Genomic DNA, 144,179 nt, shown 5'->3' with positions numbered 1-144,179 from the left:
TTGGAGATGGAGCCTGTGGGAGGTGATTAGGTCATGAGGGTGGAGCCCTTGTGATGGGATCAGTGCCCTTAAAAGAAGAGACATAAGAGGCTGAAATGGTGGCTTGCTCCTGTATTCTCCTGTAATCCCAGCACTTTGAGAGGCCAAGGTGAGAGGATTGCTTGAGCCCAGGAGTTTCAGAACAGCCTGGGCAATGTAGTGGTACCTCATCTCTACAGAAAAAAAAAAAAAAGAAAATAGCCAGGTATGGTGCCACGTGCCTGTGGTCTCAGTTCCTCGGGAAATTGAGCCCGAGAAGTTGAGGCTGCAGGGAGCCATGATCTCACCATTGCACTCCAGCCTGGGTGACAGAGTGAGACCCTGTCTCAAAAACAAAAAACAAAAAACAAAATTTAGATGTTATACTCACATCCAGAATATAAAAACAAAAGAAAAAACCAAACAAACAAATAATAATAATAATAATAATAAAGAAGAGGCTGGGCGCAGTGGCTCATGCCTGTAATCCCAGCACTTTGGGAGGCCTAGGCAGGTGGATCACCTGAGGTCGGGAGTTCAAGACCAGCCTGGCCAACATGATAACCTTGTCTCTACTAAAAATACAAAAAATTAGCTGGGCATGATGGCGGCCACCGGTAATCCCAGCTACTCAGGAGGCTGAGGCAGGAGAATCGTTTGAACCCAGGAGGCAGAGGTTGCAGTGAGCTGAGATCTCATCATTGCACTCCAGCCTGGGCAACAAGAGCAAAACTCTGTCTCAGGTTAAAAAAAAAAAAAAAAAGACACAAAAGAGCTTGCTTGTCTTTCTCTGCTCTCCACTGTGTAAGGACACAGCAAGAGGACAGCCATCTGCAGATCAGGAAGCAAGCCCTCACCAGATACTGGACCTGCCACAACCTTCGTCTTTGGCTTCTCCGCCTCCAGACCTATGAGAATTAAATGTTGTTTAAGCCATCCAGCCTGTGGTATTTTTGTTATAGCATCCTGAACTAAGATAGCTAGCTTGAGTTGGTTCTTGCTAATTTTATTTTATTTATTTATTTTTTAAGACTGAGTCTCGCTCTGTCACCCAGGTTGGAGTGCAGGGGTGTGATCTCGGCTCACTGCAACCTCTGCCTCCTGGGTTCAAGTGATTCTCCTGCTTCAGCCTCCTGAGCAGCTGGGACTAAAGGCGCCCACCACCGCTCTTAGCTAATGCTTGTATTTTTAGTAGAGATGGGGTTTCACCATGTTGGCCAGGCTGGTCTCGAACTCCTGACCTCAAGTGATCCACATGCCTTGGTCTCTCAAAGTGCTGGGATTATAGGCGTGTGCCACCACACCTTGCCTGCTCTTGCTATTTTTAGGCACAAGGTCCTAAGAAAATATGTCAATAATTGTGCTATGAGAATTAAATTGAATATTTTAACAGGGTAAACTATATACTGTTTAAAAAGGACCCTCTTTAGAAATACATAAAATACTGCAACGGGGATGCAACCATCAAAATCCACAATGTGGGAAACTCTGTAGGACAAATTCTCCAGTTTTTAAAAAAAATTAATTTCATGAAGAAATAAGGAGGGGAAGAGGGAACCTATAGATTAAAAGAGATTTAATGGTATTAAATAAATAAGTAAATAAAATAGAGTAGCTATATCAACCAATTGTAATGATTTTTTAAAAATTAAAAATGTTTATGAGTCAATTCAGGAAATTTGAATATTGACTGGATATTTGATGGTTAACATCAAATATCAATAATTGTTCATTTAAGAAGTATATTATAACGATATTATGGTTATGTTTTTAAAAAGATAATTATCTTTCTATTTTATTTTATTTTATTTTTTGAGACGGAGTCTCGCTGTGTTGCCCAGGCTGGAGTGCAGTGGCACAATCTCAGCTCACTGCAAGCTCCTCCTCCTGGGTTCACGCCATTCTGCTGCCTCAGCCTCCTGAGTAGCTGGGATACAGATGCCCGCCACCACGCCCGGCTAATTTTTTGTATTTTTAGTAGAGACGGGGTTTCACCGTGTTAGCCAGGATGGTCTCAATCTCCTGACCTCGTGTTCCGCCCGCCTCCGCCTCCCAAAGTGCTGGGATCACAGGCGTGAGCCACTGCGCCCGGCCTATCTTCCTATTTTAAAACAATTTTTCAGGCTGGGCGCGGTGGCTCATGCCTGTCATCCCAGCACTTTGGGAAGCCAAGACGGGAGGATCACCTGAGGCCAGGAGTTTGAGACCAGCCTGGCCAACATAGTGAAACCCCATCTCTACTAAAAATAGAAAAATTAGCCAGGCATGGTGGTGCATGCCTGTAATCCCAGCTATTCGGGAGGCTGAGGCAGGAGAATCATGGCAACCTGGGAGGCAGAGTTTGCAGTGATCCAAAATCATGCCATTGCACTCCAGTCTGGGTGACAGAGTGAGACTCCGTCTCAAAAAAAAAAAAAAAAATTCAGACAGTCTCACTCTGTTGCCCAGGCTGGAGTGCAGTGGGGTGATCATGGCTCACTGTAGCCTCAAACTCCTGGGCTCAAGTGATCCTCCCACCTCAGCCTCCTGAGTAGCTGGGACCACAGGTGCATGCCACTATGCCTGGCTAATTTTTAAATTATTTGTAGAGATGGGGTCCCCCTATGTTGCCCAGGCTGGCCTTGAACTCCTGGGCTCAAGCAATTCTCTCCTGCCTTGGCTTCCTGAAGTGCTGAGATTATAGGTGTGAGCCTCTGCGCCTGGTCAGAATTATCTTTTTGAAACATTTCAGATGAAATGATGTGGGGCCTGTGATACACTTCAAAGGAACTGGGGTTGGGTAGTGGGTGGGAGTATAGATGAAGGAAGAATGGCCATGAATTAATAATTGCTGAATCGGGATGACAAGTAAGTACATAGAAATTCATTATACTATTCCCTCTGCTTTTGTACATGTTTAAAATTTTCCATAATAAGTTTTTCTTTCAAAGTTCTTCTTTATAATTATTGACTTGGAGATCTAAAAAAATTAGTGAGAAAAGAAAATTGCAAAAACCACTTATGTAAAGATTATACTAATTGCTGTCATGGTCTAGTAGTGGAGAACGTCAAGTAAATATGCAATTAAAATACAATGTAATTAACTGCTATAATAGAAGTACCACAGGGTAGAATGTGTGTAGGTGAGGGTCACTCAACCCAGCCTGGAATATCAGAGAAGGAGAAGGCTTTGGAGGACGGCATGCTGCCCAGGTTGAAATAAAATACAGTCTGTTTGGCTTCCACAGTGACCGAGACCCAAGTGTACCTCCACCTACTACCAGCCTCTGTTTTAATCATTCTCTTTATGTCCTCTGAGATGCCTGTCCATTGAAAAACACAGTCTCTTAGTCTGTACCCTCTGCATCTCCCTGCCTCGAGACTTGCCTCTCTCTAGAGATACTACCTTTCTGGTGGCCCTCCCAGAGGCTGTCCATGCTCCCATACCTGACTCTTTGTGGCTGTGGGCAGGCAGGAGATTGGCTTTGTCCCACCAGATACCATCTGTCTCCTGCCTCCTCAGCAACCAGCTTCTCTTTCTCCTCTTATGTCCTCAGCCCCTTCACTACATTGGTTCTTTATTGCTCAACCGTGTTCAAGTTTCCTGCATCCTAAAAACAGGAACCCTGACTCTCCAGGGGCCACTTCTTTCCTTTAGTAACCACATCTCTCTCTCTTTACAGCCAATCTTCTTCAAAGAAGATAACTTACATGAAATGCACAAAGAAGTAAGCTCATTTCTATTCCTTCTTGAGTCAATGTTGGTAGTTTCAGTGTTTCTAGGAATCTGTCCATTTCATCTAAGTATTCTGTTATGCATATATGCCACATCTTCTTTATCCAATCATCCATTGATGGATGCTTGGGTTGATTCCATACCTTTGCTATTGTGAATCCTGCTGAGCTTGCAAATTAAATATATATATATAATTATTATATATATATATTATTGGATTCTCTCTTGTTCCCAAACTTATTTGGAGAGTCACTGTCACGTACTGATGGTCAATATGCATCAAATAAGGCTGCTATTATTGACACTGCCTCTTGTCATGAAAAGCACTCCTGAGACAAGAGAGGTTTCAGGGCTATGAGCCACCTGGTCATAACAGAGCAGCACCTGCCAATTTGATCCTGTTGTAGGCACCAGGTTCGTGGGCAGGAAGTCATCATGGAAGTACATAGTGCACTTTTTGTTATACTTGGCAGGTATTCATTGACTACAGTCTTTAGCTGTTGGCGTATTTTATCTGCCCACCAAGGGAAATTTGTAATGAATGTACCCCGACTTCCAAGTAGACCCCCTTTGCTGATACTTTTACTCTAAGATACCGAAGGGAAGAAATTGTGGACTTTTCTAGATCTTGGTCCACAGCTCCTCTCTGTAAAATTTATTGAATTTTGAAACTTTCTTCCCAATTTCCTAGAGTGGTGACACCAAAGTTCCGAGTAATTACTGAAAAAAGTTGAATTTGGATTTAAGGATTTAACTTTCTTAGTCATTCTTTAGATAAGTATCACAGAAAAATCAATAAATGAAAGCTTGACAACAACGAAATTACAGTGAGGATCCTATGCGCGGTGGTGGGAGGGTGGTGATAACCAACCATCTGGAAACAAGGAGCGAGTGCCTGTGTCCCAAGTACTGACAGGAAAGGCACAAGAACAAAACATGGTTCCTGCCTTTGGATGGCCTATGATCTGGAAATGAATGCATGTGGGCAGCAGAAGTTAGCTATCGAAGATAGCTCTCAATATACCTAGCCCCAAGTGTACACACACTTTCTCCCACTTAGTAAACCAAACAATAATCTAGGCATTGCTGTGAAGAGATTTTGAAGATGTAATTAAGATCCCAAGTCAGTGGACTTTAAGATAAAGAGATTTTATCTAGATGGGCCTGACCTCATTACATGAGCTCTTTAAATCTGTGTCTAGGTCTAGAGGTCTGAGACAGGGGAAGTCAAAAGTTGAAAATGTGAGAGGGGACCAGGTGTGGTGGCTCATGCCTATAATCCCAGCACTTTTGGAGGCCAAGTCGGGCGGATCACTTGAGGTCAGGAGTTCAAGACCGGCTTGGCCAACATGGCGAAACTCTGTCTCTACTAAAAACACAAAAATTAGCCGGGCGTGGTGGCATGCGCCTGTAATCCCAGCTACTCAGGAGGCTGAGGCAGGAGAATCACTTGAACCTGGGAGACGGAGGTTGCAGTGAGCCGAGATCATGCCACTGCACTCCAGCCTGGGTGACAGAGCGAGATTCCATTTCAAAAAAAAAGAAAGACAAAAGAAAATGTGACAGGGATTTAATGTGACGAAGACTCTTCATTGAAGATGGAGGGGCCATGTGGCCAAGAACATGGGTGGCCCCTAGGAGATGAGAGTGGCCCCTGGCTAACAGCCAGAGAGGAAAGAAGGACCTCAGTTCTTCAACCTCAAAGAACTGCATCTAGCCAACAACCCAAAAGAGCTTGGAAGAAGTTTTTCGTTTTTTGTTTTGTTTTGTTTTTGAGAGCTTCCAGCAAGAAATGTAGCTTGGCGAACATCTTGATATCAGCCAAATGGGACCATGAGCAGAGAACTCAGCCAAATCTGCCCAGACTTCTGGCCTATAGAACTGTGGGCTCCGAAATGAGTGTTGTTCTAAGCCACTAAGTTTGTGTAATTTGCTACACAATAATAGAAAACTACTACATGCATGAAAAGATAATATTACAAGAAAGCTTTCATGTCAGACATGCTACTGTATTACAAGTGGAGCTGCCTCTATCTCTAGAGCAGGTTATATGTGCAGATAGTGTGAAGAAGTATGGAGGAATTTTTTTTTTTTTTTTTTTTTAGATTGGGTGTCTATGTTATTTTGCCCAGGCTGGACTCAACTCCTGGACTCAAGTGATCCTCTTGCTTTAGCTTCTTGAGGAGCTGGGACTAGAGGCATGCACTGCCTCACCCTCTGGAGGATATTTTTGAGAGTCTGTGTTTAGTAATTAAGAGCTCAGGCTTTGAAGTCAAAATGAGCAGATTTAAACCCTGACTGCACCTCTTACAAGCTGCTTGATCATCTATAAACTACATAACATCTAGGAATATTGTGAAAGGTAAATAAAATGATGCTTACAGAAGGCTTAGGTAGTGACTGCACAATACATATAAATATATATTTTAAAAAGAAACATTTGTGGTGCAATCATGCTCACTGCAGCCTCGACCTCCTGGGCTCAAGCAATCCTCCTACCTCAGCCTCCTGAGTAGCTGGGACTACAGGTGTGTGCCACCATGCCTGGCTTTTTAATTTTTTCTTTTTTTTGTAGAGAGAATCTCATTATGTTGCCCGGGTTGGTCTCGAACTCCTGGACTCAAAGGATCCTCCCACCTCAGTCTCCGAAATTGCTGGGATTATAAGTCTGAGCTGCTACACCCAACCATTTATTAAGTGCCAAATTATTGTTGTTTGCTAGAATTTCCACCATATGGTCTTTAGAACACTCATCGTGAAAGATAGGCTGGGCGTGGTGTTTCATGCCTGTAATCTCAGCAATATGGGAGGCCGAGGTGGGAGGAATGCTTCAGCCCATGAGTTTGAGAAGAGCCTGGGCAACGTGGTGAAACCCCATCTCCACAGAAAAATTTAAAAAAATTAGTCAGGTGTGGTGGCACACACCTGTAGTCCCATCTACTCTGGAGGCTGAGGTGGGAGGATTGCTTGGGCCTGGGATTTGAGGCTGCAGTCAGTGAGCTGTAATTGTGCCATTGCACTGTAGCATGGGCAACAGAGTTAGACCCTGTCTTGAAAGAGAGAGAGAAAGAGAGGAGGAGAGAAAGAGAGAAAGAAAGAAAAAGAAAGAAAGAAAGAAGAAAGAGGAAGGAAGAGGAAGGAAGGAGGAAGGAAGGGAGAAAGAGAAAGAAAGAAAAAGAGAGACAGAAAGAAAAAGAGAGACAGGGCTGGGTGCAGTGGCTCATGCCTGTAATCCCAGCACTTTGGGAGGCCGAGGTGGGTGGATCACCTGAGGTCAGGAGTTCAAGACCAGCCTGGCCAACATGGCAAAACCCCATCTTTACTAAAAATACAAAAATTATCTGGGTTTGGTGGCACGTGCCTGTAATCCCGGCTACTCAGGAGGCTGAGGCAGAATTGCTTGAACCTGGGTGGTGGAGGTTGCAGTGAGCCGAGATTGCGCCACTTCACTCTAGCCAGGGCGACACAGTGAGACTCCATCTAAAGAAAAAAAATAAATAAAAAGACAGTAAAATAAGGATTCTGTAATGTAACTTGTTTGAGAAACATCACATACACTTCCCCTTTCAGGTTCTGTATTCACAGTGTTCCTTAATAAATTATAGGCTCTGAGATGTCCTGCAGTACAGAAACCTGTTGAACTTTGTTTAACTCAGTTATTTAACAAACTTATTTGATCGCAGAACCCTTCTGTCTGGAAACATATATTGTCATCCAAGAGAATGATTTCTGTGGCCCTTACTTTACGAAACACAGATATGGACAATTCACTCCTTCGTCCAAAAAATCCTGAGCCCCTGCTTTGCCATAAGCACTCTGCTGGGCACTGACAGCAGGAGCCAGGGTTCCTGTTTCCTCCACACTCACACATGGGCTGGGGGGCCAGGCAATGCACGGGCAGTCCTCAGACACACCGTGAAAAACTGTGATAAGCACTGTGACAGAGAAGTATGGGGACAGGAGAGAATGCCATTTGGATTGAGAGAGGGTTAGGGAAGGCCTCTTTGATGAAGTGACATTTAAGCTGAAGATAGACAGAAGCCATTCAGGTAAAGAGTGGGAGAAGTGCATTGTAGGCTGAAGGACAGTGTGTGTGGTGCTTTCCAGAGTCCAAAAATAGAGCAGATGGGTGAATATTGATAATATTTATCAATATGAGAAGATTGGTGGAAAAGCAGATTTGAAGAGAAAGATCAAGAATTCAGTTTTGGACATAATTACCTTGAGATGCCCATGAGAAATTTAAAAGATGTCAGAAGCTGGCCAGGTGCAGTGGCCCACAGCTGTAATCCCAGCACTTTGGGAGGCCGAGGTGGGCGGATTGCCTGAGGTCAGGAGTTCGAGATCAGCCTGGCCAACATGGTGAAACCCCGTCTCTGCTAAAACTACAAAAATTAGCTGGGCATGGTGGCTGGCGCCTATAATCCCAGCTACTCAGGAGGCTGAGGCAGGAGAATTGCTTGAACCTGGGAGGCAGAGGTTGAAGTGAATTGAGATTGCACCTCTGCACTCCAGCCTGGGCAACAAGAGTGAGACTCCGTCTCAAAATAAATAAATAAATAAATAAATAAATAAAGTCAGAAGGCAATTGGATTCGGGAGTTTGGAGCTCAGAAAATATTAATAGATTTAGGCTAAATAGTTAAATTTTAATTTGCTGATATTTCAATTAAGAATTACGAAAATTATAGTAACTGAAAAAAATCACTAGTGGGTATTAGGAAGTTAATCACCAAATTTTGTGCCTCTTCTAACCAGGGGAAAAATACCTGAGTGTGTCTTTTAGTCTTTTAGATGGGGGTCTCACTATGCTGCCCAGAATGGTATTGAACTCCTGGCCTCAAGCGATCCTCCCACATCAGCCTCCTGAGTCTCTCAGATTACAGGCATGAGCCATCTTGCTCAACTTAATTTAGTCTTATTTTCCTTAAAAAAGAACAAAGCATATTCTGGTGATTAATGCTCTTAAACCTCCTGGGAATCCCAGCTGGCAGCCATAATAGCTGTTCTAAAGCCAAAGAGGAAAAGTATTTGCTTAAAAGTGGAGTAATTAATGATGTGGGAAAATATTTTTCCTTCATTTGCTACTCAACATGGTAGATTTGTATGGCGAAAGGTGGAGTATTATGGTTCCATATGAATACTATGAGGGGAAAATATGTGAGTTGATATGCCCGTGTTGTATGAAAATGTTTAGATGTGTCACAGATATGCTGCAAAAATCAAGATGGCATCTTAAAACATCTAGAGAATTCTCAATATAGGCTAGGCACGGTGACTCATGCCTGTAATCCCAGCACTTATGGAGGCTGAGGCTGGAGAATCACTTGAGTCCAGGGGTTCGAGACCAGCCTAGGCAACAATGTGAGACCTCATCGCTACAAAAAATACAAAAACTTATCCAGGTGTGGTTGTGTGCACCTGTGGTCCCAGCTACTTGAGAAGCTGAGGTGAGAGGATCATTTGAGCCTTGGAAGGTCGAGGCTGCAGTGAGCCGAGAAGTGCCACTGCACTCCAGCCTGGGTGACAGAGCGAGATCCTGACTCAAAATAAATAAATAAAAGAATAAAATAAATAACAAATAAGAAAGAAAATTTTCCATGTAAAACTCTTAGAAAATGATAACATCCATAAGACACTTTGGGCATCTAAGAATTGAGAAACTAAGGCTATTGAAAGGGGATGTGGCTGGACAAGTTTTCCTGGTAACAAAGTAATGGTGGGAATATTTTTGGTGGGGGGAAAGGACATGAGAATGTTGGAGCTAAAAGCACTGGAGATGAGATACAACTGCTTGGACCACATCGTTCGTTAAGTTACTTCATATTCGTCCTTGAGATCTGAGCTCAAATTCAAGGAAGCCTAACCCAATCGCCTGCTGCCCCCTTTTCTCCCAACAAGATCGGATGCCCATTATAGTCTCTCATGAACTCCAGTCCTTCTTTCACAGAGCATAATACCATTATAATAGACTCATTAACTGCATATAGGAGTAGGGGTTTCAGTTCACCTCAGGTGAGCAAGAAATATAACTTAATTTATATTTTAAGATCCCATTCGGCCGGGCACGGTGGCTCACACCTGTAATTCCAGCACTTTGGGAGGCTGAGGCGGATCACGAGGTCAGGAGATCGAGATCATCTTGGCTAACACGGAGAAAGCTCGTCTCTACTAAAAATACAAAAAATTAGCCAGGCGTGGTGGCGGGTACCCATAGTCCCAGCTACTCGGGAGGCTGAGGCAGGAGAATGGCGTGAACCCGGGAGGCGGAGCTTGCAGTGAGCCGAGATCGCGCCACTGCACTCCAGCCCGGGAGACAAGGCCAGACTCCGTATCAAAAAAAAAAAAAAAAAAAAAAAAAAAGATGTCATTCAACCATGGTGATAGAATCATAGTTTCAGTCAATTTGGGAGTCCTAAAGGGTTTTTTTGTTTGTTTTTTGTTTTTTTTTTTCCTGAGACAAGAGTCTCACTCTGTCGCCCAGGCTAGAGTTCAGTGACATGATCTCTGCTCACTGCAACCTCTGCCTCCCGGGTTCAAGCGATTCTCACCTCAGCCTCCCAAGTAGCGGGGATTACCGGTGCATGCCACCACAGCTGGATAACTTTTGTATTTTTAGTAGAGATGGGGTTTCACCATGTTGGCCAGGCTGGTTTTGAACTCCAGACCTCAAGGGATTTGCCCACCTCAGCCTCCCAAAGTGCTGCGATTACAGGCATGAGCCACAGCGCCCAACCCCAAAAGTTTCTATAGTTACGTAGGACTAAGCCTCTATAGTTGGAGTGAAGAGGAGAAGAGGGGAAGGTGTTGGGGGTGCCCGCCTTATCTTCAGTGTTACCTGTTTATAAAGCTGTCTGTTAAGATAATCTAAAGTCCTATATGGTTCTACCTAAGTACCTAGGCTATTGGACGCCATGGCCAGAGAGACCCTTGGAAAAGGCTTTTTGCTGCTAACACCTCCTCTAAGCAGTGAACACGGCCTCACTATTTTTTTTTTTTTGGAGACAGGCTCTCGCTCTGTGGCATAGGCTGGAGTGCAGTGGCGTGATGTTGGCTCACTGTGACCTCTACCTCCCAGGTTCCAGCGATCCTCCCATCTCAGTCTACCTAGTAGCCAGGACCACAAGCGTATGCCACCATGCCTAGCTAATTTTTTGTATTTTTTGTAGAGACAGGGTTTCGCCATGTTGCCCAAGCTTTTTTTTTGGTAAGACATGAGAGTCTTGCTATGTGGCCCAGGCTGGTCGCAAACTCCTGGGATCAAGTGATCTTCCTGCCTTGGGCTCCCAAATTGCTGTGATTACAGGTGTGAGCCAGTGTGTCTGGCCAGCCTCACTATTTAAATGGGGAGAACACAGAGAGAGGAAGGAAATAGCTAGAGAGAAAAAACAATGGTTAATATTTTAAAAATAGTAGGTCAAATATATATTTACTCTGTCTGGGAATGTGCAGTTAAAGTTATGTGAGAAGAATAATTTGCCAGTGTTTACTGGCTTTATAAGTCTAGTGTGGAAACTTAAACCTCTTTTAAAAAAATTTAAAATACCTCTTTTTCTTTTGAGACAAGGTCTCACTGTTTCCCAGGCTGGAGTGCAGTGACACAATCATGGCTCACTCAACTTCTCTGGGCTCAGGCTCCCACCTCAGCCTCCCAAGCAGCTAATGTTTTTCCCGTATTTTTTGAGAGCTTGAATGGAGGTTCTGGTAGGGGAGTGCAGCTACTCGTATACCCTTGACCGAAGACCAGTCCTCCTCTGTTGGGGTTGGTCGTCCCCTTTGACTGAGCGCACAGCTTCCGGAGGGACGCACATGGAGCCGTGAGGGAGGAAGGGGACACCTTCCTAGCCAGCCAGATTAGCCAAATCAACCCTGGTGATCAGTGGGGTGACAGATATTGCAGCCAGATTGCCCTTACATTCTTTTTTTTGTATTTTTTGTAGAGACTGGGCCAGCTAATTTTTTTTTTTTTTTGGTATTTTTTGTAGAGATGGGGTCTCCATATGTTGCCCCGCTGGTCTCAAACTCCTGCACTCAAGCGATCCGCCCACCTCAGCCTCTCAAAGTGCTGGGATTACAGGAGTGATCCACCGTGCCTGGTCAAAAATAGCTTTAAAATATTATCCAAAAAGTGGAGGCGACCCAATTGTCCATTAACAGTTGAATGGATAAATAAAATACAGTGTATGCCTACAATGGGATTTTATTCAGCCTTCTAGAGGAAAGCTATTGTGACACACAGTACAACATGAATAAACTTTGAGGACATTATGCTAAGTGACATAGCACAAAAAGACAAATACTGTGACTTCACTTGTATGCGGTACCTAGAGTGGTCAGTTTCACAGGGATAGGAAAGACTGGTGCTGACTAGCAGGTGGAGGGAGAGGGCGGTCAGTTATCGTTTAATGGGTACAGAGTTTCAGTTTTGCTAGATGAAAAGAGCTCTGTGGGTGGATGGTGGTGATGGTTGTACAACAATGTGAATGTGCTTAATACCCCTGAACTGTACATCTACAAATGATTAAGATGGTACAGTCTATGTGTATTTTACCCCAACTAAAATAATATTATCCAAAAACATGCATAACTTGTTGTTCACTATTTTTTCCTTCTACTAGGCATTCTGTGAGAATGGGATCTTGTCCGTCTTATTCCCTGGTATGTGCCCCACATCTAGTACAGTGCCTAGCACATAACAATAGCTGTATAGATATTTGCCAAATGAATAAATCGTCCTAGGAGTGGGATTTGGGGGCAGAGGATGCTCCAGAAAAGCAATATCTCATATAATTAATTACCTAGGAAACTTTGGCAGGGGACTGCATAATTTGCTACTGATAATATTCAGTTACCATAGCGTTTGAGAATTTGTGAATGTATCTTTTGATTAACTACGAAAGAGAGGAAAAATAGGTATCATATTACAAACCTGTAGTTACATTGTTGATTACTTGGTCTCAGGCAGAAGAGGGCTTCTTTCTTTAAGCCTTTTAAAACAATGGGGATTTCTTTATTATATAATATTTATTGCATTTTTATATAGTAGCACAAATGTTTTACATTTTAGCCTGTAAGATTGACCTAAAATAAAACATTTCAGCCTTTTAATTTAATTATAGAAAATAGAAGCAAGAAAGGATGTAGCAGGGAAGAGGGGAAAATGAAGAATTGTAGGAAGCTAGGGAGAAAAAAAGGATAATGTGAAGGAATCAAGCCATTGCAATTGAAGACAATGTTGATTAAAATTAAACATGGCTTTTGACCCAGCAAGCTCATGCCTGGGAATCTATTCCACAGAGATGAAACCACTAGTTCACGTGGATGCTATTGCAGCATTATTTGTTGTGACAAAAAGCACAAAACAAAGCCCATGGCTGAATAATTTATGGCATATCAATATAATGAATTATTAATCAGCATCAGCCATTAAAAATAATGAAATAAATCTAAACCAATGGATTTAAATAGATGTTCATGAGATATAGTTGAATGAGAAAAGGAAGATGCAGAAAAGTGTATATAATATGTTCTCACTTTTTTTTTTTTTAATGGAGTCTCACTCTGATGCCCAGGATGGAGTGCAGTGGCACAAATTTTGCTCACTGCAACCTCCGCCTTCTGGGTTCATGCAATTCTCCTGCCTCAGCCTCCCAAGTAGCTGGGATTACAGGCATGCACCACCACACTGGCTAATTTTTTGTACTTTTAGTAGAGACAGGGTTTCACCATGTCGGCCAGGCTGGTCTTGAACTCCTAACCTCAAGTGATTCACCCACCTGGACCTTCCAAAGTGCTGGGATTACAGGTGTGAGCCACCATACCCAGCCACGTTCTCACTTTTATGAAGAAGAAAATGTCCAAACTCCCAATTTCTACACAAGATTTTGTAAGCATGGAGAAAAATACAGGAGTGTGCATACTTGGTTGGTGATCTGGCTTGTTGTGTGTGTTAGTGGAGCAATGGCTGCGGCTGGAGGGGAGAAAGGAGAAGAAGAGAAGGGGGAAATCAAGCAGAAAAAAAAAAAAAGAGGAAGCATTGCGCCCAAATAGCCAATGATGTGCATCTATGTAAAATTATATGTGGCTGGGCGCGGTGGCTCACGCCTGTAATCCCAGCACTTTGGGAGGCCGAAGCAGGTGGATCACTTAAGGTCAGGAGTTTGATACCAGCCTGGCCAACATGGCAAAACCGCATCTCCACTAAAAATACAAAAATTAGCTGGGCATGGTGGTGCATGCCTGTAGTCCCAGCTACTTGGGAGGCTGAGGCAGGAGAATTGCTTGAACCCGGGAGGTGGAGGTTGCAGTGAGCCGGGTCGTGCCACTGCACTCCAGCCTGGGTGACAGAGTGAAATTCCATCTCAAAAACAAAACAAAACAAAACAAAAAACAAATAAAATTATATGTGAAACAGAAAAAAAAATAAGTTATGCAGAAAAGGCTAACTACTTGCTTCCTGATATCAGGAGGCTTCTCTTTAGCTTTGGTTTCACCAAACTTATAGCAGTGGGGTGGAACAGCCTTGAGTGATGCTGGCCTCCAAGAAAGATCAGGACTCTCCATCATGGTCAGCTTTCCTTTCTCCTGAGTGTGATGGGGCAGGGGTGAGGGCACGCTGGGAACCAAGTTACTTATTAATAATAATAGAAACAAAGGTGGTCCTGAGGACCTTATCAGAGACTCTCAGGGGTTTAAAAACATAGATGGAAATTAAGTGAGAAGGAAAAAGTATGGCAAACATACAACGTGGCTGGGTACAGTGGCTCACACCTGTAATCCCAGCACTTTGGAAGGTCGAGGTGGGTGAATCACTTGAGGTTAGGAGTTCAAGACCAGCCTGGCCGACATGGTGAAACCCTGTCTCTACTAAAAGTACAAAAAATTAGCCAGGTGTGGTGGTGCATGCCTGTAATCCCAGCTACTTGGGAGGCTGAGGCAGGAGAATTGCATGAATTGGAGGGCACCATATTCACTCTGGGATCTAGTACAGATCCAGGAAGTGAGCCCCACGTTCATCAAAGTGGTCTGCTATATGATCTATGAAATGTAAGATGTATGGTAACATGTATAATAGAGAAGAGGCCCATGGTGTGGAAAACATCATGTGGTGGTCATTCAGAGCTTGAATTCTGAGATTAAGTGGCTCTGGGTTCCAATCTGCATTTGCTAGATACAGGCTACTTTCATGAGACTCAGCACGGTGGCTTAAACAGGAAAGTTATGGCCAGGCATGGTGCCTCACACCTGTAATCCCAGCATTTTGGGATGCTGAGGCAGGTGGATCACTTGAGGCCAGGAGTTTGAGAGCAGCCTGGCCAACATGGCAAAACCCTATCTCTACTAAAAATACAAAACTTAGGCTGGGTGTGGTGGCTCACGCCTGTAATCCCAGCATTTTGGGAGGCTGAGGTGGGTGGATTGCCTGAGGTCAGGAGTTCGAGACCTGCCTGGCCAACATGGTAAAAACCCATCTCTACTAAAAATATGAAAAATTAGCCTGTGTGGTGGCAGGCACCTGTAATCCCAGCTACTCGGGAGGCTGAGGCAGGAGAATCACTTGTACCCAGGAGATGGAGGTTGCAGTGAGCTGAGATCGCGTCACTGCACTCCAGCCTGGGCGATGAGAAACTCCGTTTCAAAAAGCAAAACAAAAAACAAAACTTAGTCTGGCATGGTGGCATGCGCCTGTAATCACAGCTACTTGGGAGGCTGAGGCAGGAGAATCGCTTGAACCTGGGAGGCAGAGGTTGCAGTGAGCCGAGATCACACCACTGCACTCTAGCCTGGGCGACAGAGACTCCGTCTCCAAACAACAATAACAACCACCACCACCACCAAACCAGGAAAGTCGTGCAGTTCTCAGGTTCACAATCCAGACAGTGAGTGGAGCTAGTCTGGTGGATTGATGGCGATGGACACCCAGGCTCCCTTTGTCCCTCTGCTCTCCTGTCCCTTATCAGTTCACCATTACATTTGCCTTCAGGCTGTTGAAGGGAGAAACAGAAAAGAGGAGGCTCCCCTCCTTTCCTTCTAAGTGCTACACTCAGAAGTTGAATGCATGTCATTGGCCAGATTCCAGTCACGAGGCCACACCTAGCTGCAAGGAAGGCTGGGAGATGGGGTTTCGGACAAGCAGCCACCCAGCCAAAACATCCATGACTGAGTAAGACAGGAGTTGGCCTTAATTCCCAAATCACACAACAATAGCCTTATAAGCCTAAGAAGGAGTGGCAGCATGAACTCTGAAAGCATGTAACAGGGAGCCCTGATCCAGCCACAGGGCTTGGGGTGAGGAGGTTTAGGGAACTGACTTTTTCCAGAGGAAATGATTTTGAGCGGAGATCTGACAGGTCACTGGATGAAGCAAAGAAGAGGGTTCCAGAAGGAGGAACACTGCACAAAGGCCCCAAAATGGGAAGGACAAGGCATGTTTGAGGAATTGAAAAAAGGCTTAATTTAAGGAGAAGCATAGATGGGGTTTCTTCCCAAGGAATGGAGCCTGGCTAGCGAAAGATATTCCAGCATGAGCACCAGCTCTCACAGATACCATTTGTTTTCTGTGGCTTGGAAACATCCCACGGTGGTTTGTCTGGCAGCCCAGAGAGAGCTGACATTGGTTTGAGAAGGTCTAATTATTCCTCGTCTAAGACTTGGGTAAATGAGTAAAGTCTTTGTGTGGGTTGCTTTAGAAGAATTTGGCAAAGTTGTGTGCCTCGTTTGTGTTATTTATAATTTTAAGAAAGCTTAGGAAACAGTTTTAGCATCTTGTCTATAATATATTGAAATGCAGTGGCTTTGAAAATCATTTGCCTTTTTGAATTAAAGGAACAGATCGGCAATTGAGTAATGGATCCACCCTGGGATGTGGGAGGTGAGAGCAAAAGTAGTTGTTGACTCATCTCCATGTATGTGTGGTAACACATGAAAATCAGTTTCATTGCTTTATAGCTTCACCACCTATTAAAGCCCTGTAAAGTGTGAGTCACAGGAAACTTGAGGTACTGGAATTTGAGAGAGCCCAGTATAAAAATTCATGAAATCTTTCTGCACCACTTACTCTACTTTTAGTTATTGCAACTGGGTAATCGTTTTTTAAAATTTTAATGTGCTTCTCCTTCACTTTCCCAAGGACACAACCTGTACTTTAGCTGGCTCCAGGCATCTGTCTGATTGGAGAACATGCACATCTGTTATGGGAGGAAAGCCGAGAGAAAGACTGGGTAATTTCGAATTTTTGGCACTCAAAACCAGGATCAGGCAGCTGGCTTTCATCTTGAAGGTGGATTTTGCACTTCAGCATCTTTATCACACCCAGAAACCGGAGCCTGGCTCAGTTTAGGAAAAGGCAGTGCAGCATAGAGAAGATACTCCTAAGGCGAGCTGCCAGAGAAGATGCAGAATGCCCAGTGAATTTTAGGTAAACAATGAATAATTTGTTAGAATAAATATGTTCCAAATATTGCATGGAACATAATTACACTAAAAAATTTGCTGTTTATTTAAATATAACTGGGCATCTCGTATTTTTTTTTTTTTTTTGATAGGGAGTCTCACTCTGTTGCCCAGGCTAGAGTGCAGTGGCGCGATCTCAGCTCACTGCAGCTTCCATCTCCTGGGTTCAAGCAATTCTCGTGCCTTAGCCTCCCAAGTAGCTGGGACCACAGGTGTGTGCCACCATGCCTGGCTAATTTTTTGTGTTTTTAGTAGAGATGGGGTTTCATCACATTGGCCAGGTTGGTCTCGAACTCCTGAGCTCAAGCAACCTGCCTGCCTTGGCCTCCCGAAGTGCTGGGATTACAGACGTGAGCCACTGTGCCCGACCTGTATTTTTATTTGTAAACCTGGCATTCCCACCCCTTAAGGCTAGGACAGCTAGATAAGTACCACTCTATCTATAGTGGGAAAATAAACCAGGAGGGAAGAGTAGAGTGTGCTAGTCACACTGACAGGCCAACCTTGAAAGCCCCTTTCTCTATTTGAGCAGAACCCATTCCCACTAGAGAATCAGAAAGTACCAGATCTTGCTTTTCCAGCTCCTTGAGCACAACTGAAGGCACATGCCAGTCAGGGACATCTTCCCTAACCCTGATTGATGAGAAATCAGGGGTTTGGAAGAAGCAGGTGCGGTACAGAGCAGATGATGGCAGTGACCGTAGCCGCATTATTGATCCCGTGTTGTCAGTGGTGGAACTTGTGGGGTCCAGCACAGAAGTGTTTCTAAGGCTTTCTTGTGGGCAATTGTTCCTGGCTGCAGAGCCTCAGTGCCTGGCTCTGGGCCTCTCAGGTTCCTGCAAGCCATCCAATATCCTTCTGATAAATTCCTTTGCTCCTTAAGTCCAGCAGCGTCGGTTCTGTTCCTTGCACCTAAAAACTGAGTGATAAATGAAATAAAAGCCTTTTGAGGTGTGAGGAACTGTGGAGAGTACAAGAGGAGTGAGATGGGAAAACAGAGTGGGCAGAAACGTGCCTGGAGAGCAGGTAGTATACAGTAAAACAGGGGAGGATGGGGCCTTCTTACAGGATGCCCCTGTACCATTCTGCACTCACAGAGCCACTTGGGGAGGTTGCAGCCAGTTTTGATTCATAAGGACCAGTTTCCATGCTGATTGTATGGTGCTTGTACTTTACTGGCTTTTAAGTATTTCGAATGACTCCCGGGTGCACCCATTTCATCTTGGACAGTCTCTGAGAGTTAGTTGTTTAAAGCCTCCCTTGATGCCAGTATGTTACAGATAAAATCTAGAGTTTAGCTGAGGAGATTGACATGGTGGAGGAGAAGTAGTTCCACAGCAAAGAACTGTGCAGTGAACAGCACTCAAGCCAGGGTTGAATGGGAAACACAGACAGACTTCACTGTGTTAGGGGACCCAGTAAGTGTTCATAGTCCAGGCAGCACCCCTGGGCCAGGTCAAGCTAAGTTAGACTAGGATAGCCATGGAATTTCAGCCTCAAATGCCAGCCCTGCCAGGAGCACTCTGGAGGAAAGAGATGCTGCCTATGTTCTTGAAGTCCCCAACTCTTTTTGGCCATCATGAGGTTATAAAAACCATAATCTTCCATGCTCCCTTAGGGAGAGAAGCAGAGGGCAAGGTGGGCATAAGACATACACATGGACATAGGTGACCTACATGGATGGCCAAATTATTGTATTAAATATTTAGTCACTTCTGTGGCCCATGCCTGTAATCTCAATACTTTGGGAGGGTGAAGTGGGAGGATCTCTTGAGGCCAGGAGTTCAAGACCAGCCTACGTCACATAATGAGACCTCTGTCTCTACAAAATTTTAAAGCTAATTAGCTGGGTGTGGTGGCACAAGCCTGTGGTCCAGCTGTTTGGGAGGCTGAGGTGGGAGGATTGATTAAGCCCAGGAGTTTGAGGCTGCAGTGAGCTATGATCAAAACACTGCACTCCATCCTAGGTGACAGAGCAAGACCCTGTCTCAAAAAAAAAAAAAAAAGAAAAAAGAAAAAAATAGTTTACTTTCTGCACACCTGAATAATGACACGTATTAACCTTGGTGACCCTGCTTTCTCCACTTCTGAACCCACATCTTGTGCCCCAGCCATCATTCTCCAGACCCTGCACATGTTGCCTGTGGGGCTCATGAAGCCGATGTTCTCATGTGGAGTTCGGGATAGTGGCTCAGCTGCTGCTGCTTGTGACCTGGGAAAATCAATGGTTTCCAAGGTGCCTCAGCGTTGGAGCCTATGTCCTCCTTTTCATTCTGTTCCCTCGCTGTGGAACTCTCTCTTCTACACTTGAAAAAACCCATTAGCCCCTCAAGAGCCAGACCAAATGTCATGACTGAGAAATTTCTTAAGACCTGCCTTACCTTTCTAGACAGAATTAATTGCAGCCCTCTTTCCCTGCCCTTTGCGTTTGAAGGCTGTGTGGCTGTCTGCCTTGCTGGGCCAGGAGCATATAGAGACAGAGACCACATGGTTTTCATTGTTCCACCCAGCTTCCGACATTGACCCAGCAAAGAGCTGGGCCCTGACAAATGTCAGCTGAGCTAATTGAATGAGTATCCTCCTTTGTCTTCTCCTATTTACCTACCCAGTCTCATATTGAAATGGCCTTTAATTGTATTTGCCTTTGATCTAAATACTGGTAAGTGTTCATTCCTATCCATTTATTACAGCATTTAGTGCAATAGCTTGTGCGTCATAAGTGTGCACATGGTGGTTGATTTAATTGGATGTCTTGGTTTAATGCCTCCATTCACAGGATGTGACTTTGAAGAGACCTTAGAAATCATCTAGTACTAGCCAGGCACGGTGGCTCACGCCTGTAATCCCAGCACTTTGGGAGGCCGAGGTGGGTGGATCACCTGAGGTCAGGAGTTCGAGACCAGCCTGGCCACCATGTGAAACCCCATCTCTCCTAAAAATACAAAAATTACCTGGGTGTGGCAGCGTGCACCTGTAATCCCAGCTACTCGGGAGGCTGAGGCAGGAGAACTGCTTGAATCCGGCAGGTGGAGGTTGCAGTGAGCCGAGATCACGCCACTGCATTCCAGCCTGGGCAATAGAGTGAGACTCTGTCTCAAAAAAAAAAAAAAAAGAAGTCATCTAGTGTAACCGCTCACCTGGTCTGTGCATTGATGAGGTCTGTATACCAATGAGTGTACGTCACACACATGAGGATACTATCTCTACTAACTTGGTCTAGGTTACGACATGGTCAGGTCTCTGTTCAGTTACAGAGGCATTTGGTGTGTGCTTTCTGATGTTGATGGTGGTGACGATGATGGAAAGTGTTAGCTGCCAAGGCAGTTTCTCTGCTGTCTCCTTGATAACAATATTAATATCTAATGTTTAGTAAATGTCTACTGTTGTCGAGAAATTTTGTGGGGCACTGATGGGACAAAAAATACAAGGACAACAAATAAGTAGTACTTGTCCTTGAAGAACTAGTAAGTCTAAGAAGGAAAATAGATGAGTCCAACGATTATAATGCAAGCAGAGAATTGTTGGATGAGAGTATGTAAAAGGCACAAGGAAAGCCAGGCCTGTGAGGGAAGGGCGGTGGCAAAGAGGAAGTAGAGAATACGGGGGAGGAGTCTGCCGGATGAACACCCTAGGGAAATGTTCCAGAAAGAAGGAATGGATGTGCCAAGTAGGGAGGTGTGAGAGACATGATTGGGGCCATTCCATCTGGCCCAGTACTGTAGCCACGGTGCTAGAAAGGCAGGGGTTAGGGAGGTGGCCAGACAACTGGTGAGGCTGGAGAGAGAGATGGGAGTCAGGTCATATGCAAAGGAATTGGTTTCATTATGTTGGCATTAGGGATCTTTTGGTTTTGTGGAATGGAGTGATATGCATATTAGAAAGATCTCACTGGTATCCTTACGGTTGAGGCTTAAGGAGAAGGGAGACTGGTGAGGTGATTTTAATATTTTAGGAGAGAAAGGATGACTAAGGCAGTAGTGGAGGGGTCAGGACAAGGAACAGAAAGCTATATATGAGGGGTCATGGAGATGCCTGTCAGAGGGATGAAGGACTGGAGAATGACTTCAGATATTGTGACTTGGGCTTCTGGGTGGATGCAGTGTTGAGTTGAGGATGGGGAGTCCACAGATCACGCAGCTGAGATAGTCAATTGCCATTTTTATCCATTGATGTGAATTCAGAATGGAGGCTTAGTTGAAGATACAGACATGATACTGACAGTGCCCAGAGAGAGGAAGAGCAGGTTAAGGGTCCAGAAGCATACCCCAAAGTAAGGAATAGGCCATGAGGGAGGAGCCAGTAAAGGAGACAGAGAAGGAAAATCCAGAGTGGAAGCACAGAAGAAGGTCAGGCCAAGGGAGGCGAAGGTTTTAAAGGGGAGAAAGTGATCAACAGAGTTAAATGCTGCAGAGAGAAGTGGGACTGAGGCTTTTAAAAAGCCATTTATCAGGAACCCAGGAGGCGGAGCTTGCAGTGAGCTGAGATCGCGCCACTGCACTCCAGTCTGGGTAACAGAGCGAGACTCCATCTCAAAAAAAAAAATAAATAAATAAATAATAAAAATAAATAAATACAAAGCCATTTATTTTAGCAACCTTGGGGGCCACCGGGAGAGCAACTGCAGTAAAGTGAGGAAACCAGACCTCAGAGGGTGCAGCACCCATGGGAGATGAAGGGGTGGAGACAAGCATAGACAACTCGAGCCAGGAACTTGACTGTGGAGAGGAGAGAGGATAACAAGCAGAGAGACTCAAGTGGTGTTGAAAATAGTAAGGTAGGGGCTGGGCGCGGTGGCTCACGCCTGTAATCCCAGCACTTTGGGAGGCCGAGGTGGGCAGATCACTTGAGGTCAGGTGTTCGAGACCAGCCTGCGCCGCATGGTGAAACCCTGTCTCTACTAAAAATACAAAAATTAGCCAGTCATGGCGGCGGGTGCCTGTAATCCTAGCTACTTGGGGGAGGCTGAGGCATGAGAATCGCTTGAACTTGGGAAGCAGAAGTTGCAGTGAGCTGCACTCCAGCCTGAGCGACAGAGTGAGATTCTGTCTCAAAATAAATAAGTTAATAAATAAATAAATAAAATAAAATAAAATAAAAAAGTAAGGTAGGACATTTTAGCCAAGTTCAAGAATGGGGAAAAAATATATAAGGCAGGATGGGCTTGCACCTGCTGACATACTGAGAGGAAGATGCCAAGTGAGAGGAAGGATTGGGGATCAGAAACAAAGGGGTAACTGAGGGAGCAAGGAACTTGAAATTGGGGTGGGAGGATTAGAGGAAGGCTGGTTTTTTCTTCTGAAACATGGATAGGGGTTGATGAAGATGCGGGTTAGTGCAGGCAGATGTTGGCGTTGAACAGGAGACATCTGAGGGAGTTCATTCATATCCATTGGACTCTATTCACAGTGAACATTATCACTGGAGAAAGCCTGACTATTGAACAGTGGCTGAAAGGGCAGACTTTGCAGGCACTACTAGGGTTCAAATGCTTTTCTGCCATTCTGTAGCTTATGACCTTGGGAAATTTCCCTAACACCTTGTGCCTCAGTTTTCTCATCCGCATAATGGAGATGACAATAATCCTCAATGGATTGTGGTAAGAATTAAATGAGTTAAAATATGTGAAGTGCTTAGAACAGTGTCTGGTATATAATAAGCCTCATATAACAACTGCGGTTGTCATCATTGTCTCCATCATTTTCTGCTGAGACAGATGGTTGTTTGTTTGTTTGTTGTTGTTTTGAGATAGGATCTCACTCTGTCACCCAGGCTGGAGGGCAGAGGTGCAGTCTTCGCTCACTGCAACCTCCACCTCCCAGGCTCAAGTGCTCCTCCCACGTCAGCCTCCTGAGTAGCTGGGATTACAGGCACACTCAGCTAATTTTGAAATTTGTTTTGTAGAGATGGGTTCTCACTAGGTCTCACCCAGGCCGTCCTCAAATTCCTAGGCTTAAGTGATCCTCCCACCTTGGCCCCCCAAAGTGCTGGGATTACACACGTGAGCCACCATGCTCGGCTGGTTTTGAATGCATTGTTGGAAGTTGTAAACATTTAGACCACCTGTTGAGTAAAATAGGAGAAAGGGCTAAGAACATGAAAGACTGCTGAGTGATATCGGGAAGTAAAGATAAAACCAGAAGATAAAACTTGGTAGCAGTTTAAAGTTTCACAGTTGAGTGAAGTTGTCACTGAATAACCTAAAGAGATTGGTTTTATTTCCCCTTTATAGATGAGGAAACTTGAGGCTTAGGAAGGTTTAATAGCTTGTCTAGGGTGACACATGGGTAAGTGGCAGGCACAGGTGATTTGACACTGCACTCTACCTTTTCACCACACTGGTGTTCAAAACACACAACAAAGCAGCTCCCCTGACAAACTGTCATCAAGGCCTTTGAACCTGTGGTTGCCGGAGGAGTGATGGGGTTGTAATGCACACAGGGAAAGAAGAAAAGAAATGGGACGGAGAGAATGGTCTGACTTTGTGAAGGACTTCTATGACATTGGAATAATGAACATTTCCTTCAAAATGAAAGAAGTCTAGTTCTCATCTCACTTACTGAAAGCACAAACCCAAATTCTGACAGATTCTGGTAAAGAAGCCTCTTAATAAATGGACCCTTTTATTCAGGATTTTCCTGGGCATTAAAGCTGCTAGGACAGACAATGTATATGAACTGGGATATATACAGATAATGTATATATCTGTATATACACCATATTATATAATGTATACAATGGGATCCAGTAGTGCCCAGCACACCAAGGTGATTACAAGGCAATTAGCGTGTGTCTGCTGAATGAATGACTGATTAAGTCATGACTCTGGAGGTGTGGTAAGAGGGTTGGGGAGAAAGATGTGGAGGATCCTTCAGAAATTAGTCTAACATAGGAAGTCCTACGAAAAGGCCTTCCCTCGAACATTTTAAAGCATTGGCAGTACCCAGAAATTACTTAAATGTCTGTAAAACACTCACCTAAACAATTGACATCGCTTGACCACATTAACTAGGGCTAACAGTCCTTCTAATTGCCACATCCCCACCAGCTTCTAGATGGTAATGGCCCAGCTGGTTTCAATGGGTCTCCATGGTTACACTCATGCTCTGGTTTCCATGGTTACATTTCCAGGTCTCTCATAGGAGTTAGATATATATTTGAAATTTAAAAGGATTTTTTTTCTTTCTTGTCAGCCTACACAGAAATCTAGGGTTCAGAGGTCCAGGATGAAAGTTTCAGTGACCTCTTGGGAGGTTACCAAGGAGGAAATGGTAATATTTGTGACAGCTGTGATCTATCATGGAGTAAGGAAGAGAGCACTCAATTGGGAAATACTGTGGAGCTAGAATGATAACCCAATATTTTATGAGCCTTAGTGTCTTGCTTAATTAGAGGAGGCGGAAAAACTGGACTGAGAAAAGAATACCCTATTGTTTGGATACATGGCTCCCAGCGCTAGGAGTAGGATGTTGTCCAGAGATGGGGGTGGGGGGCTTTCTATTGAAGTCCCTTTAAAATGATCATTTCTTTACCATAACAGTGTTGTGGCCTCCCTGCACTCATTCCTCCCTCAATCCTCATTCAAATCATCTTTCTTGGCTTACTCGGCTTAAAGCAGGCATCTGCTACAAGGTACCAGCTGGGGCAAGACTTAGTTGGCTCCGGCTTTTCTCGGCGGAGGGAGACAGGTGGAACTCTAGTGCCTCCTTGTGGAATCTCTAACATTTCCAGGTCTACCTCACCTAGAAAAGAACTCAAGTTTGTACTGTTAGGATTTAAGAAGACTTTCTCCATTTCTTTTAATGTATCCATCCCTCCCTCCCTCCTACAAAGTTCACTGAGTATCTATTATATTTCAGCTAGGCCCTAGAAATAATACTAATACAAAAGATAGGATATTGCCTTCACGCAGTTCATAATCCGTTGCAAAACAAGTAAACAGCGCATAACAGTCCCAAGAGCTAATGGAAGAATGACAGTGGGGTGACCTACTGGCTGGGAAAGCTGTGTAAGCTATCGATCTAGGCGCCTTTTTTTTTTTTTTTTTTTTTTGAGAGGGAGTCTCGCTCTGTCGCCCAGGCGGGAGTGCAGTCGCGCGATCTCGGTTCACTGCAAGCTCCGCCTCCCGGGTTCACGCCATTCTCCTGCCTCAGCCTTCCTAATAGCTGGGACTACAGGCGCGCGCCCGCCACCACGCCTGGCTATTTTTTTGTATTTTTAGTAGAGTCGGGATTTCACCGTGTTAGCCAGGATGGTCTCGATCTCCTAACCTCGTGATCTGCCCGCCTCGGCCTCCCAAAGTGCTAGGATTACAGGCATGAGCCACCGCGCCCGGCGCTAGAGAACATTTTTGAGCTGGGTCTTCAAGGATTCTGTCCCTCAAGGTTGAAAGATGAAATAATGCAATGTTTTATCAGTAGGGGGACTTTGTCATCAAAATAAACCAGAGAATAACATGTAGTAATTCCTGTCTTCATTTAGGTTCATATGCTTGCTACCTTCCAAACAGCTCTTCAGGCAGAAGCAGGTACACAGACAGTGCTGGCGGAAAAACCTGAGAAGCAGCTATCAGTATTAGACCACATACGAAAGCCTCTTCGGGACATTTGCAAGCATCCAGAGCAGAGATGGTAGGCACCTCCTTGCAGGAACAGGCTCTTCACTGGGCAGGGGGAGGGAGGGAAGGGGTGTGAGGAGGGTGGCAGAAATGAATGACTTTAAGTAGGTGAGTAATGTCATCAAATTTGAATTTTACAGATTTGTTTCTATGGCATTACGTTCTTAACCAAGTTCCAGAATGACTCTCCGGCCCTGGATTGGGCGACTTCGTTGTCTGTGCTTCTGATTCATAGAAAGAGGGAATATTAGGGGAAGAGGTTGGAATATGACAGCTATACTTACTGGTTTCTTGTGCCTTCTCCCAGAGATATTCTTTGCTTCTATAGGCAGATTTTGATTTAAAGCAAATATTGAATTATCCTTTGGTCCTGCTGTGTGTGTTTGAAGTGCTCACGGATCATCCAAGTGGAGAGAGCACCGAGTAGGCCCTCCTTACTTTTTTTTTTGGTAACACATGATTCTACACTTCAGTATTCTTATTATATCTTGGAGATGGATATATAGAACTGACTCATTCTTTTAAATAGCAGTGTAGAATAGAGGTAGAATGGAGGTAACAATGTATTTAACCAGGCCTCTTTTAATGGGCTTTAAAAGGCCACACCACCGGGTGTGGTGGCTCACGCCTGTAATCCTAGCACTTTGGGAGGCCAAGATGGGCAGATCACGAGGTCAGGAGTTCAAGACCAGCCTGGCCAATGTGGTAAAACCCCGTCTCTACTAAAAATACAAAAATTAGCTGGGCGCAGTGGTGCGTGCCTGTAGTCCCAGCTACTCAGGCGGCTGAGACAGGAGAATTGCTTGAACCTGGGAGGCAGAGGTTGTGGTAAGCCCAGATCGCGCCACTGTAGGGAGACAGAGCGAGACTCCATCTAAAAAAGAAAAAAAAACAAAAAAGCCACACTAATTTATATTTGACCGTCAATGCATGAGAGAGCCAATTTCCCACCACCTGCTTTTGTGAATCATGTTCAGATTCTTTGCCCATTTATCTATTAGCTTGCTGGTTCTTTTTTATTTTCTTATTTTTATCAGCTGTTTAAATGCTAAGAACTTAGGCTTTTGTCTGTGATGTGAGTTGCAAATATTCTTGTCTTTTGATTATGCTTTCTATGCAGATTTTTTCTTTAATATATACCAATTTATCAATGTTTTATTTTTAAATTTATTTTTATTTTTATTTTTTGAGACGGAGTTTTGCTCTTGTTGCCCAGGCTGGAATGCAATAGTGTGATCTTGGCTCACTGCAACCTCTGCCTCCTGGGTTCAAGCGATTCTCCTGCCTCAGCCTCCTGAGTAGCTGGGATTACAGGCATGCGCCACCATGCCCTGCTAATTTTGTATTTTTAGTAAAGACGGGGTTTCTCCATGTTGGTCAGGCTGGTCTCGAACTCCTGACCTCAGGTTATCCACCTACCTGGGTTTCCCAAAGTGCTGGGATTACAGGCACGAGCCACCCTGCCTCGCGAGCCACCCTGCCTGGCCTATCAATGTTTTATTTTAGGGCTTCTGGATGTTATGTTATTCTTAGAAAGTTCTTGCCAATTTCAACATTACCGAAAAGACTTTTATTTTGTATCATATATATATGATACAGTTGCAGTGGCTCCGCCTGTAAACCCAGCAGTTTGGGAGGCCAATGCAGGTGGATCACTTGAGGTCAGGAGTTCGAGACCAGCCTGGGCAACATGGTGAAACTCTGTCTCTACTAAAAATACAAACATTAGCCAGGTGTGGTGGCGTGCACCTGTAATTCCAACTACTGGGGAGGCGGAAGCAGGAGAATTGCTTAAACCTGGGAGGCGGAGGTTGCAGTGAGTTGATGTGGTGCCACTGCACTCCAGCCTGGGAAACAGAGCGAGACTCTGCCCTACGGGAAAGAAAGGTTTAATCTATCTGGAGTTTATTTTGATTTACAGAGATCTAATGTATTTTTTCCCCCACATGTCTACCCAGTAGTCTCAACACCATTTATTGAGTAATCTATTTTTTTCCCACTGATTTGAAATGCTATCTTTATATATATGTCTGTTTCAGAATTTTCTATGGCAGATGAGTTTTTTGTTTGTTTGTTTGTTTGTTTTTGGGTGGAGTTTCGCTCTTTTTGCCCACACTAGAGTGCAATGGCGTGATCTTGGCTCACTGCAACCTCCACCTCCTGGATTCAAGTGATTCTCGTGCCTCAGCCTCCTGAATAGCTGCGATACAGGCGCCCACTACCACGCCTGGCTAATTTTGTATTTTTAGTAGAGATGGTGTTTCACCATGTTGGTCAGGCTGGTGTTGAACTCCTGACCTTAGGTGATCCGCTCGCCTCTGCCTCCCAAAGTACCGGGATTACAGGCATGAGCCACTGTGCCTGGCCAGCAGATGAGCTTTAAGTCCATCTAACCTTGTCTTTGAAGGAAGGTTCATTGTTCCTCTTGTTTTGTTTTTGAATGTGGGAAAGCCTTGAGCATGTTTGTATGTGGAGGGAGAAGAGCAAGTGGTCAGGGAGAGGTGCAGAGGAGACCCAGATGGGACCGTGAAGGGAAGATGGGTTATGACAATTAGTGACAGATCCAAAGAGCTGACAGCTGTGCCTACCTCAGCAAGGGAGGAGGTAGGAGCTCTGCATTTTTCCAGGAGTTTTTGGTATAATGTGAGGTAGCATCCCTTCCAGCTCACAAAGCCCTCTCTCCCAGTTTGTCAGTCCCCTCCTGGGCTGTCTTCTTCACTACCTGCTCTGGAATTTGTGTTAATCACTTCAGTGTTCCTAATGGGCATTCTACTCTCTTAAGTTCCCAGCCTGGATCAATGCTGCAATTCACCTTGGCACAGTTGTGCTGACAGACATGTCACACTACGGTTTCTAACCCAGGCCAGGAACTTTAGCTCTGTCGTCTGCTTGTCTTTGTTTTGGTCCCTCTCACTTGGGCTGCAGTGTTTATTCCAAATCTTTAAGCACCCCGTGTCCCCCCAATTCCTGTCAGCAAATGACCTGTCTTACCTGGGTAGAATGCAGGCTCTCCGCCTGATGTCTGTGGTTGGGATTCAGCAGGTTGAGAAACTGAAATTATATGTTAAAATTTGGGTAATGTTCTTTTTTTTTGAGACAGGATCTTGCTCTGTTGTCCAGGCTGGAGTGCGGTAGCGTGATCTTGGCTCACTGCAGCCTCTGCTTCTGGGTCTCAAGTGATCCTTTCACCTCAGCTTCCCAAGTACCTGGGACCACAGGCATGCGCCACCACCCTCAGGTAGTTTTATTTTATTTTATTTTTTTGTACAGATGAGGTCTCACTATATTGCCCAGGCTGGTCTCGAACTCCCAGGCTCAAGTGATCCTCCTGTCTTGGCCTCCCAAAGTGCTGGGATTATAGACGTGAGCCATGGCTCCCGGCCTAATGTGCCTTTTTGAGAGAAAAACATTGGTAGTTTTCATCAGATTGTCAACATCCTGAAAGGTTAAAAACCTCTACTCCAACAAATTGAATATGCCAGGTCTGATCTCCCTTAACTTTCTGGCCCTCTACCTCCAAGCTTATCACTGCCCATAACCATCTTTATCTGCTCTTCTCTGGGTTTGGAGGAGGTTGGGCCCCTCTCCCTGTTTATTCTGGGCCAACCCACTATACATCATCCTGTAACTCTAGCCTTCCCGTTGGATCTGTTTTCTCTCTTAGTTACTCCAGCTCTCCCCTTCCATTGCTTCTTCTTTTCAAACTGGCTTCTCTCACTCCTGAATGTACACATAACAACAGCAGCAACAACACCCACAGGCCACTTTGTATTCCTCTCTCGTTCTGTCTGTTTTCAGCTCATCTCTAGCCATTCCTAGTGCCTCCCCTCTGTGACCTCAATCAGTGTCCTGCGCATATCTCTGTTCTCTGCTCACCACATTGCATAATTAGAGCTATTTCTGTGTCTCTGTCTCTCCCATTGGACTGTGAAGCTGAGGACCATGTCTTTTATATTTATCTCCAGACCAGTCTCACACATTGTGGAAGCTCGATAAATATTTGTAGACAAGAACTACTAATCAATTCAGTTGTTCTCTAGAACTTCTTTTCTTACCATGTTTTTTCTTGAGGTATCAAAACTAGAATAAGAAACAGGTTTTTGTTTTTGTTTTTTGAGACAGAGTCCTGTTCTGTCGCCCAGGCTGGAATGCAATGACACGATCTCAGCTCACTGCAACCTCTGCCTCCTGGGTTCAAGTGATTCTCATGCCTCAGCCTCCTAAGTAGCTGGGATTACAGGCGTGAGCCACCATGCCCAGCTAATTTTGTGTTTTAGTAGAGATGAGGGTTTCACCATGTTGGCTAGACTGGTCTCAAACTCCTGACCTCAGGCGATCCACCAGCCTTGGCCTCCCAAGGTGCTGGGATTACAGGTGTGAGCCACTGCATCCAGCCAAGAAACAGTTTTCTAGATAGATCCACCATAGGTTTGTCCAAGTGTAGCACTTTTTTTTTTCTTTTGTATTTCTTTTCTCTCTTCTATTATCCAATATTCTACTAGTTTTTTTTTTGGCTATAGCTACACCCCCCCGCTTTTTTTTGCATTATTACTGAGAACTCAAAACTCACACTCTAATAGGTATAATTTGTATTATTAAATGCCTAAATTAATGTCATTATTGCTCACACTGAAGTTCAACTGCTTACTAGGCAGTATAAACAAAGCTCATTTAGGAATATTTACCTATGTAAGAAAAAAAATACCTTCCCTTTTTTTTTGAGACAGAGTCTTGCTCTGTCACCCAGGCTGGAGTGCAGTGGCATGATCTTGGCTCACTGCAACCTCCGCCTCCTGGGTTCAAGTGATCCTCCTGCCTCATCTGCCCGAGTAGCTGGGACTACAGGGACGTGTCACCATGTTTGGCTAATTTTTGTATTTTTGGTAGAGATGGGGTTTTGCCATCTTGGCCAGGCTGGTCTTGGACTCCTGACCTCAAGTGATCCCCCTGCCTCTGTCTCCCAAAGTGCTGGGATTACAGGTGGGAGCCACCACGCCTGCCCTTCTATTCTCTTTAGAATAATACATTTACAAGTTATCTAATGGCCATGTATGGGAGGCCAGCAGGATTATAGCATCACATTTGATTGCTAATTATAAACAACCATTTATTAAATACCTACCTCTCTACAATGCTTTAAGAATTCCTTTTCGAACTACTCTATGTCAGGCTTTTAACTGATTGTAGTTTCTTTCTTCCTCTTTATGTTTTTACCTACCCAGAATACATTATCTTCTTTTGGTAACAATACCTCCAGTTTCCTTTAGGGAAACATTATGGTACACAGAGGCTAGAGAACTGCAGAACAAGCTGAGGAATCCAGTGGCCTACCAGTGCCCTCAACCAATGATAATGGTTAGTTGGGAGCAGCTAACTCTAGACCCCTTGAGCTTGAAGTGACGGCAAATCTGGTTTTGACTTTGGCTAACCTCTCTCCAAGCCTCCTGTCATTGGACATCTCATATCCAAGAGACACGATTAATTGGCAGAGTTAAGCAGTCTTCCTTGCTATTGATTGGGTTGGAGGTGGTAATCCTTCATATTTTTTTCATTTCCCTTTCTTTTTTTTTTTAGATGGAAAGGCTAAATAAATCATTTTGAATTGTACTGTGATTTATAAATTGCAGCAGAATGTGGTGAATAAACTGTGACAGCTCATTTCTCATCTACCTTGTTTGTGCTAAATGTACTTCTTGATGTCAGAGGATGTGATGGAAGCAAATCAGGAGGGAGGAGCAGGCATTTTAGAAACAACGCCATCTTACTGGGTGGCACCCACCCTGGCTGAGTCATCTCTGAAGCATATCGATGTGTGCATGTGCCCCATCCCCTCTGCACATGAAAATTCATAACCATGAGACAGGACTAGCAGATATCTAATGAAAAGGGGGTTCACAATGGCCAGATGCTAACATTGGTAAACCTGAGATGAATGGACAGGTTAGGTGGGTGAGACCCCAGTTTGGTAAACACAATGTTGGTATTCTCATTAGAAAACTCGTGGGAATCAAAGGTGAGACGGAGCCATAGCTTCAGATGTTTTTGCCTTTATAGTATGTGTAATCTGTTTCCAATGATAACATTTCCACTTTCTTTTAGGGAACTACCCTGCCAAGTTTTTGTTCTAGGTGGTTTAGATAGAGTTTAACCCACCCTTTGGCTCCATGGGTAGAGACAGGAACTAGCCTGGGCTATTGGGTGTTTTATCTCCTGTCCATGTGATTGATTTAGGGTGAACAAGTGACCAAAGATGAGCCAATCAGCATCAGTTCTTGGACTTTGGCAGGAAAGAGCAGCTTTCTTTTCACTGGTTGGTTAAACTGGCAGAACGTCACTTTAGACATGCTGCTATCAAGCTTGTCACTGTCTAGGAAGCCCACCTGAGGATGAAATCCACACAAAGGAAGGCAGGCTGAGGAAGAGAGACAGAATCCTGTGACACATTTTGGGCACCCAGATCCAGTTGTGCCTAAAGCCAGGGCTACAGTCTGGACTTTTCATTACATGAGTGAATAAATCTTTATCTTCTTTTTTCTTTTTTTTTTGCTTCCTTTTTTTCCTTTTAACTTGTTTTTGTTTTTTATTATTTTTATTTTAAAAAAATCTTTTATTTTTAATTAGTTTCTTGAGAAGGGGTCTCACTCTTGTCGCCCAGGCTGGAGTCCAGTAGCGTCAACATGGCTCACTGCAGCCTCAACTTCCCGTCTCAGTCTCCCAAGTAGCTGAGATTACAGGCTCACACCACCATGTCCAGCTAATTTTTGTTTGTTTTTGTTTTTTTTTTTTTTGAGATGGAGTCTCACTCAGTTGCCCAGGCTGGAGTGCAGTGGCGCAATCTTGGCTCACTGCAACCTCCGCCTCCCTGGTTCAAGTGATTCTCCTGCTCAGCCTCCCAAGTAGCTGGGACTACAGGCACCTGCTACCACGCCCAGCTAATTTTTTGTATTTTTAGTGGAGACAGGGTTTGACCGTGTTAGCCAGGATGGTCTCAATCTCCTGACCTCGTGATCTGCCCACCTCAGCCTACCAAAGTGTTGGGATTACAGGCGTGAGCCACCGCACCCGGTCCCTAGCCAATTTTTAAAAATTTTTTGTACAGACGTGGTCTCCTATGTTGCTAAGGCTGGTCTTGAACTTCTGGCCTCAAGCAGTCCTCCTGCCTTGGCCTCCCAAAGTGCCGGAATTACAGGTGTGAGCCACTGTGCCTGGCCACATGAGTGAATAAACTATCTTTTTTTGATTAAGCCAATTTGAGTTGAGTTGCTATCACTTACTGCCAAGAGTCCCAATACAGGAATCTTCTGAGGTTGTAAGAAATAAGTGAGCCTGTTTACCAGAGTTGTCTGAGTGCATCTAATAGCCAGGGGGCTACAATAACACCACCATCATTTATTGCTGGATTTTGTGCTAATTATTTAAATATGTCATCTCATGTAATCCTGGTAACATCTTGTGAGTTATTATTGCCCATTTAAGAGACAAATAAATTACAGCTGAAATAGGTTAAGAACCTTTCTCAGGTTTACAAAGCTAGTGTTTACATAGGAATTGACTGCAGGCTGCTGTCTCCAAAGTTTATACCATGGTTAACTGGCATGGTATAACTTCCGTATGTTAGTCAGGGCTTAGTTGCAAACAAAGTAGTATACTCTGATTAGTTTAAGCTGACCAGAAGTTATATAAGCAGGACTATATCCACCCACACTGCAATGCCCCTCTAGAGAAACCCCAGTCTCACAGCCATAGCAGTTGACACCACTGATGCTTGGGACTGGGTGCCAGACATGCCGCCTCTGCTGCTGTTGAAGATCAGTCCATGTCCACTAACATGCCCATCAGAAGACGATTCTGGGAATGCCAACTTCTTCCCTTATCTCTTGGAATACCAACTGCACGTGGGTGCATCTGATTGGCAGAGGCCAGGCCACATACTTGTGCTCTAGCAGCAAGGGAGCCTAGGAAAATTAGTTTTGCCTTCTATCTTTTGAATCAAGAGGCTCAGTGGCCACAATCTGACAACCATCCAACATCTTTGATTCTAGAAATCTTAATCTTGATTCTATTAATCTTAATGTTAGACTCTAAACTGTGGTTTGACTGCAAACATTTTAAGCTTTAAGAACCTCTAGAAATGTCATGTTCAGACCAAACCAAGTTGGATTCTCATACTTCAGGGTACACAGAATCACCTGGGCAGCTTGCCCAAAATAGACGGCCCAACCAGCTATTGGGCCCAACCCCAAACCTATAGATGGAATCAAAACTTCTGATTGGCTGGGCATGGTGGCTCACACCTGTAATTCCAGCACTTTGGGAGGCTGAGGTGGGCAGATCACTTAAGACCAGGAGTTTGAGACTAGCCTGGCAAACATGGTGAAACCCCCGTCTTTACTCACAAACAATAGCCTGGTGTGGTGGTGCATGCGTGTAGTCCCAGCTACTCAGGAGGCTGAGGCAGGAGAATCGCTTGAGCCTGGGAGGCAGAAGTTGCAGTGAGCCAAGATGTGCACCACTGCACTCCAGTCTGGGCAACAGAATGAGACTGTCTCCAAAAAAACAAAACAAAACAAAATCCTCTGGAAGGTTAGGGCATCTATGTTTGTAATAAGCTCCCAGGGGATTCTGATTCACATCAAAGTTGGAAAGACATCGATTTTGCTGACTAAATTGGTCATCATTTTTGTTCAACTATCACCTTGCATTCACCTAAGCCTAGATATTACTCAGTTCTGGTAAATACTCAATAAAGATGCAGCCCCACTGTGTGTTCACATAAGCTCACTGGAAAGACTATAAATGTGATTTTAAAAAGCTCTTTATGATTTGCTGGTAGAAAGAAATATTCTGAAACCATCTTTTCATGTCATTTTCTTAGAGGCAACACAGTATAATGGATTGATTAACATCTTACAAACTGACAGGTTAAAAGATAGTTTTAAATCTTTATTGATAAACTGTCATTTGACTGCAAGCATTTTAAACTTTAAGAATCTCTGTTTTCAAATATGACAATTTTATTAAGCAATATACAAGGCTGTTAGGGAAAAACACTAATTTAAATTCAGTTAAAATGAAGACTAAAGAATAACCACAATTTCTAGATTTATTTGCTGGTCAATATTAAGTTAATTATGTCTGTATCTGTTATAAAAATTAGCAATCTTAGGCTGATGATAAATTGCTTTTGTTAAGTGTGTAGTGTGAATTAGGTATTATAGTATTATTTATCCTTAGGTTAGCAAAATGTGTTGCTTTCAGCCATTACCTAAAAAGACAAAAATCATCATATTATATACATAAGCAACTTCATTTGTTGTTTTGTACCTAGTGATAAAAAAGGAACAAGTTTATTTTCATCTCAGAGCTCTGATTGTATGAAGATAAAACTAGGACTAAATACTTTATCATATAGCCTGTTTGGCCAACATTACCCCATCATAAAGAAAACAAATGGAAGTGCTTTAAAGAGCAGGACAGCGGTAAGTAATCAGAGATATGAAAATGAAATACTTTTCAATATTCTTGAATAGGTTCTCGAAATTTGTCTAGATCTCAAAACAATGATGCACCCTTGTAGCTTTTATTATTTGTCTTTCCTACCTAGTTCTGCAGAATTTTATTGCTTTCTTTTTTTCTCTTTTAGAGATGGGGTCTCTCTGTCTCCCTGGCTGGAGTGCAGTGGCATGTTCATAGCTCACTGCAGCCTTGAACTCTTGGGCTCAAGTGATCCTCCTGCCTTAGCTTCCGGAGTAGCTGGGACTACAGATGCATGCCATGCCACCATGCCCAGATAATTTTTAATTTTTATTTTTTTGTAGAGACAGGGTCATGCCACGTTGCCCAGGTTGGTCTTGAACTCCTGGCCCTCAAGTGATCCTCCTGTCTTGGCCTCTTGAAGTGCTGGGATTACAGATGTGAGGCATTGTGCCTGGCCTTTTGTTTCTTTTTAACATTCTTTTACCTACTGTTATCTTTTCTTTGTCAGCAAATACAGAAACTGGTATCTAAAAGTAAACTCAGTTGCTTCCGAAGTTAATACCTTAGCTGCCAAAGCACAGTTATCTAAGACCTCAAAGTAACATTAACTGGTTAATTCCCCCAAGGAAAATAGTCATAAGGTAGAGACCATCCTTTGCAGATCATCTATAGCCCACCAGTGCTCCCTTTTTGTGCTCCCTGCCTTTTCAATGTTCTGCATTCCTGAGGCATTCAGTCTTAAATGGCCCCAAGTCAGCCAGGGACAAGGAACTACAATCTGACTATTCCTCTTAGGGACTTATCTATTTTAAAAGGTGCTGAAGAGAGGGCAAAGTGCAATGAAACTGAATTATCAATGGCAGTAGAATCTTGAGCACTGTAGCAGCTGGCTGGTAGATGTTTGAAGGGTGAATGCTTTTAGGCATTCACTCAACAGAAGTGACAATCCTTTCTTCAAGAGGCAAGTATTGCTGGTGCTGGTGTTTGACAGCTATGCAAAGTAAAGTGATTATGTATTTAGGAATATATAATGGGAAAACAGAACATATAACAAAGGAGAGGGGATTGTTTATAGGAACACATGTAAGTGCGGTGGTTATTATTTTTTTAAATTTCTTTTTAGAGTCAGGGTTTCACCATATTGGCCAGGGTAGCCTCGAACTCCTGGCCTCAAGCAATCCTCCCACCTTGGCCCTCCAAAGTGCTAAGATTACAGGTGTGAGCTACCTTGTCTGCCCATAAATGCAGTGGTTCTTAAACCTGAATTTACAAAGAATGGCCTGGGATAATTGTTAAAAGTGAAGATTCTCTGATTCTAACCCCAAAGATTCCTATTCAATAGGTTTGGGCCTGGAGATCTGCATTTAAATGAACTCCTAGGTGATTCTGATAGAAATAGTTTAAGGATTACAAATTAAGAGACAGACTGATCTACTGTATTTTTCAGTCCCTAAGTAAAAACATTCTGCTATGTCCAGAATTCTAGAGACTTGACTAATAATTGTTGAATTCATCTGGTGCTATTCAGTTCTTAAAAAGAATGTAAATAACCCTCAATAATTAGGCCCAGGAGGAAACAAGTAATTTACAACAACTTCTTAAAAAAACAGCTATTCTTAAATATTTATGGTTTTGATGATAAAGTATAGGCTCAATGTTCAGATCAATGTATTAATGTTCTGATAACTAATGACAGTTATTAGTGGAGTTACATACAGGGTGTTTGCAGAGCAAGGGCCTAAGAGTGAATTCAGACACATTTGGGCAATTCTGGAAGGCCAGCAGAGTAGACCTTTGGTGTAAGAACCATCTGGCCAACTCCAATGTCATGTTTATAACTTGGTTAAGAAGTATTCTCCATTGGAGGCCGGGGGCGGTGGCTCACGCCTGTAATCCCAGCACTTTGGGAGGCCGAGGCGGATGGATCAACAGGTCAGGAGATCGAGACCATCCTGGCTAACACGGTGAAACCCCGTCTCTACTAATAATACAAAAAATTAGCCGGGCGTGGTGGTGGGCGCCTGTAGTCCCAGCTACTGGGGAGGCTGAGGCAGGAGAATGGCGTGAACCCGAGAGGCGGAGCTTGCAGTGAGCCGAGATAGCGCCACTGCACTCCAGCCTGAGAGACAGAGCCAGACTCCGTCTCAAAAAAAAAAAAAAAAAAAAAAAAAAGACCAGCCTGGCCAACATGGCGAAACCCTGTCTCTACTAAAAATACAGAAATTAGCCGGGTGTGGTGGCGGGTGCCTGTAATCCCAGCTATCAGGAGGTTGAGGCAGGAGAATCACTTGAACCTGGAAGGCGGAGGGTGCAGTGAGCCGAGATTGCGCCATTACACTCCAGTCTGGGCGACAGAGCGAGACTCTGTCTCAAAAAAATAAATAAATAAATAAAAAATAAAAAAATAAGAAATAAAAATAAAAAAGTATTCTCCATTAGGAAGCTTCCTTTCACCTCCCAGGACTGGGTTAGATGTTCCTATATAGGCTTCATAGTATCAGTAGACACTATGAAGACCCAACCCTGAACCATCATATTTCTCACAATATACCCGCCATACTGGAGCAGTTCTTCAAACACCAAAGAACTAAAGCTTCAGGGCATTTGCATATGTGATCAGTCACTTTTCACACTAGCTTTTCATTTTTTTAGGTTTCAGCTTAAATGACACATCTTCAGAGACTTCTTATCACTCTAACTAGATAGAATTCCCATCCTCAACTACTTGTTCTAGTCTTTCACTACCGTGTTTTCTTTCTAACACCTATCAACAATGTGCAATTACTTGATCTTTTTTACTCAGATCTTTTTCTGCTCTCCCACTAGAATATAAAATCCCAAATCAAGGAATCTGCTTTACTTATCTGTGAATACCCTATAAGGGACCAGCACAGAATCTTCTCCCAGGGAGGAAGACTATGCCTGCCTGGTTCACCATTGTGTTCTTAGCACCTAGCATACACTGAGGCATTTAATAAATGTTTATTGAATAAATGAACAAACATCTAAGTTCCTCCAGAAATACTTATTATAGGGAAATGATCTGAGAAAGCAAAGGCTCTCTTTTTGACCCTACATGTTCAGATTCCTATCATTCAATGCTTAGCTTTGATGTTGCAAAGCATCTCTTTTGGTCACTTTCAATTTGGGAGTTAGAGAGACCAAACCAAACCAAAGAAACTCATACTCAAACAATCCAGAAAAAACCTACCCACTGTTACAGGTCCTGTGATATGAAGAACAATGGAATCTTGGTTATAACCCAGTGTCACAGTGCTCTCAAGAACATTTCCAGTTTGTCTGTCTTGTGTTTCTAAATAAACAGATAATATCTGTATAGTTATATTAGATAATGAAAACCTGGCAAGTGAGTTGGAGTTAAAGTTGTTGTTGTTTTTTACAATAGCCTACAATGATCTGGTTGGCCGGAATAAACCTTTACAGAATATTCTCTTTACCAATACTGCCTGCTTCAGAAAAGCTAATAATGTTAAAACAAAAATAAATACTACAACTTCTCAGATATAGATAAAACTTTATTTATACATAAAAAATTACACTTTAGGAATTCTGTTCCTAAAAACATTCTCTTAGTAAAGCTCAAAATGAAAAGGTTGAAAGGGGCAGTGAACAGCTTTTTAACTGTGTACATACTGCAGTCACAAGCAATTTTTTAAGCTGCAAAAATCATCTCTTCTAAGTAGCATGAGCTTTTGAAACTGCAGACTTAAATCTCACGATGGCATCAAAAGCCAAAGCGAAATAAATCAATATTCTGAAATAGAAGACTTGGCTGTCGATGTTAATTGGGTGCTATCTCCAACCACTTTCCATCATGTTACTTCTTCCTCTTAGGTGTAACTCAACAAATAACTTTTTTCTAATAATACCTATCACTGCATGGAAAAAATGAAAAGAGAAGTGATAAGGGCCTCCTATTAGTAGTTTAATATTAACATTATCTACCCTCAATAAGAAACAAAAATGTCATAATGTTTTAGGATAAAATTACTTATACAATAACCATTGATCTATTCTAAAGCATGTAAGCCTTGGTACCATGCAAATCTCAACCTCACTTTTTTTTTTTTTTGGAGATGGAGTCTCGCTCTGTCGCCCAGGCTGGAGTGCAGTGGCGCGATCTTGGCTCACTGCAACCTCCGCCTCCCGGGTTCAAGCAATTCTTCTGCCTCAGCCTCCCGAGTAGTTGGGACTACAGGCGCACGCCACCATGCCCAGCTAATTTTTTGTATTTTAGTAGAGACAGGGTTTCACCATGTTGCCCAGGCTGGGTCTCAAACTCCTGAGCTCAGGCAATCCGCCTGCCTTGGCCTCCCAAAGTGCTAGAATTACAGGCGTGAGCCACCGCACCTGGCCAATCTCAACCTCACTTCTAAATAAATCGTTAATACAAAGAATCATTCAGGCCAGGCGCGGTGGCTCACGCCTGTAATCCCAGCACTTTGGGAGGCTGAGGTGGGCGGATCACCTGAGGTCAGGAGTTCGAGACCAGCCTGACTAACATGGTGAAACCCCGTCTCTACTAAAAATACAAAAATTAGCTGGGCACGGTGGTGGGCGCCTGTAGTCCCAGCTACTCGGGAGGCTGAGGCAGAAGAATTACTTGAACCCGGGAGGTGGAGGTTGCAGTGAGCCGAGATCACGCCACTGCACTCCAGCCTGGGCAGCAAGAGTGAGACTCCATCTCAATAACAAAAAACAAAACAAAGAATCATTCAAGGTTAAGATGATAAATTAAATGTCAAGTGGTTGCTACATCTAAACAAGATCTACATCTAAACAAGGTTGCTAGCATCTGAAAACTCTTAGATCAGGGCTTTTCTTTTTTCTTTTTTCTTTTTTTTTAGAGCAAGACTTAATTTACCATGTTGTGCCTAATACAAAAAGGATTTCATTTATCTGGTAAGGCAGTCTTACTAGGAGTGTAGCCACCATCTCTCGTCACCCCTCCTTACTTCCCCACTTGCTAAACCCAATAACCCCACCATTTACTTACCAGTAATGTGGTTACTATTTGAAGCATCTAAATCTATTGGAGATGACAATTTAGAGAGCTGGACAAAAATCATATAATTTCAAGTATAACAAACTTAAATGGCATATTCAATGGTAAGAACATTGAAAGTATCTGCTCCATTATATTAACTTAGTGTTGCTCTTTTTTTCTTCTTCATTTTTAAATTTCAAAAGAGGCCACATTCCTATGACACTTGGCCAAGAAATGTAGGAAATTAAAAAGTCCTTATTAAAATGTCTCCTGCCAGATGGAAAGGAGACTTGATTCAATTAGGCCTTTTGCATCTTTGGAAGTGGGGAGGGGATGAAATAAAGACACCTTTCCGTCCTGTGCAATAACTACTTTGTCCTTTTGTTGTCAATATTCTTGTATTGGGATTAATCTCTCTGTGGGGCAAAACAACCTCTGAAACTGGCCTTACATTTTGTTAAAATTATCCTCAGGTTGGCACAAAAGAGCATTATCTCCAAGGCCAGTAAGGTAGTAACTCCTGGAAGCAATAGGCGGAAAGCAGAGGTTTCTCTCCTTCAGGCCAAGGTCATGGTCACTCCAAAGGTGAGGGATGAAACAGTAAATATATAATACAGAAATATCCCTATTCTCTTTAAATGAGGAAAACAAAGAAAAGTAAGTATCCAAAGATAACAATTTTACTTTAAAAAAATGCAAATTTCTCAAAAAATATGTTAAGAATTTACATAAGGAAGAGGAGCTACAAAATACTTTTTCCTTTCATTGGGAAAAAATTATAACAAAATTAAATTAATGCAATGGAGACACTCTTGTACAAAATTTTGTGTTCAGAAAATACTGCTCATTAAAAATGACATTTTTAGTCAAAAGGTAGCTCTGTTCAATTTTGAGTACACAAGAAGCTTTTTCAATTTGCTTAGGAGAAAAATTCATCTATTTATTTATTTATTTATTTAGAGATGGAGTTTCGCTCTTGTTGCCCGGGCTGGAATGCAATGGTGTGATCTTGGCTCACTGCAACCTCCGCCTCCCAGGTTCAAGCAATTCTCCTGCTTCAGCCTCCTGAGTAGCTGGGATTACAGGCACCCGCCACCAGGCCCGACTAATTTTTATATTTTTAATAGAGACAGGATTTCACCATGTTGGTCAGGCTGGTCTTGAACTCCTGACCTCAGGTGATCCACCCACCTCGGCCTCCCAAAGTGCTGGGATTACAGGTGTGAGCCACTGCGCCCAGCTAATTCATCTTTTTAATAGCAATGCTCCTTTAGTTTGCTATGGTTTACACTGATGCTATGGAAAAAATATACTGTACTGCTATTATTAGAGGAAGAATAATTTGTACCATCATATAAACAGTATACTCAATTTTCATGAAGCTTACATGAACTGGGAATCAGAATATTCTTCCATTAAAAATTTGTGTCTTGGCCAGGCATGGTGGCTGATGCCTGTAATCCCAGCACTTTGGGAGGCTGAGGCAGGTAGATCACCTGAGGTCTGGAGTTCGAGACCAGCCTGGAACAATATATAGTGAAACCCCATCTCTACTAAAAAATACAAAAATTAGCTGAGCATGGTGGTGCACGCCTGTAGTCCCAGCTACTTGGGACACTGAGGCAGGAGAATCGCTTGAACCCAGGAGGCGGAGGTTGCAGTAAGCTGAGATCACGCCACTCTACTCCAGCCTGGGTGACAGAGCAAGATTCTATCTCTCAAAAAAACAAAAATAAACAACAACAAAAATTTGTGTCTCATCAAAACTAGAATACTAGTGGAACAATTGGGATTAATCTGCAAGAAAATATAACTTATAGAATTGGCATTTATTTAACAATAGTTTAATAGTTTAAATAGAATTTCTCATCTTATAAATTTATCATCTTAAGAGGCAGTGCTTAAAGCATTACAAACTTATAATACTCCCAATTAGGGGGGTTATGATTATAAATTTTCCATTTCCATTTTTGTATTCAGGGATTATTAAATTTTTTAAAAAGGCTATTCATGATTGATATGACCCCCGTAAATTAGCTAAAAAAAAGATATGACCCCATAAGTTAGCTACAAACTGTTAAGTACAGCATATAAATGGGTAAAGTTGTCCCAAAGCAAAGTTCCAGGACTCAGAAAGCTTTGGTTGAGATCAGAGATTGAGTCTTACGGATTTCACAATGCTAACAGTTAATGGCATATCTTATCCTGATTGCCTCCCCTAGAAATACTAACTATTAAAGTTGGAAAAACCAAAATAGTTTTTCCTTAGCACATGAGATAACCCAGAGATCTTTCTGACTTAAAAACAATTAAAAAATTAAATAACAAATAAAAAGCCCTGAGTGCTAAAACAAGCAAACTGATTACAAAACAGGCAAAACCCCATACCCTCTATTTTCAAGTAAATTTGTATTCACTGGCTGCAGTTTAAAAGGAAAAAACAACAAATTTCAAAGTCATGGATTTACAGGAAGGACTTGACACACTGACTCTAGGGCAGGTTAGGTATATTTCACAAGGAGGTCCAGGCTGTGGTAGAGATTTGGTGGTCAGTGCTGACCAGACCTTAGAGGGTACTTGTGAGACACCACAAAAATCAGGGGGAATGGAAGCCTCTTAAAATAATTATTTGAAGAAAAGTCCCTAATTCCCCATACTTCCACAGAAGCTAAAGGCACATAGAATATTCTGTTCTACATAAAAAACATTCGTTTTATGTTTCCACATGACCTTAAAAGGACATACAGAACAAGGTAAATTTGTATGTTTTTTAAGATTAAAGTAATCTCTAATCTTAAGCAGCCAAAAACAAAGAAATAAAGATGGACAAAGAGTATTCTTCAACTTTTCTTCATTGCACAGGGAAATCCCCCTGAGGTAAGAATAAGAAAACTCAGTAAGTTGGAAAATATTTCTAAATTTAACATATTTTCCTCAAAAATCACATTTGAATATTGATATAGGTTTAATACAATTAAAAATCATAAAGATATTAAGAAGCAACCTCAGCTTTTATGTAATTTCTTTTCTTCTCTTTTTCTTTCTTTTTTGAGACAGAGTCTCTTGATCTTGTCACCTAGGCTAGAGTGCAGTGGCACGATCTCGGCTCACTGTAACCTCCACCTCCCGGGTTCAAGCAATTCTCCTGCCTCAGACTCCCAAGTAGCTGAGATTACAGGCGCATGCCACCACACCTGGCTAATTTATATATATATATATTTTTTTAATAGAGATGGGGTTTCACCATGTTGTTCAGGCTGGTCTCGAACTCCCGACCTCAGGTGATCCACCCGCCTCACCCTCCCAAAGTGCTGGGATTACAGGTGTGAGCCACTGGCCTCTTTTTTTTTTTCTAAAGAGACGAGGTCTCACTTTGTTGCCCGGACTGGAGTGCAATGGCACAATCACAGCTCACTGCTGCCTTGAATTCCTGGGTTCAAGGGATCCTCCCACCTCAGCCTGCTGAGTAGCTGGGACTATAGGTGTGCTCCACTGCACCTGGTTAGTTTTTTGTAGATATGGGGTCTCACCATCTTAAGCAGGCTGGTCTCAAACTACTGGGCTCAAGTGATCCTCTCACATTGGCCTCCCAAAGTGTTGGGATTACAGGCGTGAGCCACTGCACCCAGCTTTATGTAATTTCTTAATCACCATTCTGAACCCTTGTCAGATTGGGCTATGGATGAATATTGGAATAGTTTTGAACCTTAACTTATAGGGGACCTTTCTAAGCAACAAATATTTCCTAGTTGGGATTTTGTTTAACACACAAACAACCAGCAAGCCTTTCTTCATCTTTAATAAAGCATGCATATTTACTCAAGTATCAAACCACACCTTCCTTTGCCATTTCTCATAAGCTGAATTTTTATTTTAGCATTTTTAATAGCAATGCCCTATTAGGTTATTATGAGGGATTTTTCCAGTAAGCCATATTTTTCATCCCACAAGGCTGACTTTTCAAAAATCACTGTTTACTTATAAAAAATATAAAATTTTTAATCTATTATAAAAGGAAATAGATTTCAGCACAATTATTAAAGACAATAGAGTATTTAGAAAAGTTCACATTGATCAGTATTAACATATACCTCACTGAAATATACTTACTTATAAAAACATATTGCCTTTGCCGTGTGAAAATCTGGTGTTTAGTTCTCTAGATTTTTTTATTAGGGCTTTTTTCTGAGCTTCATCAAACCGATTAACCTTGAGATCTTTATCACGGTCAAATGGTATTCTCTCTTGAGGCTTATTTTTGTCTTCAGCAGCCTTACTCTTTAACTTTTTATGATGTATGTCCATAAGAGATTCAGATCTTTTTGATTCCTGGAGAGAGCAGGAGAGCAGAAATAAAAACTATAGTTTGTATATAGATTATTGACAGAATATGACCATGAAACGGAATAGATAGTAATGGTGCACATTAAGGAGGGCTATTTACAAACCCCAATAGTTTTTTTTTTTCCAAATCCAAGACAGCATTTATAAAGAAAATATGGTTATTTAAATACTAAACATCAGAGTACAAACCAAGAACGGGGTGTGAAAGAAACAGCAATCATATTGTCACTTCATAGACGTGCTGGTCTTTGAAGGCTAAATGGACGGATAGGAAGGAAAGGCACTGTCAGGCTGAAGCAAAAACAAAGGTAAAAGAAAAGTAGTAAGAACACGGATGTGGCAAAATTCAAGGCCTGTGCAGCATATGTTGGCATGTTCCATAAGCTAAGATAATTTTTGTTCCTTTCAGTTTTCTGTCGTTCTCTTTTTCCCTTAATTCCCTCATTTTTTTTTCTCCTTAGCTAGGGTGGGTGTTCACATTTTCAGATGTATCTAGTAAGACAAAGTCTGAGCAAAAACAATGGATTTAATAAACTAGGGACTGACTACAGACCACTGAGTATTGACTAAGGTAAAGGATAGAACAGTCCTGGATGGAAGGAGCAGGGAGGGAGATGGAAAAGGAGATGCAGGTAGTACAGACCAGCAGCCTTCAATCTGGGGTATACGTATCCCTGGGTGCTACAGAGAGTAGAGTCTATGGAGTATGAAGGCATGGGTAATTTTAAGGTTATTTTTCCTTGATTCTCTACTTCTTCATGCAGTCTTTCTTACAATTGATTTGGCCTAGACTACCTCTTGTGAAGATGCCATCCCTTTCATTATAGCCCTTTCTCATTTAACAAAGGAGACTATAGAATATTGTTTAGGAAAGCAAAAGTCTTCAGGGTATGAGACAAAAAACCTAAAATACCGGTATGATTGAAACTTCCTTTAATCAAGAAACTGTAAACACAGGAGGGTTCTGTGTCCTTCTGTGTCTGAAACACATTTCTCCTAAGAGTGTAGTGTCCTTTAGAAATGGGTATTTTACCTTTTATTGAAATGTTCTGAATTCAGATATATTGAAGAGTGGGTAATGGAAGAAAAGACAATTTTTGCTTAACAACCATACCTCTTCCAGGCCCTTCCTACTGCCAAAGAATGTACTTGAGGGGGAAGGAGTGAAGAAAGCTCAGTAAAAGCAAAATAACAAGGCACTAGTAAAAAATGCTGAAAGCGACAGTATCTTATTTTATCTAGAAGGTAAAATGGCACCTAGATCAAAATTCAGAGTGTCATATGAATGGTCCTTAACACATTTCTTTGAATGGAAAAAGTGAATCAGAAAGTAAGTCTGGTCTGGCTGATCTGACAACCAGAAATGACTTTGTCAATTAGATTATGTGACAGACATGTCTCATAAATTAACTGAACTCAATCTGGAGCCATAAGGTTTTAGCAGAATGTACAAAAGATACATTATTAAATATGTATTTAAATTGACACTATTCACATTTTCCTATTTCTGCTCAATATACTGGGTTAAGCAAAGTACTTCTTAAGTACTTTATAAATATTGATAAAGTCTTTAGAAACAAACTGATTAGCAAATCAAGTACTTTCCAATTATTTATGTTCAACAAAATTGAAGGAGGTAAAAACAAAAAGAATCATCAAATATTGCTAAGAAAAAATAGGTAATCAAGGCTGGGCGTGGTGGCTCACGCCTGTAATCCCACCACTTTGGGAGGCCGAGGTGGGTGGATCACCTGAGGTCGGGAGTTCGAGACCAGCCTGACCAACATGGAGAAACCCCGTCTCTACTAAAATACAAAATTAGCCAGGCATGGTGGCGAATGCCTGTAAACCCAGCTACTCGGAGGCTGAGGCAGGAGAATCGCCTGAACCCGGGAGGTGGAGGTTGCGGTAAGCCAAGATCATGCCATTGCACACCAGCCTGGGCAACAAGAGCAAAACTCTGTCTTAAAAAAAAAAAAAAAAAGATAATCAATACATGGAGCATGGAGAAATAAAACTTAAGTTCCAAATTCAGAAAAATCTGCATTGCAATGATGGTCCTGCTGCTCTCAACACTGGTAACAATGGGCAAGTAATTTAAGTCTCATTTCCCCAGCTGTAAAATGGTAGTAGTCATAATAATAATTTCTAAATATTTGAGGGAAGGAGGGAGGAGTTAAATGATCTAATGAATACAAAGGATTTAGTAGTGTTGGCTATATAAGAAACAATAAATAACTGCTAAATGTTAGATATATTGAGCATTTACTATATCCTCACAACATCTCTGTAAATTAAATGTTGTTATTCTCATTATACAGACTTGGAAAGATCTTATTTCCAAGAAAACTTATTAATAAGATCAATGTGGAAAAAAAATCAAAGGAGATCCTAATGACTTGACAGTTAAGAGGCTATTAATAATACTTTTTGTAAATAGATCAATATGAGGTTTAAGAGAATAACTCAAATTGTTCAAAGAACTGAATGACATCGCTATAACAAAATGGGTTCATTCTCATTTATTTCTTCATAAAAACCTGGTTTCTTAACTCTTAGAAGTATAAAAAAACACAATTGATGGTAAAATCTGTCTTAATTTTTTTGCTTCTATTTTTATTTCAATAGCTTTAGGGGTACAAGTGGTTTTTGGTTACATGGATGAATTGTACAGTGGTGAAGTCTGAAGTTTCAGTGTACCAGTCAACCAAGTAGTACACATTGTATGAAACCTGTCTTATTCTTGCAATAAGTAACATTCATCCAAAGACCAGGAACTAACTAGAAAAAAAGTCTTTCACTAAAAGAGTAAATTAAATTTACATTTTACTTTTTACAGAGTCTTGCTCTGTCACCAGGCTGGAGGGCAATGGCGGGGTCTCGGCTCACTGCAAGCCTCCTGAGTTCAAGTGATTCTCCTGCCTCAGCCTCCTGAGTAGGTGGGATTACAGGTGCCCGCCACCATGCTCAGCTAATTTTTGTATTTTTAGTAGAGAGGGGGGTTTCACCATGTTGGCCAGGCTGGTCTTGAACTCCTGACCTCACAATCTGCCCGCCTCGGCCTCCCAAAGTGCTGGGATTACAGGCATAAGCCACCATGCCTGGCCCTTATGATGAAAAATTTTAGATGTCAAATTTAAAAATACACAGTTTTAGGGCCAGGTGCCGTGGCTCACACCTGTAATCCCAGCACTTTGGAAGGCCAAGGTGGGCAGATGACCTGAGGTCAGGAGTTCAAGACCAGCCTGGCTAACATAGTGAAACCCCATCTCTACTAAAAATACAAAAATTAGCTAGTATGGTGGCATGTGCCTGTAGTCCCAGCTATTCGGGAGTCTGAGGTAGGAGAATCACTTAAACCCAGGAGGTGGAGACTGCAGTAAGCCGAGATCGCGCCACTGCACTCCAGCCTGGGCAATGGAGCAGAGCGAGACTCAGTCTCAAAACACACACAGACACACACACACACAGAGTTTTAGGGGATACCAAGCAAAAACACTTGAAGATTGCTGGTCTCCAGCACTGATGGGTTGAAAAGAAATATAGATTGCCTGTCCTATCATAAATTTAGTGAATCAAAACTGCCAACTGTGGGTCTCAGAAACCTTGCTTTTACCACCCAAGTTCTGACAGAGGTGATCCACGGGATGTGGAACCTACTTGTGGATCATTCTTTCTAGTAGTTTGGTATTAATAGGAGATAGGATGCCAATACAAAGGAGTGTAGTAAGGTGAATTTTAGGATGGAAAACCATATATGTAGCATTATATGTATGTATAAATGTAAAAAAGCTACACTATCAAAACTTGATCTTTTAGCTCCATTTCTCCACATTTCTCCTCCCTTCCCTTGCTTTCACATCTTTCCTTGCTAGTGAGATAATAAGTCCTTAGTGAGGTAGTAATGATGAAGGTTGACAGGCTAACGAGAGTTGGAAGCAGAAGGCCTAAATATATAACAAAGACCTGGAGAAAATAGAGAACAAAGTTTCAGCAGATGTGTGGAGATGTGAGAAAGAATGGAGTTGTAGGGATCTTACTACTTTACCTAAAGCCACTACTGAGGCAAATGATTTATAAGGATGAGCAAAATTGTATGTAAGGTAACAAAAAGCAAACAAAAATGGAGAAATAAAGATGTCAGGTTTCAATGTACTGATTCCTTATATTAATAAATTAAACATCAATAGAGACAGAGGAATACATTAAATCACTGGACTATTATTATACAATCAATCCAAACAATTCAAGTGCTCAAATTCATGATGATAAAAGAAATAAACTTTTATATCAGTTGTTTCAGGTGTACTACTGTTGGTCTGATTTAGGATAATTTGCATATTGTGACACACAGGACCAAACTAGTGCTAAAATATAATAAAATAATAAATAACACCTAAAAGCAGTCAATTCACTGAAAATCAAAAGCTGAAAGCCAGCTGATGTAAGAGATTAATCTGCTAAATGACTAATTTGCTGACTTACCACATTTAATCATTTAACACAAATGTTTGCATTTTCTAACAATATACAATATTTAGAGCATTTTTTATTTATTAAAAAAAAGTTTTTTAGAGACAGGTCTTGCTCTGTGTAGACCCTGCACTGAAGTGCAGTGGTGTGGTCATAGCTCACTGTAACCTCAAACTCCTAGGCTCAAGTGATCCTCCAACCTCAGCCTCCCAAGTAGCTGGGACCTTGAGTGTGTGCCACCACACCTGGCTAATTTTTCTCCTTTTTATTTTGGTAGAGATGGGGTCTTGCTATACTACCCAGGCTGGTCTCTATCTCTTGGCCTCAGAAGATCCTCCCGTCTCAGTCTCCCCCAAAGTGCTGGGATTACATGTGTGAGCCACCATGGTTGGCCAAGAGCAATTCATTTTTGAATAAGATGGGTTTGTAACAGTTGAAAACTAATGTCAAACTTCTACTTGATTGGTTTTTGTCTTCATTAAAGTATTTTAAAGACTGCTCGACTTATCAAAAGCTAAGGTTTCTAGAGTGGCTTAGTCTTAAGACTATTAATACTTTGAATAGAAAGTATCTGGAATTTCAGCTTTCAGGGTTCAGATTAGAACCCTGATTTTTTGGATGCATTTTAAAGTAAACTGTAAACATCACTACATGTCCCCCTAAATACCTAAGCATGCATTTGAGTTCAATATTTTTTTATATATATATTTAAGATAAATATACATATGATAAAATGCATAAATGTTAAGTGTATATTCAATGAGTTTTATAGTTCAAACTCCAATCAAAATCTGGAACCTTTCTATCACTTCAGGCATATGCTGTTTCCTAGTCAAATTCCATACCCCTATTCCGACTATCAGCATTGATTTTTTTCCCACCATGGATGCATTTTGCTTATTGTACAGCTCCATATAAACATAATAAGAAGTATGTACTTGCTTGTGTAAGATTTCTTTCACTCAGTATGACTTTTGAGATTCATCCATGTTGTATTTATTTGTAATGTGTTCCTTTTTATTGGTGAGTAGTTTCATTTATACCACAGTTTGGTTTTCTTTCTCTTACTGATCAACATTTGAGCTGCTTACAATATTTAACTATTACGAATAAAGCATCTATAAACATTCTTGGATAAGTTTTTTTGAGGCTATTAAGAATAACATGTTCAACTCTTTGTGTGGATATGTTTTCATTTGTCTTAGGTAAATACCCAGGAGGAAAATAGCAGGGTACATGTCTGTTTAGTTTGATAAGAAATGCCAGTTTGGAAAAAGGCTTAGCTTATTTATCTTCAGCCATTGGTCTGTTCTTACATAACTCATTATGGCTCTAAATTTTCCCTCTAAATACCGCTTCATATGGCATCCCACACATTGTGATACGTTGTATTTTTGTCATTCAGGTCTACATTTTTCTAACTTCCATTATCATTTTTTCTTTGACGCAAAGTTTAAATTTTGAGTTTTTCTGATTTCCAGGTTTTTTTTTTTTAATGTTTTTTTTGAGACAAGGTCTCGCTCTGCCATCCAGATTGGAGTGCAGTGGCACAGCCATGGCTTGACTCAACCTATCTGTCCGCCTCAGCATCCCAAAGTGCTGGGATTATAGACATGAGTCACTACATCTGGCCATAGTGGGTTTTTAAGTTATTCTGAATCCAAACTTCAATTCTTTGTGGTCAGATAATTTGGGTTGAATGATAGTAATTCCTTCGATTTTGTTGATATTTGACTTCTGAGCTGGTCAGTTTTCATAAATACTTCAAGTGGCTACGTTTTTGGTCAATTTCCCAAAATGTTTTAAGCATGCTTCACTGTGGTACTGGTCAACATATATAAAATAAATCAAGCTAACTATATTTTAGAGCTTATGGAGTTTTCTTTAATACACTAGGAACAGAAAATAATTTTCCTAAACACCTTTCAGGGACCAATGGGTTCAGTAATTTACATTTATTCTTTGAGCGGGGACATTTATCATTTTTTCTTTTTGTGCAGGCACCATCCAACATTTACCATTTTTTTTAAAGACAGAAGATAACAAAATAATATGCCAAATGAATACTGACTGTTTAGTTTATAAATTTAGATTGGACTACATTCAAAAAACATTTTTTCTCCCATATTTAAATATTTACATCCAACATTCCAAATCTGTTTATAATGTAAACATTTATAAATGGAAGATCTCCATGAGTGAGTAGGGGTCTTGCTTTCTCTCATCAAGTGCTACCTATCTCTAATAATTAGATTTCTGCTAATTTAATACGTAAAATGTGAATTGGAAATATTCATGAAAAACACAGAAGAATTTTATTTAAAAAAACATATATATGCAACATAGTGTATTTCAGGATAGATGTATAAAAAGTGCATGGTAAAGAGGTAGACATATAAAAGAAAGAGAAATAAGTAAAAGAGAAAAAAATAAACAGATAACTAAAAGATAGGGGAAAAAAGCCTATATATTTTGTTTCTGGCTTCCTTTTTTTTTTTTTTTTTTTTGAGACATTAGGCAGGGAGGCCTTCAAGTGATCCTCCCAACTCAGTTGGCTAATTTAAAAAAATTGTTTTTAGAAACAAGGTCTTGCTATGTTGCCCAAGCTGGCCTTGAACTCTTGGCCTCAAGTGATCCTCCTGCCTCAGCCTCCCAAGTAGCTGGGATTATAGGCAAGAGCCATCACACCTGGCTCTATATATCTTATTTTCTTACTTACATTGTATGAAGATACCTGCTCAGCCAGTCTCTTATCTCTTCCTGATAATATATGTTCTTCATCTTTCTTACTGGATGACTTCCTTGCTTCTTGTGTTTCCTGAGGAATGAACACAGATAACACATTACTGAATCATAAAATTAAAATAAAACAAAAAATAAATATTATTTTTACTTAGATTAAGTAACAAGAGACACAACTAAGCCAGGTTTGTGAAATCCCTTCTGATCAGAAATGTTAACATACTTGGCTGGGCATAGTGACTCACGCCTGTAATCCTAGCACTTTGGGAGGCCAAGGCGGGTGAATCACCTGAGGTGAGGAGTTCGAGACCAGCCTGGGCAACATGGTGAAACCTCATCTCTACTAAAAATATAAAAGCTGGGCATGGTGGCGGGTGCCTGTAATCCCAGCTACTGGGGAGGCTAAGGCAGGAGAATTGCTTGAATCTGGGAGGCAGAGGTTGCAGTGAGCTGAAATCGTTCCACTGCACCTCAGCCTGGGAGACAGTGTGAGACTCGGTCTCAAAAAAAAAAAAAAAAAAAAAAAATCAAAATATTAACATACTTGATAAGGGATCAGTTACTGCTCTAGTCTGTGATTTTCTTGAAAACAAGGAAAAAAAACCCACTCCACTCAATCAACCTATTTATTGAACTCAGGATGAGTTTGACTAACAGTGGTGAGATGTAGAAGTGAAAATAAGGCTTAAAAAGATATCCTACATTACTGTTTTCAAAAATAATAAAATCACCCTGGAGGGGGGAAAAAAACAAAGAAAAGGAAATAAAAGGTGTACATTTTGAGAAAAAAAAAAAAAAGAAAAATTGCGTTTATTCACAGATCCTAGCACTGTGTAGCAAACTGTGGACTGCGTAGCAAACTCCAAAGAATTTACCAAAAAAACTCCTGGAACTACTAAGCAAGTATAGCAAAGTTGCAGGATACAAGATCAATATACAAAATATAGCAGCAAGAGGCCGGGCGTGGTAGCTCACGCCTGCAATCCTAGCACTTTGGGAGGCAGAGGCAGGCAGATTGCCTGAGCTCAGAAGTTCGAGACCACCCTGGGCAACGTGGTGAAACCCTGTCTCTACTAAAATACAAAAAATTAGCTGGGCGTGGTGGCGAGTGTCTGTGGTCCCAGCTATTCGGGAGGCTGAGGCACAAGAATTGCTTGAACCTGGAAGGCAAAGGTTGCATTGAACTGAGATGGTGCCACTGCACTCCAGCCTGGGCAACAGAGCAAGCTTCTGTCTCAAAATATATATATATATGTATATATACATATATATTTATATGTATATATATTTATAGGTATATATTTATATATATTTATGTGTATATATTTATATATATTTATATGTATATATTTATATATATTTATACGTATATATTTATATGTATATATATATTATATGTATATATTTATATATTTGTATATATTTATATATATTTATTTGTATATATATTTTTATATATATCAGCAAGAAACAACTGGAATTTGAAACAAAACTATCATTTATATTAGCACACACACACGAAGTGCCTAGTCTAACACATTTTAATTCAAAAAAATGTTACAGGAATATTCTAGAGCATATGCTCCCAAACCGGAATGGGGAAGGCCCATATAAAAACTACTGAAAACCACTGGTCTCTAAGCATATTCTTATATTGTTTTTATTTGCTTAGGAGGCCTCATGGACTAAAACAACACTGTATTTAATAAAGTAAGTTAAAAACATAGAAATAGCTCATTTCTACATTTTCCCAGAAAATAGATGTTTTACTTATAAAAAAAGAAAAGTGATGTTATGGTACAATGGAGATAAAAACCTAACCATTTAATATTAAGAGGTAGTAGATATCGTCAAGACTGGAAAGTGAGGACTTAACTGATCTCATTCAATTAATGTATGTAAAACATTTTCATTACTTTCTAAAGAGCAATCTTTTTTTTTTTTTTTTAGACAGAGTCTCGCTCTGTTACCCAGGCTGGAGTGCAGTGTGGCACAATCTCGGCTCACTGCAAGCTCTGCCTCCTGGGTTCACGCCATTCTCCTGTCTCAGCCTCCCGAGTAGCTGCGACTACAGGCACCCGCCACCACGCCTGGCTAATTTTTTGTATTTTTAGTAGAGACAGGGTTTCACCATGTTAGCCAGGATGGTCTTGATCTCCTGACCTTGTGATCCGCCCACCTCAGCCTCCCAAAGTGTTAGGATTACAGGCGTGAGCCACCACGCCCAGACAAGAGCAATCTTCTTTTAGGCCATATTGGCTAAATTAATGTGAGAACAGTAGAGGTATGAGAGGTATGCTGGAAAATCAAATATAAGAAGTAGGATGGAATGGAGGGAACCTATCAAGAAGGAAATATGGCTAAGATCTGTTATAAAAATTAGTCATGAACTTTACATGGGATCAAAGGCAACAGAAAATGAATAGCTCTGTGATACTATATAGTTTGTGACATAAATATATGTCTGTGGTACTATATTCTGTAATGTAGTATTATATAAAATTTAAGACTTATTAATCCCTTTATGAGTCCACTGCAAATACTAAACAAAACATTTCAGCACAGAAAAGAATGACCAGGTCTAAAGAACTCAGTCATAGGGATTAAAATCTCTTAAGTTCAAACAATATAGCCTGGTTTCCATATGTTCCATTATTCCATGATATTTTCCTCCAAGGAAGACTCCCTACATATCTGGCTGTAAGCTAGACATCTATTCATCTACAATGAGAAACAGGATATAAAAAAGAACAAATAAATATGGACACAAATAAAAAGGCATGTAAGCAAGGGAATTAATTGTCTTTTTGGAGACACTCTTAAAGGCCAAATTATAAAAACTCCAATAAATAATTATTATTTCAAAACCACCTAAGATATAATAGGCATTCCAACACCACCCTTTCAAGGTTTTTGTGGCTCTCTTGGATCCACATCCTTTGCTGCCTCTCCTGCCCCTATATGTGTTGGTTCACCTCACCTTCCTATTATAACTCTCAGATTCTCTTTAATCTTAGGACAAAAAAGAAATTATGTATAATGTTGCCCAATATGCAGGCAGAGTGCTCAAGTGTGGAGACTGAAACATGCCCTCCACACTTTAAGGGTACCACTGTTTATTTCACAGGCAATTATCCACTAAAATGGAAAGTCCTTAAGGAGCTCTTGACTCTTTCTATCACCTGCAACCAAATACAATTCCTGACAAAACAGGAAAATTGATCATTACAGATTGAAAACAGAAATCCTGACAAGTCTAGGTACTGATGAGTAATACAAACAGAGCTAGTGGAATGAACTAAGTGTGGAACTGCTTAGTCAGAACTGATGAATTTATAATCATAAGGTGATAATTAGTCAAGCATTTGAGAATTGAATGGGATGTCTTACAGAAATTAAAACCTTTAGAGAGAGGCTGCGTACAGCGGCTCACGCCTGTAATCCCAGCACTTTGGGAGGATTGCTTGAGCCCAGGAGTTTGAGACTAGCCTGGACAACATAGCAAGGCCTTGTCTCTACAAAAATAAAAAATAAAAAAAATTAGTTGTGTGCCTGTAGTCTCAGCTCCTCAGGAGGCTGAGGCAGGAGGATCACCTGAGCCCAAGAGGGTTGATCCTTTGAGACTGCAGTGAGCTGTGATTGCGCCACTGCAGTCCAACCTGGGTGACAGAGAGACCTCGTCTCTTAAAAAACAAACAACCAAACAAAAAAACCAAAAAGAAAAAACCAAAACCCATAGATGGATTAAATTGAAGGAGTAGTACTGGGGATACTGGTTTAATTCCTAATATACAATGAAATATTTTGTAATAAACAGAAAAAGATTCAAGAAGAGAAAATTAAAAATAATGTATTTTATGCATACACATTTTTGTTTTTTTGTTTTTTTTGAGATGGAGTCTCGCTCTGTTGCCCAGGCTGGAGTGCAGCGGCGCAATCTTGGCTCACTGCAACCTCCACCTCCTGGGTTCGAGCGATTCTCCTGCCTCAGCTTTCCAAGTAGCTGGGATTATAGGCACATGCCACCACGCCTGGCTAATTTTTTTATTTTTAGTAGAGACAGGGTTTCACCATGTTGGCCAGGCTGGTCTCGAACTCCTGACTTCAGGTGATCCGCCCTGCCTTGGCCTCGGAAAGTGCTGGGATTATAGGCGTGAGCCACTGCGGCCGGCTGGTATTTTTTGGATAACTTAATGTATTAATGACAGTGGTTCTTGTCTATCTTGACAGTAACATGAAGCTTAGTGCACCTGAGATATGGTCATTTTGAGAGATTCTCTAGGCACCATTTAATTTGCTAGGTTAATCTGCAGCTTTGTTTTTTTTTTCTAAAATATTTTAAAAGATATATGTTCATAAAGATAGTATGGTGTAAAAAGACCAGGGAATCTGGAGCTAGAAAGGTCTAAAATGAAATTGTTTTTCATCACTTACTAGCTTTGTGACCCTATAAACGTTGACCTCATAGAGGATAGTTTCTCCATCTATAAAATAAGGTCATTATACCTATGTCTCAGAGTTTTCTTGAGGTTTAAATGAGACCGTTTATTGGGAAATAGTAAGTAAACAGCAAGCAATTGGTGTCACTTTCCTTCCTCATACTCTTCCTCCAGAGGAAAATCTGCATTATCCTTTTGGAATCATAATTTTAAAAAATAGTACCCTTAAATAATTTTGCATTATATCTTTTCAAAATACAGCCAACATGAACAGAAATACATGAACAAACAAACAAAACCTCTCACCTTAGCTTTCCTTTCCCTATCAGCTGGAGTATCTGTCCAGATTGATCGATCTCCAGATGTGTCATCAGCTCTTCTCTTAAAAGTCCTTGGCCCAAGACCAAAGTCTTTCATTTCTGGAGGAAGTTCAGTCATCCATGACTCTCTTACAATGGGTTTAGACGAATCCTTTAAGAGAAAAAAAATAACACAGCATAGAAAGTACATATCGCGTATAAGATGAGTACATATATATGTACAAGCAACTGTGTCATGCAATTGAAGTTTTAAAGTTACTTAACAAACTAATATAAAGGATAGATGTTTTTGTCACATATATTTGTCATATACGTTACAAAGACGTTCATCCAATTTGTTATTTTTCTTTTAGAGTTTCTGGGTTCTAACTCCTAAATTAAAAAAAATGTTATGCATAAAAAAACCAAATATATTAAAAGTTATATAGTTTAGTGTTTATTTCTAAAATTTAGATTTTTAATCTATTTAGTGTATTTCTTAAAGTGTTTTTAAAACTTACATCATCTCCTTTGGTCAGTTTTTCTTTCATTCTCTGGGCCCTTTTTTCAAACTCTGTCGTTACATTATAGTTAACTGGTCCTTTTGCAGGCATTGGTCCAATAATATCCTCATCTTCACTGCTGTCTGTTTCCTTTTAAAACAAGACATTACCTTTAAACCAAGAGCAGAGCTACAGATTATAAAAAATAATTCTAAATTACCTGCATTTAACTGAAACTTATTATCCATAAAAAATAAAAAAGTAAACAATGTATTGCTGGCTCATCACTGAACCATGAGGACTTTTTCCTCACCTTCCTCAAGTGCCTAGCACAGAGATGACAAATCCATGGCATGCAGACTCTCTCCCACCTCCCACCTCTCTTCCTGTGTCCATGACAGACCTCACTCTCTTTCTGAAGGACATAGATGTAGACTTAGAGCTCTTTTCAGCATAGTACAATAATTAGACAATTATATACTGTCTTGTGGCTTACTCTAATACACACACACACACACACAAACATACTCTTAATAACTATGGATTTTGTCATACACCTCATTTGATCCTTGTAACAAAACTGTAAAATGGCACTATTTCTGGTTTCTTTTTTTTTGGAGGAAACTTAGGCTTAGAGTGTGATAAAACTATTATCCAAGAATCAAACATTCCAAGATCAAGGCCAGTATATTTTTTCCATGTATACAACGGCGGCCTGTCTATTATTTTATCTCAACTGTTAGTGATTTAGCATTAAGTGTTTCTAGCTTATATCTACAATAGTAAGCTTTCTGATGTTACAGACATTATGTTAAACATATTTATAACCCCCTACAGATATAAATATTTGGTGATGCAAAATGTTCAGATGTAAAAGCTATAATGAAATTTTAAAACTATGAGACATGAAAACAAAACAAAACACAAACTCTAAGAGTCATGGTACCAATACAGTATTAGTGGAATAAGCTAATGATCGTCTCACTTCCATCTTAATAAGAGATGGTTTAATAAAGGTAGAATTTCAGCATGTCCTGGTAGGATGATGCCTGCAATTTTTAGAAATAAGTATCACTTACGTTCAGGGGCAAACAAAAGCAGGGATGCAGAAGCAAACAGAAAATTAGGCCAAACACACTAAACTGAAAATCAGAAACAGAATAATATGCCCAATTCCTATCTATGGGTATTAAATTATTTTGGTGTCCTGGATGAGTTATTTCTTTCAATAAAAAAAATGGTGCACATTTTATCCAGAATTACAATAGAAATTAGGTACCTTACCAGTTTATACTTTGGGCTGACTTTGTTGAAGGCCTCATTTGCCATTGTACTAGCCCTGTGACTTCAGGCATGTTATTTAACCTTTCTAAGCCCTGATTTTCCTGTCTTTGGCATGGAAATTGTAACAGCTTCTACCAATAACTACTCTATTGCCAAGAGAAGCCTGCATTTTCTTTATCCTCTTTAAAGCCACACCTTCTTAGGGAACTGGGGCCTTCTCTAACACCTGGGGAAAAATATTGGTAATTCTAGTCCAGTCACTAAAAAAAAGTAGTAACTATTGTATGGACATGTTTACAAAATATTACAAAGTAGTCACTTTGGTCTTATTCTTCTTGCTCAGCTGACTGGTTTAGGCATGGACATGACACAATTTTTGCGAAATAAACACAAAAGGTCTGTAGGAAACTGGTAGAGATTTTCCTTTCTCTACGAAAGAGGCACAGGGAAAGGACCATTCCTCTTCTGTGTCTGGACACTGCCAGCTGCTTATAAGTCTTAGAACTTTGGCAGGCTTCTTGGTATGATGAAGGCAGTCAGCCTAAGTCTTAGAACTTTGGCAGGCTGCTTGGTATGATGAAGGCAGAATTAACATACTGTTAATTCTCTTATAGAGCAGGAAGGTAGAAAAACTGGAGCCTTTGATGATATCACGAGGCGAAGGAATTAATCAAGCCTGTGATGATCTTACCTCTTGACCTCTTATTATGTATGAAACATATTTTCCTTATTTTGAGAATACAGAACATACATCACCAAGTAAATTAACCCATTTGCTAACTAAGTAGGTTAAGATAAAATTCCATTTTGAGTTGGATTTTCTGTTATTTGTAGCTGAAGGCATTCAGCTGATACACTACCTCCCTGGATTGTTGTTTGGATTAAGTTAAGTTTATGAAGCTGTTGCAGTGTCTGGCTTGTGGTAAGTGCTCAAGAAATGTCAACCATTAATATTATTGTGTATGTCTTAATTTGGGGGTATATGCCGGGAATGAGGCGAAGAAAAGCCCATCTTTGAGAAATGAAAATCTCAAAACTGAAAAAGGTCTTTTGAAAAAGGTTCAATTAAAGGGAAATTATAAGGCAAACAATCAGAGCAAGAATACCTCACATATAGACCTACAGTGTAATCTCTGTCCCAGCCTGACCCTCGCCTTCTACCAAAAGAAGCCAGGGAATGTAGAATGTGTACCACCAAGGAAACGATGTAAGCTACTCATTTGCTAACTAGGTAGGTTAGGACAAAATTCCAAGTGTGAATAATGCTGAATTGTGCTACTCCTTTGAAAATTTTTTTCCCCAATTTTTTATTTTGAAAAATTTTGAACCTATATAAAAGTGCTAAGATGAGTGCAATAAACACCAATATGTCATCACTCAGATTTACCAACTGAGTGGCACATTACATTTTAACACATTCATTTTTTTTGGTTTGTTTTCTGTCCCTCTCCCCATGAGATAGACAGACACACACATTTTTTCAGAACCATTTGAAAGTAGGTTACAGATAGAATGACAAGGCTCTAGGCAGAAGCAAATTTCTTTGCCACCTTCCTAGGGACAGTGGGTTACATTTCTCTAGTCCTCTAGTCCCCTTGTCCTCCTTTTACAGACAGAGCAGAACTTTGAGGCTGCAGGTTTTATGCATGGTGCTCAATTCAATCTCCTCTGGCTGAGTGAGCCAGAAGCCAGGGCTCCTGTTCCCAGATTCTCTAGGGTTTATGGCTGGGTTCTCTAAAACGACTGTCGTCCCCTCCTGTGTAAACCTGTGTCTGGCTTTGAATTCCCTCAATGTTGTTAGTATGTGTGGATTTTCCTTTCTTCCTTTTGAGCTTTGCTGTGTTTTAAACTGGTTGTTATTTTATTTCTTCCCCTAGCACTCCTTTGTGTTCATGGCAGGGAAAGCCTAGCCTGACGATGTCATCTCAGTCTTCCATATGGCTGGAAGTCCTTCCTCTGGTAATTTTTTCTTCAACGCCCTGGTTAGAAAGGAGTCCTCGTACTTAGCCTAAATTCTTCAGTTACACTCATGGCATCCATAGTGGAGGCAATAAGAACAATGGTAGTAATGAGAGCTATTTGAAGTTGAATACTTGCTGATATGGTTTGGCTGTGTCCCCACCCAAATCTCATCTTGAATTGCAGTTCCCATAATCCCCACGTGTCGGAGGGACCAGGTGGAGATAATTCAATCATGGGGTGGTTTCCCCCATCCTGTTCTTGTGATAGTGAGTTTGTTCTCACAAGATCTGATGGTTTCATCAGGGGCTTCCCCCTTCGCTGGGCACTCATTCTTCTCCTTGGTGCTGCCATGTGAAGATGGACGTGTTTGCTTCCCCTTCCACCGTGATTGTAGGTTTCCTGAGGCCTCCCCAGCCATGCTAAACTGTGAGTCAATTAAACCTCTTTCCTTATAAATTACACAATCTTGGGTATGTCTTTATTAGCAGTGTGAAAATGGACTAATACAACTACTATTCTGATTTAATCCTTATAACAACCCTATGAAGTAAGTGTAATGACCTGCATGTTACTGATCATGAAGCTAAGTGTACCCAAGCTAGGCTCAACGCAAAGCTTTGAACAGCTCTTACCTACTTTCCTCACCTTCTCTCTCACCATTCTCCCTGCATTCTCCATTCTAACCATATTGAACTTCTTTAACCCTAACTTTCATCCTCTCCACACTCTCTTTTGCCTTCAAATAAACCATCTGCTCTCTCTGGAACAATGTTCCTTGCCTTCTTTGCTGAACTAGCTCCAATTCATCAAACTTCAGGTTAGTAGACATTCACTCAGATAAAAAGACCTTTTCTTTTTTTTTCTTTTTTCTTTTTGAGACAGGGTCTCGCTCTGTCACCCAGGCTGGAGTGCAGTGGCATGATCTCAGCTCACTGCAACCTCCACCTCCTGGGCTCAAGCCATCCTCCACCTCAGCTCCCAGGTAGCTGGCACCACAGGCATGTGCCACCGTGCCTAGCTATTTTTTTGTATTTTTGGTAGAGATGCGGTTTTGCTATGTTGCCCTGGGTGGTCTTGAACTCCCGAGCTCAAGCAATCCACCCGCCTTGGCCTCCCAAAGTGTGGGATTACAGGCATGAACCACTGCGCCTGGCTGAAAAAGACTTTTTCTCATTTTCAGATTACATTCCCCCATCATGGTTCCATTTATATTTTGTCTCATCTTTTGAATAATTGACAATGTTAGAAACTGATGTATGTATTCCCCACTACCTTGTAAGTGTGATGAGGGCAGGCACTGTGTTTGATTCATTCATTCACTCGACAAATACTTCTGAATATCTACTATGTATAAGGCACTGGTGATAAGATAAAAAAAATCTCTGTTATTATGGAGCCACATTCTAGCGGAAAGAGGCCAACAATAAATGAAAAGAAGCAGTAAAATTAATGGTATCTTTGGTGGTAATAAATACTATGGGGAAAATTAAAGAAGGGAAGAGGAGGTTAGCATATTTTAATTTGGAGGCCAGAGATGACTGTATTGGAAAGATAATATTCCAGCAAAAAACTGAAGGTCTAGGAGGCCAGCCACATAGGTATGTAGGAGAAGACCATTTTGCATAGGCTTGGACAGCAGGCATAAAGGCTCAGGAGTAGGAAGTGGCCTGCTGTATTTGAGAAGGAACAGCAAGGAGCCCAGTGTGGTCACATCAAAGCAAAAGATAAAATCAGAGTGCTAATGGAGGCCAGACTGTATAGGGCCCTAAAAGGACTTTGGTTTTGACTTAGGGAGAGGAGTAATTTGGTGGTTTTGAGTGTTAGTGACATGATCTGACTTTGATCTGCCTTTGTTTCATCTGGACCCCTTCAGCTGTTGTGCTGAGAAGGGGTAATAGAGGAGAAAGGGCTACATAAAGCATGAAAATCAATAAAAGGGGTGAAATTTGATGGTTATTTGGACCAGGGTGGGAGCAGAAGTGGCTGAGTCCTGGATGTCTTATGAAGATAGGAACAAAATAATTTGTTGACAGATTCATTTCTGTGACTATGTGCCTGCCACACTGTGGGTGTTCTATGAGCATTTGTTGAAAGAATAAGTAAATGACTCTGAAATTCATAACTTTAACCACTGCATTATACATCCTTTGAGTAACAACCTCAGTGTAACTGTTGAATTCTTAGTGGAGATAAACAGGAGTCTCTGGAATATATGAATTCATACATAGGAAGGCACTGCAGTATAACAGATTGAACAAGTGATTTAAAGTCATAAGAACTGGGTTTGTGCCATGGCTTTGATCAGTAAAAATTGTGTAATCTTGGGTAAGGTACCCAATTTTTTTGGTCTTTAGCATTTGTAAGGTGCAGATAATATCTATTTCATGAAACCGTGGAGAAGATAAAATAAGGTCCACATACAGGGAAAATGCATTACAAATTATAAAGTACTCTACAAATCTCAACTCTTGTTAAGGAGAAAAACAGCCTTTATACTTTACTCCAAAGTCATTTGGTCTATCTTTTCCTAAAATCACTTATCCACCAGTGCATTTTTTTATACACAGGTACTAGAGCTTAGTTAGGAGAAAGTAAATTTCAAGGTAAAGACCATTGTTAAAAAGCTCTTCAACCTTCTCTCCTAAAGGCCAAATCACAATCATTCCTTAAACTTTTCTTCATGTTCCATCCTTCTAACACCTTAAAGTCCCCCTTCAAAGATAAGAAGTATGAATAGGTAACACCCCGTCAATCCTGTTATTTTCCTAACAGAATCTCAGGTTTGTGAACAGCTTTTTATTTCATCTACTTATGTTACAATCTTAAATTAATCTGAATATAACTGAGTCTTACATTACAGTTGAGTCCAGTGGTTGTAGTAACTGCATGCATAAAGTTTGGAGTTTGTTACAATACATCTTATTCTTTCAATGAAAACTTTCCAAACCTTAGAGTTGAAATGGGATGATGATACCTGTTGTCCTGGATCATCTCTGCCCTTGTCACTTTTCTGTGTAGATTTAATGAAACCAGGTGGCAATGCAGGACCTATTATGGGCCTGAAAAATAAAATGTACTTTTATCATTCTCCCCGACTTTAAAAAGCAGTTTTCAGAATAAAAGTTCACAAAAATAATAAAGCCAAATAATGACAAATGTTGAAAATAAGAATTTTATTTAACACTTTATTTTTACTAGTATTACCTAGTATCTTTCTGCTAGATGTCTTTTAAAAACCTAATTTTCACATTTGACTTTTCTACTTGTTAGTCAATAATTAGAGACTAAGCCAATAATTCTCAATCTTTGTGACACTGGCATATGCACACTTCCTAAAAAGAACTATATTAAATAAAAATGGCAATGTTTTAAAAAAATTGATGTACTAAAATCTGTGATGGTCTTTTTTTATTTTGTGCCTTGGCTTTCCTTCAGTTTTGAGATTCATTATCCCGTGAAAGATACCTTAGGGGCATTATAATTATGGTCAGAACTATCAAAGTAGAAATTGAGTTCTTCTAAGGACATATATAGCATGTGCAGACAATGCCAGCAATCTGCGGTCTATATAACATGGCAGTATTAAAAATCTATACATTGTCCTCAGTAATGATGTGGAACTGTAGAAGAATGCAGCTAGTTCATTAAGACCCACAGAAAGGGAAAAGGGTACCGTGCTAACCATATTTCAAGCAGTGCATCTGTTTCCTTAAAACAATCCTGGTCAGTGTAAGTCACTCCACTTTTAAGATGAGCAAAATCATGTCCAAGATTAACACAATTAGTAAGTGGCTGAGCTAGAGTTTAAACCCTGGTCTACTTGATGTCAAAGTGCATTTTCTTTCCAGCTGCCCTACTGCCAAATAATGAGGCAACTGTCATCACTTCAAAAGAGAGACTTGCCTTAACACTGGGTCTTAAAAGGAGACAGCCTTACTTTATGAAGGAAAAAATTAAAAAGATAAAAATAAAAAATAAAAAAATGCTCTCTTTCACACTTTTAAGATTCTTCATCCTTGCTTTTGTACAAATGTTTTTTCCATAGTTGTCACTGTGCCAGTGTTACCAACCCAGATGGCACTGAAGTCCTAAGCTAAAATTTCCAGGTTGCACCATGTTCTATCAGAACCCCACAGACAGGCATCCTGGCAGGAGAAATAACAGTACTGACAGTCAGAAAGTCTGGGTTCCCATCCTGACCATTTAATAATCTCTTGTCTTGATTCATGAAACTTCTTTGAGCAGAACAATTTGCTTATGAAAGACAGGGAAGTTTGGCAGTGTTAAAAAGATAAAATTAGGTATCATTTATAAGCTATGAGTACAGCATAGGTTTTTTCTGAGTACAATTTTTAGCAATCTACAAATGCAATTATAGCTTAACTTTCTGGCCTCAGGGGATTGGTGGTGATAAAATTACTGGTATATAAAATCATAAAACATAGTAAAGGAATAAAACCATGGCATGTTATGATACTATAAAAGGTTTCTAACTCCAATATATAATGCCAGCTGTTTATTTTACACATACATTTTATTATTGCCAAAATAATATTCTTAAGAAAAAAATTGGTATACATTTAAGTAATACGTTTTCTTAAAAGGAATGTTACATCCTAGGGGTCAGCAAACTTTCTATAAAGGGCTAGATAGTAACTCTTAGGCTTTGAGAGCCACATGTGGGTCTCTGTGGCATATCTGTCTTTGTTTTTTCAGCTACTCTCAAAAATGCAAAAATCATTTTTAGTTTGGGGACTGTAGATTGCCTATCCCTGTATATCTAAAACAACTAAAGTTAATGGAAGTTAGGAGCTGCCAAATGTGATTATAAACTTTGAATATAAAATAAAAAGCCTTTTCTGCTTGTTCTTGCATATTGGTATACAGTATTATGAATTATAAACAATTTGATGTGCGATCTTATATTTGGCATTTAAAAATTTTACAATTCTGGGAAGAAGACAGGAATAAATATTTACTATATACTTACTCTGTGCCAGGCTCCATATAAATTAAACACCCACACACAAAGTCAAGGTATGTAACTATGAAACCTCAATCATCACAATTCTGTAAAGTACATGCTGTTATCCTAGCTTACAGATAACAAATTTAAGATTCAGAGAAGTTAGTCCAATTGTCTAACATGGCACATGGGGATGTGTTTCTTCTATTGATAAATAATTAAGAAAACAACTGAATTAAAAGTCAGAACATCAAGATTCTAGCTCCAGGTCTGCTACTATGTGTGTGACCTTATCTGTTTATAAAGTGGGGAGAGGGGTGATCCACCTCGTTTACCACAAAACACTTTTGTGAATATCAAATAACAGATGTGGAAGTTTTTTGTAAACTATGAAAGTGTCATAAACATGTAAATAATTATTTTTATTGTAGGAAACAACTTCTTTTCCTGGTGAATGACCCATTTCAAAATGTTATATAAATATTTCAGTTAAAACATAATTTCAGACAATTATTTAATTCATTAAAGATTCATTAGTTAAAATATTTAAAGAAAGACTGGCCTAAAATATTACACATTATCACCTTGGAGGAGAATCATCCTGCTTTTTAAATCCAGGAGGAAGGGCTGGTCCAAAAAACCCATCATCGTCATCATCGTCATCATCCTGATTTTTCCTCTGTTTTCTGAAAACATAGTAGTATAACTTTATGCATATATGTCAAAATTTTTTTCACAAAAGCACATTTTAATTTTTTTAAAAAAAGCATTAAATCTAGTTGTATAAACACTGCAACAATAAATTAATCCTGCCAAATAAAAACTGGATACTACGATAGTTCTTTTTTTTTTTTATTTTTTGAGAGGAAGTCTTGCCTTGTTGCCCAGGCTGGAGTGCAGTGGCGTGATGTTGGCTCACTGGAACCTCCCACTCCTAGGTTCAAGCAATTCTCCTGCCTCAGCCTCCCAAGTAGCTGGGATTACAGGCAAGCGCCACCACGCCCAGCTAATTTTTGTATTTTTTAGTAGAGACGGGGTTTCACCATGTTGGCCAGGCTGGTCTCGAACTCCTGACCTCAAGTGATCTCCCCACCTTGGCCTTCCAAAGTGCTGGGATTACAGGCGTGAGCCACTGCACCTGGCCTACGACAAGAGTTCGTAACTAGTCTTTTCCTGGAATTTATTTTTGGCCTAAAATACAGATTGGTTATTTCTTTACAGCAGTAATATATCACTATTCTATATTTTCTGTGGTATTAAAGATTCCCCTCAATGCAGTTTCAAAGTCTATTGGTCAGATGTTTCTCAGTAAAAAGTGTATGACTGTGACTTTTATTCTCATCTAAGGAAGGGTTTTAAGTTGCTATTTCCACCTGATAATATTTAAAATGAATCAAAAAAGCTTGTTACTCAATAATAAACAAAGATTTGACTTCTCATTTACATAGACTCATAGTGGGTAAGGCCAGATTAGAGGAAAATCATTCAGCTGGGCACAGTGGCTCATGCCTGTAATCCCAGCACCTTAAAAGGCCGAGGTGGGCAGATCACTTGGGGTCAGGAGTTCAAGACCAGCCTGGCCAACATGGTGAAACCCTGTCTCTACTAAAAAATCCAAAAATTAGCCAGGTATGGTGGCACACACCTGTAGTTCCAGCTACTTGGGAGACTGAGACAGGAGAACCACTTGAACTTAGGAGGCAGAGGCTACAGTGAGCTGAGATCGTGCCACCGGATTCCAGTCTGGGCTACAGAGTGAGACTTCATCTCAAAAAAAAAAAAGAAAACCATTAGTTTATTTAAAGAAAACATACACTGCATATATAATTTTAATAAGAAATTCTATGGTTTATGTAGCCTATTTTGGCACTTCAATGATATCTTAAGAAAAATCATTTATGTAAGAATTTTATTGGCTGGTGTGGTGGCTCATGCTTGTAATCCCAGCACTTTCTGAGGCTGAGGCGGGCAGATCACTTGAGTCCAGGAGTTTGAGACCAGCCTGGGCAACATGATGAAACCCCATCTCTACAAAAAATACCAAAAAATCTACAAAAAATACAAAAATTTGCGGGCGCCTGTGGTTCCAGCTTCTCAGAAGACTGAGGTGGGAGGATCGCTTGAGCTTGGGAGGCAGAGGCTGCAGTGAGCCAAGATCGTGCCACATCACTCCAGCATGTGCGCCAGAGTGAGCCCCTGTCTCAGGAAAAAATATACGTATATATTGAAATTCTAGATATCTGTATAGCTGCAAACTACTAGAATAAATTTCTTTGTAAAAGGTATAATTCAGGATGAAATGCCACACAAAATGATTTCTCCCTGTGCTGTATAAATGGAAATATGATATCCCCTTACTAGCTATCTGTTCCAGCCAACTTATACTAGCTCTGAAGTTTGGTCTATCATTTAATTTAATTAAATGACTGACCTTGCAGTTGGACCACTGTCATCTTCTTCAGATTCTTGATTTCCTTCTTCGTACAAAGAACTACTGTCTTCATCGCTGTCTGATGAATCTGAACTACTGCTTTTATAATTAGGGGGCAGAGCTGGTCCTGCAACTAAAGAACACTTGTTGTTTGTCATCACTAGCCACTACTGTTTCAATGAACCCTTCTAGCTGATATTTTCACTTTCTTTTCTGAAATAAACAGCACTGGCTGTCTATCATTTATTATTCACTTTAATCTCACTTGCTGTTGTTTGTGTACAGTGGTTTTGTCTTTCCAGCTCTAGGAAGGCAGAAATCATGTCTTACACAATCTCTTTCATGAGATTCACAAAAGCTTTGTTAATATCTGAACTTATAACCCGAACTTATAGATATAGCAATAGCATGTAATTTCCTTGATAATGTGCAGTTTTTGCATTGGTTGGTGCACTTGCCAAAAAAAACAAAAAAACAAAAAAACAAACAAAAAAAACCCCCAATGGCTTCATGATTTTTTTTTTTTTCTTACAGTTTACGGTAGAACCACTACTTAAAAAAAAAAATCGTTCCTGGCATCCCCATATTTCTTGGTTAGTTTTCTTTTTGAGATGATTTTCCAAGCAGAAATAAAATTAGAGTCACTCTAAGTTTTACTGCTTGCCAACAGAGATACAGGGAAGAGAATGAGGCTGCACTGTAATGGGGATGTTAGGGAGAGTGGTAAGGGTCTTCTAGGTCCACTTATCAGAATGACTTGCTCTCACTTTACATCTCAGCAAAATTACAAATTACTACATGGTGTCACTGCAGTGTCATGATGTCACTGATGATGTCACACAGACACAACTGTCCAGGTTGATCCTAAATAGTGATGCTAAAAGCCTACTATCATAGTTCCCAAGGTTGGATATTTATCAGACTCCCTAAAATCTATATATTTTTAAAAGATTCATGGGCCCTTTTCTCAGATATTCTAACCCAGTTGGCCTGGAGGAGGGCCTGGAAACATGATTTTCCAAAGAGTATTCTGGGTATGCCATTCATTCAATATTATAGTAATAGTAATATTTGTTACTACAAAAACTTAAGTGTAATAAATAAAAAACAAATAACATGGTTTGAGTTCTTAGGTGTTATGAATTGTTTTAAGAGACATACACATTATTCTATTTAATTCTGATAACAATCCTATAAGGGAGATATTATTTCTATTTTACATATGGAGAAACTGAGGCCAAGAATTGTTAAGTGACTTGCCTAACTTCATACAACTAAATAGTGGGGCTGTGACATGAACCCAGGAGTCTGATTTCAAAGCCTATATCCTTAACCACTATACTAGCCAATACTCAATAGTCAGCAACCATCCGTCCAACAACAGTTATTAAGTAAATACTTCTAGAGAAACAAACATTAAAAGAATTAAGATCAATTCAGATAGTGTAAATGCTACTATGAAAATAGGAAAAAGGTGACACTGTATATGTGGGAGGGTAATTTTAAAGACAGTGGTAAGGCAAAAATCTCTCTGAGAAAAAGACATTTGAATGGAGACTTAAATGATGAGATGACAGAGCAACAGCCAGTGCACAACTCCTATGCAGGGAGCAAGCCTGATGTGCTTGAGGAATAAAAAGGCCAGTGTGGCTAAAGAAAAGCAAAATGACGAGATCAAGTTGGATGGTATAAAGGGGCCAGACTCTTGCTTTGGAGTCAGACTCTGTGCTTTGAATTCCAGGTTGGCCACTTACTAGCTGTGTGATTTGGATAAGTTACTTAACCTTCCTATTACACTCTTGCTTTGTAAAATGAGGTTAATAATAGTTTCAACCTCACAGGACTGTTGTGAAGATTATATCAGTTAATATATGCAAAACACCTAACAAAGTCTTTGGCATATAGCAAGTGCTCAATAAATGCTAGTACAGGCTACAATAAGGAGTTTGGACTTCTCTTTCCCTTTCCCTTTTCTGTTCCCTTTCCCTAAGAGGCAAGATCTCACTGTGTTGTCCAGGTTGAAGTGCAGTGGCTTTTCACAGGTGCGATCCCACTGCTGATCAGCACGAGAGTTTTCACATGCTTTGTTTCCGACCTGGGCTGGTTCACCCCTCCTTAGGGCAATCTGGTGGTCCTTCACTCCCGGAGGTCACCATACTGATGTTGAACTTAGTGTGGATACCAGATTGCATAGTGCACTATAGCCCAGAACTCCTGGACTCAAGCGATCCTCTTGCCTCAGCTTCCTGAGTACCTGGGACTACAGGCATGCACCACCACATCCAGCAGGAGTTTGGATTTTAATTACAACAGGCAGTCATTGGGAGGTTGTGGGTCAGGACAGACATGATATGAATTACCAAACAAACAAACAAAAAACTGTCAGCTTGTGGACGATAGACAAGAGAGATCAGCAACAGGGGATATGCATTAGAAAGCTGATAAAAAATGGTTTGGGCCAGGTGTGGTGGCTCACGCCTGTAATCCCAGCACTTTGGGAGGCCAAGGTGGGCGGATCACCCGAGGTCAGGAGTTCAGGACCAGCCTGGGCAACATGGTGAAACCCTGTCTCTACTAAAAATACAAAATTAGCTGGGCATGGTGGTGTGCGTCTGTAATCCCAGCTACTCAGGAGGCTGAGGCAGGTGAATTGCTTGAATTCTGGCAGTGGAGGTTGCAGTGAGCCAAGATCACGCCATTGCACTCCAGCCTGTGCGACAGAGCAAGACTCCATCTAAAAAAAAAAAAGAAAAAAAAAAGGTTTGATTTGCAACATACTCTGATGTAAGGGCAAAGAGGACTGCTAATGGTTTGGATGTTAGAGGTGAGAAGAAAAAAAAAAGGAACCAAGGATAGGTCTTAGGTTTTGTGCCTGACTAGCTAGGCAGGTGAATGGCAATGGTATTCTCTAATATGGAGAAGGCTGGGAAGAAAATAGGCTGGGAGGGGAGAGTTGAGAGTTTGTTTTTCACATTTTAAGTTTCATACAGCCTTAAAAATTTAGGTGGTGCTATCAGTGGTACTTGGGCATACTAGGGTGTATAGGGTGTGTAAGTCCGTTCTCATGCTGCTATGAAGAAATACCTGAGACTGAGTAATTTATAAAGGAAAGAGGTTTAATTGAGCCACAGTTCAGCATGGTTGTGGAGGCCTCAGGAAATGTACAATTATGGTGGAAGGGGAAGCAAACACATCCTTCTTCACATGGCAGGAGGAAGGAGAAGTGCAGAGAGAAAGGGGGAGAAGCCCCTTATAAAACTATCAGATCTCATGAGAACTCACTATCACGAGAACAGCATGAGGGTAACCACCACCATGATTCAGTTACCTCCCACCAGGTCCCTCCCACAACATGTAGGGATTATGGAAACTATAATTCAAGATGAGATTTGGGTGGGGACATAGCCAAACATTATTACAGTGTAAAGCTCAGGGGAGAAACTAAGGCTAGTTTTGGAATCGTTGGCCTATTTCAAAAAAATTTTTCCTATCTCTCTTGGTGCATTACTATAGAACAGGTACATAACATGCCTTAGAAAAGAATAACTCTAAGGCATGCTGCATTACAGCAAAAAGGAAAACATCAAGCATCATGGATGGGATTCCTATCTCCAACTGCTGTTTAGGGTTTACTAAAGAAGACTTAATGTCTTAGTATGTAAGTGTTCCCCAATTTATTTATAATTTAGAGACTATATGTGACCTCTAACCTCATGTGTGACCCCATAGGAGTGATTGGCTCTTTTCATCTTCTTGATTCTAAGTACATTAAAGAGGGAAGATATGTTTTTTCCTCTTCTGCTTCTTTCTCTTCTTATATGTGACTGCTATCCATGTAATTTATCAATTGTATACTATTGGCCAATTTTGGATAGGTTTGTATCAAGAAAAAATTTTATTCTTTTATATATTTTAAGCAATTAGATGTGTAATATGGTTTAAATATGTGCTGTTCTTGGTATTATAACATACACACATACCTTTTATTTATGTATTCATTCGCTCATTTATTTATTTAGTCTTGCTCTGTTGCCTGGGTTAGAAAGCAGTGATCATGGCTCACTGCAACCTTGAACTCCTGGCCTCAAGCGATCCTCCCATCTCGGCCTCCTGCGTGGCTAGGACTACAGGTGTTTGCCACCATGCACAGATAATTTTTAAATTTTATTTTATTTATTTTTTTGAGACCAGGGTCTCACTATGTTGTCCAGCTTGGTCTTGAACATTTGGCCTCAAGTGATCTTCCTGCCTTGGCCTCCCAAAGCACTGGGATTACAGGCATGAGCCACCACACCTGGTGCTATTACAACTAAAAAATTGCCATGGATTTTTAAAGAAACAAACGAGATATACATTTTTAAAAAAGATAATAAGCAGATGAAGATAAAACTCATCTAAGAAAACCTGGCCTTTTAAAAATAATCACAGAAAAATAGTATAAAAAAGTAACATTCAGCACATAGTACCATTAATTTCTATTTGAGTTGTTCAAAATAAACAACTATTTCATCATTAAATGATAGAATACTGAGATGGCAATATAAAAAAGAAAAAAGGGGCCAGGCGCAGTGGCTCATGCCTGTAATGCCAGAACTTTGGGAGGACAAGGCAGGCGGATCATGAGGTCAAGAGATCAAGACCATCCTGGCCAACATGGTGAAACCCCATCTCTACTAAAAATACCAAAATTAGCTGGGCGTGGTGGCACATGCTTGTAGTCCCAGCTACTCAGGAGGCTGAGGCAGGAGAATCACTTGAACCCGGGAGGCGGAGGTTGCTGTGAGCCAAGATCATGCCACTGCACTCCAGTCTGGTGACAGAGCGAGACTCTGTCTCAAGAAAAAAGAGAAGAATATTAAAAGTGTCAGTCAGTATACGCCACAATACAGACCCCCTAATAAAAGTAAGGACATGTCTGGCTTCACTTTTTTATAGATATCCTTCTGAACTATGAATAATCTCAAAAAATTATTTTGGGAACATGTAATGAACTATTCCATATCTCTCCTAAAGCAGTGATGCTTGTCGTCATTAAGGAGGCTCTCCTATTGCAATGATAATTTTGCAAATAGATTATAAATTCCATGAGAACAGGAGTTACGCGTTCCTTATATTTCACTTATTTCCCTTTCATATCACACAGAATTGTGATATGCATATAAAAAAATGAACTCAGTATAATACATAAAAATCTCATTACAGATCAGCATTAACAGATGAACATCCACAACTGATTCTGATGACTAGGAATGCTAACTTGAACCCCGATGAAATGAAATGTTACTCCCCCAAAACCAATTCTGTTCTTCTCATTAGTAGACCTGTATTACAAAAAAATTATATGGTATTATGTTTTAGATTGCAACAATAAAATTTTGTGAAGTTTGCTTCCTTCTTGTTGTACACATACTTTTACAATAATCTTGATTTTGCCTACTGACCTACAGTCAAAAGTACAGTTGTCCCTCGGTATTCTCGGGAGATTGGTTCCAGGACCAACTCCCCTGTTTGCAGCTACCAAAATCTGTGGCTATGGCCTTGGTTCCACTTCCCTTGAATATTGTACTTTCAATCTAGAGTTGGTTGAACCTGAAGACTCAGAACCTGCAGATCTACAGGATCAACTGTATTTACTATCTGGTCCTTTACAAGAAAAGTTTGCTGACCCCATGACATGGTTAAGTCATGCAAATATAAAGAAGGGGCACCTAACCCATCTTTTACAGGCAGTAGGTAGTTAACATCAAAGAATGTTCCCTAGAAGCAGTGATGTAGGGGTGGGACCTGAGTTAGCTGGGCAAAGAAGGTGGGGACTGGACGAAGAGTAGTCCAGGCAGAAAGAAAAGCATCTGCAAAAGCCTGAAAGCAAGAGTCATCACATTTAGAAAACTGAAAGGTGTTCAGGATGGTTGGAACCAAGAGAGGATAGAGAGGGGCCAAATGTTGCTGTGAGGTCAAGGAAGACTAGGACTGAAAAGGAAGCCTTGAACTGGTGAGGGTCTCAGTGGACTGGTGAGGGCAGAAATGCAATGGGTTAAGGAGAAAATAGAAGACCCAGAGACAGTGAGAAAGAAAAAGATGCAGCTAGAGGAGGATATGAAGTAGAGTTTTCTTCAAAGATGGGAAAGATTTGAATGTTTTGGTTAAATGCTAAGGGCAGGCGGCCCTAAGGACAGGGAAGGGAGTCAGAGTAAAAATGGAAGGATTAGCTTTAGAAGGAAGCAGTATACCTCTTCTATTGTTACCAAAGGGCAGACAAAAAGCTTGGCATGGATTTAGGAAAGTTTTTAGATACAGTAACAGAAAATTGAGGAAGTTCTCTTATGATGGCATCTACTTGTTCAATGAAGTAGACAGAAAAATAAAAGTTTTAGAAAGAAAGGGAAAGTTTTAAAAAGCCAAGGTTGCAGATTGGGGAAGAGAAGGGAGGTGAAGCCTGTGAGGATTACTGGACAGACCTATGGACCCAGTTAGGGAACAGGCCATCTTTTAGCAGCATTAGCTTGTGGAGGCGTGAGGTTTCTTCTAGCAGCATTAGGAAGCCTGGCTGTAGGCTCACAAGGGGTAAACACTTGGACTGATCCAGGGCTGGGCTTTTGTTAGATGGGTTTGGCAGAATACCCAATGGGATAAAGCAGTTGAGAGCACCAGCAAGAGAGTGGATGAATGGATGGACCATGGAGTCTAACAGGAGTAGGGATGTAAGCACTCCTCTCAGATGGAAGTACTTAGGGATAGAAGTACTTAGGGACGGAAGGCTCAATGAGGTTAAAAAACAAAAATAAAAAGCAAATGAAATGGGAGTAACTTGAGTGAGAACAATGAATGAATAAGGGGTTCTTGCTGAGAATGAGATTTGAATTTGAGTTTTTGGAGCTGGAGTAGGGTAGACTCCCTACTCCAGCTTAAAATGTAGGTGAAATTAGTGGAGGTGAAGGTCACTGCAGATAGGAGACTGGAGTTAGAGTCAAAATGGCCAAGGCTCCACTCAGCTTCCAAAGAACAGCATATGGAGTCTGTGGATCGCTCTTGAGAAAATATTTGCACCCCAGGGTTTCTAATGACATGACTTCGGGGGACATTTTCCAGCAGTCAATTTTCAGAGTATTCAAATGAAGTTAACTTGTTCCATCTCAGACCTGTGTGCTCCCTCACTCCTCTTTACTCTGGTCATGCTTGTCAGATCTCCTTCTGGGACAGCAGAGTGTGAGGAACACAGGGCAGATAACAGACCGGATTCAGGAATCTTCACTTGAAGGTAATCCTGACACCTGCTACCACATGGATGAACCTTAAGGACATTATGCTAAGTGAAATAAGCCAGTCCAAAAAAAAAAAAGACAAATACTGTATGATTCCACTCAAATGATGTACTTAAAGTAGTCAAATCATAGAGACAGAAAGTAGAATGGTGCTTGTCAGGAGCTGGAGGGGGGAATGAGGAGTTATTACTTAGTGAGTACAGAGTTTCTGTTTTACAAGATGAAAAGAGATATGGATATGTTGGTAATAGTTGCTCAATCATCTGAATGTATTTAATGCCACTGAACTGTACATTTAAAGATGGTTAAGATGGTACATTTCATGTTATGTGTATTTTGTCACAATTTTTAAAAACTGAAAAAAAAAAAAAAAAAAAAAAGAGGCTGGGCACAGTGGCTCACACCTGTAATCCCAGTACTTTGGGAGGCTGAGGCAGATGGATCACTTGAGCCCAGGAGTTCCAGACCAGTCTGGCCAACATGGTGAAACCCCATCTCTACTAAAAATACAAAAATTAGCCAGATGTGATGGTGCATCCCCGTAATTTCAGCTAGTCAGGAGGCTGAGGCAGGAGAATCACTTGAACCAGGAGGCAGAGGTTGCAGTAAGCTGAGATCATGCCACTGCACTCCAGCCAGGATGACAGTGAGACGCTGTTTTTTAAAAAAAAAAAATCCCATTCCCAGCCAGCCATTAGGTTTCTTCCAGACTCCATACAAAGGATTATGGTTAGCTGTATTCATGCAGGTCCTGGCTTCTCCAACCCCCATAAATCCTGGGCCCCTCTTAAGGAATTTTTTTTTTTTTTGCGACAAGGTCTTGTTTTAACACTCAGGCTGGAGTGCAGTGGTGTGATCACAGCTCACTGCAACCTCAAACTCCTGGGCTCAAGCAATCCTCTTGCCTCAGCCCCCCAAGTAGTTGAGACTGCATGTGCATGCTACCATGCCTGGCTAATTTTTAAATTTTTAGTAGAGATGAGGTCTTACTATGTTGCCTAGGCTGTTCTTGAAGTCCTGGGCTCAAGTGATCCTCCCACCTTAGCCTCCCAAAGTGCTGGGATTATAGGCATGAGCCACTGCGCCTGACCAGGAATTTTTACTGTCCTCTACTCCGCCAAAAGGAATCTACTGAGTACCCACTTTGTGCTGGGTACCCTGCTAGTATTGGGGATTACAGAGGCTTAGGACGTGGTTCCTTTCCTCATGGTTTAGTGGGGCAAACCAGCAAACAATCCAGCACAATAACTACAGATAGAGAAAGCCATGTGTGCTCCCATCCCTCACCACAAACACTGTGGTCTTGGCACCAGCAGGACCAGCAGCAGCAGCAGCAGCAGCAGCAGCAGCAGCAGCAGCAGCAGCAGCAGCAGCTGGGAGCTTGTCAGAAATGCAGAATCTCAGGCCTCACCCAGATCACCTGAATCAGAGTTGGCATCTTAACAAGATCTCTGGGTAATCCATGTGCATGTTCAAGTTTAAGGTGCACTGCTACAGAAGACAGAAATAGGGTGACCAATTGTGCTGGTTTGCTTGGGATTGAAGGGCTTCTTGGGATGTGGGATTTTTAGTGCTAAAACTGGGACAGTCCCAGGGACTTTGGGGGTAATTTAGTCTTTGCTCCTGAACTTGGAATACATTAAAATCCTGTCAGGGGAGGAAAGAAGAGACTGGCTAGAACATTGAAAGATTTTTTTTAGAAGTTCATATCCTTTTTTAAAGATTCTGATAGGAACTCTCACTGGGAATCATTAAACAAAGATGTTAGATAAGCATCTAAGTTCTTATATAAAAACCTTCACCCCATGGGTGGGAATATCATCACTTAAAAGAGAGAATAGAGTATTAAAAAAAAAAAAAGGGCTTAGGAGTCAGCTTTCAGAATCTTTAACACCTGAAGGTTTAATTGGATAAACTATTCGAGATGAAGAGGAGCTGCCCAAAGAGAAGACAAAAATGAGGGGAGTATGGTATCATAGAAACCAAAAGAAGAGAAGGGGTGTGTGTGTGTGTGTGTTGTGTGTGTGTTTAAAGATAGGGGCTTGTGTCTGGGTACGGTGGCTCATGCCTGTAATCCCAGCACTTTGAGAGGCCAAGGCGAGAGGATCACCTGAGGTCGGGAGTTCAAGACCAGCCTGACCAACATGGAGAAACCCTCTCTCTACTAAAAATACAAAATTAGTTAGGTGTGGTGGTGCACGCCTGTATCCCAGCTACTTAGGAGGCTAAGGCAGGAGAATAGCTTGAACCCAGGAGGCGGAGGTTGTGGTGAGCCGAGATTGTGCCATTGCACTCCAGCCTGGGCAACAAGAGCGAAACTCCGTCTCAAAAAAAAAAAAAAAAAATGCTCTCTCTCCAATGCCTCACATTTCTAATTATCTAACGATATATATAATGTGATATTCTGAACAATGACCCTAAATCAACAACAACAAAAAACCACGAATAAATAATTTCAAGAATACTTTTAGTAAGAAAACCATGTATTTTGGAAAACTGTGTGACTTTATGTTTATCATGTGAGGAGGCCCATAACACCTGAATCCCAAGATGAAGTTTTGTACTGAGCTCTGAAAACTAGCAAAACGAACGAAACTAAGGGATGGGAGGAAGCACTCAAACTGAGGGAACAACATGTATGAAGACTTCAAGGTAGGATGGGACATGGTAGGCAGCAGGAACAGAGAAGACCAGGTAATTCAATTCTCCTGCCTCAGCCTCCCGAGTAGCTGGGATTACAGGCATGCACCACCACACCTGGGTAATTTTTGTATTTTTTTAGTAGAGACGGGGTTTCTCCACGTTGAGGCTGGTCTCGAATTCCTGACCTCAGGTGATCCGCCCGCCTCGGCCTCCCAAAGTGCTGGGATTACAGGCGTGAGCCACCGTGCCCGGCCGCGAGAGGGCATTTTTTAAAGAAATTAGACTCTAAATTCAAGTTTCTTTCTTTCTCTTTTTTTTTGAGACAGTCTTTCTTTCTCTCTCCCTTTTTTTTTTTTTTTGAGACAGGGTCTCACTTTATCACCCAGGCTGGAGTGCAGTGGCATGATCATAGCTTACTACAACCTCCAACTCCTGGGCTCATGCGATCCTCCCACCTCAGCCTCCCAAGTAGCTGGGACTACAGGCATGCACTACCTGTATTTTTTGTAGAGATGGGGTTTTGCCATGTTGCCCAGGCTGGTCTTGAACTCATGGGTTCAAGAATGCCTGCCTCAGCTTCCCAAAGTGCTGGGATTACAAGCGTAAACAACCATGCCTGACCCAAGTTTCTTAAACCTAGATGCACAAGCCAATAAGCATATGAAAAGGTGCTCAACATCACTAATCGTTAAGGAAATGCAAATCAAAGCAATGAGATACCACTTCACACTCATTAGGATGACTATTATAAAAAAAAAAAAGACAAACAGAAATTAACAAGCACTGGGAGGATGTGGAGAAACTGAGACCCTTGTACAGTGCTAGTGGGAATGTAAAATGGTGCAGCTGCTGTAGACAACAGTATGCTAGTTCCTCAAATTTTTTTTTTTTTTTTTGAGACGGAGTCTCGATCTGTCGCCCAGGCTGGAGTGCAGTGGCGCGATCTCGGCTCACTGCAACCTCTACCTCCCAGGTACAAGTGATTCTCATGCCTCAGCCTCCCCAGTAGCTGGGACTACAGGTCCCAGATCACCTGAATCAGAGTTGGCATCTTAACAAGATCTCTGGGTAATCCACCACGCCTGGCTAATTTTTGTATTTTTAGTAAAGACGAGGTTTCACCATGTTGGCCAGGCTGGTCTTGACCTCTTGACCTCAGGTGAGGTCACCTGCCTCGGTCTCCCAAAGTGCTGGGATTACAGGTGTGAGTCACCGTGCCCGGCCTCTCAAAATGTTGTAGAATTACCACATGGTCCAGCAATCCCATTTCTGGGTATACGACCAAAAGAAATGAAAGCAGGGACTTGAACAGATTATTTGTACACCCATGTTCATAACAGCATTATTCACAATAGCATACATAGCAACCCAAGGGTCCAGCAACAGATGAATAAACAAAATGTAGTCTATACAGTATATACATACACGGAATACTGTTGAGTCTTAAAAAGAAAGGAAATTCTAACGTGCTACAATAAGTAAAGCTTGAAAAAATTATGCTAAGTGAAATAAGCCAGTAACCAAAGGACAAGTACTGTATGATTCCATTAAATGAAGTACCTAAAATAGTCCAATTAACAGAAAAAGAAAGTAGATGGTAGTTACCAGGGACTGGGCCAGAGGGGAGAATGGGGAGTTATTGTTTAATGGGAATAGGTTTCAGTTTTGCAAGATGAAAATAGTTCTAGAGATGGATGGTGGTGATGACCGCACAACAATGTGACTGTACCTAAGTGCCACTGAACTATATGCTTACAAATGGTTAATATGACAGATGTGTATATTTTACCAGAATAAACAAGAAAAAAAACTAGATGCATATATATGGTTGCCTGATTTGTAAGGAAGGTGATAGTGGTGAAAGGATGGTCTGTTCAATAAATGGTGCCAGGATACCCTTACAGGGGCAAAAAATTTTCATCCCTATCTCACACCACACACAAATATCAATTCCAGATGAATTGCAAATATAAATGTGAAAGCTGAAACAATAATGCTTTTAGAAGAAAACACAGAACAGCTTTATAACCTTGGGGTGGGCAAAGATAGCTTAAATAGGATGCAAAAAATTCTACCATAAAAGAAAAAAATTAAAAGTCAGAATATATTAAAATTAAAAACTTATGTTAATCAAAACATACCAACATGAGTGAAAAAACCACAGAATTAGAGAAGATATTTCTGATACACCTATCTGGAAAATGACTCATATCCAGACTATAAAAAGAACTCTATAAATCAATATGAAGACAGACAACTCAATGGAAAAATAAGCAAAAGACCATGTATTCATATGGTCAAATAACACATGAAAAGGTGGTCAATTTCATTTGTCACCAGGGAAATACAAATTAAAACTACCATGAGATATTGCTACAAACCACCGGATTTAAAAGAAAAAAACTAAATATTAGAATGTGGAACAACTAGAATTCTCATACACGCTGAGAACTTTGGTGACTTTGGAAGCTGGGAGTATCTACCATAAGACATATACTACACTGCATAGCAGCACATTTTATAACAGCCTCCAAATGGAAATTACTCAAATGTTCATCCAACGTAAAATGGATAAATTGCAGAACATTCATCTAATGGATGACTATATAGCAATGTAAAGAAACAACCTATAATAATTGTTTGTTTAAAGACCAGATTATGAACTTCAACAATCTATAATAATGCTAATCTACATGAATGAATCTCACAAAGTAATGTAGTACCAAGATAGGAAGCCAGTTATGAAAGAGAAAACATGCAAAACGAATCTGTGATGCTATAAATCAAGGAAGCAGTTACCCTCTGGTTGTAGGAGGGGTGGTGATGCAGGTAATAACTGGAAGATGGTCCAAGTGCAGCTTCTATGGTGTGATATAGTGGATGTGAAGGCCATTGGTACTGGCAAACTTCTTAAAAATCCAGATAGATGAAATAAAAATGATATATGCAGATTTTTTGGCAACTGTTTTAGGTTCAGCCCTCTAGGCGGTTATGAAGGGAATGGAATTATAGCAGGGGAGATTATGTGTTTAAAATGACACACTACGTGTAAGATATTGTGCTTGACGAAGAGAAGTCATTCAACAAATATATACGAAGAATCTTTCTTTTTCTTTCTTTCTTTTTTTTTTTTTTTTTTTTGAGACGGAGTCTCACTCTGTCGCCAGGCTGGAGTGCAGTGGCGCGATCTCGGCTCACTGCAACCTCCGCCTCCCAGGTTCAAGCAATTCTCCTGCCTCAGCCTCCCAAGTAGCTGGGACTACAGGTACGTGCCACCATGCCTGGCTAATTTTCGTATTTTTAGTAGAGACAGGGTTTCACCATGTTGGCCAGAATGGTCTCGATCTCTCGACCTCGTGATCCGCCCGCCTCGGCCTCCCAAAGCGCTGGGTTCACAGGCGTGAGCCACCGCACCTGGCCTTATTTTATTTTTTTAAAGCTATCTCCTACAGGAAGGAAAGCATAATTTTTCACATTTACTTTTATTTATTTATTTTTTGAGACAAACTCTCGTTCCGTCGCCCAGGCTGGAGCGCAGTGGCACTCTCGGCTCACTGCAACCTCCGCCTCCTGGGTTCAAGCGATTCTCCTGCCTCAGCCTCCAGAGCAGCTGGGATTACAGGCGCCTGCTACCACGCCCGGCTAATTTTTGTATTTTTAGTAGAGATGGGGTTTCAACATGTTGGCCAGGCTGGTCTCGAACTCCTGAGTTCAAGTGATCCGCCCCGTCTCAGCCTCTCAAAGTGCTGAGATTACAGGCTTGTGCCACCTCGCTCAGCTGGAAGGCATAATTTTTAAAGTGGTTATGACAGAAATTATATTGGAAAGGGGCCTGTAGTAGAAACATAGCCTCCAGGTAGACCAGGAAGAAAAATTAGATTCAGAAATGGCAGGGTTACTCTTTCAGCTTTACTCTTCTCCAACTGGGTGTCGGTGCTAGTCTACAAATGTGAATAAACATTAAAGCAGATAGGTATGCATGCCGGAATCCGAGAAGCATTCGTTTCGTATATACCAAGTGCCTGTTGCGTGTTCAGGTAGAAGACCATAGTGCAATGGTGGAGACAGATTATATCGACAAATTATTCAAATACAGTGTACTAAATATGCAATGTAATTAGGAAAAAACACGAGGGCAAAAAGAAAGGCATGACAATGCTTCGGGGAATCTGGAAAGGTTTTATTGGTGTGACATTTAAGTTGGGCCTTGAAGGATGGGGAGAAGTTTGTCAGTTATGTTTAGGAATGCAACCAGAGGAAGCCCAGAAGCCTAGAGCGTTAAGGAATTGCGCAGCAACTCAGACTGGATTGAGTATTGGGCTGTGTTTGTCAGATGCAATAACAGAATGAGAGGCTAGGAAGGCAGGTCGGGGGCTGGAGAGAACAGGATCTGCAAGGTTCTTGTAATCAGAAGGCAATATGGCACAGAGGTTAAGAGAACCGCTTCCTTCTAAGTCGCGCTCCATCACTTGCTAGCAGTATGATCTAGACACTGGCATGGGCTTGGGCGTACCCATTTGCAACATGGGAAAATAGTTTTTTTCTTATACGGCTTAAATGACTGAGTGGGTATCAGTCAGTTAGGGCAACGTGCAGCTCATATTAAGGCTAAATGAGAATGTATTGTCATCACGAAGCCAAACCACGCCAAACCTCGTTTCTAGGAGGGTCCCCCAGCCTCCTCCCCCCTGCTACTATTTGGGAAGAGAAAAGTTCTCTCGGGTCACGCCGCGCCCACTCCCCACTCCTCCGCCCTCCTAGGCCTCCGACTTTCTTCAGCGAGCAGGGCCCGGCCAGGGAGGGGGTAGATGGGCCTGGTGGGCAGCGGAGACGCCGCCGCTTACCAGGGCTCGGGTCCCGCTCTTCGTCCTCCGCTGTTCCGCGGGCCTTGAAGCCGGGCGGCAGGGCCGGTCCGATCAGGTCTCTTGCCATCCGCGGTGGCGGACACTGGTCACAGATATGAGTCTATCCACGAACGTCAACCCTATCCAAAAAGAATCCCGCGATCAGCAGCGAAGAATGGCAGGTTTCCCGGCGCCGAGAAATGACGTAAAGCCTGTGGTTGGCTGAGCCGTGTAGTTCACGGTAAAGGAAGTGACGCCTAATGCTTGCTCCACAGTCGCGTGCTAGACTCCGGACCCGCTGGTGGTATGGCTGAGCCGACTAGTGATTTCGCGACTCCTATCGGGTGGCGTGCGTCTCCCGAGCTGACTCCCACGTTAGGGCCCCTGAGCGACACTGCCCCGCCGCGGGACAGCTGGATGTTCTGGGCAATGCTGCCGCCACCGCCACCACCGCTTACGTCCTCGCTTCCCGCAGCCGGGTCAAAGCCTTCCTCTGAGTCGCAGCCCCCCATGGAGGCCCAGTCTCTCCCCGGGGCTCCGCCCCCCTTCGACGCCCAGATTCTTCCCGGGGCGCAACCCCCCTTCGACGCCCAGTCTCCCCTTGATTCTCAGCCTCAACCCAGCGGCCAGCCTTGGAATTTCCATGCTTCCACATCGTGGTATTGGAGACAGTCTTCTGATAGGTTTCCTCGGCATCAGAAGTCCTTCAACCCTGCAGGTAGGCATTTTTCCACGTGAGTCGACCCCTTTACCCTTTTCCCCCGTTCTTTCCTCTCCCCTTTCTCTGCTTCCTCTCTCTACTCTGCCTTGCCTCTGCACTCTTGGAGTCTGGTCATTAGTATCTCAAAGCAAAGTGAGACCCCCGTCTCTATAAAAAAAATAAAATTAGCCAGGCATGGTGGCATGCCTGTGGTCGCAGATGCATGGGAGGCTGAGGCAGGAGGATTCCTTGAACCCAGGAAGTCGAGGCTGCTTTATCAACTAAGTTTATATAATATTGTAAATCCTTTGTTCTCAAAATATGTCTGACTAGAATGTTTTCCTGTTGACTGTTAATTCCATTTAGCAGTTATTTATTGAATTCCGACTATGTACCAGAATCTGGGTATATAGCAGTGAGCAGAACTTACAAAAAATATTATGGAGCTTAATATTAATATCTCTTGTGTAGGAAGACAGACAATAAGCAAAATAAAATATTGTGCATTAGAAGGTTGAGTGGCATGGAGAGAGATAAAACAAAGAAGAATGGTAAGTAGTGCAGGATTTTCTTTTTTTCTTTTTTTTTTTGGAGACAGAGTGTCGCTCTGTCGCCCAGGCTGGAGTGAAGAGTAGCGCGATCTACTTCACTCCAGCCTATGCAGTCTCTGCAGAGAGGCTCACTGCAACCACTGCCTCCCGAGTTCAAGCAATTCTCATGCCTCAAACTCCTGAGTAGCTGGGACTACAGTCCCACGCCACCACACCCGGCTAATTTTTTATATTTTTAGTAGAAAGGGGGTTGCCCCGTGTTGGACAGGCCTGTCTCTAACTCCTGAGCTCAGGCATCCGCCCGCCTCAGCCTCCCAAAGTGTTGGGATTACAGGCATGAGCCACCACGCCGGGCCAGGTAGTGCAGTTTTAAATGTCATTGTTAGTCATAAGGAAGGTGACATATGAGCGAAGACTTCAGGGAGGTGAGGGATCACAGCCATGCATACAACTGGGAGAATAGGGGTACGGGCAGAAGGAACTGCAAGTGCAAAGGTCTTGAGGCTTAGAAGCTATACATCAGAATGGGAACCAGTGTGGCTACAGAGGACTGAGTCTGGAGTATAATTGTAGAAGATGGGGGAAGAGGGTAAGACCTGGTATGTCTTTGTAGATCGTGGGACTTTGACTTTTACTGTTGTGAGGTGGGTAGTACAGCGGATTGACATGATCTGATTTACGTTTTAAGAGGATTAATGTGTCTGTTGGTGAGAACTGACTGAAAGGGAAACCAGTTAGGAAGCTATTGTAGTTACTTTTCTAAACAAGAGATATTGGAGACTTGGAACAGGGTGAAGCCCAAGGGATGGTGAGAAGTAGTCGGATTCTAGATCTGGGGATACCTTGGAGCTCTTGTGGGTTCAGTTACAGACCACTGCAGTAAAGCAAGTCACACAATTATTTTTTTTTTGGTTTTCCATTGCATGTAAAAGTTATGTTTTCCTGCAGATCCTATGGGGCAAAAAAGTTATTTTTACATTATGCCATAGTCTAGTAAGTGTGCGATACCATTATGTCTTAAAAAACAACTTACATACCTTGATTAAAAAATACTTTAGGCTGAGCAGGGTAGCTCACACCTATAATCTTGGCACTTTATTTATTTATTTTTTTAATTTGTTGAGACAGAGTCTCTGTTGCTCAGGCTGGAGTGCAATGGCGTGATCTTGGCTCATTGCAACCGCCACCTCCCAGGTTGAGGTGATTCTCCTGCCTCAGCCTCCCGAGCAGCTGGTACTACAGGTGCCCGCCATCATGCCTGGCTAATTTTTGTATTTTTAGTAGAGACAAGGTTTCACCATGTTGGCCAGGCTGATCTCGAACTCCTGACCTCAAGTGATCCGTCCTCCTTGGCCTCCGAAAAGTGCTGAGATTACAAGCGTGAGCCACTGCACCCAGCCTAATCTTAGCACTTTGAGAGGCAGAGGCAAGAGGATTGCTTGAGCCCAGGAGTTTGAGACCTGCCTGGGCAACAAAGTGAGACCCCCGTCTCTACAAAAAAAATAAAATTAGCCAGGCGTGGTGGCATGCCTGTGGTCCTAGAAGCATGGGAGGCTGAGGCAGGAGGATTCCTTGAGCCCAGGAAGTCGAGGCTACTTTATCAACTAAGTTTATATAATATTATAAATCCTTTGTTGTCATTTCAACAGTGTTCACAGCATCTTCACCAGGAGTAGATTCCTTCTCAAAAAAGCACTTTCTTTCCTCATCCATAAGAAGCCACTTCTCATCCATTAAAGGTTTACCATGAGATCGCAGCAAGTCACATCTTGTGGCTCCACTTCTTTTTTTTTTTTTTATTTTTGAGATGGAGTCTTGCTCTGTTGCCCAGGCTGGAGTGCAGTGGCTCGATCTTGGCTCATTGCAAGCTCTGCCTCCCAGATTCATGCCGTTCTCCTGCCTTAGCCTCCCTAGTAGCTGGGACTACAGGCGCCCACCACCACGCCCGGCTAATTTTTTTGTATTTTTAGTAGAGATGGGGTTTCACCATGTTAGCCAGGATGGTCTCGATCGCCTGACCTCGTGATCCACCCACCTCAGCCTCCCAAAGTGTTGGGATTATAGGCGTGAGCTACTGCGCCTGGCCCCTCCACTTCTAATTCTAGTTCTCTTGCAGTTTCTACTACATCTGAGGTGACTTCCTCCACTGAAGTCTTGAATTCCTCAAAATCATCTATGAGGGTTGGAATTTCTTCTTTCAAACTCCTGTTAATGTTGATCTTTTGACCTCCTTCCATAAATCATGAATGTTCTTAATGGTATCTTGAATAGTGAATCAAAACCTCCTTTCTAGAAGGTTTTTAATCTACTTTGCTCAGATCCATTAGAGGAATCACTATCTATGAATCACTGTGGATTTCTTTCAAGAACTTTTCATCCAGACACAGTGGCTCACGACTGTAATCCCAGCACTTCAGGAGGGCAGAGCAGGAGGATCCCTTGAGCCCAGGAGTTTGAGGCTGCAATGAGCTATGACTGCACCTTTATATTCCAGCCTGGCTGACAGTGAGACCCTTTTTCAGTAGTTGCATTCACAACTTGGCTAGCCGTTTGGCACAAGAGGCCTGGCTTTTGGCTTGTATCAGCTTTCAACGTGTCTTCCTCACTAAGCTTAATCATTTCTGGCTTTCGATTTAAAATGAGAGACATGTGACTCTTCCTTTTGCTTGAACACTTAGAGACCATGATAGGGTTATTAATTGGCCTACTTTTGAATATTGCGTCTCAGAGGATAGGGAGGCCTGAGGAGAGGGAGAGGAGAACCACCGGTTGGTAGAGCAGTTAGAACATACACAGCATTTATAAAGTTCACCATCTTATATGGCCACGATTCATGGTGTCGCAAAACAATTAGAGTAGTAGCATCAAAGATCACTGATCACAGATCAGTATAACAGGCGTAATAAAAATGAAAAAGTTTGAAATATTTCGAGAATCACCAAAATGTGACACAAAGACAGCACATTGTTGTTGGAAAAATGGTGCTGATAGACCTGCTTGATGTAGGGTTGCCGCAGACCCTTAGCTTGCAAAAAGCTGTGTAAAACGAAGTGCAGTGAAATGAGATGTGCTTTTATACCTTAAAGGTGGGGACTGCATGATTTACTGAAAGATAGGATATATGGGATGCAAGATAAAGAGGAGAGAAGGATAATTTAAAGTTTTTTTGCCAAACAATTGGAAGGATGGAGTTGCTATTAACTGAGATAGGTAAGAATGTGGATGGAGCAGATTTGGAAGGAAGTCCAGGAATTAAAGTTGGAATATATTTGTGTCAGGTAGAGATATTGAATAGGCTTTTAGCTATTAGTCTACTTTCAGGGGAGATTTGTGGCTGGAGCTATAAATTTGGGTGTTGACACCATATAGATCATATTTCAAGCTACAAGATTGTTAACTTAAAACCATTCTCCAACTTTGCATAAAATTCAATTCTGCATTCCATAAAAAATGATGAGTTCATGTCCTTTGTAGGGACATGGATGAAATTGGAAGTCATCATTCTCAGTAAACTATCGCAAGGACAGAAAACCAAACACCGCATGTTCTCACTCATAGATGGGAATTGAACAATGAGAACACATGGACACAGGAAGGAGAACATCACACTCTGGGGACTGTTGTGGGGTGGGGGGAGTGGGGAGGTATAGCATTAGGAGATATACCTAATGCTAAATGATGAGTTAATGGGTGCAGCACACCAGCATGGCACATGTATACATATGTAACTAACCTGCACATTGTGCACATGTACCCTAAAACTTAAAGTATAATAATAAAAAAAAATTCAATTCTGCATTAAACTGAATCTGAACAATTAGTGTTTCATTTTTATTTTATTTTATTTATTTTTTTAAATAGAGTCTCTTGCTGTCACCCAGGCTGGAGTACAGTGGCACCATCTCGGCTCACTGCAGCCTCCACCTCCTGGATTCAAGGGATCCTTCTGCCTCAGCCTCCTGAGTAGCTGGGACTACAGGCACGCACTACCACGCCTGGCTAATTTTTTGTATTTTTGGTAGAGACTGGGTTTCACCATGTTGGCCAGGCTGGTCTCGAGCTCCTGACCTCAAGTGATCTGCCTGCCTTGGCCTCCCAAAGCACTGGGAATACAGGAATGAGCCATCACACCTGGCCCAAACAGTTAGTGTTTATTGTATGGCAGATGCTGGAAATACGAACTTGGCTGAGTCAGATGAGATATGTTATAAGTATGAATCAAAATACAGTGTGACTGATGATAGAGGCATATAATAGCTGATTTCAGAATGTAGAGGAAATTGGGAAAAGCTTTTGGAAGAAGTGTCTTAGGAGATGTATAGAATTTGGGAAGAGATGTTTCCTAGGTAGAGAAAGAGGTGTCAGTACAAGGCAAGTTCTGGAGATTGCAGGGTTCTGGTGTGACTGAAGCAGAGTATGTGAAAAGTATGGGGAAGGGTAGGGTAAGAAAATAAATTAGAATCCCATGGAAGGTCTCTAGGAAGCTGTCTTAGTCCCTATTATGCTGCCATAACAGAGTATGACCTGTTGGGTAATATATAATGAACAGAAATTTATTTGGCTCATAGTTCTTGAGGTTAAGCCCAAGATCAAGGGGCTGTTGAGGACCTTCTTGCTGCATGGTGACATCAAGAAAGGCATCACATGGTGAGAGAGAGTGAGAGAAGGTCAAACTCATCCTTTATTATTATTGCTTTTTGAGACAGGGTCTTGTTCTGTGGCCCAGGCTGGAGTGCAGTGGCACGTATATGGCTCACTGCAGCCTCAACCTGCTGGGCTCAAGTGATTCTCCCATCTCAGCCTCACAAGTAGCTGGGACTACAGGCACATACCACCAAGCTTGGCTAATTTTTGTATTTTTTGTAGAGACAGAGTTTCGCCAGGCTGCTCAGGCTGATCTCAAACTCTTGGGCTCAAGTGGTCTGCCCGCCTTGGCCTCCCAAAGTGTTGGAATTATAGATGTGAGCCATCATGCCAGCCCCTCCCTCAACTTTTTTTTTTTTTTTTTTTTGAGACGGGGGGCTGGGTGCGGTGGCTCACGCCTGTAACCCCAGCACTTTGGGAGGCCGAGGCAGGTGGATCACTTGAGGTCAGGAGTTCGAGACCTGCCTGGCCAACATGGTGAAACCCTGTCTCTACTAAAAAATACAAAAATTACCTGAGCATGGTGGCACATGCCTGTAATCCCAGCTACTCGGGAGGCTGAGGCAGGAGAATCGCTTGAACCTGGGAAGCAGAGGTTGCAGTGAGCCAAGATTGTGCCACTGCACTCTAGGCTGGCCAACAAGAGCGAAACTGCATCTCCCCCGCCAAAAAAAAAAAGAAAAATAAGAGACAGGGTCAGCTGGGCATGGTGGCTCACGCTTGCAGTCCCAGGACTTTGGAGGCTGAGGCAGGCAGATCGGTTGAGCCCAGGAGTGTGAGATCAGCCTGGGCAACATAGTGAGACCCCATCTCTATACAAAGAATAATTTTTTTAAAAGAGACAGAGACAGGGTCTTGTGCTGTTGCCTAGACTGGAGTGTAGTGGCATGATCGTAGCTTACTGCAGCCTCAAACTCCTGAACTCAAGTGATCCTCCCACCTCAGCCTCCACAGTAGCTAGGACTACAGGTGCATGCCATCATGCCAAGCTAATTTTTAAATTTTTTTGTAGAGATGGGGTCATGTGAGGTTACCCAGGCTGGTCATGAACTCCTGGCCTTGAGCAGTCCTCCTGTCTCAGCCTCCCAAAGTGCTAGGATTATAGGCATGAGCCACCACGCCTGGCCCATATGCAAATTTTTGAGCCAGGTTGTGACAGGATTGGAGAATTTTTTTTTTTTTGGTGTCAGTATGTAAGGTTTGTTGGAAGAGGGGGCTTAGGAACTGGAAGACAATATAGGAGTAATCTGGTGGAAGATCAGAACTTCTGACTTGGGGCATGGTAATAAGAATGGAAAAATACAGTGGGATTTGAGAGGAGATATATTTCACAAGGTTCTGTTTTCCTGGTGCGAAATTGATGCTGAAGGAGCAGTGTTGGGGATTTTACTGGTTACATTTCTAATATTTGAAATAACCGAAGGAATTTCATCAGGTTAGGTTGTCCATTTCTGCACTTTGACGCCTAAAGTTTCTGTGGACATATAATCACACCAGTCTTTCTTTGTTTGAAAAATAGTCATTTGGTAGACTAATCTTAATCTTTGTTATTTTGTTTGAACTAGTATTCTTCCTAGAAGGGTAGTTTACTAGTGTTTTTACTGAAATATTTGTAACATGCTGTAGTAGATAAAATTTAATTATAATTTAAATAATTACATTGTTGCAAACATTTATGGATCTTTTTTTTTTTAGTTAAAAATTCTTATTATCCACGAAAGTATGATGCAAAATTCACAGACTTCAGCTTACCTCCCAGTAGAAAACAGAAAAAAAAGGTATTTGAAAGATGTTCTTGAATTTGACCCCTTGGTCCCTATGTTACTGTTTCATATCTTGCATTTCTGTCATAACTGTCTTCAGTGTTTTGCTTCCATTATTGACACAGTGGAGCCTTGCTATAAAAAGGAATTTTATGGTTAAACATGAATGTAGCAAATTGGGATTCAAAAATAATACATAACTAAATTTTTGTTTCTTTTCTGTGGTTTTAGAAATAGATATATATTTGATACTTTTATTTTACCTTATTTTTTTTTAGACGGAGTTTCACTCTGTCGCCCAGGCTGGAGTGCAGTGGTACGATCTTGGCTCACTGCAACCTCCGCCTCCTGGGTTCAAGCAATTCTCCTGCCTCAGCCTCCCAGAGTAGCTGGGACTGCAGGTGCGCACCACCACACCTGGCTAATTTTTGTAGTTTTAGTAGAGTTGGGGTTTTACTGTGTTGGCCAGGCTGGTCTCGAACTCCTGACCTCAAGTGACCCGCCCACCTCCGCCTCCCAAAGTGCTGGGATTAAGGCGTGAGCCACCATGCCTGGCCATATAGTTGATACTTGAACAACGCAACAGTTAGAGGTGCAGTCAAAAGTTTGTGTGTAACTTTTGACTCCTCTAAAACTTAACTACTAATGGTCTACTATTGACTGGAAGTCTTACCAATAACATAAATAGTCGGTTAATATAGAAATGAAATGGTGTCCACATATATTTTATACTTTCTTGACATACTTTTTTTTTTGATATTTCTAAGGCTATGTGGTTTATCTGTGAGTTTTTCCAAATTGTCACAAATCTCCAAAAAAATTTTCCAATATATTTACTGAAAAAAATCCTTTTATAAGTGGACCCTTGCAGTTCAAACCTGTGTTGTTCAAGGGTCAGCTGTAGTTATTTTTTTCTAAAAGATGAGCTGCTGTTTTTATTCTATTTATTTTCAGATCATTTCAACATATTCTGTACTGAGTCTTAATTAGATAACCAATTTGCAATCTGCTCATAATTTATATTAGCACTATTTGGATTAAAAAAGTTTAAAATTATGCCTGGGTTTCACTAATATATTTGTTAAAAACAAAATGAAAGAAAGAAATAGAATAATCTCTTCATTGGAAATATACTCACAAGCTTCTCCCACACGAAAGGGTTATTGGAAACATCAAAGTGTGTATTATTAGAATGATAGTTATGTTTTTATTATTGATTACAGATTTTTCACCAAAAGCCTAATTCCTCTCTGTTTTTGTTTGCAGAAAAGAAAGGAACCAGTTTTTCACTTTTTTTGTGATACCTGTGATCGTGGTTTTAAAAATCAAGAAAAGTATGACAAACACATGTCTGAACATACAAAAGTAGGTTTTCTTAGTTGTCCTGAAACTGATGTAGCAATTGTGCTTCTTCTGTCTGTATATTTGGTAGAAATGCCAAGCTTGTTTTCCTTTAAAGTTTATAGTTTCCGTAGAGATATAGTTTGACAACTTGACAGTTAGGGGCAGTGACCCTGGGGTTTGAAAGTGGGGATCCCACTGCTTCAGGGACGAGGTAAGGTGGTAGCAAAGAAGGGAGCTCTGGCAGCTTTTTGTATGTGTGTACCTCTACTGCTTGGGAAGAGGCTGTCCTCTCCTCTAGTTACCTTGTGCATCTTAATGAGTTCTTTCCCCTTTAAGTCTGCCCTTGACCATTAAACCATACTGTGTAATGTGGCTGTGCCTATCACCCTCAAAGGCTGGTCCACACCTTGTCAGGTACTATCTAGAAAACTTTAACCAAAATGTTTAAAAGGTTAAAAAGGAAGCCTTTGGTTTTGAAAGGTTCTTTTTCTGTTTTTGGGAATGCCCCTCAACTTTAGGAATTAAGAACATTTCACAGGTTTATTGATGTATGCCTTTGCTCAAATGGAGAAGTAAATAAGATACATTATTGTGCCACATACTCTGAGAGTGTCATTCCTTTGCCTAAAGGCAGCCCTGTTTTGGAGTCATTTTTGTATGCAGAGATAATACTATACAGATGGGATAACTATGTAATACAGCCAGAATATGTCTGTGTATGTATAGTGGGGTAAATTTAACATGGAAAACATTTGTTAAATAGTTTTTTTTTTCTTTTAAAAACTCATAGTGCCCTGAAGTAGATTGCTCTTTTACTGCACACGAGAAGATTGTCCAGTTCCATTGGAGAAATGTAAGTTCTGTTTTTTTATCCTATTTTTAAATACATGCTCTTTGTATTGATCTGTTATCTTCACAACTGTTCATTTATATACCTAATAATAGGTAGCACTAATGGAGTACTTTGTAAGGATTTTGACGTCATTTATTCAACTTTTTCCTCACGAACAACTATGGTTGTTTATATTGGCCCCATTTAAAATATTTTAAAAAATGAATTGCCCAAGGCCTGAGAATCGATTCTTGGACCTCAGTTTCTTGACTCCAAATTGTATACTGCTTTACTACACCATGCTGCTACAGATTGTCACGTCTACTCATATCTTTAGTGGCCTCTCTAGGTTTTGATTGGTAAGTCATTCATTTGGGTGTTTAATGTCATTTGAGAGAATGGGTGGCATATCTACTTTGTAATCAAAATTATGTTACCCCTTTTCCCTCTATTAATAGCACTAATTAAATACATGATAGATTCTTCTTCCTTTAAAGGAAAAGTTATAATACAAATAGATACAACCTGCTTACTTCGTTTTAAAATTGTGTCCAACATAAGTTTACTTGTAGAAACAAAGTCTCCAAGTTAGTCAAAAGCATATGATATTGCCTCCTGATGTTCAGCAGGCTTTTTCCCCCTAGATGCATGCTCCTGGCATGAAGAAGATCAAGTTAGACACTCCAGAGGAAATTGCACGGTGGAGGGAAGAAAGAAGGAAGTGAGTAGAGTTCGGAACTGGTGAAATAACTGTTTTACTGTGACAAGGCTTATTAATGTAGTTAAATTCATTGAATTCCCTTAGAATGTTGGAACTAGGGAAGAGGACCATAAGGCATATTATATAAGACTATTATTGAACGTAGTTTTAGGAAGACCTAATAAGAACTCTTCATTTAAGTAGCAAATGTGTCATAATGGGACTGTATGTTGCTCTTTGAGGGGGGCTACTGCATGTCACCTGTCAGATGTTCAGTGGTTGAGGCAATAATGGGTGGGTACTCTTACCAAAAAGTGTATTATACAGAAGTGTATTATCACAGAACAGTACATCTGGCACATGACTACCCATGTCAGTGGATTTAAACTGAAACCTTAAACTAAGGTGAGCTAAGTACAAATGTAACCTGCTGCTCAAAGGAGTTTGAAGTATCTTTCTTGATCTTTAAGGATAGTTCTTCTTGTTTTCATCCCAGGCTTACCGCTAAATAAGATGCACAGGTGCTAAGGATAAGAGATACAGGTGCTTGTTCTTAACAATGAGAAGATCAGGAATTCATTCCTATGATTAAAGAAATTTGAGCATCACCATGTAACCTGTGGTTTTACACTTACTAAGGAAGAAAGTTTAGTTGATGTCTAGCTGTAATATACTTGAAATTCCACTAGGGCACTGTTATACTACCTTCTCAGAAAAGACTAGAACACTTCATCCTGAAGCAGAAGACTATGCAGAACTACTGTAATGATCAGTTGCACTTTTAAAGTCAACTGCTCTTTTCCTGGAATTAAAAAATGAAGAGAGCCTGGGATGAAAACAAGAACAACTATCCTTAAAGGGCAAGAAAGATACTTCAGACTCTTATGAGCAGCAGGTTACATTTGTACTTGGCTCACCTTAGTTTAAGGTTCACTTTAAATCCACTGTCATGGGTGGTGATGTGCCAGATGTACTCTTCTGTGAAAAAGTTAGATGCTGCCCTTTAAGGCTTTAGAGGTAATTCTGAGGAAGACCAGCAGAAGCACGAAGATTCAGAACGGAGAATAAATATAATTCAACAAAAATGTATCAGGTATTAATACTGTGTACAAAGGAAAGAGTTGGATAAGGGTGAAGGGACAGTTAGAGGAATTCAATTTTTTTTTGAGTCAGAGTCTCACTCTGTCACTCAGGCTGGAGTGCAGTGGCGCAATCTCAGCTCACTGCAACCTCCACCTCCTGGGTTCAAGTGATTCTCCTGCCTCAGTCTCCCAAGTAGCTGGGATAACAAGCGTGCGCCCCCACACCTGGCTAATTTTTGTATTTTTAGTGGAGATGGGGTTTCGCCATGTTGGCCAGGCTGGTCTTGATCTTCTGACCTCAAGTGATCTACCTGTCTCGGCCTCCCAAAGTGCTGGGATTACAGGCATGAGCCGCCACACCCAGCTGAGGAATTCAATTTTTAAACAAGTCGGGTCCAACCAGTCAACGGGACTTGGTGGACATAATATAGCATTTCAAGAGCATCTGTGGCTAGCAAATGAAGGAATCTAGGCCACCAGTAGTAGAGTATATTAGAATGCCTTTTTCTTTGATCTCTTTGGCAAAATCTTACTTATCGTGTAGGCTTGTTTTAAAGGTTGCCTGACTTACTACTGTCTCCTTACTTTTCACCACCTCTATGTCAGTGCTACCAGAGTGCCAGTCTGTAACAAAAGAGCTTGTACCAGAATGTAAATCAGTATATTACTTCCTTTGTTGATAAGAAAAAATGAAAAAATACCAGCTGAACTAAATATCATGCTTAGTGACGTAGTTGATTTCTACTCTGGTGTGTGTGGATTGGCTGGTTGCCAGTCCCTGAAACACACTACCCTAAAGCATTATTTACTACCTCCTTTGCAAATACATAGCTTATTTATACAACCATAGTACATTTGTCACATTACATTGTAGTTGGCCCTGGTCTTATACATCTTTGATTCTGCTGTGCTTTGCACAGTGCCTAGAATTTAGTATGTGAGAAATACATATTTGTTGACTGAAGTACTTAAACAGTGTAGTGTGGGAATACTTAACCTTGGCAGTGATAAGGGAGCCTTAGCCAATTGCAAGGTCAAACTTAGAAGTTGAAGGAGTGTGGACCATGCTGTGGTTTAAATGTGTCCCCCAAAAGTTCATTTGTTGGAAACTTGGTCCCCAGTGTGGCAGTGTTGAGAGGTGGGAACCTTTGGGAGGTGATGGGTCGTGAAGGCAGAACCCTCATAAATGGATTAATTCATTCATGGATTGGTGGATTAATGGATTAAAGGATAGTGAATTGTCAAGGGAGTGGGCTTGTTATCATCAGAGTGAGTCAATTATAAAGATCAATTTGCCTGTCTCCTGTGAGCCCCCTTGCCCCTCTGCTGCCTTGGGCCTCTGCAGAGAGTTCCCACCCAGCCACCAAAACTGTAAGAAATAAATTTCTTTTCTTTATAAATTATCCAATCTTATGATGTATTCAGTTATAGCAACATAAAATGGACTGAGACCATGAAGTAGTTTGACATAGGAATTTTGAAGCACGGTATCTGAAGTTCCTTGGCTTCTGTAGGTAGCTTCTTTATAGATACAAGGTTTTCTCCTCATGACACCACTCCCCAAGTAGCTGGACTTTTTAAAAAATGTTTTGTTTGTTCTGCTTGTTTCTTTTCTATCTATTGGTTGTTTCTTCTTCCTCCTCCTCTTGTTGTTGTTATTCTTCTTTTTCTTCTTCCTCTTCCTCCTCTTCCTCCTCCTCCTCTTCTCTTCTTCCTCTTCCTTCTCCTCCTCCTCCTCCTCACCTTCACCTTCGCCTCCTCCTCCTCCTTTCTCCTTTCTTCTCCTTCTCCTTCCTCCTTTCTTCTCCTCCTCCTTCCTTCCTTCTTCTTTCATTTTTTGCATAGAGCAGTAATCAAACAAGAAGTTAACTCCACTTCCTTTCTGATATGTACATTATAAAGAGCTGATGACGATGGTATGGAAGATTGTATCCTGCTGGATGGGATGGAAGTGGCCTAACTGCTAAGACACTAGGTTTTGTTTTTTCCCCCTACTACTTAGCCTGGACTTTGATCAGTTAGAGGTTGGTTCAACTTATTGGTGTCAGTCCCTTTTATAAATGTTTAATTCTCTTGAGGGGAATGGTAGTGGTTACTAGTCAGCATTGATTGTAAAGCAACTTAAAAGTTATCTAACTAAACAGTTAAATTTCTGAAGCTTTGAGTTTACTGAAGGGTATAGGGAAGGTCTGAAGTGACTTCCTGATTTGCCAACTTTGGTTCTTCTATCTTGTGGTTGTATAAATTAAATAATTTAAACTGGGAAATGTGGAACTGCTATTAAATTAATGGTAACCAACTTTACTCTTTTCTACGATGTCTATAGCACTTTCACTCTCCCACTATCCTCTGCTATTCCCTCGCTCAGCATATAAGAGGAAGGGGACTTCATCTAGTCTGGAAGATTAGGGTGTTTCATGACAAAGGCAGGGGTAGCTGAATTCAGAACTAACTAGGAAAAGATAAGGAGAGGCAGGGATTAGTGGTCAGACAGAGGTTAGCATGTTCAAGGAACTGTGAGTATAGGTAAGAGAAAATAGAAGCTTTACAAAGATGGCAGTTGTGGGGATGGAGAGAACTAGGTGTATGTAGAACATTTGGGAGGTGAAAATGGGCAGTGTTTGGGGATTAAATGATTGTGAGGTTGAAGAGGAGAGGTTTTAGGAGACTTCCAGGTTTCTAGGCTGAGCACCTCTATGAAAGGTGGTTCCTATTACTGAGGTGGGGAACACTGGAAGAGGATGGGGTTTGGAGGTATTGGGTTGGACATTGTTGAGTCTGAGGAGATCCTGAGGCATCTATTTGAAGATGTTGAGTAGGCATTGGGACTTGGACCAGACTAGACCGGAGATAGTTTTTTGAGTCATGAAACTGGGAATATGGAAGAGATTCCCCACAGAGACAGGGTAGAGTGAAAAGAGAAGGTAGCCTAATATTGAACCTTGAGCCCTTCCAACATCCGAAGGTCTAATAGAGAATAAAATCCAACAAGCCTGCTGAGTGGGAACCAGAGAGGTAGAAGAAAACTTCCTCTGGAAGCCAGTGGAGGGGAAAATTTTGAGAAGGAAGATATGGTTAGCAGTGCAGATTGCGATGGAAAGGTCAAATAAAACAAAAACTAAAAGTGACTGATGTTGAGACATACACAGGGCCTCCTTGATGAGGATTCCAGATGATTACTCCTTGGCCTTTCTCCTTTGAGCTCTGTGCCATCTGTCTTCAATTCTCACACCCTCCCCAGGGATTGATTGCCTTTGTCACTCGCCCTTGGCATGTTAGATGCTGCAGTGGAATTGTGTATATTTTGAATTCATTCAGTACCTTTTCACTTTCAGATTTCTAACGGCCAAGCCTGAGCAACCAAGTGATACCCTTGGTATCTACAAAAATAAAAAGTTAGCCAGGTGCAGCGGTGGGCACCTGTAGTCCAAGCCTCTCAGGAGACCGAGGCAGGAAGATCCCTTGAGCCCAGGAGTTTGAGGTTGCAGTGGGCTGTGATTACGCCACTGCGCTGCAGCTTGGGTAACAGAGCGAAACCTTGTCTCAAAAAAACAAAACAAAACAAATTTCCAGTGCCCTTCACCTTCATGCAGTTTCAGCCACTTACTTTCATGACCACATCCTGGATTCTAAAGTTGGACATACTCCTCTTTCCATCCGTCCAGCTCACTGTCATCTCTACCAGGGCTTGGAATAGTTGAGGCTTCCCATCCTCTTTACCTTGTTTTTCTTTTATCTTCCTTCTTCCTTCACTTCCTACCCAGCCTGTTTCACTTCGGCTGCTCTTGTCGATATCTCAGCTTCCTTCTTCCGTTATCCTCCATTGCACTCATCTGGCAAAATCCCAGCTCTGGCTCAGTTGCTACATCCTGTTCAAGAAAACCACACAATTGAAATGTAGTCTGCAAGTGAACACTTGGGCAGTGCTATCTGACTTAAGGAGTTGACTTGACCAAAGAGAAGTTTAGGGTATTTTCTTTGTATTTGTTGTTTTGTGGTGCAAAATTAGATGTACGATATGCATATGTTTCTTAGTTATGTAGATGACTGTGTAGTGTAAAATTTAAAAGTTTGTTAAACTGATTTTATTTTTAATCAGCTAAAATGCCTATGAGAATAAAACTCCATAGAACTGGCAACCAGAATCCTATAATGTGGGCTTTACTTGTCTTTTCTGATTATTTCCACGTTATTTGCTTATAGGGGCTTTTTGTCTCAGTCAAACTTGTTATTTATCATATCTCATACAGGGTTTGTGAACTTTCGCCCTTTTAGTTTTGTTCATGGTGCCGCTTCTAGAAGATCTTACCTACTCCATCTTTAAAGTTCTGCTCATTGCTCTTAGCTCATCTGAAATCCATCCACTTTTGGGTGTATTTTTTCTCATCTGCCTAGAGAAATGTCTTGCCCTTCTTTGAATATGGTATCTCCTTTCTGCCTCTTTAGCACAGATATCCTTTATTATGACCCTGTTGGTGAACTTCTTTGCATATGTGTCTTTTATTCTTGAATTAAGTGTGAGCTCTGAAATGTAAGAACCAACTTTTACCTGGCTGCTTCTATCCCATAGTGCCATAGTTATAGGGAATGCTTATAAATGTTAGTGTGTGTAAATGGCGCTTGAAGATATTTTTCTTATGGGTATAATTCTGTTTTGGTACACACAAGTAAGTGGTTGGAGAAGTCTTACTGAGACTTGTATTTATAAGTCATGTTTGAGCTGTATCTTTGTTGTTTTTAGAGAAATTGGGCAGAAATATTTTGATATGATTAATAATTATGCTTGGAAATTATAGTGTAACTAATAGTACTTAAACTGCTGTGGTTTTGAACATTAAATTCTCACTATGTAGGGTAGGGTAGACCATCACTGGGACAAACCAAATTCATCCGTATTTTGAAGTATTAATGGCTTTTCCCTACACGAGTGTGAACTATGCCCTCTTGTGGTTTCGTGAATAAATGATTAAAGGAAAAAATTTCCACTGGCTAGAGAAACTTTGGAAACATTAATATTTGAAGATGAAAACTAGCATAGGCAGCATGTATTTATTTAAAGTTCCTGATAGAAGACTAGTTTGATTTTCTAATGTTAGCAAGAAATCTCACCAACCTTTGAATATATGTTAACAGACATTTTGCTTATCTTTGCATAACTTCTTGACAATAGTTTAGTTTGAAAATTAGAGGTAAACATTCAGTATTTGAAAGGACAAAGATTTTGCTATATGTGGCTGAGTTCACCAAAAACAAACACAAGTAACTTCTTGCCTTTAAGGTTCTCACTGTAGCGTGAAATGAATAAATATACATGAGGTGGCCATAAGACTACAAGTAACTGAAGCATTAATTTTAGCTATGTAGGGATAATCCTGACTGGTCAAGGGATATTTGAGTTTTTGGAGGGGAGGGCCGTCAACTTGTTTTTCAAGACTTCCTATAAGAGGCCTCCCTCCCCCAGTTTATCTTAATGTATATTATACATATAGTGAAATTCACCCTTTTTAGTGGATAGTTCTGACAAATATATACTGTCATATAAATACCACCAGAATCAAGATATAGAACAGTGTTTCTTCACCTGGAAAAATTGCCTTATGCCCTGATGGCAGCCTCCCCTCCACCCACTGGCAACCACTGATTTATTTTTTGTTCTTATATTCATACTTTTGCAGCAACATCACATAAATGGAATCATACCGTATGTGGCCTTTTTAATCTGACTCACTTATTTTTAGTCTGCATTTGAAAGTTATCCATGTTGTTGCATGTAGCAGTTGTTTGTTTTTTATTGCCGAGTATTACTCTTTTCCATAGTATGGATGTATCTCAGTTTGTTTATCCATTCTCAGTTGAGTGTTGTTTCCAGTATTTAGCCTTTATATAAAGTCTTCATAAACATTCATGTATAGGTTTTTGTTTTGAATATAGGGTTTTATTTGGCTTGGATAAATATCCAGGAGTGAGATTGGTTGGTCATATGGTAAGCATATGTTTAACTTTATGAGAAACTGCCAAACTGTTTAGGAGGATAGTTTTAAATCAAGATAAGCCTATTTGAGCATGGAAAGTATTCAGATAAAAGGAGATGGTAGGGTGCAGTGGTGCTTGCATTAGCTAGTCATGCTCTAGGAAATGGAATGGCAACCTTACTACCATGGCTTAGTGCAAAGAGGTGTCATTTTCCCAAGGTTAAAAAAAAAAAAAATCCAGGGCTGCTGTTGCTGCATGACAGTACCATGGACGTAGGCTGTCTCTTGTTGCACCGGAGTAGGCGGCTCTCCTCTTGCCTGTCACCAGAATGTTCTTGCATATGCAAATAATAAGCCACAGAATAGGCAGAAAGAAGAGAAAAAGACAAAAGGTACACGTAGCCTAGTTTCCCCCCTTTTCACTGGGAAAACAGTAGCTTTGTTTTTATTTCCAACCAGGAGATAATTTATATGGATCTCATTGGCTAGAAGTGGGCTGCTTGACCACCTTCAGTGGCAGTGGAGTTGATGGGATGCCTGAAACAAAATTGTTAAGGAATGGGGGAGAATAGTCAGTTAGCAGTGTTTGCTTTAGTTCTTGGTGGCACAGTGGAATTTCAAAACTATAAGCGAATTTTGGAAGCAGCTCTGTCCTTCTGAATAAAGGATTGGTTTGAGCAAGCATTTAATAGGCTTGCTGGTGGCTCTTTTTATGTAGGACAGGTGGGGGCTGAGGGGATAGAGTCTAGCTCTGGTTTCCAGAGGTATGCTATGACAGCAGGCAGAAGTGCCTTGGAAGAGGAATGGGCAAAATCTGTTGAGGGAATAAGTGAGGTTATAGGTTTGTGAAATTTAGAGGTGTTTAAAGAGAATGAGGAAATGGGGTGAAGATGGCAATTTTGGATGAAGTTTATTTATACCTGTGATGTTGCTTTGTTTAGTAAGTGCTCTGAAAATTCTTTGGGCACTGGCTGAGTTCATCTGAGGTTCTTCCATAGTTTGTTTCTCGGGTTCTTGCTCTTTAATATATTCTGAAGAGTTCATATATATTTTTTCTGTATGTATATTTTATTAGAGGATATGGGAAATACTGCTCTTCTTTTGGTATGTTTGATAGATTTCTCAAAAATGCACAAATACTATCCCCACTAGCAATTTTTAAAAAACCTACTATGGACCGGGCGTGGTGGCTCACACCTGTAATCCCAGCACTTTGGGAGGCCAAGGCAGGCAGATCACTTGGGGTCAGGAGTTTGAGACCAGCCTGGCCAACATGGCGAAACCCTATCTCTACTGAAAATACAAAAATTAGCTGGGCATCGTGGCACGCACCTGTAATCCCAGATACTTGGGAGGCTGAGGCAGGAGAATTGCTTGAACCCAGAAGGCAGAGATTGCAGTGAGCCAAGATCGTGCCACTGTACTCCAGCCTGGGCAACAGAGTGAGACTGTCTCAATAAAAAAACAACAAACAAAAAAAAACCTGTTACAAAAATATACTTACTTTCTACATTCCTGTCATTCTCAATTTTTAAAAAATATTACTTGAACTCCTAAAAAGAGTAAGTTCCACATTGGTGTGGCAGAATAGTCCTTATTTCATGAATTTGATCTTTGTGTGAGAGCTACATTCTTTCCGATGAAGCCACTATATTCTTTGATATGCAGGAAAAATAAGGTCTTTATGTAGTTGCTCTGTTAGGAAAAGCTTGTGAAAGATTTCACAGAGTAAGAATTTTAAAGCTTAAAGAAAACTGAAGGTTTGCTTGGCATATGGCTTCCTTATCTTTGACAAAAGTACATCTTTGTCTTTACTTCTACATCTCTGTATTTTTCAGGTTAGTCAGACTCAGGGGTACCGAGTGTATTTAATTTAATAACTTTTAAGGCTTTCCATTAATAGCCTTTCCCCTACCTCCCCAAAAAAGCCACCAAAAAAAGTGATTCTTTCTTAATTCCTGTCCTATGCAGTACCAATGCTGTATGATTTGGCTTTAGGGAAAATGAGTGGTAGAGGTTTGTTTCCAAAACCTTGCTTTTATTATAGAAACAGTGGAACATTTTTCACAGCAGACTGGGAGTCCACTAGGTGGAGTAGTTTTACAATTTATTTCAACGCTTACTGTGGCTCTGAGGAAATCCTTTTGTTTCCCTGGTTCATGCAGAATTCCAACACAGGAGATCTGCTCTAAAGAATGCTGTATCTTTTTGATGTTCAGAAAGAAAAGTACAATAGTGTAGCTTGTGTGGAAGCAGTTGTGGTTCAATGAGAGTGGGAAGAGTAACTATGTTTTATAGAACTGGCAGAGGGGAAAAGCCAATAAATGGGTCGTGATTTGAGCATAAGGAAAAAATTGGAGAGAATAATGTGACCAGAATGGTCTGTGCTAAGATAATGGTTAGGACGGTTTGCCCATGTGTTGGCTCTGTAGTGCTTAAAGATTGTCACTGGAGGCATAAGGTATAGGCAAAGGGGAAGGTGAAGAAGAGGTAAAAAATGAAAGAAGAGAGGAAGGAAAAGAGCATAGTTTCAGGACCATTTCCTCTTAGTGAACTGAGGAAAGATAGAAGTACAGGGAGAAAATGATTTTAGTAGATAAAAATATAGAAAAACCAACTGTGAAAATTTCCCTTGTCACGGTCTTTATAACTTCATATTATCCATTCTCTAACAGGAGATATTGGACTAAGCTTTACATGTATGTAACTGCAACGTAAGACATAATTTATGTTTTTTCAATAGTCTTTGGATTTGTTATTTCTTGTACTTTAGGAACCTGAACTCCTTCATCAGAACTCCTTTTTTTTCGTTATTCATTTATCTCAGCTTCATGTTGGTGGAGTGGGGCTTCCTACTGTTGTTTATGTGTGTAATTAGGTCTTGTGTTTCTGATTTTTCTTTTTTGCGATAATTTGCTTTTTAGCAGCCGTTTTTCTCTCTAGTTTTAAATATCTGGATTCTGTGTAAATAAGAATGTAATAAATTTTGGAAGAGGATTTTATTGATTTCAGCACCAAGAAAAATAAAATCTTACAACTTTTTAAAACTCTAATCTTACTTTTAGGAACATGATACTTAATTTTAGGAAGACAAGTTTCCTTACCTTTAGGAACATGATACTTAATTTTAGGAAGTTAAGTTTCTTTACCTTTAGGAACATGATACTGCAGTCTGCCTGAAAGAGAAAATTAGCTGTTTTAAAAGGCTTCCATCAAAGGAGTTTCTACACATCACATCTTTGATGTTTCACTTAGGGAACTCTTTCTTATATCTTACCTAAAATCCACTTGCTATAACAAGTTTAAATTCTTTACCAATGAAAAGCAGTTACCTAGCATCTGCTCTCTGGTACATAGTACACTGTAGTGCCAAATTTTATCATGTAACATATAGCCCAACATGGTAAGAGTGTGCAATACTCTGCAAAAATGTTGAAGAAACTTAAGTAATAAGTAAATTTGAGAATTGTGGAGGGTGTTGAGTAGCTATGAGTTACATGTCTCGCCACCGTGAGGCCTGTAAAAATCATTACTGTTTTTCTCATTTCTACTTCTGCATATTCTCTTCAGTTTGAGAACAACTGGACCATCCTCTCTGTAAAACTATTTTTATTGTCACTTCTCATCTTCTTTTAAAGGCTGCAAATAGTTCCTTTCATCTTTCTTTGGAGGTTTTATTTTTCATCCTATTAATCATCTTTGAGTCTCTTCTGAATCCCTTCCAAGTCTTTTTTTTTTTTTTTCTTCTCAGTGTTCCTTTAGTTTAGAAGTACAGAACTGGACACAGTGCCCTGAGATTATCTGACTGCTTTTGAGTATCCTGGAGGAAGATTTCACACTCGTACAAGTGCCAGAGTCTACTTCATATAACCTTAGATTATGTTTGTTTTCGAAAAATGTAGTCATGTATTGCTGACTGTCAGATTTTTATCTCCTATGACCTTGATCTTTTCCTTTTATGTTTATTTATAGTTTGTACATTAATCATCTTTTTTTATGGAGTCTATTTTTCTTGACTGGATATATATTGCTTCACACTGTCCTCATTGAAATTCATTACATTTTTTTTCTGATTACTTAACCACTTACCCAATGTCATTTCCATTCCTGTCTTTCAGTATGGCCCACCCATAGGCTTTATATATTGTCTGTGCTATTCAAGTCAGTATTGCAAATGTTAAAAAAAAAAGGCAGAAGGTAGAGAAGTGTCCTAGAAGCAATGGCAGAACACATTTATTGATGTTTCTCCAAACTTACTCTGATCAGCAGCCAGACGGGGTAGTAGAGAGCTGTGTTCCCTTCCTTCTATGTTTTTTACACTCCTAGAATCTATTGCCCTGTTCCTGAAAGTTTGGTGTCTGCATCTCCACACAGCTGTGCAGAGAAACAAAGAAAGCAGTTCATCTGGCACACTTCTGTCAGATTTCATCTTAATCACTGCTTTGTACATATCTCTCCCTGTTCATAACTTTCTGTGGCTCTCTATCACCTGCTGAATTAGATATAAACTTTCTAGTCTGGTATTCAAGACACATTTTGGCCTGAGTCTCCCTTTCCAGTCTGATTGCCTGTAACTGTGTTTCATACCATATTAACTACTTGTCATTCTCCAGATATCTCTTTCACTTTTTTTTTTTCTGTGAGACAGAGTCTTTCTGTGTCGCCCAGGCTGAAGTGCAGTGGCGTGATCTCAGCTCACTGCAACCTCCACCTCCTGGGTTCAAGCAATTCTCTTGTCTCAGCCTCCTGAGTAGCTGGGATTACAGGCATCCGCCACCATGCCCAGCTAATTTTTTGTATTTTTAATAGGATGGGGTTTCACTGTGTTGGCCAGGCTGGTCTCGAACTCCTGACCTCCCAAAGTGCTGGGATTACAGACGTGAGCCGCCACACCCGGCCTCTTTCACTTTCTGAAGTCTTGGTTTGTTTGCATTGTTTGGCCTACTTAACACACTCTGATTTCTGTTACCATTTAAGACCAATTTCTTTCATTTCTTTTCTTTATGGATTTTTCCAATTAGATATAGTCTTTCCATTCCACCCCCACCCCCCAATCTTTATACCCTCTTGGGTACTTTTGTCTTATGTTATCACTATTTGTGTGCTTTTCTTATCCTCCTGGTAGACAGTATATTTTTTATTTTATTTATTTGTTTATTTATTTATTTATTTATTTATTTATTTATTTTTTGAGAGGGAGTCTTGCTCTGTCACCTAGGCTGGAGTGCAGTGGCACGATCTCAGGTCACTGCAACCTCCACCTCCTGGTTTCAAGAGATTCTCCTGCCTCAGCCTCCCGAGTAGCTGGGATTATAGGCGCCTGCCACCACACTTGGCTAATTTTTGTATTTTAGTAGAGATGGTATTCCACTACGTAGGTCAAGCTGGTCTCGAACTCCTGACCTCAAATGATCCTCCCACCTCAACCTCCCAAAATGCTGGGATTACAGGCGTGAGCCACCATGTATATTTTTTGAGAACTGTCTCCTCCTCGTCTTGGTAACTTCGATATACCTAGCATGTATTTGCATAAGAAATTGGATAGACTTGGCCGGGCGTGATGGTTCACGCCTGTAATCCCAGCATTTGGGGAGGCTGAGGCAGGTGGATCACCTGAGGTCAGGAGTTCAAGACCAGTTTGGCCAACATGGTGAAACCCCGTCTCTACAAAAAATACAAAAATTAGCCGGGCGTGATGGCAGGTGTCTGTTATCCCAGCTACTCGGGAGGCTGAGGCAGGAGAATTGCTTGAACCCAGGAGGCCGAGGTTGCAGTGAGCTGAGATCGCGCCATTGCACTCCAGCCTGGGTGACGGAACGAGACTCCGACTCAAAAATAAATAAATAAATAAGAAGGAAATAAAAGATAATGACTAGAATAAATTGAATAGACTTAAAAATTTTTTTACAGTATTTATAGGTACATGCCATATAGATGAATTAGATCAGTTTGAGCATATTGTATGATATATTTGATTTAAATTCCAGTGTACACTTATCTAGTTGCAGACTGCTAGCAAAGTTTGTGGATCAGCAGGTGGTCCACACTTTGAGTAACATTGTTATAAGTACTTTTTTCCCTCTTAAAAAATTGTAGAAGCAGTTAAAGGTTTATAATTTGCTGTGTTAGGTGTTAAACAAAATTGCTAAATTCAGCAATTGCTTGATTGCTTATTTAAAATTGTACTCTAAAAGCCCTATTATAATTAACTTTTATTATTTTCTAGAAACTATCCAACTCTGGCCAACATTGAAAGGAAGAAGAAGTTAAAACTTGAAAAGGAGAAGAGAGGAGCAGTATTGACAACAACACAATATGGGTAAGCTCCTTATGCTTATGAATAATGAAAAGGAGCACAAAACAAAATCTTAAAACCCTTACGTACTCAATTATGAAATCTTTGCTTTTGTAACTTATTTACTTAAAAAGATAAATTTATTTATTTTTATTTTTATTTATTTATTTTTTTGAGACGGAGTCTCGCTCTGTTGCCCAGGCTGGAGTGCAGTGGCGCCATCTCGGCTCACGGCAAGCTCCACCTCCCAGGTTTGCGCCATTCTCCTGCCTCAACCTCCTGAGTAGCTGGGACTACAGGCGTGCACCACCACGCCCAGCTAATTTTTGTATTTTTTGTGGAGATGGGGTTTCACCATGTTGGCCAGGATAGTCTCGATCTCTTGACCTCGTGATCTGCCCACCTTGGCCTCCCAAAGTGATGGGATTACCGCACCTGGCCCCATGCCTGGTAATTTTTGATTGGATACTTGACACTGGAAATTTTACATTACTGGGTGCTGTATTAGTCCATTTTCACGCTGCTGATAAAGACATACCCGAGACTGGGCAATTTACAAAAGAAAGAGGTTTAACTGGACTTACAGTTCCACGTGGCTGGGGAAGCCTCACAATTGTGGAAGAAGGCAAAGAGGGGCAAGTCACATCTTCTATGGATGGCAGTAGGCAGAGACATGAGAGCTTGTGCAGGGAAACTCTCCTTTTTAAAACCATCAGATCTCATGAGACTCATTCACTCAGTATCACAGGAACAGCTCAGGAAAGACCCAATCACCTCCCACCTGGTTCCTCCCATGACATGTGGGATTGTGGGAGTTACAATTCAAGATGAGATTTGGGTGGGGACACAACCAAACCACATCAGGTGCTGTATATTTTTGTGTTTCTATAAATGTTCTTGAACTTTTTTCTGGGAAGACAACTGAGTTACTTAGAAACAGTTTCATCCTTCTGGATCTTGCTTTTAAGATTTGTTAGATGAAACCAGAGCAGTGTTTAGTCTGAAACTAACTACTCACTACTGATGTAATATCTTACTGGGTATCTTACCCCATGCCCTGTGAAATATGAGGTACAAACAGGCCCTAGTTATGACTCAGAGTGAAGATGAGGTGCTGATAACTCTGATCCTTTTGGGTCTTTTTTTTTCCCAACCTTGGATAGTTTCCTGACAAATACATGCCAATCAGTCTTCTGCTAAATAGTCCAGGGTAAATCCTCTGCAAATCTCTAGAGTTCTCTTTCTGTAGTTTTTTCCTCTCAGGTACATCCTGAAGCTCTAGATGTCTTGCTCTCTCTGATGTCTCAACTCCAGTTCCTCAACTCAGGGATTCTACCAGGTCCCATCTGGATTCCTCTTCTCCGCAGTCTGGAAACTCTTTAAGGCTCTAAGCAAGGGCAGTTGCAGGGTTCACTATTCATTTATTTTCTGTCTTTCAGGGCTCACTTCTCTTGTTGCTTCATGCCCTGTGTCATAGAGACCGTTGTTTATTCATTTTGGCTAGTTTTTTGGTTATTTCAGGTAGGAGGATAAATTCAGTCCCTGTTACTTTATTTTGGCCAGAAACAGAAGTTCTTAATGGTGTCTTTTATAAATAAAAATTTCAATTTTCATGAAGTCTGATGTATTAATCTTTTATTTTTATGGTCAGTGCTGTGTGTGTTCTGCCTTAAAAAAAACTGTTGCTTACTTGGAGATCATAAAACTATTTCTTTATGTTTTCTTTTAGAAGATTTATTGCTTTGTGTTTCTGGTATATGTCTAGAATTAATTATTGTACATAGTGTAGGGTTTAAGGACCTTTAAAATTTTTTCACATATGAATTACAGTTGATCCAGCACTAATTGTTATACCATGCAAACCCCAACCAAAAGTAACCTGGTATAACAATATTAATGTCAGACCAAATAGATGTTAAAGCAAGATGTGTTATTAGGGATAAATAGGAATATTTTGTAATGTTAAAAGAGTCAGTGCAACAACTAGAAGACATACCAATTCTAAATCTGTATGTGTCTAGAACATAGCTTTAAAATATGTAAAGTGAAAATTTTGAAACAAACACAACTCTTGAGCAGAGAGACAAAAATCCTATACAAAATGTTAGCAAATCAAATCTGGCAATATGTAAAAATATGTAAAAATATGATATAACATCATGACTAAATGGGATTTATTCCAGGAGCATGTTTATTTATCACATTAACAAAGTGAAGGAGGAAAATGCTATTAACTTAATGAGTAAGGAAAACAGTTCGATAAAATGTACCACCTGTTCATAAAAAAGACATATCAGCAAACTAGTAATAGAAAATAATTTCTTTAATCTAATAAAGGATATCTATCAATACTCTGTAGCCACATCGTACTTAATGGTGCAGTAGTGATCACTCCCCCACCTCCCCTAAGATTAGAAGCAAGATAAGGATGTCCAGTGTTACCACTTTTATAAATGAATTTAGCAAGGTTGCCAAATACATGTAAGATCAATATTTTTAAAATCAACTCTATTTCTATAAAGTAGCAACAATTAAAAAGTGAAAATTTAAAAGATACCACTTAGAAAAGCATCAAATGCCTAGGAATAAACCTAACAAAAGATATGCAAGATTCTACACTCAGAACTACAAAACATTGCTCAGAAAAATTCAAGGCCTGTGTAAATGGAGCAATATATAATAGTCATGGACTGGAAAACAATATAATTATCTTAATTCTCCCCCAAATCCAATTAATTACAGTCAAAATTCCAGCAAGTTTTTTTTTGTTTTGTTTTTTTTGGTGGAGGAGGGATGGGGGAGATTGATAAGCTTTAAAATTACAATGTGTCACTTAATGACAGGGATACATTCTGAGAAACGGGTTAGGAAATTTTGTCGTTATGAATATCATGGAGTATACTTAAACAAACTTAGATAATACAGCCTACTACACACCTAGGCTGTGCAGTAAAGCCTATTGCTCTTAGGCTACAGCCCTGTACCGTGTGTTACTGTATCCAGTTGTAACACAATGCTAAATATTTGTGTATCTAAATATAGAAAAGTTTCATTAAAATGCACCATTAAAGGCAAAAAATGGTATACCTGAATGGGACACTTACCATGAATAGAACGTGCAGAACTGGAAGTTGCCTTGGGTGAGTCAGCGAGTGAGTGGTGAGTGAATGTGAAGGCCCAGGAGGCTACTATACATTACTGTAGACATTGCAAACATTGTACACATAGGCTACACTAAATTGTTTTATAAAAGTAATTTTTTACTTTATGATGTGATGACATTACTGGGAATTATTTAGCTCTGCTATAATCTTATAGGACTACTGTCATATATGTGGTCCATTGTTGATCAAAATGTCATTATGTGGTGCATGATTGCATATGAAAATACAAAGGATCTAGAACAGCAACTAAGAAAGCTCGAGTAATGAAAATAGTGTGGTGTTGTCCAAGGATAAATAGATAAGTAGAGCAGAATAGAGCCCACAAACAGATCCACTGAGAAACAATCACCTAACTTATGATAAATCTGGCAATATAATGCAGTGGAGAAAGGATCGTGTTTTCAACAACCTATTCCTTTTAAACTCTTTGTGTCTCTATATTTAAAGTGTATCTCATATATATTATGTAATTTTGTCTTCTTAGTAATCCAAACTGAAAATCTTTGCCTTTTAACTAGTGCTTAGTTCATTTACATTTAATGTAATTCCTAATATAGTTGGGTTTTTAATTTGTTCTTCCTTTCTTGCCTTCTTTTGGATGGAATCTTTTTTTTATTAATCTCTCCATTTTATATTCATCTACATTTTTATTTACATTATGCCTTTTGTAACTATTTTTAGATGGTTGATTACATAAACTTTTCTTTTCAAATGATTGTCAAGTCGTGGTATAACAGAACTACTCCCTTGAAGGTGAAATAGAGTGCAAATAACAGATACACTACTTTCTCAATTAAGTCTTATAGATGTCATTAGTGAAGGATCTTCTTAACTCATTACTTATTAGTGAATACCTTAATGATGATCATTCAGAAGCTAGCTGTGGTCAGATGCTGTAAGAGAAAAGATACAGGGAAGGCATCCGTGAATGGGAGCTCAAAGAAAGTGGCATCTCTTCATTATCCTTATGGGGCCAGTGGGCTGGAGGCAGAAACTATACCTGTTTTCTTTGCAGTGACACTGTTAGGTTCTTAGCCTGACATCTGTGGATGGACATAGGAGATTGGTCCATGGCTTTCTGCAAAATTTGGACTATACATATATATTAATTTTTGTAATGAGATTCTCCAAGGGTTATTATGACCCTAAAGGGATTAAAAATCTCTGGATTGCAGATATATAAACATGTTGATTTAACAAATTATTTCAAAAATGTTATGATAGTAAACTACCATTTATTAAGGGCTTAATGTGTTATCTTGCTCTGTGAAGTACTGTATTTATATTATCTGAATTCTATGTCCCTATAATTCCCATTCTGTTTAAAGGAGTAAACAGGCTTGGGCGTACAAATATTTGTACAGCAGACACAGCCTATAAGTGACAAAGTTGAGATTTAGATGCAGATATCTAATTATTTACTGCATCCTCCATTATTAATGAAAAATGAATTTTGCCCAATAAATGGCAAACTGTCAAAAGCCTATCTTTGCAAAAACTCAGTCCCACCAATGAATACCTTGTGTTATTGTCTACTATGAAGGAACCTTTTTTTAACTGTCTTCCCCGCCCCCCCCCCCCCACACACACATAGTTTAAATTAGAAGATGCTCACATAAATACATGCTTTCTTTCTTTTTTTTTTCTCTGGAGACAGAGTCTTACTTTGCCTGGGCTGGAGTGCAGTGGCACAATCTCGGCCCACTGTGACTTCCACCTCCCGAGTTTAAGCAATTCTTGTGCTTCAGCCTCCCGAGGAGCTGGGACTACAGGCGCCTGCTACCGTGCCCAGCTTATTTTTTGTATTTTAGTAGAGACGAGGTTGCCCAGGATGGTTTCGAACTCCTGAGCTCAAGTGATCCGCCCACCTTGGCCTCCCAAAGTGCTGAAATTAAAGGCGTGAGCCACCGCACCCGGCCAATACTTGCTTTCTTTCTAAAAGTAGTTGTAGCTGTTGAGAGGGCACTTGATTTGAGCTGGCTGTGAAATTGCAATAGGCTTATGTGTTGTGATAGGCCTATAAAGCAGAGAAAATAGTACCTGTGTTACCTGTTTCAGAGGGTTCATGAAGGTCCAACAAGTCATATTTGTAAATGCTTCAGAAACTTTAACTCCTTAAAAATGAGTAGACAAGGCCAGGTGTAGTGGCTCATGCCTATAATCCTGGCACTGTGGGAGGCTGAGGTGGGTGGATCACCTGAGGTCAGGAGTTCGAGACCATCCTGGCCAACATGGTGAAACCTTGTCTCTACAAAAATACAAAAATTAGCCGGGCTGATGGTGGGTGCCTGTAGTCCCAGCTACTTGGGAGGCTGAGGCAGGAGAATCGCTAGAACCCAGGAGGTGGAAGTTGCAGTGAGCCAAGATCATGCCATTGCACTCCAGCCTGGGCGACAGAGTGAGACTCCGTCTCAAAAGAAAATAAAATGAGTAGACAAGAGTGAACATACTTTATAAACTCTGAGAAACACTTTCAGCTGGGCACGGTGGCTCACACCTGTAACCCCAGCACTTTGTGAGGCCGAGGTGGGCAGATCACGAGGTCAGAAGATCGAGACCATCCTGGCCAACATGGTGAAACCTTGTCTCTACTAAAAATACAAAAATTAGCTGGGTGTGGTGGCACGTGCCTGTAATCCCAGCTGCTTGGGAAGCTAAGGCAGGAAAATCGCTTGAACCTGGGAGGTGGAGGTTGCAGTGAGCCAAGATCATGCTACTGCACTCCAGCCTGGGTGACAGAGCAAGATTCTGTCTCAAAAAAAAAAAAAAAAAAAAGAAAGAGAAGAAAAAAGAAACTTTCATGTACAATAGAAGAATGAAATAATGCTGCCGGTTAAATTGGCCTTTAATGATAATACGACACAGCCCAGTTTCAGAGGGATAACAATATGGGTAGAAATTTGCAGCGTAGAATCAAGAAGGTGTGGTATATTGTGGGGTGCTGTCCTTCTAAAGTTCTATCATAGGCTTCCCTGTCTTTGAAAGTCACTGGAATTTCTTTTATTTTCGTCTCTTTAATGTACTAGGCTACAAGTGATCAGTTTTACAGCTAGGTTTCTTTTGTATCTAGTAGTCTTTTTCAAAATTTTCTTGGAAGGTCAGTGCCTTTTATATTAAAAATTGCAATTTTCTTACTCCAGCAAGATGAAGGGGATGTCCAGACATTCACAAATGGCAAAGATCAGAAGTCCTGGCAAGAATCACAAATGGAAAAACGACAATTCTAGACAGAGAGCAGTCACTGGATCAGGCAATCACTTGTGTGATTTGAAGCTAGAAGGTCCACCGGAGGCAAATGCAGATCCTCTTGGTGTTTTGATAAACAGTGATTCTGGTAAGCTAAACAGGAAAATAACGTATTTATAAGTGTATAGACAATGATGCTGAAGTTGATTATTCACAGCCTTGCTTGTGGAAAGTTTAATATCAAATGTATAACAATGCAGAATGATGCTTTTGTTTTTGTTTTTAATAGGAGCATCTTGTTTAAAACGTCATTTCAGAACATCTTTTCTGAGTCTTGGGTGGGTACATGGGGCAGGGAGGCTATAGGAGAAAGACTGTATTTGCTGGATAATTTTCATTAGTGTGATGTAATCTTAGAAATTTCTTAAGATTGTTTTGAATGTATTAATGCTGTACATTCAAATTTGCCCAAATATGTGGATTTTCCCTTTACCTATAAAGCAGCAATTCTAATGGAAGTCAGTATACTTTATGCTACTGAGCATGAGCATGATCTCTGGGCAAAAAATACTAATTCATTATGTTTGATTAGTACTGTTCTTCTTCAGAGCATAGATTATATTTACATATGTTTGTCCTTGAATTTCCTCTAAAACATATAGGGCAAGTTAACTTGCTTATTAGTTGAAAAATAAAAGCATTAAAATGCTGGTGTCACATACAGATATCATTTAGCCTTTGAGACTCCATTTCTCTTCCTGAAAAATGAAATGTATATGTAAATATTTTTACTACATTTTTCTCCAGTAACATTGTGAGGCTCTATCTAATTGCATATGCTTTGTACTGCAAAGGAATACCCAAAGATTATTAGTGAGTGAACTGACATTAGTGACATTGTAGATTTGATTGTAGGCTGTTTAGCTTGGATGATGTTGGCTTCTATGATAATCACATGGCAAGTTTTTGAACTTACGAATGGCAAGAAAAGAGAGCATAACTAATTCGTTGACTGAATTAGGATGGAAAAAGATCATTGCATAAGGGAACATTAGGCTAAGTAGAAGATAAAATTTAATAACATTAATGATGATATATTAATATCAACTAACACTTACTGAATAAGGCACTTACTGAGCTCTATATGCTTTATATAGATGAAGTCTTCTTATGACAGCCTTTTACACATATACCGTTACTGTTACCATTTTAGAAATGAGGAACATAGAGACTAAGTGTGTTTATGCCATTGAAAGTAATAGTAAAAAATGCAGTTACTTTTGCATCAACCTAATAGTTTATCTTAGTCATTCTGCTCATTAGTGGCAGAATGAGAATTTGAACATATGAGTCTCACTCCACCAGTACACTACACATCCTCTAAATATGAAGTCTGAATTTGTATAAAAAAAATTGTTTGAGTCTAGGATAGTTGAGATGTGAGAGAGAGCAAGAAAAAGGCAGATGATATTTTGAGCCAGTGCTGAGTTTACTCTTGGGCACTGATTTTTTGTTTGTTTTCTTTCAAAAAATTTTAGAGAGAGCTCACATGCTTCTTCAGACTTGTAATGTGTGGCCTTGATGACAAAAGACCATCTGTACTCAAATATAAGCTTTTATGTCATTAAAACACTTAAAACACAAATGTGAAGACTACCATTATAATCAGTAAGTTACTAATTTGAAAATTATGTAAATCTTTTACTTTGTGCAATTTTCTAAATGAACACTTGAAGGACTCTAAGACTGATATTGGATAGTCTTTGTTGTTCTTCATTTTGTTAACTTAGCTTTGGTAGATGGTTAATTCTGTTTTCCCTTTTTATTTAAAAAAAAAAAAGTATTTCAGTATATACTAATCTGGTAAAACACCAACTAAAAGACGATTGTATCTTGCTTCTATTTAAGCTTGTCTTAGTCCTCAGTAGATGCCTTAGACATGAGAAACAGTGGTAAATCCTCTCATCCTTATTGGTAGAAATAATTCAGTTGGATTCTGAGGAGCGGTTGAAAGAGAGATCTCAGGCTGGGCATGGTGGCTCACGCCTGTAATTGCAGCACTTTGGGAAGCTGAGGCAGGTGGATCAACTGAAGTCAGGAGTTCAAGACTAGCCTGGCCAATATGATGAAACCCCATCTCTACTAAAAATACAAAAATTAGCCGGGTGTGATGGTGCATGCCTGTAATCCCAGCTACTCGGGAGGCTGAGGCAGGAGAATCGCTTGAACCCACAAGGTGGAGGTTGCAGTGAGTTGAGATCACACCATTGCGCTCCAGCCTGGGCAACAAGAGCAAAACTCAGTCTCAAAAAAAAAAAAAGAAAGAGAAATCTCAAATAATTTTGTTTTGGTTTAAATGTTGAAACCCTTACCTATAATGAGGGTCAAGGATGGGAACATGCCTATTTCGAGTGTCAAAGATGAGAACCTGTATCTTGAATATAAAAATTACCCATATAGACTACAAATTTATAATTTTGAATATTTAAAAATTTATTAATTTTTATAATATTATATTATAACCAAGGAAATCACAATGCCAATGATCAAATTATGGTAGCTTAAGTTTGTAGGAAAGCTGTCATTTAAATTCACCTTATCCTTTACCTGGGATTTCCTCTGGACTTTGACATTTTCCAAATCTGTTTTAGACCAGGGGTTCTTAACCCCTGGGCACAGACTGGTACCTGGTACAGTTCCTTAGCCTGTTAGGAACCCCGGGGGGGGCGGGGATGGGGAGGTGGGGAGCAGCGAGCAAGCATGGCTTCATCTGTATTTACACATTCCCTATTGCCTGCCTTACTACCTGTGAGCTCCGCCTCCTGTCAGATCAGCAGCAGCATTAGATTCTCATAGGAGCGTGAACCCTATTGTGAACTGTGCACGTGAGGGATTTAGGTTGTGTGCTCCTTATGAGAATCTAATGCCTGATTATCTGTCACTGTCTCCCATCATCCCAAGATGGGACTGTCTAGTTGCAGGAAAACAGCTCAGGGCTCCCACTGATTTCTACATTATGGTGCATTGTACAATTATTTTATATATTACAATGTAATAGTAATATAAAGTACACAGTAAATGTAATGTGCTGAATCATCCTGAAACCATCCCCAATCCACCCCCCACCCTCTGTCCTTGGAAAAATTGTCTTCCACAAAACTGGTCCCTCGTGCCAGAAAGGCTGGGGACCGTTGTTTTAGGCCATAGGTTCTTTAACTTTTCACTGCAGGTATAGCTACAGACAATCTATCCTCCTGTTTTCATATGTCCTAAGTCAGGCTTGTCCAAACCAAGGCCCATGGGCTGCATGCAGCCACGGATGGCTTTGAATGCAGCCCAACAAAAATTTGTAAACTTCCTTAAAATATGAGATTCTTTTGTGTGATTTTTTTTTTTAAGCTCATCAGCTGTTCTTAGTGTATTTTATGTGTGGCCCAAGACAGTTCTTCCAATGCGGCCCAGGGAGGCCAAAAGATTGGACACCCCTGCCGTAAATATTCTCCACTCTCCAATATATGTTTTCCACTTGTTTGGAGGCAGCTTCTCTTACCCTGGGCAAGAGCCAGCCAACCTTAAAATCTGGTTATTCAAGTTGTCAGTGGCAGGCCAGCGGCCAGCACTGTGATAACAAGACCCACTGTTCTCATATGGCAGTTGATACTTTTCAGCACTAAGCTCACTTTAATAATAAAGCTCTCCCTATTGCTCCCATTTTTTGCCTTTTTCTGGCTCAGAACTTAATCCAGACATCAGCACTCACATTTTAAACAAGACTCAAGTTCTAGAGGATCTTCATAACTTTCAGATCATGCTTGGAAAATCATTGCCTGGGTTCACCTTTTCTGTATTGTATTTGGTGCCATGTGTACTCTCAGTAATTGTGCAGCTACTTTGAATTGAGATTGACATTGTTTTGATGGGAAAGCCTTTTATTTAAAGAAGTCTCCCAATTTATCAGTTTTGAGTGTGGCTTATTGTCTGTCATTAGATTTCCTTACTAGCATATTTTTTTATTTCCTTGTGTATTCTGCTGACTGGCCTAACTTAAGGATTGTTTTTTCTTTGTTTATTTTGGTATCTCATTAGTTATCATCCAGTTCATTTTGTTGCCATTGTTTAAAATATATATGCAACAAGTTTATGGCTTTCCTAGCCTGTAGTTTTAAACAGTAAGTCAGTTGTCTCAGCTAGGAAGAAAGTGGGTCAGTAAGGTAGCATTGAGCATCTGTGACTGAAGTGCCTCAGCATCCACAAGGCAAAGGCAACCCAACTTATTAGTCATTTGTTGAAATACAGCTATTGTCATAGAACACTGGGATGTAAGTCTAACTATGCACTCACATAACCTAGGTTGTTTTAAAGGTAGGCATTAAAATAAGAAAATAAGCTGGCCCAGCACATCAGGTGTCATGGATACCCATTGGTAACTGTCTTCTTTGAGAGCTGGAGACTGTAAAGCAAAGTCCCTATTTTTGAGGGTGACTTTGAAAATATATTGCATTTTTTAAAGAATACTTAATTGCAAATCTTGGGCTACAGCATATAATTGTGCTTTGCTCCATAAAGGCAATAGGAAATCGTGGGATGGGGGTTGGTGGGCGGGGGGTACGGATAAGTAAGTAAAGAAATAAGTTACAGGAAGAAGCCAGATAGGAAGCTTTTACAGCTGGTGTTTAGAGTGGACAAGGCATTCAAAGGGCAATGTTATTTTGCTACTTTCCTTTCAGTGGGGATTTATAAGGTCCTGCGTTTGGCTTACCCAGCACTGTAATTCACTATAATGCCGAGGATTTCAAAGGAGTCTCCCTGCCTTCCAGAAACTCATAGTCTAAGAATAATTTTTAGATCATTGCATTAGATTTTTTTGGGGGGGGATGGTGGGAACATGATGTGTGTATACGAGAGAGAGAGGTGAGATTTACCCTAAGAAAAGTGTCGCTAATGTTTTAATGGTAAGAGAAATTGTTTGAGCTTGTATTTTATAAAAATGCTAAAGTCTGGTTCTGTCAGATCAATTGCTGCTATCTCTATGCTGGTATTTTCAGTTTAGAAAGATGTTTTAGCTGTTTTTATAAAATGAAGTTTCTTGAGTATTATTTTGTCAGCCAGTACAATGCCTTTAGCATAGTCTTTACCTATAGGTGCTAAAAATGCCTGCATTAGAACTACTAGGTAGATCCCAGGGACTTTTCTTTCTTTCTTTTTTTTAAAGATGAAAAGTTATTGTAGGAGATGTTCTGAGAGTGCCAAAAGGACAGTATTTTTCAAAGTGTTATTACATATGGTTTGTCCCTTAAACATTTAACTGAGTGGAGAAGAAAAAATAGGGAAAGAGTTGTTTATTTGTGTGAATTTGTAATTTACCCTTTAGGTAAGTCAAGTATAGTGAGCTTTGACACTCCTAGGAACAAGTACACCTAGCACTCTAATTGTGGTTTCCAAATACTATTCTCCAGGTAAAGGAACCAGAGCCTGTTGGAGAAATGACTGATTCTGGGGTTGGGACAGGGAAAATATAAGCTGAACCTAGAGCATCTCATAGCACCAGAAAGTAAGAAAATGCTCAAAAAATGTGAAGATGTGGGTATGTCAGAAGGATACTAGAAAGAGTTCCCAAGGGCCAAAGTTGGAACAATTGGTGCCACAAAATAAATAATAATAAATTATAACCCTCAGAATAGAATAAATACCCATGAGTCTATACTGATATGAGTGCCTAAATAAATAAATAAATGTGGGGGAGGAGGGACAGGTCTTTCTTACAAAATAATTCTAATTATTAAATGTAGAAGAAATGAGAGAAATAGCAAGTCAGCATTAGAGCACCACAGTAATAATTGTTTTGGGCAAGATCCTCTGATGAATGGTAAAATTAGTGGTGAAACGTTAAAATGAAACAATATTTGTCATAGCCTCAAAATATCTCCCCCCAAAATATTTATTTATTATAATAATTATTAATTACCGTGGTTTTAACATGTTGAAAATTCTTTGATATTCCTTACTTGAGTTGAAGCTTAATTCTTCTTCCCTGGAGTGTGAGCTAAACTTAGTAACTCATTTCAAGAAATAGAATAATGAAAGAGAAAAATAGTAACTTTGTAGTAGAGAAAGCAGGCAGACCATCAAGTAGTCAAGGTCAACATTGCCAGTAATAAGTCCTACTGATATCATGGACCTGGGTTGTGATGAGAAGGGCACATCTCTGTGGTATTCCTTCTCAAAATCCATAGCCTCAGTCTAATCTTCAAAAATGTCAGACAGACCCAAACTGAGGGACATTCTAAAAATACCTGATAATAATCTTCAAAGTATCAAGTTCAGGAAAAACAAGGAAAGACTGAGAAACTGTCACAGATTTAGAGAAGATTAAGGAGTCATGACAACTGAATGCAATGTAGTATAGCAGATTGTATCCTGGAACAGAAAAAAGGACGTTAGTGGAAAAGCTGGTGAAATTACATTACAGTCTATAGTTTAAATACTAGTGTGGTACCAGTGTTAACTTCCTAGCTATCATAAAGTACTTTGGTTATGTCAGATGGTAACATCAGGGAAGCTGGATGAAGGATATATGGAGACTCTGTACTATCTTTGCAACATTTGTATAAATCCAAAATTGTTTCAAAATACAAAGTTTAAAAAAGAAGGGAGGAGGGAAAGGACATTAAAGCCTTGCCCTGGGCTTCATGAATTGGATTGTGAAGAATACAGTTTTCCAGAGTCAATTTCCCTTTGTTTTTATTTTTTTCTGTTATTTTCTGATTATAAAAGTAATACAGAAAATGTGGGAGCTGGGCATAGTGGCTCACGCCTGTAATCCCAGCACTTTGGAAGGCCAAAGTGGGCAGATCACTTGAGGTAAGGAGTTCGAGACCAGCCTGGCCAACAGGGTGAAACTCCGTCTCTACTAAAAATACAAAAATTAGCCTGGTGTGGTGGCACGTGCCTGTTAATTCCAGCTACTTAGGAGGCTAAGGGGAGAATCACTTGAACTCAGGAGGTAGAATGCACTGCACTCCAGCCTGGGCAGCAGAGTGAAACTCCGTCTCAAACAAAAACAAAAACAAAAAAACAGAATTATAAAGATGATTGAAGCTGAGTAAAATAATAGAGAATGGTGGTCAGAAAAGGGGATATGTGCTTTTATCTGAAGTGATCAGTAAAGGCATCTCTAATAAGGTGACATTAAGACATCTGAATGAAATGCGGGGCTGATACCTAAGGGAATAGCAGTCAAGGCAGAGAGACTGCCACAGTCACCCCAGCCTTTAGTGACCACAACCCTCATCAGTCAGCAGCCAGCAACATCAAGACAGTACCCTCCATCAGCAAAAATGTCACAATCCCCTGAAGTCTCAGATGAGTTTTAGCATTTTTTAGCAATGAAATATTTTTAAATTAAGGTACATTTTTTAAGACATAATGCTATTGCATACTTCATATGCTACAGTATAGTGTAAACATAACTTTTATATGCCCTGAGAAACCAGAAAATTTGTGTGACTTGCTTTATTGCCATATTCACTTGATTGCAGTGGTCTGGAACCAAATCTACAATATCTCCAAGGTATGATTGCATATCAAATAACTGTTTGGAGTTTTACTATAAAAGGGAGGAAAGAAATGGAGCTATAGCTGGGAGACATTATTGCATTATTGTGGACCATAAAGACACTTTGATAGGATGGCTTCATTTTAAGAAGACTTTGTCTGTGGGAAGCATTCTAGTTCACTGATAACAATTTGGATTTGGAGTCAGATAGCCAGGCTTTAAATTTGACCCAACTGATTTATAGTTATCTTAAGGAAAAGTTACTCAAATTCTCTGGATTTTTGTTTCATCCCTCATCACATACCTCATAAGGATTAGGTTAGATCATGCTTTTGAAGAGCATAATATTCAACTATTACTGTACTTTTTGTTACCTCTCTTTGAGTCTTGGAAATAAATGCTGCAGTTTGGTCTTTCATCATTCAACCAATGAATGGGAAGTCTCCATACTAACACTGTGGTGGATTTCTGCTTAATCTACTAGTAATTCACATAAACTTCATACTTTCCTTTCCCTTTATTAATCAAGGAGTAAAGGTAACTTAGCTTAAAATTGACAAGGAGTACTTTTATAGGTGTGATGGTGTGTAGTGAGGAGAGAGGATTTAGCTTCATCCAGCAGAAGGTGGCAGTTGAACATTCACATAGAAAGATATTCCCATTTCCTACTGGCATGCTTTGGTTTCTCCTAGACTGACTTGGTGAACATTAAATGCTTAGTCTTGAAACATTTTATGTTGGTTTTGGGTTGAGTTGGTTAATTAAATAGACAAATTACTTATTGTCTTCAATGAGGACTTATTTTTATTGGTTGTCTAGAATAGAGTTAATAGATTGTTAGAGCTGCCAAAAAGAAATGTAATAGGTGGTGTCCTGGGGCTACAACTAGGCTTGCTGGGCCTGGATCAAACACTTTATATTTGGCAGGCACTTTAGTATTATGCTTGGTAAATTCTCATGGTTGCCTTGTTTATTTAAGTTCTTAGAAGTTTTAAATAATAAAAACTTTGAGTGGGCTGGTCACAGTGGCTCACACCTGTAATCCCAGCACTTTGGGAGGCCAAGGCAAGCTGATCAACTTGAGGCCAGGAGTTTGAGACCAGCCTGGCCAACATGGTGAATCCGCATCTCTACTAAAAATACAAAAAATTAGCTGGGCATAGTGGCACACGCCTGTGATCCCAGCTACTCAGGAGGCTCAGGTAAGATAATTGCTTGGGCCTGGCAGGCAGAGGTTGTGGTGAGCCGAGATTATGCCACTGCACTTCAGCCTGTGTGACAGAGCAAGACTCTGTCTCTAAAAAAACTTTGGGTGGATTAATTCCAGCATTACTGTTTGACTAAGCCTATAGAATGCTTTGAATATTATTTGGATCCCCCAAAACAGTCTTAAAAACAGTTAAAAGCATAGGTATTTTAATACTTCATTTATTTCTAAACCTAATTTTCAGAGGCAGTGATCCCAATCCAGTGAAGTTAAATAAAGTTTGGGTCTTCCTACTACCTGTAAATGAACAGCAAAGACTATGTAATTAAGTTAATTTAGAGTATGCTGAGATGGTATAACCTGTGAAGCATGCTAAGTAACTGAGCTCTATATAGCTTCCTTTTCCCTCACTGTCTCCTCTGGGGCAAATGGTTTCTTGGCCCATGAAGATGTCTAAACCAAGGGGAAGTGTTTCTGGCCCCCTAGAATTAGTCTTTTGGAAAGATTAAGGAAATGATCAGAAATGACTTAATTTTCACTAACAAATGAGGGAGTGGGGGATGGTCAGCTTTTTTATGGTGGTAGATGTTTTGAATCTGACTTCTTTTCCCTTCAGAGTCTGATAAGGAGGAGAAACCACAACATTCTGTGATACCCAAGGAAGTGACACCAGCCCTATGCTCACTAATGAGTAGCTATGGCAGTCTTTCAGGGTCAGAGAGTGAGCCAGAAGGTAAGTCATGGTGTGTGTTGTCACAGGGTTTTGTTTTGTTGCTTTTTGCCTTTTGTGCATGCTGCGCATTAATAACATCCAGGATGTGCATTCTTTATTTGGTTTTCAAATTCCTTTTCCATTTGAATCAGAAGTAAAGTTAACATGGGTTAAAGGAACTCTGGAGTAATAAAGAAATGTGTTGCTATTCTGGGAATAAAAAAGCAAAAAAATACAATATAATGAAAGAATAGGAAGGAAAAGAAAATATCCACTAACAGAACTGAAGAAAATTCTAAAAGAAATGGCAAAAAGAAAATTCATTTTTTTCTCTCTGCTCTGAAGAACCCTTGTTATAACGTGTTTATAGCATCTTTGGTAGATGGAGAGAGATCCTTTATGACAAAGAGTGTGATACAATTTTTTTAATGAATATAGGGCATTGTTCTTCCTAGAGCATATTTACGTAAATTATCTCATTTGGAAAACACAACAACCTTATACTTGTGTCTGCATTAGCTTGTGCATTTTAAAGGTCAGAAGAAATTGAATCTTTTCAAGAGTCTTTCTGAGAAGTCAGTAACTTTCAGAATACATGTCTTACCTTTAAAGATGATGTTACGGATGGTAACGTGTGAGGCTTCATTGTGAAATTTAATTGTGATAAACCAGTTTAATTTCCTTCAGCATCTCTTTCAGGGCTACCTGAAAGAGCTATGAGTAGGCTCTTGATCTGATGCAGTGTGGCAGTTTTTAATCCAAGGTTTATATCAATAATCCAGCATATGTTTAATGAATAAATCTATGTTCCACTGTTGTGGACACCTGGCTCTGTGTGGTCATTTTATTTAGACTTTACCGGCCGTGAGAGAATTCATGTCTATGTCTCAGGACAAGACGTGTAATCAAAGTAGGAGCTGTACTGAGAATAAGAATACAGGTCTAAAAGTGTTTATATAGAATGAAGAGAAGATTCAAATGTAATTGGTTGGGCCAGGCACGGTGTCTCACACCTGTAATCCCAACACTTTGGGAGGCTGAGGAGGGTGGATCACCTGAGGTCAGGAGTTCGAGAGCAGCCTGGCCAACATGGTGAAACCCCATCTCTACAAAAAATACAAAAGTTAGCCGGGCATGGCAGCGCGTGCCTGTAGTCCCAGTACTCAGGAGGCTGAGGCAGGAGAATTGCTTGAACCCAAGAGGCAGAGGTTGCAGTGAGGTGAGATTGTGCCACTGTACTCCAGCCCGGGTGACAGTGAGACTCTGGCTCAAAAAAAAGGAAATGTAGTTTGATGGAGATGGCTGCACTTTTAATGTTGACTAGGCTAGAGATAATCAATGTTTATGTATTTGGAAGATGTTGAATAAGGAGCCGTTAGGCTTTAATATGAAAAATGGTGTTTACATGTGTCTGTAACATGGGAAGTTTTTTCTTTTTTAAGTGGGCCATGGCTTACTATGGTAGCTTCTTAATAGCTACTTGAATTTTGAAATATAAGCTACTTTGGCTTTATCACAGTATTCCTTAACAGATGGTTGCCTATTTTAATTTTAAGAAAAATAGCATTTTTTTGTGCTCTTGTTTCTCATACATTGGTATGAAGACGGAGTTATTCTTTAAACACATATTACATTTCCTGCTTATCAGTTGTATTCATAACAGGTGATAGCAAAGAAAACTATTACCAGAATTACAGAATCCCATAAAAACAGGCTGGACTAATGCTTGCTTCTCTGTTTCTTAAGATGGAACAGTATTTTTATACTCATGTCTTCATTTTGAGACTGCCATAATTTTAAATTGGAAGAAAGGAAACTGGAAGGGATCTTTGAGATCACCTCTTTATTTTATAGAACCTTAAGCATAGAAAGGATAAGCTTGGTCGGGCACGGTGGCTCATGCCTGCAATTCCAGCACTTTGGGAGGCCGAGGCAGGTGGATCACCGGAGGTCAGGAGTTCAAGACCAGTCTGGTCAACATGATGAAACCCCATCTCTACTAAAAATACAAAAATTAGCCTGGCGTGGTGGTGTGCGCCTGTAATCCCAGCTACACAGGAGGCTGAGGCAGGAGAATTGCTTGAACCCAGAAGATGGAGGTTGCAGTGAGCCAAGATCGCACCACTGCACTCCAGCCTGGGTGACAGAGTAAAACTCCATCTCAAAAAAAAAAAAAAAAAAAAAAGGAATAAGCTTGGCAAGCTGGTATGTAGCAGACCTGACATACAGGTTTGGAGTCTTAAAAGTCCGAAGAAGCCAACTTTCATTGCCTTCCATTATTGTCTTTCTCTCTTTGGCATTTACTGTCATCCTGCACAGTAATGCGTAGACTTTTCTTTTATAGATAACAAAGGATATTATCTGTTAAACTATATATAAGATTTTGTATGAATGCATTTTGACTAATTGTTAAAATGTCCTGCTTTAAGGAAGAAACCCTTGCTTCACATTCCTAAGTCTTAAGAATTATTTTATATAATTTGAATTCAGCTTTATTAAGCCATCCAGGTCACTAGCAAATTTCTAGCTTTCAGTATTAATTCTGGGCTCTAGGATGGGATATTGACACATAGGGAGTTTTAAATAAATAATACCAAGGAAACAAAGTGGTCTTTTAACCATGAAATAGTATCTAGAAGGCTGCTTATTTACCTGGATTCTAAATATATAGGAACAATCTGTTTCTTCCTGAGTTTAACAATTGTGTCTTCATAATTAAGATCTGTCTTGACTTAAGAATTAGCATGAAAGTGTTTGGAATCTTAAACATGGATAGCATTTTTCTGGAAAGATATTTAAACAAGGGAAGTGTCCCTCAAGAAAGACTGAAGCAAAGGAAGAGGTAATACTCACATCAGGGTCTGTAAGAATCACTAAGATACAAATTTAATAAGAAATACTTCCAAATGGGTTGGTTTAATATCTATTCTGCATGTTAGCATTTTAGCATTTTTTTAACTGTGTTAGAATTTAAGCACAGTTTTACAACTCCCCAAAATTATGTTTCCTCAAACTGATTTGGCTATGATGGGGGAGATTTCCAAATTAAAGACTATTTCAGAAGGCCACAAACCAAAAAGGGTGTTAAATGTTTGATAGAACTGAATGAGCTATATTTAAAATTTAATTGGTGAACATTACATTAATATATGATAGTTAGCTGGGAAATGTTGTAAATCTCAAGAAAGAGAAAAATATAAATGTTAGTCCCATCCTCATTTCTTAGCAGAAAATTGACAATTATAAGCTCTGATTCATTTGACTCTGTGTTCCTGAATTGAGTGATCGATACTTGAGGGGAAGGGAATAATAGAAAATAGTGTCCTGGTTTTTCTTATTTATCATCTCTATTTTATAGATGGAGATTTAGGTAGAGATAAGTAGCTTGCCCAAAGGTCACACAGCTAGTAAATGATGGAACTAGGATTTGAACCTAACAGTCTGGCACCAGAGTCTGCTTTTACCACTTGTCCCTATACTTCTTTTCAAATATAATTTCTACATTGAGTCCCTATGTAATGTTTGAGTATTATGGGTTTTGCCACTCTTGTCTAGGCAATTGAACCCTGTCTCCCAACTTCTAGAATAGAATTCTTTATATCATATCACACTGATTCATAGTAAGTAAATAGTATAACTATTGGGGAGTGGGGAGAGGTGAAGATTCTGAGCTTAAAATTTGTGAATTTTCAACTGTTCATATGGTTTTTCTCCTTTATTCTGTTAATAATGGTGAAATGTCAATTGATTTTCAAATGTCAAACCAGCCTGTATTCCCAGGATAAAATCTACTTGGTCATGGTCTATTACCCTTTTAATACATTGATGGATTTGATCTAATATTTTATTAAGGAGTTTTGTATACATGTTCATGCGGGATATTGGTCTATGGTTTTCTTTTATTGTAATAGATTTGGTATGAGTAAGGATCTATTTCCTCCTCTTTTTTAAGGGTTTGTGTAAGATTTCTACCAGTTTTTCTTTTTGTTTCTTGTTTGTAGAATTCAGTAGTGAAGCCATCTGAACCTGGCATTTTGTTTTTGGGAAAGTTTTAAATTATGAATTAAATTTCCTTAATAGGTCCAGGACTATTCATATTTTCCTATTTCTTCTTGAGTGGGTTTTGATGATTTGTGTTTTTCAAAAGAATTTGCTTCACCTAAGTTGTTAATTTATTGGTATATAGTTCATAATATTTCCTGTGATATCTGTAGGATCTATAATGATGTCCTCCTCTTTTATTTCTCAAGTTGTTAATTGATTTTTTTCTCTTTTTCTCAAAAAGTCTTGGTGCATTTATTAATTTTATTAATCTTTTCAAAGAACCAACTTCTGGTTTTGTTGGTTTTTCTCTGTTGTCATTGATTTTCACTCTAATCCACTGATTTTCACTTTTTAGTATTTCCTCTTTCCTCAGACCCTACACATTACAGTAGAAGCTTAGATAATTGATTTTAGACTTTTCTCATTTCTAATTTAAGCATTGAAAGCCATAAATGTACCTTCATGAACTGCTTTAGCTGTAGTCCACAAATATGATACATTATGTTTTCATTTTTATTTATTTCAAAATATTTTCTAATCTCTCTTATGATTTGTTCTTTAACTCTTGGATTATTTAGAAGTGTGTTGTTTAGTTTCTAAATATTTGGGGGTTTTCTAGCTAGTTTTCTGTTAATGATTTTAGTTTAATTCTGTTACAGTCAGAGAACATATCTCTATACTTTCAATTTCTTCAATTTATTGATACTTATTTTATGGCCCAACACAAGGTAAATGTTCATATGAACTTGACAAGAAAATGTATTAGGTCGGGTGTTCTTTGTCAATTTGAGTTAATTGTTAGTGGTATTTTGTATCCCTACGAATTTTCTGTCCAATTTTTCTTTAATTACTGAGATTAGAACGTTCAATATTCAATCATAATAATGGATTTGTCTACTTCTCTTCTCAGTTCTATCAGTTTTTGCTGCAATGCATATTGAAAATCTGTTCTTAGGTGTTATTCTTTGTCTTATTGACGAATTGACCCCTTTAGCATTATGAACTGTTCCACTTCATCCCTGGTGATGTTCACTGTTCTGAAGTCTTTTTTGTCTGACATTAATACAGCCTTTCAGCGTTCATGTGATTGGTATATGCTTGGTATCTTCTTTCATCCTTTTAACTTCTTTGTTTTACTTTTTAGGAGTTGGTCTGCAGTTTATAGTATGCAGCTTAACTTTTCATAGTGTACTTTCAAATGATATTATCTACTTCACATGTAATTTAAGATTTTACAGTGTATACTACTTACATATTCCTTCTGCCTTTTTACTATTGTTGTCATAGATTTTATTTCTATAGATGTTATAAATTGCACATACACTTAATATTTTTGCTTTAGTTTTAAAATTTTTCCAATGAGGAAAAAAAGTCTTTTATATTTATTCACATATTTACTTTTTCCAGCACTTATCCTTCCTTTGTATAGATCCAAGTTTCCATCTGGCATTATTTCTTTCATAGAGATCACTTTCTGTAGCTCTTCATGGTAGTCTTCTCAATTTTTGGTAGTTACAGCTTCCAATTTGAAAAATACTAGAATACATTATAAATGCCTTGCAAAAATCTTTCATAGTTTTAAGTTATTAAGTGAACAATATTATGGCTAGGAGGATTATTATGGATTTGTTGGTTGCTTTTGAAAGGTCTACCTGTTTTGTTTTGTTTTGTTTATTTTTGTGTTTGTTTTTCATCACACTTAGAAACTCCCATCAAGACTGAAGCAGACGTTTTGGCAGAAAACCAGGTTCTTGATAGCAGTGCTCCTAAGAGTCCAAGTCAAGATGTTAAAGCAACTGTTAGAAATTTTTCAGAAGCCAAGAGTGAGAACCGAAAGAAAAGTTTTGAAAAGACAAACCCTAAGAGGAAAAAAGATTATCACAACTATCAAACGTTATTCGAACCAAGAACACACCATCCATATCTCTTGGAAATGGTAAATTATTTTTCTTTAGGTTCTAATCTTTGTGTTCTCACGTCATAAAGATAGAGCCACTGGGGTGTGTGTGTGTGTGTGTGTGTTTGTTTTAAGGTTACCAGAGACACATTGACCTTGGAGACTTTGTATCTTAATTCTGCAGCTACATTTGGCATATAGCTGGTATATTCAGTGAATGTGGAATAATATAATTTTTACAACCACTTAAAATAAATTTAGGTTTCACTAGTTGGTAAGGAAGTATCTACTGAGGTTTATTGACTTTCTTTTAAGTTTCCAGTGAAAGCACAGCTAAAAGTACAATGGCAAGCTGAAGGGAAAAAAAGATTTTTAGTACAAATGTCTGTTGAGAACCATACAGTAACAATTCTCATTTGTTATCTTCTGGGATTGTCTTCCTTCCCTCCCTCCTCCACCTTTTTTTTTTTTTTTTTTTTTTAAGAGTTGAGGTCTTGCTTTGTCACCCAAGCTGGAGTGTAGTGGCGTGATCATAGCTCACTGTGGCCTCGAATTCCTGGGCTCAAGTGATCCTACTGCCCCAGCCTCCCAAGTAGCTGGGACTATGGGCATGCACTACCATGCTAATTTTTTTTCTTTGTACACCTTTATTTATTTGTGTTTATTCTGTGCATTCGTGGCTTTATTCTCAGCATTATGTGCTCAAAAATCTAATAGCTTTCTTCAAATTATAAAGAGGAAGCAATGCATCTTCAAGTTCTCAGTAGTGGACATGAAGCTGTTTGAAAATCAAAGATTTTCATGTCTAAGCAATAGAAGTATTTTACATTTTTTAGTGGAGTTATAAAACTGTTGACATTCTGTGAAAAGTCTGGTTTTGACTTACAAGTTAAGTACTTATTTTGTAGCTAAAGTGTTCAGTGGCTACACTCTTGAGGTGCTACCTGTAGCACAGTTGCTTCCTATTAAAATGGATCTGAAATATACGCTCCATTTTGTATACATAGTAAATTACATTTTTAAAAGTTACCTTATAATTGGTAAATTAAGTGAGCTTTCCACTGAAAGTTTCTGTATGATGTTTCTGAACTCTATCAATAACACCAGAAAATAAAGTAAATTCCTTTTTGGCAAACTACATGTGATTCCTTGATTATGTGCTTGTTCTAAATACCAGGGATTTTTAGCTTTCTTTTAATTACAATAAGCACAAAAATGGAAAGTTATAAAAGTCAAGGAATGTTGGAAGTTTTTACTGCTATTTTCATTGTTACATGTAAATAGATGTACTTATCAATTTCTAGGCTGCTTATGAATTTGGGTTTGGGCAATCCTCTTTGACATAATTTTAGATTAAAGAATTGCAGACTTTTTAGCCGGGCATGGTGGAGCATGCCTGTAATCCCAGCTACTCGGGAGGCTGAGGCAGGATAATTGCTTGAACCCGGGAGGCGGAGGTTATCGCATGATTGCACTCCAGCCTAGGCAACAAGAGTGGAACTCTGTCTCAAAAAAAAAAAAAAAAAAAAAAAGAATCGCAGACGTTTAAACCTATTTTCCTGTCCTATGCTAGATACTCTTAGAGAGGACTCCAAATATAAGCGTTAGTACTGTTTAAAAAGCTAGATAGTCTTGGCTGGGCGCGGTGGCTCACGCCTGTAATCCCAGCACTTTGGGAGGCCGAGGTGGGTGGATCACAAGGTCAGGAGATCGAGACCATCCTGGCTAACACGGTGAAACCCCGTTTCTACTAAAAATACAAAAAATTAGCCGGGCATGGTGGCGGGTGTCTGTAGTCCCGGCTACTCGGGAGGCTGAGGCAGGAGAATGGCGTGAACCCAGGAGGGGGAGCTTGCAGTGAGCTGAGATCCCGCCACTGCACTCCAGCCTGGGCGACAGAGCGAGACTCCGTCTCAAAATAAATAAATAAATAAAAAGCTAGATAGTCTTGATATAAATTAAAAGGACATGTTCTTGCATCGTTTTTTAGCAAAATAGTGAATATAATACATATTTCTTATTGTTCTGTCTTCTTTATATGGAGAGGGTACATGCAATATTTTAGATTGTATTTCCCAGATATAATTTATTTACCACCTCATCTTTTTTTAAATTGTGTTTTAGCTTCTAGCTCCGGACATTCGACATGAAAGAAATGTGATTTTGCAGTGTGTTCGGTACATCATCAAAAAAGACTTTTTTGGACTGGATACTAATTCTGCGAAAAGTAAAGTTGTATAGGCATCTGGTGTTTCAGCATACATAACTGAAGCATGTGAAACAGTATCATCCTCGTTAGTAGAGGAAAACCAAAACCCTTTTTTCCCTCAAAATTGGATTTGTAATTAAATTGTAAGCCTCGTAGGATGTATGTTGGAATTTTAAGTCTTTCCTTTGGTTCTATGCAAATAAAAAAATAACTGATTTTTTAAGACTGTGTCTGTATTGTTGGGATTGATTCTAGTATTTGCTGGGAGAATTTTTTCTTTGTATTTATTTTAATGTATTGTTCTCATGTAAGAATGACTGATGTTGTGTTAGTTAAGAATTGAAGATAGGTTTAGCAGTAAAGAAGAAAGCTTTTAAAAGGATTGATTCAGCTAAGCAAAGTTGGGCAGAGAAATACAGCCATTTTGTTTTTAATGCAGAAAAGGAAGATGTTCTGTAGCAAGGGGGAATATTTTAAAAATAAACCAGATCAAATTAATACAATCAGAAGGTTTCAAAATGTAAATATTCCTTATTTAAGACATGTTTAAATTCACCTACTAGCACGACTTACATAGCTCAAATATTGAATGTTTAAAATATTAATACAGATGGGGCCTCTTTATGTTTAGATAAAATTGAAGTACTTAATTGAAGCTTTTTAAAAATTGTAAAGTAAATGAAAGCTATTGAGATCTTTTTGTCTCCTATAATACCAGGGAATTTGAGCTTGTGTTCTAGTCATTGTACTAGCTGTAGCTATTGGTCTGCCCTTTTGACATACAGCTAAAAGGGACTAAATTTGTAAAAAATTAGTTTGTTATAGTTGAAGATTAACTTTTCCTAACATTATGATTATTGAAGTTCATGAATCTTGCTGTCAAGGAAGAAAGGTAAGAAAGCTGATAGCTCCTCCATGTTGGTAAAATCCTCTCCAGAATCTTGGAACACCTGGCATGTGACCCTAGTGACGTCACAGACCTGAGATGAAGATTCATGTTTAGCCAGTGTTTTCCAGCCTTGTACCCACCATACAGATCTGTTTATTCTGTTTCACCCTACTCCTCCAGTGAGCCCCATATTTTGGGAAATTATCTGCCTTATACATTAACTAATTCAATTCATATAACACTGTTGAGTGCTTACTCTTTGTACCTCTATTGTGCCTATATTAAAGGTGTACAAATAAATAAGGCCATGTCTGACTTCAAGGAACTCAGTTTAATTTTGATATATTCAAAGATGTGATTCCCAACCAACTCAGGATGAAGTAACTAGTGTTACAACTGAGTTGATATTCTAAAATATAACACAGTTTGTACTTTTATTACTAGTTAGCATACACATTTTATAGGCTTATGGGTTAATAAATGAATTCATGGACTCCTGGACTACTTTCATTGATGACCATATCTCCAGGGATGTTGTTGATCCCCACACTGCCTTAAGGTATATTATAGAAACAGTTTTATTTTCCGTTTTTCTTGTTTCCTGATAATAAATGTATTTAGGACTGAAAATACTCCTGAGTACTCCCTTGGCTGTATGTCTGACAGTCTTTAGCTATGGTGACTATTGTTTATTTTTAATGGGTATCTCAGATTCCAAGTGTATTTAAAATTTCTAAGGAGATATAATATAGCCTGTATGGTTTCTACTTTATGGAATTATATGGTCAATATTTGTAAATATTCTATGAGTTTTTGGTGGGTAGAGGGGTGCTTTGCCTGTTTTGGGTACAGGTTTTTTTGGATTTAGCTTGTTAATTGTTCAAACTTTCTGCCTTCTACATTCCTATCTTATTGTTCGTTTAATCAGTTTCTGAAATGTAAGCATTACATGACTATTGGTGAGTTGTGCCTTTTATAACTGAAATACTTTACTTTTTCTCATATCCTCTATAATTAACTTCTATTTTCCTTAATCAAACCAGCTCTGGGAAATTTAATACATTTATATTAATTGAGATTATTAAAACATTTGGACTATTCCTGGCTGTCTTACTTTGTATTTTCTATATATCATGCCCTCTTGTTTTTATTTTGTCATCTTACTGGCTTGTTATTTTTTTCTCCTTGTTATTCCTCCAGTGGTTTGGAAGTAATTAAACCTATTGCTATTTCTTTAGTGATTACCTTTTTTCTTTAAGTTTAGAGTTAATTAGTAGCCACATCTTCCATCCATCTCCCAATTAAGTCAGTAACCTTAGCATTGTTTCACTTCCCCACCTCAGCCTCTTTTTGTGATGTAATCAGATACGATTTTAGTTTTAGATTAATCCCTGGGATCTTGGTGCATGTGTGTAAATAGTTACTGGCCACTATGAGTTTTACTGTTTTCTTCTGATTGCTTTCTCTTGCATCCCAGGATTAGTTTTCTGGTGTGCTGCTGCATATCTTCCAAGTAATTAAATGTTGAATCTTCAATTTAAAGTTTTTTAAATTGAGTTATGGTTTTAGACTCAAAATCATTTTCCTTTGGAATTTTGAAGCTATAACACAATCATTTGCTATTATCCAGTATTGTTGATTAAAGTCACACCAATCCGATTACCTCTCTTTATTTATTGATAAGTAACCTATTTTTTCCTCATGAAAAACTTTTGGGGTTTTCTTTTTATGCTCGGAGTCTTAAAATTTCACCAATTTGTGTCTAGATCTCTGGGACATTTGTCATTCATGCTGCTTACCCCCACGGTCCTTTCATCTGAGTCATTGTACCATTCTTGTACTAAAAGGCAATTTTAAATAAGATTTTTAAAATTATTTTTCTTAGGTGGATGTCAAACCTATTAACTTACTCTCTACACTATACTTCTGTATTTTGTCTTGATCTATTTATTCTGAAAGATTTCTTCAGATATCACCTTCCAGACCACTAATTCACTCTTTGAACATATCCATTACCTTATTATTCAGCTCTTCTATTTCATTTTAAATTTAGTAATTCTTTATTTTTTAGAGACAGGGTCTCACTCTGTTGCCCAGGCTGGAGTGCAGTGGCATGACCATAGCTCACTGTAATCTCAAACTCTGGTGCTCCAGTGATCCTCCCACTTCAGCCTCCTGATTAGCTGGGACCACAGGCACGCACACCACTATTAGCCTGGCTACTTTTTAAATTTAAATTTTAATTTTTTGTAGAGATGGAGTCTCACTATGTTGCCCAGGCTGGTCTCGAATTCCTGGCCCCAAGTGATCTTCCTGCCTTGGCCTCCCAAAGTGCTGGGATTACAGGTGTGAGCCACCTCGCCTTGCTAGTAATTTGTATTTACGTATTAAAGATTGCTGTCTCTAATTCTTTTTTCTTTTCTTTTTCTTTCTTTCTTTCTTTTTTTCTTTTTTGAGACAGAGTTTCACTCTTGTTGCCCAGGCTGGAGTGCAATGGTGCGATCTTGGCTCACCACAACCTCTGCCTCCTGGGTTCAAGCGATTCTCCTGCCTCAGCCTCCTGAGTAGCTGGGATTACAGGCATGCACCACCATGCCTGACTAATTTTGTATTTTTAGTAGAGACGGGGTTTCTCCATGTTGATTAGGCTGGTCTCGAACTCCCGACCTCAGGTGATCTGCTCACCTCGGTGCTGGGATTACAGGTGTGAACCACCATGCCCAGCCCCAGCCCCTCCCTCCCCCACCCCCGCTTTTTTTTTTTTTTTTTTTTTTTTTTTTGAGACAGTGTTTTGCCCTGTCACCTAGGCTGGAGTGCAATGGCACTATCTCGGCTCACTGCAACCTCCACCTCCTGGGTTCAAGCGATTCTTCTGCCTCAGCCTCCAGAGTAGCTGGAGTTACAGGTGCGCACCACCACGTCCAGCTAATTTTTGTATTTTTAGTAGAGATGGCATTTCACCATATTGGCCAGGCTAGTCTCAAACTCTCGACCTCAGGTAATCCACCTGCCTCGGCTTCCCAAAGTGCTGGGATTACAGACGTGAGCCATCACGCCCATCCTCTAATTCTTGTTTCATACATGTAGTACCCTTACATCTCAGAGGAGATCAATCAGAATTTTCACATTTTCTGTTCCTTGTTTTCCCCTTTGATTATCATTGGCTCTGTGTGCTGTCTGTTGTCCTTAAATGTTCCCCCTTAGCTAGGAAAGAGGGATTCCCTCTTGGTAGTTGGTGTATGTTTTCCCTGCATTTGTATAAGCTGTCTTTCTGCATTTAACCTTGACTGAGAAGGGAGCTTGTTAACTGGCTGAAGATTTAGAGCAGTGGTCCCCAACCTCTTTGGCAGCAGGGACCAGTTTCATAGAAGACAATTTTTCCATGCACAGGGCAGGGGGATGGTTTTGGGATGAAACTGTTCAACCTCAGATCATCAGGCATTAGATTCTCCTAAGGAGTGCACCTAGATTCCTTGCATGCATAGTTCATAATAGGGTTTGCACTCCTATGAGAATCTAATGCTGCACTTAGATTCATGTACAATCTAATGGCGAAACCCTGTCTTTACTAAAAATATAAAAGTTAGCTGGGCATGGTGCATGCCTGTAATCCCAGCTGTGCCGACGCTGAGGTATGAGAACCACTTGAACCCAGGAGGCAGAGGTTTCAATGAGCTAAGATTGCACCGCTGCACTCTAGCCTGGGTGACAGAGGGAGACTCTGTCTCAAAAAAAAATTAACAACAACAAAAAAGTTTGAGAAACAGTGTACTAGAGCATTGTCAACCAAATTCACCTAATGGGTAATTAACATATTGTGACTATGATTTACTGTTGTTAAGGCCCAGACTCTAGAGCTAGATGTTAACTTGTACATCGTTTGATAAGCTGCAAACGATGATCTGGTAGAGTGGTATGTTATTTTTCTGTGATAGAAAAGAGGTTACAGTTTTTTAGCCTTGTAGAACATTAACCACATTAGCATTTAACTATGAGATCTTATTCCAGCATTCTTGTGTGACATTCTCTTTTGTCATCTTGTGGGGTCCTATGGTAATAAGTTTAATATGTTTTTTGACCTGTGCTTACTTTGTTATGTTTTTTACTTTCTGAAAATTATTATTTGACTAGTACATGAGAATTTCTTTTTACCCATGTTCTTACCAATGTATTACAAATCTTTTTACTAGTTTTGCCAATGCGTGAAATGTGCCAGTGTGTAAGATGTATCCTAATTTAGAAAAAAAAATTTAAATTTTCCTCAGAGTTCAGCTGGGGATTATCATTCAGGTGCTTCAGGAGAGTGTGAGACTGGAAGAAGGACCAGGTAGTGTCCAGGCCTCCTTTTTCATATCCCACATGGCTTTTGGCTAGGGAGTTGTGCCTTTCCTTCTGGAGCACCCTCTACCCTGAGGACTGATCCAGTCAGTCAGCAGCCCCCAGTCCAGAACAGTAGTGCAGGGATCCCAGTGTTGGACTTTTCAAACACAACACAGGTTACATTTAGATGACCTTACTGAGAGTCAAGAACATCCCACAACAGCAAATATGGTAATGTTACTCTGTCAGGTGAGAATGCCTTTTTTTCTCTTGCATTTCCCTGACACTAGTGAAGCCATGCATTTTTTCAAATATGTATATTTTTGGCCCTTGTATTCTGTGACTTGTCTGTTCTCATCCTTTCTCTATTTTCCTGTTGTTTTGCCTTTTATTCTTGATTTGTACAAATACTTTATTATAGATCTCAATCTTTTGTTAAATATTTCAATTTCTTGCTAGTATTTTAACTTTTGCAGAGGTTGGATCTATTACTTTGGCTTTGGGGCTTTGTGTCATCCCCCAATACATATTTTTTTCTATTACTTTTGTGATACTACATATCAGTCTTTAATCTGTTTTCCATATGGTATGAGATAGGGATCTGTCAGGTTTTTCTTTTAAATTCTCTATTTTATAGAAGTAGAGAAGAGGACCTTCAACTTTTTTTTGTTTTTGCTCTAATCCACTTACTTTTACAGGTAACATGGCCTATCTTCTTGATAATGCCTTCTAGGTTTTGTAGGGTTTTTTTCCTTTGAACATGATAATAACATATACCACAGCAAACAGTTCATTATTATTATACAATTTTACAGTTAGTGTTTTTTTTTTTTTTCTATCTTCAGGGGCAGAGTAATTTACTCAAGCCTATCTTTTCTTCCTTCCTGTGCTCTTTTCCATTTTCTTAAAACTATTAAATTGCTTCCTTGTTTTATTAGAGTCATAGCAGCAGCCACTTCATAAATTCTGATTTTATGTACTCAAAGGTTGCTGCCTGTAACCACTAAACTTTCTGAAACTATCCTAACCAATAATTACACACTTTTTACATGTTAAGGTGACCACTCATTTTTTTTTTTTTTTTTCACTTCTTACCAGGGCTGTGGCCTTCTTAAATCTTGTGGGAAGTGAGTCACATATCATTGTCTTGCTTAAGAGCTTCTGAGAAATGTAAAATTACCTCTAAGAGACCAGTCAATATTATTTGTAGATCAGCTGCATAAATTTCAGCATATGGGAAAATTCTTGAAAATGCTCATACTTGAAAATGAATCTATGATATTATCTGTTCTTTCAGCTCTGGAAGGTTTTTTGTTTGTTAACATAATATTGTCTTAATTCATCCCATATTTATTTGTATGTTTATTTAAAACAGTGCTGAGGCTGGGTGTGGTGGCTCACGCCTGTAATCCCAGCACTTTGGGAAGCCAAGCTGGGCAGATCACTTGAGGTCAGGAGTTTGAAACCAGCCATAGCCAACATGGTGAAACCTTATCTCTACTAAAAATACAAAAATTAGCCGGGTATGGTGGCAGGCACCTGTAATTCCAGCTACTCCGGAGGCTGAGGCATGAGAATCACTTGAACCTAGGAGGTGGAGGTTGCAGTAAGCTGAGATTGTACCACTGCACTCCAGCCTGGGCGACAGAGTGAGACTCTGTCTCATAAATAAATAAATAAATAAAAAATACTGAGTCACGATAGTAGAAAATCCATTTCCTCGCAGAGGCAGAGAAAAAAAGTTCTGAATTGGGTGCCTATTTGTATTACAAGGCTGGATGATTTTCTTTTTGATATTTTGAAACGGACATTTTCCAGAACAGATTTTTAGACTGCAGCTAAAAGCATAATGCTTGAATTTGGTAAGCACTTATTAAGTCTCACACAGTTTGTGGTGGCTGTGATGATATAAGACTGAGAGACAAGGAGAAATTTCTCAATAAATGTCAAAATTGGAAGTGTCTTATATTGTTTTAAAATTGGGAAGAGCTAAGGAGATGGAAGATATAAATCAAATAATGTTGAGTTGGACTGGCAGAGCCTGAGGTACTTACTACCCTTAATTACTTGGCAAGGACAAATGACACTTGAAATTAATTGCTCACTGTGTCAGACAATGTGTTACTTTGATATAGACCAGTGGTTCTCAAACCAGGATGATCATCTCAATATAGATTCCCAAGCCTTGCCCTGAGATTTCAATTTTTGTAGGTATTGGGGTGTGGCCCAGGAATATTTTAACAAGCTCCCAGTCGCTTCAGATGATCAGACAGGTTTGGGAAGCACTGATTTAGACTATTGTCTGTGCAGCAGGAACCCTTTTTGTGGGGCTTTTTGCTTGTTAAAATTCAGATTGCTGAGCTCCACCTCCCATATTTCTGATTCATAGGTTTTGAGTGGGGCCTTTGAATTTGCTTTTCTAATAAGTGCTGATGTGGCTGGTCCTGGGACCACACTTTGAATACCACTGACATAGACCATCCCCCAGACTCCTGGGCACACTCAACAAAGAAAAATTCCATAGCGAGGTCTCCAGTTTTTGTGGCTCAAGTTTTTGCATTTCCTTTTCATGTTCTACTTCGTGATTTCTTTTTTACCCTGGAATGAGCATTAACTGATGGACCTCTGTCCCAGGGGAAGGTTTGGAGAGGAAAGAAAATGAAGTCTGTTGACTAGGAAGGTGGTAGTATAAGGAAAGTATCCCAGAAGTTGTGTAGCTGTGGGCAAAATCCTCGTTCTGTGACCTTGGTTTTACTGTGATCTGGCAGGTCTCCTCATCTTCCTGAGCTCCAGCCATGCTTCCTCAGTGTGCTTCCGCCTGCCAGGAGGTGTTTGCTCTTCTCTAAGTCTGGAAAGCTCTTCCCGTTTCCCTATTGTCTTATTGCTTGCTTAAACTTGAGTCTCTGCTTGGTCATCGCTTCCTCAGGAAGCCTTTGCTGACCTCCCTCAGTGGGTCACTCCTTTTATACACACTCAGCACCATGTACTTGCCTATCTCAGCAGTTACCACAGTGGCAGTTTTTTATTTCCTTGCGTGATAATTTGATTTGTCTCTCTCCACTAGACTGTAACCTCTGTGCTTTACAATGTAAAAAACCGTATCTGTTTGTGTTCCTATTGTGTTCCGGCCTCAGGCACTGTGCCTGGCACATAGTAGCTGAATGAGCAGCAATGAATGGGGTCACACTGTACAAACAGAGTGGCAAGGGCAGGGTAGGTATTCCAAACTTGGCTGCATTTCTGCCTGCGTGTTTCTAGAAGATACTGCTATTCTTATAATTTCCTATTTTTTGCTCAGATTCATTTCTCTTATTTTCCAGAGTCCTGACAGTATGACTACTATTTATTGAGTGCTGACTACATAGGCCAGGCATCAGCTATGATCTCACATTTGACACTGATTTAGGAGGTCAAGAATCTTAGTCTACTAACATTTAAGATAGCATTTTTTCCCTGAGATTCTAAAAACCACAATGTGTGTTGTAAAGATACAATCTATAGATAAAAGTAATTTTTTAAGTTTTATATTAAGGAAAAACAGCAAAAGCAATTTTATTTTTAAACTAAGGCTTTTTATGGAATTGGGGATAGGTGGTGCCAAAGGATAGATAGTAAGGTAATTTCCAACGAATTGGAAATAGGACTGCCCTCTAAATCTCGTAATTGGTAATGTCCAGAAAACGCACTCACTTTATAGAGGCAGGGTAGTTTGGTTACTGGCTAGAACAAGGCTTGACTAACAATACTTAAATGTCCAAACCATATCTATGTCAATAAGAAAGGGATTGTGGCGTGGTGGCTCATGCCTGTAATCCCAGCACTTTGGGAAGGCAAGGGGTGGGCAGATCACCTGAGGTCAGGAGTTTGAGACTAGCCTGGCCAACGTGGTAAAACCACGTCTCTACTAAAAATACAAAAGTTAGCCAGGTGTGGTGGTGCACACTTGTAATCCCAGCTCCTGGGGAGGCTAGGCCAGGAGAATCGCTTGAACCCAGGAGGCAGAGTTTACAGTGAGCCAAGATCGCGCCACTGCACTCCAGCCTGGGCAAAAGCGCAAGACTGTCTCAAAAAAAAAAAAAAAAAATTGGGGGGAGTTGGTATGCTGTAAATAAAAAAAAAAAAATCTAGATTCAGAGAGTCACAATGGCACTAAATAAGAAAAGATCAGGGGGACCCTGGCCCAAAGACTCAATTACTCTAGTTCCTGTAGATAGATCTTTGCTATGGAAACCAATTGAATTATCCAACTAATTACCCTCACTGGAAGTCCATGTTTACTTGCAAGCTCTAGATGAGCGTTGGGAGATAGTTCTCCAAGGGTCCCTCACGCTTCCTTTGTGCTGGACCATCTTTTCAAGGATGTTTGTGTAGCACACAGCCTTGGAAAAGAGACACGGTGGCTCTCCATGGAGCACAGGGCAGGCAGGCTTACTGCCCATTATAAAACATATGCGTTTCCTAAGAGCAGGGTTCCCCATGCAACTCGATCCACTGCATATGCAGATGTCACGTAGTCCTCTTCACGGTGTCATGTGGCAATTGGGGCTTGAGGAACCAGTACAAATACTGAGACTCTGGCTACTGCTAAGGCCATGAATAGAAAGCCCTTTGTCTCTGACTCAGAGGTTTTGTGCCTCCCAGCATCCATGAAATTGTGGCAGGCTAATTGTGGTCATGCTGGCCCAGATATCTCTCTCCTCACGACAGTGACATGAGGGACAGATTCCCTTTTGTTTTTTGCTGACACAGCCAATTTCTGAGCCTAACAAGTTGAGGACCAGCCCCTGGAACAGGAATTAATAAAGATAAAGACCTCCTGGGAGATTGCAACAGCAGCTGTGTTCTTAATTGTTCATAAGAAGGCAGATGGAAAGAGTTCCTATAAGGGACTTGTATCGGTCTGAGTCCAGTCAGGAGACAGAAACCACGATAGGAATTTCAACAGATAACTTAATAGAAAGGATTGTTAGCCAGGTATTAGGCAAGAGAAAGGCAAAGTGGGGATACTCAGGTATCACAGAGGTAAGAATAATAGGAAACAGGCTGGGTGTGGTGCGGCGGCTCACACCTGTAATCCCAGCACTTTGGGGGGTGGAGGAGGGCAGATCACTTGAGCCCAGGAGTTTGAGACCAGCCTGGCCAGCAAGGTGAAACCCCGACTCTACTAGAAATACAAAATTTAGCTGGGCCTGGTGGTGCACGCCTGTAATCCCAGCTACCTGGGAGGCTGAGGCAGGAGAATCACTAGAACCAGGGAGGCAGAGGTTGCAGTGAGCCGAGATCATGCCGCTGCACTTCAGCCAGAGTGACAGTGTGAGACTCTGTCTCAAAAAATAAAAAAAAAAAAGAAGAATAGGAAACAGCAATCACCCTTGGGGCTGGGTGAACAAAAGTCAGAAAAAATATTTTTTGAAACTTAGGGGCTTGGAGCAGGGCCCTGCAGGGTGAGGACTCAGCCCTCTGGGCTAGGAAGGTCCCGCTTGGCTGGCCCCGATGCCTCATGCTGAGGAGGGGATGCCAGCCAGTAGGTGCTGGTGTCTCTGAGCAGAGAGAGATGGGGAGGAGGTGGTGAGGCTGCTTCTGGAAATGGTGGAAACACTGGAAGCAACTGCTGCTGCCGGGATGAGGTGGTGTGATCATGGTCACTCTTAGGAACAGGAAGCCAACAGCTCCCTTCCTCTAGTACCCCTCCTGGCAGAGCCAAACAGAGACAGCCAGTTGCCAAAATAAGCCTGGGCTGCAGAGTCCCAGTCCCAGCATCCCAAAGGATAAAAAATAATCAGCACAGGATTTTAAAAGGCTGTTTGAGTACAGGTTAGAAAGTGGGAGGAGGGAGTGGCCTGGGAGGGAGTTGGGCAGTTGCCTAGGGGTCTCCAGCATTAACTTGAACTTGAATCTTTCTTTAGGTCGGGGAAGGGAGCAGCCATGGACAGCTGACTTGGTAACATGGGCGATTACTGGGACTATTTTGTAGAGCATGCTGGAAGGAGGCAGAAAGAAACATGTTCATATGCTGCAGGGAAGATGGCCCCACTGGCTACTTTTTAAGATTGCATACAATTTTATGGGCTTTGCAGAGAACTGCGCAAATTCCCGTGTCTGTCCCCCACCCTGTTAATGACTGCCATATTGTAAGAGAAAGAACTCGGCAGATGTTTGATTATGCCTCACCCACCATTTGTGGCCCACATGACTTTCACATGAACTGATTTGTAAACTATAAAGCAGGATGCAAATGAGAAGTGGTATTTATTATTTGTATCCTTTCTGGCCATTGGCTGAGTTCCAGGCAGATGATGGGTTTCTGTCTTCAACAGAGGATTTCAGAGGAGATCAAGATTACAGAGAGTAAACACTCAGAACTTATAAATTTTTGTTTTGTTGTTTTATTGTTTTGCTTTGTTTTTTGATTTGTTTGAGATGGAGTCTAGCTCTGTCACCCAGGCTGGAGTGCAGTGGCGTGATCTAGGCTCACTGCAACCTCCACCTTCCGAATTCAAGCGATTCTCCTTCCTCAGCCTCCCGAGTAGCTGGGATTACAGGTGCCTGCCACCACACCCAGCTAATTTTTGTATTTTTAGTAGAGACGGGGTTTCACTGTGTTGGCCAGCTGGTCTCGAACTCCTGACCTCATGATCTGCCTGCTTTGGCCTCCCAAAGTGCTGGGATTACAAGCGTGAGCCACTGTGCCCGGCCAGAACTTATAAAATAAACAGGATAGTTTTACACTCTTCCGATTCGGTGTTTACACATAATGGCCATTCTTTTGGAATCTAGAATTTGAACCCAGATAAACTGGGTGAATGTCTTAAAAAAGAGCAGTAGTGCACGTATTGTTGCAGTTTTAAAATAGCTGTGAACTGATTTTGACCATATATGTATTTGAAAGCTTTATAATGGATGGTTTAAAATTTATTTACTTTACTTTTTTTTTAAATTTTTTATTTTTTGAGATAGAGTTTCACTCTTCTCACCCAGGCTGGACTGCAGTGGCACCATCTCGGCTCACTGCAACCTCCACTTCCTGGGTTCAGGCGGTAGTCCTGCCTCAGCCTCCCCAGTAGTTGGGATTACAGGTGTGTGCCACCATGCCTGGCTAATTTTTGTATTTTTAGTAGAGATGGGGTTTTGCTATGTTGACCAGGCTGGTCTTGAATTCCTGAACTCAGGTGATCTGCCTGCCTTGGCCTCCCAAAGTGCTGGGATTACAGACATGAGCCACCGTGCCCGGCCATATATTTATTTTAATTGAATAGAACTTATTATAGTGCTGGTACTGAGTACTGGACAAAAGCTCAGGCCACATCAGGCTTTCCTGATGGATGATCCGAGGTGTTTCAGGAGCCAGTCTGAATCTAGGTAAAGAGCATTGTCATATTGCGATGCTGTTATGTTCGACTTTATTATACTTACTCAATTTATTTTGTAGTTCTGATTGTAAATGTGGAAGGCTGATTTCATTCTTGTTATTGCCATGTGGCTTTAGTTTAATAGCTATCATAGGTGAAAATTTAATTAAATCAGTACCTGGATTTCGTTTACAGATCCAGATACTGATTTAATTAAATTCTCACCTATGATAACTATTAAATGTTATTTAATATTTATATACATATAATATTGGGTGTTATATATTATTTTACCACTCCTCAAACAGAGCTGGGAAACTGTTTTTCCAAATGCAGAGGATGCACACAGTTCTGAAATGCCTCTGGTGTGTTTCTAAATTTAAAATAAAAGAAGGTCTGAGGAGAAAAGCTATCACCCAGGGTTAAGCAGATGATGTGAAACTCTTCTGTCTGGTTGACTGGCATTGCTCTCGGTTTTTCCAAGGCATAGCTCTGTCTTTTATCCTTCAGAACCATTTACTAAGCACTTCTCTGGCAGTATCCCAGGCTCTGAGCAATCTTGGGAAACAAACATAGCCACTGTTATTTATGTTAATACCCCGTGATAAGTATGTGTACCTGTAAATAAATAATGGACCCATAAACACTGTAGAGAGAAAAGGGGAACCGGAGTTTTTTGGGAGGGGGCTGGTATCGGAGACTGCATGAAGGTGATTTTCTTTCTTTCTTTCTTTTTTTTGAGATAGAGTCTTGCTCTGTCGCCCAGGCTGGAGTGCAGTGGTGTGATCTGGCTCACTGCAACCTCCGCCTCCCAGGGTTCAAGAGATTCTCCTGCCTCACCCTCCCTTGTAGCTGGGATTACAGGCGCCTGCCACCATGCCCGACTAATTTTGTATTTTTGGTAGAGACAGGATTTCACCATGTTAGCTGGGCTGGTCTTGAACTGCGGACCTCAGGTGATCCACCCGCCTCAGCCTCCCAAAGTGCTGGGATTACAGGCGTGAGCCACCGCACCTGGCTGAAGGTGATTTTCAAAAGGATTTTAAATATAAAAGAGATATCTTGCTCAAATAGGTGAGGTAGGAGAGATGTTACAGTGAGGAAAAAACGAAGGGAAAATTTAGCATTGTTGGGCCTTAGGAGAGGGGCGCAGACTGGTAAGTGGAAGGAAGAAGTGAGGGGACGCTGGATTATATCTTGTCGTGCAGAGGAGTTTTGAAGCTGCAGTGAGACTGCTGACCCTCTTGGAAATGAGAGACTGTGTACACAGATGGGCAATGGCTGGACCA

General features: G+C 40.4%; 2 protein-coding genes across 4 annotated transcripts; one reads left to right on the top strand and one right to left on the bottom strand.

The window, feature by feature from the left end:
* Nucleotides 1-38,790: 38,790 nt before the first annotated feature.
* GPALPP1 (GPALPP motifs containing 1) lies at nt 38,791-82,692 on the bottom strand. 3 transcript variants are annotated; one of them, XR_008620602.2, is made up of 10 exons: nt 82,476-82,691; nt 67,727-67,859; nt 65,880-65,981; nt 63,304-63,388; nt 57,102-57,233; nt 56,588-56,752; nt 51,820-51,918; nt 44,394-44,612; nt 40,293-43,155; nt 38,791-39,171 (listed from the first exon to the last, which is right to left on the bottom strand). XR_008620602.2 is itself a non-coding variant. In XM_034936670.3 (9 exons), the coding sequence occupies exons 1-8, from the start codon at nt 82,561-82,563 to the stop codon at nt 44,394-44,396; spliced, it is 1,023 nt and encodes a 340-aa protein (XP_034792561.1). In that variant the 5' UTR covers nt 82,564-82,692; the 3' UTR covers nt 38,791-39,171. The 3 variants fall into 3 exon arrangements, 2 of the variants coding, with proteins under 2 accessions (XP_034792561.1, XP_034792560.1); XM_034936670.3 differs by lacking the exon at nt 40,293-43,155 and having other exon boundaries at nt 82,476-82,692; XM_034936669.3 differs by having other exon boundaries at nt 38,791-43,155; nt 82,476-82,615.
* A 60-nt stretch (nt 82,693-82,752) lies between these two features.
* On the top strand, nt 82,753-132,321 carry NUFIP1 (nuclear FMR1 interacting protein 1). Its single transcript, XM_003807667.6, has 10 exons — nt 82,753-83,193; nt 90,066-90,148; nt 91,400-91,498; nt 92,268-92,330; nt 92,954-93,030; nt 106,290-106,382; nt 112,663-112,856; nt 122,087-122,203; nt 127,930-128,162; nt 130,248-132,321. The coding sequence occupies exons 1-10, from the start codon at nt 82,782-82,784 to the stop codon at nt 130,362-130,364; spliced, it is 1,488 nt and encodes a 495-aa protein (XP_003807715.2). The 5' UTR covers nt 82,753-82,781; the 3' UTR covers nt 130,365-132,321.
* Nucleotides 132,322-144,179: the final 11,858 nt, after the last annotated feature.

The sequence above is a fragment of the Pan paniscus genome, chromosome 14 (assembly GCF_029289425.2).
Source record: "Pan paniscus chromosome 14, NHGRI_mPanPan1-v2.0_pri, whole genome shotgun sequence".
In the NCBI taxonomy this organism is placed as follows: Eukaryota; Metazoa; Chordata; class Mammalia; order Primates; family Hominidae; genus Pan; species Pan paniscus.
The sequence above is the reverse complement of the archived record's forward strand: the minus strand, read 5'-3'. Positions and strand labels throughout refer to the sequence as shown.

Excerpts from the sequence above, each read along its gene's own strand:
- GPALPP1 (XM_034936670.3), bottom strand. The coding sequence starts at position 82,563 with ATGGCAAGAGACCTGATCGGACCGGCCCTGCCGCCCGGCTTCAAGGCC. Across the intron at positions 67,860-82,475 it reads AGAGCGGGACCCGAGCCCTG|TTGCAGGACCAGCTCTGCCC; the intron begins GTAAGCGGCGGC and ends AGTGTTCTTTAG. Across the intron at positions 57,234-63,303 it reads GAGATGATCCAGGACAACAG|GAAACAGACAGCAGTGAAGA; the intron begins GTATCATCATCC and ends TTGTTTTAAAAG.
- NUFIP1 (XM_003807667.6), top strand. The coding sequence starts at position 82,782 with ATGGCTGAGCCGACTAGTGATTTCGCGACTCCTATCGGGTGGCGTGCG. Across the intron at positions 90,149-91,399 it reads GTAGAAAACAGAAAAAAAAG|AAAAGAAAGGAACCAGTTTT; the intron begins GTATTTGAAAGA and ends TTTTGTTTGCAG. Across the intron at positions 92,331-92,953 it reads TCCAGTTCCATTGGAGAAAT|ATGCATGCTCCTGGCATGAA; the intron begins GTAAGTTCTGTT and ends TTTTCCCCCTAG.